The following is a 111,031-nucleotide window of genomic DNA, read 5'->3' on the forward strand; positions in this document are numbered from 1 at the left end:
AAGACACATGATCTTGAACGAGAAAAAACATGATAAACAATCTGTTTATCCAACATTTTAACCTAATGCTGATGGCTCACCCTTTAAAAGATGTGTTGTACTTTTCCTATTGGCTTAGAACTTTAAGCCAATAAGGAAGAAGGAAATCTTTATAAATATTCACAAACGAGGGCTGGCATTGTGCATGTTGAGTAAAGATTGCTTTGGTCTTCATTTGAGTCTGACTCTCAGAACTTTATAGTATTGATGTTTTTCTTTTATTGGTTTACTAAGCACTCTTTTTTTTTTTTTAATATTCAGTCTGGGTGATGTCCTGGTGGCCTGAAATATGTTTTCCAGTGTTAAGAACACTTTATTTATTGTTCAGACTTAAGATGTGATGAATCCTTGACAACAGTCAAAGGAAAATCAAGAACTTAAATGCCAGTTTTTATTATCATGGTGAACATTTTTCAGACGAACAAAATTAATATTAACTTGCTAGATTTGTTTGAAGCTTACAATTCCTAGGGTTCTTTCATTTCTAAAGTGGCATATATCACTGTTATTAGTCTCTTTTAACGGCTGTTCAGAGGCAGAGTTAATGTTAGGTTCTCAGCAATAGCTATATCTTGAGATTCTAGATACTTTATTAAAATTTTTGCTTTGAAATTTAATAAAAGCATTAATAAAGGTGTTTGTATTGTAATTTCTTAACATCGGTACTCAATGGATCTCTAAAAATACCAAAAAAATCATACAAAAGGCAAAAAATGTTTTTTTCTTTGTATTTTTCTGTGTGGTTGGTTTCATTAGGAAAAATTACCATCCCGAGGTCTCTGCTTAAATATTTCTGGTTTCTAAAAAAACCATTAGAACGTTTTCAATTAGACTAGTGAAGATAAAAATCCATTGCACTTTTCTCAAATTTCTACTCAGTTTAAAGCAATTATTATAACATCATTGACAGTCTGTCTCTTCGATGCAAAGGAATATTTTGTCAGGAGGCTATTTCGTTTGTCTATGAAGAATAATGAAGGTGGAACAGAAAGTAATTACAAAGGGAGGGGAAGAGAGAGAAGAAAAAACGGATAAGCCAAACAACCACCACCACCAGAAGCAAGGGTGAAAAATTCGTGTACCTGGAAGCATTGAACATTTCACGTCAAAACAAAGAAGAAACAAACCAAGGAAAGCAGAGTTTAGAGGGGAAAAAAATGGAGCAGGCGTCGGGGACGGGCTAATAACACAGCGATCGCAAAAGGGAAGACAACCTCGGTGCTTTTTCTTGCCATCTGAAAACTGAAGCTCTAAGGAGAGCAAAGGTCAGCCCCAGCGGTTCTACATGCAAACTTGCGCACGTTTTTGTGCTTCCGCCAGCGTGTTAAGACCGCACGTTGGCAGCGCCGTCTGAGACCAGGCAGCCTCCGACCAGGCCGCGACGGCCTCCGGTCCCTTTGTCTCCCCGCTCCAAAGCGGCCGCGCCGTGTCCGCCGCCCGAGCGCGCATAGGGGCCGCGGGCCGCGCGCCCGGAAACCTCCCGCGGGCAGCGCGGCGCGCGCGGAGGCGGGGTTTTCGCGCGCCCGCCGCCGCTGTGGCCTTGCCCGCCCGAGTCCACAGCCCAGTTTGGCAACGCCGGGGCCGCCTGCCTCGACTCGCGGTCCTTCCCAACTTGAAGCCGGGACCCGCGCGCTGGCGGGCCCGCCCCGCTCTCCTGTCTTCCCCCGCCTCGACCAGCCTGTACGACCTTGTTTCTGTTTTGCTTTTTGGGCTTGGGGGAGAGCGAAGACGGCTAGAAACAGCGCCACTTATTTCGGCAGAAATTTTGGGTCCCCTTATTGCTACGTTCACAAGCATAAAACGGCTCCCACCTTCCCCCCAAACCCGACACGTTGAAAAGGGTTTGCTTGCTCCTCCATGTGACCCCCCACGCCCCCAGCCCCGACAAGGGAAGGGGGAAACACGTCAGGTTTTTGGGCGAGTTTTTTTTTGGCGGGGGTGGGGGAGGAGTAGTTGGGGAGAGGAACGGATCCAATGCCGCAGAACCGGCCAGGCCAGGACTGGCTCTCCTGAGGGGGAGGGAGAGGCGGGGGCGCCCGCGGGCCCGGGTCGCCAGGGTCGGCCCCGCGGGGCGAGCGGGCGCGCCACGGCGCAGTTCGGGGACGAACCAGAGGTTGCGGCGGGGAGCCGCCGGGTGTGGGGGGGGGCGGAGGACGGCGATCCACCTAGGCGACGTGGCAGCCATTCCCAACTCCCCGAGACCCCTCCCCATTCGGCCGCCCACCCGCCCTCTCACGGCTGGCTGCTGCGAGGCTGCTCTACCCCGGTCGGCCGGAGAGCGGCAGTGTCTCCTCGCCGGGCGCTCGCCGCGCGTCTCTCCCCGCGGCCGCCGCTGCTCGCCAGCCCAGCGCCGCGCCAGAGAGCGCAGTGGCGGCGGCGGGAAAGGCTGCGGACTCGCGGCGCGCACTCGACGACGCGGCCCCAGCCTCGACGCCTTCGGCGCGTCCCGGGAGCAGGTAAAGGCGTCGGGTGGGAGCTGGGGCGGCGGGGCCGGGGTGAGGGTCCTGGGGGTAAGGGGTCCCGGGGCCCCGAGCCCAAGCGGAGGGCCTGAGGCAGTGGCGGGTGGCACTGCGACCGAAACCCGAAACCTCGAACGTGCGGGGCCGCCTCTTGTCCGGCCCGCGGGCCAGGCCGCCCGGACGGAGGGGAAGTGAGGCGTCGGCGAGAGGCGGGCCCTGGCGCGCCGCCCGAGGCCGGCCGAAGGCGGGGGCTGCGGCCGCTTCCTCGGCCTCCCAGTCGCTGGCGGGCCTCCAGGCCCCGGGCACTCCCCTCTCGCCCCCCGGGGCTCCCTCGCTGTCGGTTCCCGCCGGGACTTGACCTCCCGCCCCTCTGAGCGCCTTTCGCGTTTCCCAGGCGGAGCCTTCTTGGAACTTCGGGCCACCCTCCCGAGTACGTAGTCCGAGCAAAGCCGTTTATTTACTCACTTCTTCAAATGCAAACACAGCCTCTCGCTCCACATGTGCAGATTTTGGATACTGCGGGGACGTTCCCTGTCCCTGGTTATCTGTGCCTCTTTGATCCTCGTCCACACCCCCCTCCCCCACCGCAACTTTGAGCCTCACTGGGACCCTCTTTTAACCCTGCTGTCACCCAGACCCTCTCCGAGGTGTCCGTTTGGAAATCTGTCTTCGACAGAGTGAGTCATCTGACTGGGGGGCACAGTTTATTCCTTCTGCTCTTTTAATTAAAACAGTTTTTTTCCCTCAGAAAGAGAGCTAGAGTAATAAAAAAAAAAAAAGGGTAGGTGCCCGATTACGCGCAGTGTTGGCTTTAGACAGTCTTCCTCTCGGCAGCAGTCTTAGGCTCTGATATTTGTGGCACGGACAGGTTTGTACACATTCTCGCCATGCAGTGGTTGTAGTGTCTCCATAGCACGGTTCTGACTTGAAGGCAGGATTGGCTGGTTTTTTCTACTCGACATCTTTAAGCCAATGAAGAAGCGCTGCTTGCCTGGAGACTGGTTAACTCAGAAAAGGTGGGGATTGGTTGAGCTCAGAGAAGAAAATCCTGAAGATCAACCTGGCCTCTCAGAAAACAATGATTTGCAGCTGCCTCTCTTCTCCCACTTAAAAAAAATGTTTTTTATCCCAACATCAGCCTTTTCCTTCCGATTTTATTGTTTTCATGGCTTTTTTTCTCTCAAACAGCCAGCTGTCTTGTGTAACTCGTTTTAACTCTCATCCTTCAGTTTTCAATGAAAGAATTTTTACACGCATTAAAAAATGTAAACATCATGTGTTTTGTGTTTTGATAATCATCATGGGTCCATTTTCTTACATTGTTCGTTTTTAAAGGTCAGAAATTAAATCAACGATTTTTAGTTCCTGTGCCGGAGCCTTTATTAAAGTGGCCGTCCTCGGATGGGGGGCTGCAGGGGTGGAGATGGTGGGAAGAATAGGAAAGAAATGGCTGCTTTTCTACAAGGAGGCTACAATTTAGTTCGTGAAAAAAGACTAACGTATAAACAATTAAAAACACCCAACCCAGTACTCAGCATACAGTACTTATGAATGTCAATTTGTGTACCTGGTTGACTTTAGTTGCTTTGAAGGGGGGAGTAAAGAGGACCTGAGTACTGGACTTCAAACCAAAAGTGGGCTTAATTTATGGTAGAGGAATGTGTTTTTCTTTATTAAAGTAGGCATGGTATCTTGTACACAAAAGGCTACATAAACATCAGTGTAGGTGCATTTTTTTTTAACACTATCTGATTCCTTTTCTAAAAATCGCCCTTTCCTTCATGATTATCCATGGTTGTGCATGTCTTTTGATATGCAAAGCAGTAACCATTTATTAGTCAATGTGAATTTTAGAACATAACGACCATCTTTGCCTTCCTTCTCTTCAGCTTTTTATTGCAAACTCACATTGTAAGTCTTGGGGAGAATCTCAACATTGAACTTAAATCACTTTTTAATAAAATTGAGGTATGAATGACATGCAGTATTAGATTGGTTTCAGATGTACAACATAATGATTTGACATTTGTATACGTTGCGAAATGGTCACCATAGTAAGTCTAGTAATTGTCGCCTTACCAAGTTAATACAGCATTATTGACTGTAGTATTCCACATGCTGTACATTATATCCCTGTGATCAGATCACTATTAAATACCTTTAGAAGTAGTTTCATTAGGAATTAAAGAAAAGATTGAACTTTTTTTGATATTTACCATGCCAGACAATGAGTAAGCCAAACGTCATTATCATCCTCATCACCCTCATCCTCATTGTAATATAAATGCCAGGCACTGTTTTAAGCACTTTACATATGCTGTTGTATTTAATTCTCACAATTCTATGAGATTTGCACTGTTATCGGTACTGTTTTGCAAATGAGGAAACAGAAAATCTGAGAAATGTGAAAAAAGTTGCCCAAGGTCACCCAACTGTTATTTGGCAGAGCAGGATTCAGTCAAGCCTGGATCTTTGTGACCCAAAACTTTACCCTTAATGTATCCTTTCCATGGCCCTCTGAAACAAAACCTTTGATATCAAGTAAATGATTGCATTTCCAGATAACTACCATTCATCCCATCAGTTGTAAGATGAACTATTATATGTACCTATACAAAATTTTCAAAAAAATTTTTTTTTAAAAAACCCAAAAATGCTCCAAGTAAACTGTGACATGTTATTGAGTTTAGGATGTTTCTTTAATGCAGAAATGTAAACATATGTCTTAAAATTGATGAAATAAGGTATATCGGTTTGTCACCCGAACGTTTTTCCCTCTACATTACAATGAATAATTCAATTTGTTTATATAAAACCATATAGAGATTTTAACATTACTTTGAATTTTCGTTTACTGAATTTACTTTTAAGTACTTTCCTACCTACTGTACTAAAGTCTTAAAATATGCCTAGATGGGCAGACTGTTGGAAGAATCTCAGCATTGTCCTCCAGAAATTATCATTATTATTATTTTTTTAAACTTTTTTTTTTGGTGAGGAAGATTAGCCCTGAGCTAACATCTGTTGCCAATCCTCCTCTTTTTGCTGAGGAAGATTGGCCCTGGGCTATCATCCGTGCCCATCTTCGTCTGCTTTATATGGGACACCGCCACAGCATGGCTTGACAAGCGGTGCATTTGTCTGCGCCTGGGATCCGAACCTCTGAACCCTGGGCCACCGAAGCGGAGCACGAAAACTTAACCACTGAGACAGCCCCTCTCCAGAAATTATTTTATTGAGACGTCTAGATTGAGGTTAATCAATTTGTGCTATCTAAACTCATATACAAAAATTAAAAGAGCATTTTATTAATTTCCATGGAGGAATAAACTGGCTAAGCCAGCTAGATTTTTATGACCATTAGTAGAATTACAGGATCAAAGAACCCACATGTTGCTCTTGCCTGAGCACTACCTCTGAGTGTACCAATTTCCCTAAACTTGGCTAGACTGATGGTGGACACTGTATTTTTCTAAATGTGGATTGTTTTTTCATATCCTTTGATGATCTGTTGGGTCTGTTTTTCTTAAAACTTTGAGAAAGACACAAACATGATTATTGGTGTTGTTTTTCTTGAAAATATTTTTCTTTAGGTTGCTGTTTTACTTTTTGGTTACTTTTAATTGTCAGATGTTTGAAATGTTCATACGTAAATCGATCATTCTTTTCCTTTGTCATTGCTTCATACTTCCAAATTAAGAAATTTCATTGTTTTACAGCTGTGATGATCAGTTTTTTCCAATATTTCTAAAATTAACTCTGTAATCAGAATTTATTTTAGTATAAAATGTGACACCACCTTGTTTTACAAATTGCTATTAAATCGTTTTAACACTGTTAAAAATTTCTATCTTACCTTCCTCTTTTAGAAAGCCTATCTTATTACATATAAATTTTGAGGTGTAGTTAGGATTATTTCTGGACTCTCGAATTCTCATAATGGTTCTTCAATCTTTTATTGGATTTTTGTAGCTGTACCATTTAATTTTATTATGTTGCTTTCATAATGTACTCTAGTATTTAGTAGAGTGAATTCTTCCCTTATGTCTTTTCTTAAAAAAAATTTTTAGGGGCCAGCCGGGTGGCATAGTGGTTAAGTTCGCAGGTTTGGATCCCGGATTTGGACCTATGCACCGCTCATCAAGCCATGCTATGGCAGCATCCCGTATACAAAATAAAGGAAGATGGGCACAGATGTTAGCTCAAGGCTCATCTTCCTCAGCAAAAAGAGAAGATTGGCAACAGATGTTAGCTCAGGGCCAATCTTCCTCACCAAAAAAAGAAACCAAAACATTTTTATACACCTTCTTTATTCATTAAATTTAAGAATTAGTTTGGGAGACTGGCATGAATAATATTCAATTTCTCTGTTCTGAAGCAGGACATCTTTTTTTTTTTTTTATTCCTTTCTGTCTTTGAATTTATCATTTCTTCTGTCTGGAGTGTCTTGACTGTTCTCCCTGCTCCCCTGCCCCTAAACTGTCTGCTAACCTTCTTCAAGATTTAGGTGGTATTTTTTGTAAAATGTTCCTTCCCCCAGCAGAGATAATCACTTACTCTTTGTATTACCTCTGAACTTTTGGTGTATTTCTATTATACACATTGCTATATTGAGCTGCCTCCTCCCTCTAATAACTGTGAGCCTCAGTGAATCTTACTTTTTAAATTTCCTAACACTGGTCCCAACACTATAGGTATTAAATAAATATTGGCATGAATAAAGGAGATATTTTACTTTTAAAAATATGTCTCCCAGTTGCCATTTGTATGCTGATAATTCTCTAATTTCCAACCCAAAGCTCTTTCCTGATAACTGGACTCATGTATCATCTATCTTCATGACATGTCCATTTGTATGCTCCCCATAGTACCTAAAACTGAGCATATCCCAAACTGTAGTCATTATCAGCCTTCCCTCTCCCATCCTCAAACCTGAAATATGAAACAAACTGCCTCTTTTCTGTCTTCTCTCTAGAGGAGGATTAAATGAGATAATGCATGTGTGGTAAGAATTCAGTAAATAGTAGACAATGCTAATAACTTGACAGAAACATGAGCCATTCCTTGTCGTCGTCTTTTTTCTTTCACATTCTGTGTGATCACTGAGCCCTGTTAGATTTTTCCTCCTTAATATCTCTTGAATCTGTGCCTTTTCTCTATCCCCAAGGCTACCATCCTACTCCATCATTAGCATCATCTCTCACCTGGATTGCCTCAGTAGCCTCCTAAGTGGTTATCCCTGCTTCCAGTCTTGCCTTCCAATCCATTTTTCCCACTGTAGCCAGAGTAATCTGTTTAACACATTTGGACATGTTACTCCCCTGCTAAAAACCTTTTGTATGGCTTTTCATTGTCTTCAGGATAAAGTCTGAACTTCTTAAGTTGGCTTTCAGGATCTTCATGATCTGACTTCTATATACCTCTTCATCTTCTGTGTCACTTCCTTCCTTTGCCTTCAATACGCTAGTCATATTCGGTTATTTACATTTCTCCTTTAAGATTGTTAAATCTAGGCCTGAGTATAGAAGCTTTGCTTGTCTGGAATGCCTTCCCTACTTCCTTGCTTCCCTCCCCTTTGGTTTTGTTAACTCATACTTGTCTTTCAGGTCTCAGTTGGGGTCATACCTCTGTGGGGAAGTCCTCCTTGATACCTCAAGGCTGGGTCACGTGCACCTTCTATTTGTTTCCCTAGCACTCTATATCCTCTTATCACATTGTAATTACTTGCTTATTTGTCATCTCACCATGTACTGGTTAGGATGTAATGAAAGGAAAAGGTAAATTGGCTATCTTAAAAAATGATGTGAGGGGCTGGCCCTGTGGCCTAGTGGTTAAGTTTGGCATGCTCTGCTTTGGCGGCCTGGGTTCAGTTCCCAGGCATGGTCCTACACCACTTGTCAGGGGCCATGCTGTGGTGGTGACCCACCTACAAAATAGAGGAAGATTGGCACTGATGTTAGCTCAGGGCGAATCTTCCTCAAGCAAAAAAAAAAAAAAAAAAAGAAAAAGATGTCATTTGCATGGAGTATACTAGAAAGGAAATTAAATAGTAATTTTGGGGTTTAGCTAGTAAGGAAGGGAAAGAGACATTATTTCTGATAGATGAAAGTTTCTAAGTCAGGAAAGGCATACTAGGTAGGCCCTTTTACACCTTCAGTGAAATATGTCTTTTGACGTATAATTTTTTTTTTTTTTTTTGTGAGGAAGATCAGCCCTGAGCTAACATCTGTGCTACTCCTCCTCTTTTTGCTGAGGAAGACCGGCTCTGAGCTAACATCTATTGCCAATCCTCCACCTTTTTTCCCCCAAAGCCCCAGTAGATAGTTGTATGTCATAGTTGCACATCCTTCTAGTTGCTGTATGTGGGACGCGGCCTCAGCATGGCCGGAGAAGCGGTGCGTCCGTGGGTGCCCGGGTTCCGAACCCGGGCTGCCAGCACGGAGCGCGCGCACTCAATGGCCAAGCCACGGGACCGGCCTTTTGATGTATAATTTGCATCTATTCAGTTTCTCCGTGTATTAGTTAGAACTTTTTAGATTGCAAGTAACAGAGATACAGTTTGAAATAGCCTATGGAGGGAAAAGTTACTGGTCCAATAGCCATATAACAGAAATTGTATGCATAGAGATGGCCATAAGGAGCTAAGGTAGGAACTTGCCCATAGTTAGGCCTTTCCTATACTTAGACTCTGTGCATACTGGCATCATTTCTTCTACTGTGGATATGCTGCTTCACATGGTGGGACCTGGTTCCTGGCAGTGCAGGCTTATCTACTTAGAGCCTCATGTCAGAGGCTCTAGATAGATTTGGTCACCTGCCCATCTCTTGACCAATTTCTGCAGCTGAGGGGATGAGGTACTATGCTTAGTTCAGCCTAGGTGATGAGATGTGCTCACTTATATGGCCAGGGGTCCATTAGTAGAAAACAGACCCCTGGTCAGGTAGGGGAGGAGAAGAGGGAGTTCTGGGCAGACACGAATATCCATTATAATTCTTAACCACTCTTCTGATTATAAATTGATTTTCCTAGGTACTTTATTTGTGGGAAAGAAATGCCCTGTATTATGACCTGAGTATTCCAGGTACTGAAATGATAAGTCCAATAATTTAAAGAACTAAATTGGCTTTTTGGTTTGTGCCGGCATGTAACAAGTATTTATTGAGCTCTTGTTTGCTAACTAAGACACATCTGCGAGATGCTTGTAGGCTAGTAGTCTAAACAAATAAATGCAAAGGTGCTAAGATAGAGGTATATCTAGGATGCATTGGGAGTTGTGTCTAAATCAGACTTTGGGATAGTGGAAAACTTTCCTGAAGGAAAGTTGATTGAGCTGAGAAATATGGGTTGAATGGGATAGGGTAGAAGGACTTTGGGGCAGAACATGTGTGAGGCATAGAGATGTGAAATGTCCTACTTTGTGTGGGAAACAAATAATTAGATACAGGAGGACTAGAGAGTACCTGAGGGGAAGTAGAGGAAGAGGAGGCTAGGGTTATGTAAGGGGCCAGATCATAGAAGTCCTTGAATGGTTTACCAAGAAGTTGGGACTTCATCTTGAAGCTATAGAGAGTCATTGGAGGATTTTAAGTTGGACCTCAGAGGCTTGAAGTGCCCAGTAATATTCAAGTGGATAGGTCTATCAGGCAGTTAACTGTATTGGTTAATTGTTTGGGAGAGAATTCTTTGCTGGAATCACAGTTATAGGTATTGAAACCTTGGGTTTAGATAGACCTAGGAAAAGCTGATGGAGCACAAGGTTGGGGACAGAACCCGGGGAGCAGTGACATTGAAAATGTGAGCAGAAGAGAAGGAATCACTGAAAGAAACTGAGAAGGGGCAGCCAGAGAAAAGCCAGTAGATGTAGGGGGTAGATTGCATTGGATCAAGAAGTGAACAGATAGTGGGAAACAACAAACGTAAACTACTTTTATTTTAAGAAACTGAAACTACAGGAAATGTTAGGAGTTTGGTAAGTCTGAATTAAAAATTCCCCTGATTATTATCAATTCTGGGTGCTTTGAGAAAATCAAATTTCTAAACAGTTTTTCCAGTGCAGGAATTTGGACTTTTTAGAATTAGAATTTTTAAAGACAGAAAGGAGAGGATGGAGCCTTTTTGGTGGGTAATGGTTGGTAGGAAAGAAGTGGTTGAGTAGGAGATGGATGTGGTGTATGTACAATCATTCATATTGGGGATTACAGAGTACCTAATTTGCACCTAGTTTCTGGAGCTATAAAGACGCGGTAAATCTGTTTTATCAGGGGACCCAGAGTTGATGATTGTAGTTGTAATTAAATCTAGTTCACTTAGGATTTCTATTTGTGATTTTTCTTTTCTGTTCTATTTCTGACTCTTCCTCTCTTGAGTGAACGTTTTCTTTCCCTGCTAACCACTGTCACTTATTTTTTTTCTTTGTAGTTGAACTCCTTATAGTTTAAAAAAAAAAAAATTGTGGTAAACATTCACAAAATTCACCATCTTAATCATTTTTAAGTGAACAGTACAGTAGTGCCAAATTTATGTACATTGTTAATACAAGAAATATCTAAAACTCTTTCATCTTGCAAAACTGAAACTCTATACCCACTGAACAACTCCCCTTTTCCCCCTCCCCTCTAGTCCCTGGCAACCATCATCCTACTTTCTAAGAGTTTGACTACTGTAACTCGTCATATAAGTGGACTCATATAGTATTTGTTTTTTTGTGACTGGCTTATTTCACTTAGCATAGTTTCCTCAAGGTTCATCCATGTTGTTGCATATGATTTCCTTATTTTTTAAGGCTGCATAATATTCCAGTCTGTGTGTGTGTGTATGTGTGTGTATACACATCACATTTTCTTTATCCGTTCTTCTGTCAATGGACATTTAGGTTGCTTCCATCTCTTGGCTATTGTGAATAATGCTGCAGTGAACATGGGTGCAAATATCTTTTTGAGATCCTGTTTTCAGTTCTTTTAGATATATACCCAAAAGTGGGATTGCTGGATCATATTCTATTTTTAATTTTTTTTTTTTGCTGAGGGAGGTTTGCCCTGAGCTAACATCTGTTGCCAATCTTCCTGTTTTTTGCTTGAGGAAGATTTGCCCAGAGCTAAGATCTGTGCCAGTCTTCCTCTATTTTGTATGTGGGTCACCGCCACAGTATGACTGCTGATGAGTGGTGTAGATCCATGCCCAAGGACCGAACCCAGGCTGCTGAAGTGGAATGTGCCGAACTTAACCACTAGGCCATGGGGCCAGCTCCTCTATTTTTAATTTTTTGAAGAACCTTCATACTGTTTTCCGTAGCTGCACCATTTTACATTCCCACCAGTAGTGCACAAGTATTTCACTTTTTCCACATCCTCACTAATGCTCGTTATTTTCGTTTTTTTGATAATAACCATCCTAATGGGTGTAAGATGATATCTTATTATGATTTTGATTTGAGTTTCCCTGATGTTTAGTGATGTTGAGCATCTTTTCATGCTTGTTGGCTATTTGTATATCACCTTTGGAGAAATGTCTATTCAAATCTTTTGCCCATGGGCCGGCCCCATGGCTTAGTGGTTAAGTGCGCACGCTCCGCTGCTGGCGGCCCGGGTTCGGATCCCAGGCGCGCACCGACACACCACTTCTCCAGCCATGCTGAGGCTGCGTCCCACATACAGCAACTAGAAGGCTGTGTAACTATGACATACAACTATCTACTGGGGCTTTGGGGGAAAAAAATAAATAAATAAAAATTAAAAAAAAAAAATCTTTTGCCCATTTTTAAAATTGAGTTGTTTTCTGTTGTTGTGTTGTAGGAGTTCTTTAAATATTCTGGGTATTAACCACTCATCAGATACATGGTTTGCAAATATTTTTTCCCATTTGGTAGGTTGCCTCTGTTGATTGTTTCCTTTGCTGTGCAGAAGTTTTTAAGTTTGATGTAGTCGTATATGTTTATTTTTGCTTTTGTTTCCTGTGCTTTTGGTGCCATATCCAAGAAATTGTTGTTAAATCCAATATCGTGAAGATTTCCCTCTGTTTCTTCTAGGAGTTTTATAGTTTCAGGTCTTATGTTTAGATCTTTAACCCATTTGGAGTTAATTTTTGTAGATGGTGTAGGGTAAGAGTCTAACTTCATTCTTTTGTATGTGGATATCAAGTTTTCCCAGCACCATTCATTGAAAAGACTACCCTCTCCCCATTGTGTCACGTTGGCACCCTTGTTGAAGATTATTTGACCATATATGTGAGGGTTTATTTCAGGGCTCCATTTTATTCCATTGGTCTTATGTCTGTCTTTATGCCAGTACCATACTGTTTGGTTACTATAGCTTTGTAATAGGTTTTGAAATCAGGACGTGTGAAACTTCCAGCTTTGTTTTTCTTTCTCAAGGTTGTTTTGGCTGTTCGGAGTCCTTCTCTTAATATTTATCCTTTAAAAAATTTCCTTTCATTTTCTTCCTTCCCTTTTACTTACAGCATGATTGAATTTTCTAAGAAGACATATTATCTTTAGCATATATCTCCCAGAAAAAGGATATTCTCCTATAAAACCACAAAGCCATTATCATTCCTAGCAAAATTATCAATAATTCCCTAATATATAATACTTACACCATATTCAGATTTCTCCAATTGTTCCCAAAACGTCTTTTATTGCTGCTTTTTTTTTAAATACCAAATTCCAATCAAGAGCTACTCATTGCATTTGGTTGTTAACTCATGAGTCGTTTTTATTATAGAATTGCCTCTGTTACGTACCCACTTCCTTTGCCACCCTTCCTTCTCTCCGTCATGATATAGACTTGTTAGCTCTGTTAAGAACATCTGATATTTTATATTGCTGATCATTTCCTCATGGTATAGTATAACCTCTTCCTCTATCCTCCATATATCTTGTACACTGGGAGTTAGATCTAAAGGTGTTTCAGATTCAGGTTAAACATTTTTGGAAGAGTACTTCATTTAGTAATGCTGTATACTCATATTGTTTCACATTAAGAGACATATAATGTTTAGTTGTCTCACAGTTTTGATGCTGTGTTTGATCACCAGGCTAAGATGGTGACAAGTAGATCATTTTATTGTAAAGTTATGTTTTTCTTTTTGCACCCAGCAAGTAATCTGTGGCATGGTACTTTGGTACCAGGTGAATTTCTTATCAGCCTTTTGCTAGTGATTTTAGCTTTCATTGATGATTGTCGATGATAATTGATGATTCTTGATAAGCTATTTAATAATGGGTTACAAAATCGTAATTAGTTTTGGATTCTATTGTTCCTTTTACATTCCTTTTATATAGTCTTCTATACATTCCTAAGTCGTCTTCTATAAAGAAGTTTCCTTCATCAACTAGGGCTATTTTGTTACCTTGAAATAATGTTCTACTTAAAAGGCAGGAAACGCTTAGTAGTTTCTCATTATGTAACCATTTCCATAGTGTAATCGTCACCTCCAATGGTGGCAAATGCGGTCAGTCTTTTTTCTTTTTCTTTACTTTTGTGGCTTTCTCTTTGAAATAGCATATATCTTTATTTTATAAATATTATATGTATTTTGCACTTTGATTTCATATAGGATTATAGTTGGATATAAATTTGCCTTTATTATATCTGCAATATATAATTTATATATTTTTTTTATAGTAAGAAGACACTATGTTGGATAACAGGAAGAGCTGTAGAGTTTGCAGATATCAACTATAGCCTTAATAAGCACATTGATAGCATCACTGCTAGACAGACGGTAAGTATGATTAAAGTCATAGACTATGCATATTTTACACATAGGTTTTTAAGCTTTTATTTACATATTGAGTGTTTAAAAAATCTCTCATGAGAAGGAAAATGTTGTCACAAATTTTGTTACTAGAATTTCTCAAAGAGCTTGTGGTTGCATAAATATGTTGACCCAGGAAGTCTAAAGAACTGTATCATGGTCCTAGTTTTCCCATTTAATGTGTGTTTTTGTTTCTCTGCTTCTAAAATGCCATTTCTTGCTCTTTTATATTTGGTATATTGTTAGCCATCCACAAATATTATTTGAGCACCTATTTTATGTATAGGACTATGGCTAAGTGCCAGATTGGAGTATATATCATAATCTGTGTTCTCAAGGAACATGGCTAATTGGGGAAATAAACACATATAGATGAAATTATGTCAGTAAAACCAACAATGTGAGGCTCTAAAATAACTAAGCAAGACTAGAACTGGCAGTAAGTAATGAAGGATTATAGAAAATTTTGAAGAATTATAGAGGAAATACATCTTCCTGCCCTTCTTTGGCAGAAAGCTATATATTGTTCAGTAACTGGCTTTTCCCCTTAAGAATATGTCTCAGAGATCTTGCTCATTTCTACATTCCACCTTAAACTTTTTAATAGCTGCATAGTATTCCAAAGGGTGATTTTTGCAATAATTTGTTAACCATACTCTTATCCATCCAATATTTAGGATGTCTTCAATTATCAATTATACTAGTTCTTATGACAGAGAGATACGTTTTAAGATTATTTGTTACCTTAATTTGGTTACATTTTCTATAAATACTGTCTTTTTTAATTACATACCTTTTGGTACCTTGATGAGATTTAGTATCTACCTTACCCTTATCACAGCAGTACACTTAAAATCATCTTGTTAGGTAACTTAATCCCCAGTAAAGACTGATTGTATTGGTTCTTGGTAGCATTTGTTTCTGAGGGAGATATTTTCTGATCTTGTCTGGGATCATGCCATGTTTGGGTCCTGTAACTTTCCTATATGTTCCTTACAGAGAGATATTTTTTGTTTTTGTTCCTTTTTTTGATGGTTTTAAAGAGGTAAAGTATTATTAATATATTTTATTGTTAGTATCAATTTTCTTAGGCCTATTCTTCCTAGATGGTTGATACTGAGTATTAAATAGAATATCTGTCTTGATTGTTATAGAAATTTATTATTTTGTGGATATTTTTCCATAAAGGCAAGTTATTTAAAATTACTTTATATAAAAGTCCTTATAATATATACATATAAGAGATTGATTCATAAAATGATAGGGGGAATTTTTTAGTGTTGTGTTGATGATGTAGTTTTCAGTAGGGTGGTTTTTTTTTTTTGTGAGGAAGACTGGCTCTGAGCTAACATCCATTGCCAATCCTCCTCTTTTTTCTGAGGAAGATTAGCCCTGAGCTAACATCTGTGCCCATCTTCCTCTATTTTGTATGTGGGATGCTGCCACAGCATGGCTTGATTAGCAGTACGTAGGTCCTCGCCTGAGATCCCAAACCGCGAACCCTGGGCTGCTGAAGTGGAGCTCACGAACTTAACTGCTACGCCACCAGGCCAGCCCAGTACGATGGTTTTTTTTGAAGTGATGTTTATTGGTATATCCCCTTTAATGGCAGTACTGACCATTGCCATATCACTGTTAGAGTTCATGTTCACTCTACTAGTATTTATAGATTTCATGTTCACCCTGAATTTTTTTTTAATGGTTAAAAGAAAATACGTCCTTTTGTGTTAAAAAAAACAACTAGAGTTGGTAAGACCTCTGTTTACTATGCTGGAATATTTTGATGATAATCAGTGAGCAAGTATGTATTGGTTAAGTTCTCTATCAGGTTAAAATTGAATAATAGAAGTAGAAGAGCTTGGAAAATATGTATATGAAATTTATATTTTCATGGTATCACTATTAATAAAAATTTATATTATTTGTTTTTAGGTTCTTCATTTGAGCCAGTCCTTTCACATTTCTGCATAATATATCAAATTTACTTAACCATCCTTATTTCCCATATCTTTTTAGAATACACTCTATTTAGGTCAGGTATGTATGTGTAGAAGTTGTACAAGCTTATTTAAACTAGTATATTAATAAGACTCTCCTTATGGAAAAAGGAAGATATATAAGATCAGGTGATAAGAGTTAAATGTGAACATTACTAAAGTGGACAAATGGGATTGAGATAAACTGGATATACAAAGTAAAACTGGTAATTGGGAGGTAGTGACACCTATGTATATTTTTATACATACGAGTTTCTTCACTGCACTAACTATTGGTTGGACACTCAAACTGCCTATATGTTTAGATCTACTTCCATAAAAGTGGAAAAAAAGGGTGGAAAGAATACATAGTTTATAAGCTGAAAGAAGTATGGAGGAAAGTCCAAGATTTGGCTTTAATTGATAATAGTGATTATTGTTTTTTCCCCTGATTGTGGAAGAACGTATCTATTATAGATTACTTGGAAAATACAAACGTAGTATATAAAAAAAAAGTAGTATGTTAAGAATAAAGTTACTTTTAATCTCATTACCCAGAGATTTCTTTTCCAGTCTAATATTCCAGTTCCATTTGGGTGTCTGTATAAATTATATTTAGTTTTGTGTCTTGCTTTCTTTTCTAACATTGCCTTAAAAAATTTCAATGAAATATTATCCAAAATATAATCTTTAATGTCTATATAAAATTCCATCTTATGAATCTATAGGAATATTGTACTTAGTAGAGTCTAACAAACCTGGGTTCAGATCACAGTTTTGCTACTTAAGAGCCTTAAGCCTGATATTTACTTTTTCTAGTCCTCAGTTTTCTTATTTGTAAATAAGCATAATATTACTTACTGTTTTAAGAATTAAATAAAATCATGATCTTAGCATTCTAGCTGGCACGTAACTATTTAATAAATTATACTTAACTGTCACCAGAAATTATTTTATCATTCCTTTCTCACCAAATATTGTCAGTTTTGCTTTGTAAAAAATCACTGTATTTTGAACATCTCTATATAAATATTTATGTAAATTTGTGATTATTTTTCATGATGAATTCCTAGAATTCATTGTTGGGTCAAAGAATATACGTAATCTAAAATTTCTTGGTACGTAGTGCCAGTTTGCTTTCCAGAAAGGTTATACCAATTTATACTCTTCACAACGTATGAGAATTCCTGTTTCGCTATAGCCTTGCCAACACTGGCTATTATTATTTTAAAAATTATTATTTTTTATTTAATAGGCAACATAATATTCTCTTTTAATTCTGTTTATTAATGAGTTAAACTTTTTTTTTTTTTTTTTTTTTTTTTTTTTTGTGAGGAGATCAGCCCTGAGCTAACATCCGCCAATCCTCCTCTTTTTTTTGCTGAGGAAGACGGCCCTGGGCTAACATCCGTGCCCATCTTCCTCCACTTTATATGGGACGCCGCCACAGCATGGCTTACCAAGCAGTGCGTCGGTGCGCGCCCGGGATCCGAACCAGCGAACCCCGGGCCGCCGCAGCGGAGCGCGCGCACTTAACCGCTTGCGCCACCGGGCCGGCCCCTGAGTTAAACTTTTTAATGTTTACTGAGTATTTCTGTTTCTTTTTAGAATTCTGTACCTATTGCTTTCCTGTTCTTGGTTCTTATTCCCTACCTTAATCCTTCATTCTTCCAGCAGAAATTTATTGAGTGCTAACTATGTGCTAGACATTGTTTTAGTATTGGTATTTAGTTTTGGTACTTATTATTTAGTTTAGTGATGGCAGTACACGAGTGAACAGAATTCACAAAAACATTTGCCTTCAAAGAGCTTACTTTCTAGTGTCAGGATATATAGACATTAAACAAAATAAACATCTAAATTATAGAGTGATAATTGCTTTGGAGGAAAAAAATAATGAAAAGGAGATGGAGAGAATGTGTGTCTGTGCAATTTTACATAGGGCAGTTAGGGAAAGCCTCACTGCAAGGGCGCCATGAGTAAAGTTTTATAAGTCAGGAGTGAGTCAGGTAGATATCTAGGGAAGGTGCATTTCAGGCTAAGAATCAAGTATAAGGGCAGAGAAGCAGAATACTGGGTGAGTTTAAGAAAGAGCAAGAGAGAGAGTAGCAAAACATGATTTGAGAGATATTAGGGAACCAGACTGTTGAGGATCTTAACGAGACCATTTTAAGAACTTGGGCTTTTACGCTGCATGAGATGCACAGCTGTTGGAGGTTTTAAAGCAAAGGAGTGGCCTGGTTTGACTTAACGATCTACTGATTCAACATCAACATTCCATCTGGCTTCTTTGCAGAAATTGATAAGCTGGTTCTAAATTTCACATGGAAATGCAAGGGGCCCAGAATAGTCAAAACAGTCTTGGAAAAGAACAAAGTTAGAAGACTCACATTTCCTGATTTTAAAACTTACTAAAGCTACAGTAATCAAGACAATGTGATACTGGCATAAGAATAGACATACAGATCAATGAAATAGAATTGAGAGTCCAGCAATAAACTCTTACACTTAATGGTCAATTGATTTTTGACAAGGGTGCCAAGACCTTTCAATGGGGAAAGAATAGTCTTTTCAGCAAATGGTGGAGGGATAACTGGGTATGCACATGAAAAAGAATTAGCTTGGACTCCTATCTCACAGCATATACAAAAAGTGAACTCAAAATGGATTAAAGACGTAAATGTAAGAGCTAAAACTGTAAAACTCTTAGAAGAAAACAGGTTTAAATCTTTGTGACCTTGATTTGGGCAATGGTTTCTTAGATAGGACACCAAAAGTGTAAGTGACAAAAGAAAAAAAATTCATCAAGATAAAACATATTTGTGCTTCAAAGGACACCATGAAGAAAGTGAAGAGACAACCCACAGAATGGGAGAAAATATTTGATAAGAGACTCGTATCCAGAATGTATAAAGAACTCGTACAGCTCAATAATGTAGACAAGTAACCCTTAAATTTAAAAATGAGCAAAGGATCTGAATAGACATTTCTTCAAAGAAGATATACAAATGTCAATAAGCACATGTAATGATGGTCAACAACATTAGTCATTAGGGAAATGCAAGTCGAAACCACAATGAGATATCAGTAGGATGGCCATAATCAAAAAGATGGGCAATAACAGGTGAGGATGTAGAGAAACGGGAGCTCCCATACATTGCTGGTGGAAATTAAAATGTACAGCCACTTTGGAAAACAGTCCGGCAGTTCCTCACAGGTAACATAGAATTACCAAATGACCTGAATATATTTTGAATTTAGAACTGTTGAGATTTGCTGAATGATCAGACATGAGTGTGAGAGAAAATGGAGGCAAAAATGACTCAGTTTTTTGACCTCAGCAGCTGGAAATTGCCATTAGCTGAGATTGAAAGGACTGTAGTTAGGGCAGGTCTGTAGTGGAGGATCAGGAGATCACTTTTAGACCCACCTGATTTGAGATGTATATTAGATACACAAATAGAGATGGTCAGTGGGTAGTTTGATGTGGGTCTGGAATCAGGGAAGAGGTGCAGGTTGGAGATGTAAATTTGTTAGCATTTTCTTCGTGTTTAAAGCCATCAGACTGGGTGAGATCACCAAAGGAGCTGGTAAGTCAGGGAAAAGAAGAGATCCCAGGGCTAAGCCCTGGAGCACTCCACTCTTTCCAAATTGAGTGATAAGAAAATCCTAAGAGTGGTAGTATCCTTAGAAGCAGATAATGAGTGTCCTCAGGGTGTTCTCCTGAGGAATGATTATCAGCTGTGTAGATGCTGCTGATAGGTTTAGACCATTAGATTTTATGTTATTTTCTAATTGTTGCTGGTATAGAGAAATACAATCCAGCAGCCTTGCTAAATTATTTTGGTAATCCAACAGATAATCTGTAGTTTCTTTTGGATTTTATATGCACTCAGTCATATTGTCTGAATAATGATAATTTTATTTCTTTTCCAATCCTTATAACTTCTTTTCTTTTCAAGTTCCAATGCGCTGGCTTTGACCTCTAATACAATGTAGCAATGTAGAATAGAAGTGGTGATACAGTCGTCCTTGTGTCGTTTCTGATTGCAGAGGGAAAGCTTTCAGCATTTCACAATTAAGTACAAGGTGCTGTTGTTTTTTGTTTTTTTTTTTGTAAATGCCTTTATCAGTTCCCTTCTATTTCTAGTTTGTACAGTTTTTTTTTATCATGAGTGGATAGTGACTTTTTTCAAATGATTTCTCTGCATATATTGTGTCATGTGATTTTTCTTCTTTATTTTGTTAATGTCAGGAATTGTATTGATTGACTTTCAAATATTAAAACAATCTTATATTCTTAAAATAAATTCAGGTTAGTTGTCAATATTATTTTATAACTCACTAATATAATTTTTTTATAATTTATGTATCACTACTTTAGTATTTTGTTTAGGAATTTTGCATCTATTTTCATGAGTGAAATAGGCCTATAATTTTTCTTTCTTTTAATATCCTTGCAAGGTTTTGGTATCAGGGTTAAGCTGGCCTCATAAAATTAGTTGGGAAGTTTATTTCCTCTTTTTCTGTTCTCTAGAAGTTTGTATAGGATTGGTATTAGAGGTTATTTAGTGGAATTTACTGATAAAGCCATATAGACCTAGAGCTTTCTTTGTGGGAAGGTTTTTTTTTGGTGAGCGAGGTTAGCCCTGAGCTGAGATCTGTTGCCAATCCTCCTCTTTTTGCTGAGGAAAATTGGCGCTGGGCTAACATCCGTGCCCATCTTCCTCTACTGTATATGTGGGATGCCTGCCACAGCATGGCTTGATGAGCAATGCGTAGGTCTGCACCCGGCATGTGAACCTGCGAACCTCGGGCCGCCGAAGCAGAGCATGTGAACTTAACCACTACACCACTGGGCCAGCCCCTCCCACTCTATTCTTTTTCAAAATTGTTTTAGCTATTCTAGTTTCTTTGTCTTTCCATTTAATTTTAGAATAATCTTGTCTATATCCACAAAAATTTTGCTGGGATTTTGGTGGGAATTGTGTTCAACTTGTCTATCAATTTGGGGAGAATTGACATCTTTACTATATTGAGCCTTCCAGTCCATAAACATGATGTGTCTTTCTGTTTGTTTAGATCTTTAATTTCTTTCATCAGTGTTTTGTAGTTTTCAGCATACAAGTCGCATAGATATTTTGTTAGATTTATGCTTAAGTATTTCATTTTTTTTGAGTGTTTGTGAATGGTAATGTATTTTAAATTATGGTGTCCATGTGTTCATTGGTAGAATATATAAATACAGTGGCTACTTAAATACAGAATATATAAATACAGTGGCTACTTAAATACAGATTATATAAATACAGTGGCTATTTAAATTTATGTATTTAAATATAAATACAGAATATATTAATACAATTCATTGGTAGAATATATAAATGCAGTGGCTAGAATATATAAATACAGTGTCCATGTGTTCATTGGTAGAACATATAAATGCGTTGGTAGAATATATAAATATAGTGAGGGCCGGCCCTGTGGCTTAGCAGTTGAGTGTGCGTGCTCCGCTGCTGGCAGCCCGGGTTCGGATCCCGGGCCCGCACCGATGCGCCACTTCTCCGGCCATGCTGAGGCCGTGTCCCACATACAGCAACTAGAAGGATGTGCAGCTATGACATACAACTGTCTACTGGGGCTTTGGGGGGAAAAAAATAAATAAATAAAAAATTAAAAAAAAAATACAGTGACTGTATTGTAAATAATATGGTACATTCCAATGTAACATATTTGCTTGTCTTTAACTCACAATTTTAAAAGGTTAAAAAGAAAAACGTTATACAGACATAAGGGTAGAAGAAACTGAAAATTAGAAAATCATACGTACAATTCATTTTTCTCTCTTTTATTTTTTTTTACAATAGTGATAAGAATGCCTCTGAGATTTTGCCTCTTTGCTCCATTTACTACCTCTGTGCACATTCTTACATTGATAGCAACCTACCAGTTGCAGTTTCAATCAATGCCAATCTCATGAAAGAGAAAATGTGAATACCATTATCTTGTATCCTGGACTTTGCTGAACTCACTCATTTTTTGGAGATTTTATAGATTCCTTAGGATTTTCTACATAGACAAGTATGTCATCTGTAAGTAGGGACAGTTTTATTTCTTCCTTTCTGATCTTTATGTGTTCTTTTTCCTTTTCTTGCCTTGCTTCACAGGCTAGAACTTCCAGCATGACGTTGAATAAGAGTGGTAAGAGTGGACATCCTTGCCTTGCTCCTAATCTTTGGAGGAAGGCATTTAGTATTTCACCATTAAATATAATGTTAGCTGTAGGGTATTTGTAGATGCTCTTAATCAAGTTGAGGAAGTTCTCCTCTATTTCTGTTTTTCTGGTAGTTTATGTCATGAATGGGTTTTGAATTTTGTTGATGTTTTTTTCTTCGTTGACTGGTATGATTGTGATTTTCCTTCTTTAGCGTGTTAATATGGGGGTTACACTGATTTTTGAATATTTGAACCAGCCTTGCATCCCTGAAATATACCTCACTTGATCATGGTATATAATTCTTTTTTATATATTGCTGAATTCTGTTTGATAATATTTTGTCAAGGATTTTTACGTCTGTATTCATGAAGAATATTGGTTTGTAGTGTTTTGGGTACTGGCTTTGTCTGATTTTGTTATCAGGATAATAATACCTCATAAAATGAATTGGGAAGTGTTCCTTCTTCTATTTTTGGAAGAGATTGTATAGAGTTAGTGTTAATTCTTCTTAAAAATGTTTGTGAGAATACTCCATTGAAGCTATTTGGGCCTGGGATTTATTTTTTGGGAGTTTTAAAATTGTGAATTAAATTTCATTAAAAATGATAGGGCTTTTATCTGTTTACTGTTGGATGAGTTGTGGTAGTGTGTGGTTTTTGAGAAATTGGTCCATTTCTTATAAATTGTCAAACTTTTGTGTGTACGCTTGTTCACAGTATTCCTTTATTTTTATTTATTTTTTTTTAAAGATTTTATTTATTTATTTTTCCCTCCAAAGCCCCAGTAGTTGTATGTCATAGCTGCACATCCTTCTAGTTGCTGTATGTGGGACCCGGCCTCAGCATGGCCGGAGAAGCGGTGCGTCAGTGCGCGGGGATCCGAACCCCGGCCACCAGCAGCGGAGCGCGCGCACTTAACTGCTAAGCCATGGGGCCGGCCCCACACTATTCCTTTATTGTCTGCATTCCCTTGATGTCTGCAGGGTCTGTAGTGATATCACTTGTTTTATTCCTGATATTGGTAATTTGTGTCTTCTCTCTTTTTTTTCTTTGTCAGTTTTGCCAGAAGTTTGTCAATTTTATTGATCTTTTCAAAGAACCATCAATTTGTATCATTGATTTTTCTCTATTGTTTTTCTGTTTTCAGTTTCATTCATTTCTGCTCCTATCTTTATTATTCCCTTCCTTCTACTGTCTTTGGGTTTATTTTGCTCTTTTTCTAGGTTCTTGTGGGGGCTTAGATTATTGATTTGAGACTTTTCCTCTCTTCTAATGTATGCATTTAGTGCTATAAATTTCCATCATTGCTGCTTTAGCTGTGTCCTACAAATTTTGATATGGTGTATTTTCAATTTCATTTTCTTCAATGTATTTTTTAATTTTCCTTGAGACTTCATCTTTGCTCCTTGGATTATTTAGTATATTGCTTAGGTTCAAAGTGTTTGGAGATTTTCCTGTTACCTTTCTGTTACTGACTTCTAGTTTGCTTCTAGTTTGATTCCATTGTGGTCAGAGAACATACTTTCTGTGATTTCAGATATTTTAAATTTGTTGAGGTTTATTTTATAGCCTAGCATATGGTCTATCTTGGTATATGTTCTGTGGACACTTGGAAAGAATGTATATTCTGCTGCTGTTGGATGAAGTGTTATATAAATGTTGATTAGATCCTTAATTGATGGTGTTATTGAGTTCTTCTATATCCTTGCTGATCTTTTGTCTAGTTGTTCTATCAATTGTTGAGAGAGGGGTATTGAAGTCTCTTAGCTATAGTTGTGGATTTGTCTATTTCTCCTTTCAATTCTATCAGTTTTTGTTTCACTTATTTAGTGGCTCTGTTCTTTGGTGCATACCATTTAGGGTTGTTGTATCTTCTTGGTGGGCTGATCCTTTATGATTATATAATGTCCTTCTCTGTCTCTGATAATTTTCTTTGCTCTAAATTCTACTTTATCTGATATTAATATAAAAGATGTAATTTTAATTAACTTAAATTTAAATAGTCACATGTGGCTGGTGGCTGCCACATTGATAGCAGTTCTGGAAGATGGAGAGAGTTATGATACAATAAATTTAATAGGCAAATTTTATAGTATGTTAGAAGGTATTAAGGGCAATGAATGGTTAACAGGAAAGGGAGATTGGGGCAGAGGGAGTGGGGAATATGATTTTAAATTGGGTAATCAAGGAAGAAATTGTTGAACGTGACACTTGAACAAAGATTCGAAAGAATGAGAGAGTTAGCAATGCAGATATCTTGGGGAAGAGTATATTGAAAGCCAGCGCGGAGGTGGGCCATTGTAAGAACTTTAGCTTTTGCTCTGAGTGACGTGGAGAACCACTTGAGGATTTAGAGGAGACCCTAATTCATTCTGACTTATGCTGTATGAAGAATATTCTGACTCGTGTGTTGAAAATAGACTATAGAGGGCAAGGATTGGAAGCAGGGAGACAGGAATATAGGTGAAAGATGATGATGTCAACCAAATGGTTAGGGCAGATTTTGGGGAAAATATCAGACATTTAGTTTTAGATATGTTTAGTTTGAAATATTTATTTGATAAGCGTAAACTGTCTGGAGTTCTCCCTATATATGAGTCCCTACCCTTGTGGAGCTTACACTTTACTGGAATATGGGTAGTAAATATAATAAATAAATAAAACATATACTATGTTAGAAAGTGATAAGTCTTATGGAGAAAGTTCAAGTAAGGGAAGAAGGATAAATGGTGTTGGAGGATGACTTCCTGAGAAGGTAACATTTGAGTAATGATAGGAAGGTGGTGAGGAAATAAATCTTATGGATACCTGAGAGAGTAGTAGTTCAGGTGGAAGGAACCAAGATGTAAAGATTCCCAGGTGGGAGCATGGCTGGTGTGTTTGAAGAAGAGCAAGGAGGTGAAGTGTGGTTGGAGTGACGAGCAAGGGAAAGAGGATTAGGGATGACAGCACTGAGGTAACAAGTGTCTGGGTTATAGGCTATTTTAAGGGCTCTGGCTTTTACCCTCAGTGAGATGGGAAGCTAGTGGATAGTTTTGCAGAGGGAATGCATGATCCGACCTACGGTCTAACTGAGACACTCTGATTGCTGTGCTAAATAGACTGAAGGGGCAAGGGCAGCAGCAAGGAGATTCCTCAGGAGACTATTACAGTAATCCAGGCAAGAGGCTGTGGTAGCAGTGGAGATGGTGAGGAATGATCATGTTTTGGATACATTTTAAGGGTACTGACAGAATTGGCTTACTGATTGGATGTGGGATGAGAGGAGTGAAGAATTAGTCCAAGATTTTTGACCTGAGCAGTTGGAGGGATAGAGTTGCCTTAATTATGTGGGTAAGCCTGGAAGAGCAGGTTTGAAGAGATGATCAGGAGCTCAGTTTTGGACATGTTAAGTTTATGATGCCTATTAGACATCCAAATGTAGGTGTTTAGTAGGCATTCTAATTATGAACACAGTTTTATGTTTTTTCTTTAAATGAAATGATATTAAGACAGTGTACTTACTGTTCTGAAGATATATTACATTTGTTAATATCTTAATTTTTAACATGTTCAATCCTGGCGAAACTTGAATATTTTGGAGAAAGAGAAATTGTCTGACTGCTTTTGGCTGTGCTGCCAGAGTTGATGGTACTTTCTTAGAGTTAAGTAAAGACGTCATTCCAATTTTAGAAATGGAAATATAACTATATAGTCTGAGTGTTTTTACTTACTTTCTATTTTAGGTCCTATTACTGCTGGATTGTGCAAGATATTTAACCCTGTTTTTTTTGAGGTATGACTTAAATATCAAACATCTTAAATAAGAAAAGGGAAACATTTTAGTTTTGGAAGTCAGAATGCCAAGGAGAAGGAAAAATCTTGGGGGAAACCCTTTTCGGAAGACTGCAAACTCTAAGGAAGTTGTCGTATCCAGTGTTGCTAGTCATGAGGAGCCAACCACTACTCTTCCTTCCATGTGTGAGACAAAAGTTGATCAGGAAGAACTCTTCACCATTATCTCAGAGATGTTTTCTGATCTGGATCCCGATGTAGTGTATTTGATGCTTTCTGAATGTGATTTCAAAGGTGAGAAAAAGTTTAGTTTGAACCCTTTGCATCTTATAAGAAGACTTCATGTACTATGCCGTGACCAGTAGTAATATAGAAAAACGACTACCTTATTTCTATTTTGTTCATCACTTATTGAGCATCTGCGTGGGCAAGGTACTAAGTTTGGTATTAAAGCATAGTTTCTGCTCTCAAGAAATGTACAGTTCTAGATGTAAGATTTATGTATAGATATCATATTCTATGTTTTATTTTTTTTTTTTTACCTTCTTTCTAAAACAGATTAGCACTATTGACATTTTGGACCAGATAATTCTTTGTTGTGAGTGGTTCTCCTGTGCATTGTAGGATGTTCAGCAGCATCCCTGGCCTATACCCACTAGATGCCAGTAGCACTCCCCACTACCAAATGGAGACAATTAAAAATGCCTCCATATATTGTCATATGTCCCTGGGGGGCAAAATTATCCCCAGTTGAGAACCGCTGTCCTAAATGTAAGCTCCATAAAGACAGATTTTAAAAATGGTTTTGTTTTACTGCTGTATCCCCAGCCCCTAAAATAGCAAATGACTTATAGGAGGACCTCAGTAAATATTTATTGAGTGAAGAGGTAATTATAATTGTGGGAATGAGAGCTGATTAAGAGTTGAGGCTAGTAGAGTAGTATGGTTTCAAAACATTGGCTTTGGAGTCAAGAAACCTAGATTGGATTTCCAGCTCTGCCACTTAACCTCTCTGGGTCTCAGTTTTCTTATCTGTTAATGAGAAGAATAATAGTATGTATCTCATGGGCCTTTTTTGGTAAGGATTGAGATGGTTTTTTTTTTTTTTTTTTTGTGGTAAAGTCTTCAGTATAGTATGTTATTAATAACTTGTAATAAATTGTTTAGAAGTACGTTTGCAGACAGAAGGGAAACTATCAAAGTTGACTGGATGAGTAAATGTTGATGCTTAGTATTGCTATTGGCCATGATTAGTGTTAAGATAAAATTATTCTAGATTTGGGAAGTTTTGATAATGCATGATAAACTTCCATTTTTATTCATTAAGTGGTCTGTGATGTGAGCATATCTTATCTATTCTGTTATGTATGCAGAAAACCAGTTTTTAGCAGTCCACATATGCTCAGAAATGATAGTGTGTAGAATTTTATAAGTGTGAGTTCAACATTTATTTCCTAATTTTGATGTCTTTAAAGTTTATTTGTTGCATATACACTAACACAGCAATGAGGAATTACAAGAAAAATATATTACCCTTACATACTAACAAAAAACATATTTTGCTTTTCCAGGATCTTCTCTATACCTTGTTCATAAATACTGATATTTTGATTAGTTTGAGTAACAGCATTGATGAAATTGTATATTCTGCTTTTTAAACTTAACATAAGCATTTTTTCAATGTTGCTGCAATCTTTATTTTTAATAGCTTTCTAACATTTCACTGAGTTGTGCTTTATTTAATTATGTCTAAACTTTTCATGAATAATTAATATTGCAGAGAACATCTTGGTACAAATAGCCTTTTCCTTCTTTTGACTTAGTCCCAAAGTTTTATTTTCTTGTGTCACAGGGTAAGAACAGTTTTCAGTTCTTGGAAACATACCACTAAATTGCCTTCCAAAAAGATGTGCTGATTTGTAATACCACCAGCCCAGTATAAGTCTAGTGGTTTCACCACAGCCTTTTCAGCATTGTGTAGTATTATTTTTAAGATTTTAATAGGAATAAAATGACACCTTTTCTTAGTTTGTGTTTTTTTTAAAATAAAGAGGAATGTTGAATGTTTTTTTAAAATAAAGAGGAATACATTTTTGTATATGATTGTTCATTCATTCTTGTATTCTTGTGTGAATTGTTGATTCATGTGTTTTTTGTTGTTTTATACTATTGTTTTTTTTCCAACACTTGTAAGGACTTTTCTTTTGTGTAGTATATGTCTTGATCTTTTACTTATTTTTACTTAATACTATTTTTCTTTATATACATGTTAATTTTTTTGGTTGATCTTTTCTTTTGTGGTTTTTCTATCATGTAGAGTTTTTTTCATAGAAATATGTCGTGTAATGCTTTTTTTTTTTCTTTTTCCATGTTTAGCCCATCTAGTTTTGGTAGGATTGCTATAATCTCCTAACTGGTCTCTCTGCCAGGTTTGCCCCCTCCAATCCGTCTTTGTTTTTCTTCTTAAGGGAACATTAATTGGGTGCTACTAGGTGCCAGTCCTTGTGCACAGCACTTTTTCATGGATTATCTCATTTAATCCTCACAACAACCCTATGAGGTAGGTACTTTTATTATCCCCATATAGCAAATGAGAAAATCAAGGCTTAGGAAGGTTAAGTAACTTGTTCAAAGTGTCATCGCCAGCATGTAGGGATTTAAATGCTGGTGTTCTGACTCCAGACCAGAGCTGTTACCTACTGGGCTGTGCTGTTTCCATATTTATCTTTCTTAAAACAAAACAAGATAAAACAAAAAAGCCCCAAATTTGAAATGCTTACCAATGCTCATGGCTCCTTATTTGTCTTATAACGGAAAGAGCTCAGCATTGGAGTCAGGCATGCCAGTCCTGGGTCTGTCACTTATTATCTGTGTGACTTGGGCCAAGTTATGTACTTTTTTTAAATTTCTTTATTGAGGTCATATTGTCTTATAACATGGTGTATATTTTAGCTGTACGTTTTTATATATCAGTTTCCCTATAGACTGCATCGTGTTCACCACCAATCGTCTAATTTTTATCTGTCACCGTACATATGTGTCCCTTTACCCCTTTTGCCCTCCCCCCAAGTTATGTACTTTTTGGGCTTCATTTTCTTCATTTGTTTGCTAGGAATACTATGTATACCTCATAGTAGTATTTGGGGATTCAGTGAGGTGATACATATAAACCTTCTACCCCAAATGCTATGACAGGTAGTTTCTTTTCAAGTTCCCTTAGAAAATAAAATGGATATTTCTTACCATGACATTATAGGACCCTTCCAAATTTCACCTGATCTCTGTTTCCAGTTTTGTCTTCTTTTCTTATCCACCATGCTACTATGTGCCCACACTCCAATCAACTTCTCTTAATACCGTAAACATGCTTTGTGTTTTCAAGACTGGCTTTGCCTTTCCTCTCTGTGTCTAACAACTTAATCTTCAAGTCCCAGTTCGTGTACCAGCTTATGTGAAATCTTTCCTTATTCTCCTATAAGGCTGCTCATAGCATTTGTATATTATTAAAAGTGTGCATTATTTAATTTATATTATAATGTAATTGTCTTCTAATGTAGTTATCTTTAATTGCCTCCATTAGACTGCAGAAGTTCTTTGGGTGTAGTAAGATGTCTTATTCATCTTTGTACTAAGTATGTGTGATATATAGTACATGCTCATACATATTTTTTGTATTAAGTGAAATTGATAGCATGGACTATAAAAACAAATTAGATTTACTGAGAGTACTTAAAATACTTAATCCTTAAAGGGCATGTAGTAGGTAAGTATTTGTTGAATAAATCATCTAGTTTTAGGATCTTTATAAATAGCCCTAATACATGCAATTACAGATATTTTTCCATTTACTCAATAAATTTGTCAGAGAATATCTACTTGATGGCAGTTTTTTACCCTAGTTTATTACTGTTTGTCTGAAAGTAACAACATTGCACATCTCTGTCATTCATTTAAACCTTTTACTAATATGGACTGGTATATTACTGGTATAGTAAAATATTAATTTAAAAAAATGACTTGAATATTTATAAATTTTTCTACAATGCAGAATCCAGTATGATTATAGTGGATTTTAATCAAATCTATTTTCAGTACATAAATATATATTTTGTTGGTGTTATTGTTATTCTTGTTGTTGTACAGTTGAAAATGCCATGGATTGTCTATTAGAATTATCTGCCACTGATGCCAAGATAGAAGAATCATCTTCAAAAAGCTTTGTTGCTTCTGAGAACCAAGTAAGTGCAGCAGGACATGAAATAATGGAAAAGCGTCCTCCTGAAGAAGAGAATGAAGATTCAAAAATGGATTCGTTTTTGGACATGCAGCTAACTGAAGACTTGGATTCCTTAATACAGAATGCTTTTGAGAAATTGAACTCTTCTCCTGATGACCAAGTATACTCATTTTTGCCTTTGCAAGATGATAATAGTTTTAGTGACTCGAGTGCGTTTATAAATTCAGATTCAAGTAGTATGACTCCCATTCTTTCTACACAAAATATGGATTTGAACAGTGAAAATTTAGAGGATTCTGCCTCTACATTAAGTTCAAACCCTTTAACTTCACATTCAATTTCGAATGAGTCCAAAAGTGTTATAAAGGATAACACATTGGCACTGGAAGAGTCTCTTCTCAGTAGTTGTTTAAATGTAGCAAGTGACACTATGGTGGGTCGTAACAATCTCAATCAAAGACAGAAAGAGCTTTTAGAATCTGAGTGTTTTGAGGCTCAGTTCTCTCAGGCCCCTGTAGATTTGGATGCCAACGAACCTCAGGCTTCTTTAAACCTTACTGGGCAAAATCCAGGGCTTGGTTTACTAGGTACAGGTGGGGATCAGAAATCTACTTCTGTCCCTGATGTGTTTGTACCTTCTGAAGAATTCAATTTCAAGTCACACAAACATACTGAACTGCCACCAAAGGGGAAGGATGTGAATTATTGCCCAGTACTTACCCCTCTCCCTCTACTCCTGCCTCCTCCTCCACCTCCACCAATGTGGAATCCAATGATTCCTGCTTTTGACCTCTTTCAAGGGAACCATGGCTTTGTAGCTCCTGTTGTAACCACAGCTGCACACTGGAGACCTGTCAACTATACGTTTCCACCCCCAGTTATTTCTCACACTTCCCCAACAAAGGTATGGAGAAATAAAGAGGGAACAAGTACTTATCAAGTACAAGAAACTCCAGTTTCTCAGGTTGTAAGAAAGAAGACATCATCTTATGTTGGACTAGTTCTTGTTCTTCTCAGAGGGCTTCCGGGATCAGGAAAATCTTTTCTGGCAAGGTATGAGGTTTAATTGAGTTTTAAAAAAGAGTGTTCGCGAACCTGAACCTTTATAATAGAGAGTATGAATATGTGAAATTCTTTTGCTTAATAGAAATGTTTAGTAACCCCTGAAATGTTTTGTTTTTACTATTTTTTTCTAACTTTGTAGCTAATAGCACTGTTCTCTCCAGAAGTTTTTATTGAATTCTTTCATCTTAGGTTATCATTTTGAGAGACAGAATAGAGGAAATTAAAGGTGATTTCAAGATTGTGAGCTTGTGAAATCAACAGAAATAGCTTTATGTGGAAGAAAACTAATTTGGGAGAAAAATGAGTTCATCTTTGATTATAAAGAGCCATAATAGGTTTTGAATTCAAGGAAGTCTTAAATACAAGAATTCTGCTGGTAGTTGGAAATTTGGGATTGTAGCATGTTGTTAAATAATGGGTTTAGAAACGTATGATTTGAAGGAAGAGAGCACAGGAGGAATCACTGGTAGTCAGAGAACTTCAAATTTTCAGTGATTTATTTGCTACAAAATACGATACCCTCAATTATTTTATCTCATGTCCATCTGTTTCCCTTTTGTAGTTAAGGTAGGTTGTGGGTGCCTTGGTCTGGGAGACTAGAGTCAGGGTTAGAAGCAGCTTTGTTGTGTTTTCAGTGGCACATGTTAAAGAGTATTGTTTTCAGAGTCTCTCCTACCCCCCTTATCCTTTAAATTCCAGAAGATTTACGTCTAATATATTTTATTTGCCAGTTATTTTTTTTTTCTTTTTCTTCCAAATATTTAACTTTTTGCTTTCTTCTATTCTTACCTGGGTCTTTTTTATTTGATCCTGGGTGTGTTTGGTCTTAGTGAATTTGCATATTAGTGAATATGTATATATACTTGGGAATGTCTTTGATGAGCTCATTCTCACTTGTTTTCTGATATGCTTTCTTTGTCTGGATATATCTTCCAGTAAATTTCCACATTTTCTACTCATATAGTTATAAGCGTATTCTTCTGTAGACATATTATAGGCTTTCTCATTGATTTAATAATAACAATAATAAAACATTTTAATTTGCTATTATGGATATTACAATCCCTCACGATATTGCATTTTGTGAAAGCGATTGGAATGAAAGGTGGTACCTTAAAAGGTAATAGGGCTGTGACACAGGTTTGAAGAACTAGGTTTCAGGGGCCCTGGAGCCAGAGGCAGCTACAGTTAGAGAATGGGAAGAGAAAGAAGTACTTGTCATAAAGGAGGAACTTACTAATATTTTTTGAATGAGCAGAGAGAAATAACTGGAAAGTGCAGAGACGTAGAAACTGAGTTTTCTCCGAGAGAATGGTCCACAGTATTAAACTAGTGTGCAATCCCAAGGAAAGTGGAGGATGAAAAAAAGGCTTTTGGATTTATTGGAAAGAAGATCATGAATGGATATCTTAAAAACAATTTGGTTGCACTGTGAAGGTAGAAGACAAAGGGTTAAGGAAGCATTGATAATAAAGCGGTCAAGGGAAGGAGAGAAGTTGCATGAGCCTTGAAAGGGGTCCTTAAAGCATGGTGAAAATTTTTAAAGATAGATGAGATACGTGCATGTTTAAAGAGAAAAGAAGTGTCAGAGAAGGGAAAACTTAAGAGATAAAAGAGAAGAGGATAAATGTAGGAGTCTTAGAAGGTAGGATCAAGTGAGCATTCACTAGAATGTAAGCTCCATGAGTGCAAGAATTTTTGTCTTTTTTGTTCATTGATGTGTGCTCAGTGCTTAAAATAGTGCCTGGCACTTAGTAGATGCTAATAAAAATTAAATTCAAAAGATATATTTTATCTTTAGATATATTTATACATATTTTAGAAGGAGAGGATAAATGGTGATATTTTACAAAAGGTCAAGAATGGTAGCATTGAGCCAGCCCTGATGGCCCAGTTGTTCAAGTTCGGTGCACTTTGCTTCCACAAAGTGAACCCAGGTTCTGTTCCCAGGCGTGGAACACAGCACTTGTCTGTCAGTAGCCATGCTGTGGCAGCGGCTCACATAGAAGAACTAGAAGGACTTACAACTAGAATATACAACTATATACTGGGGCTTTGGGGAGAAAAAATAAAAAGAATGGTAGCATTGTTATGTCTCCATGGATTCTATTTGCTTAGTTTTTGCGTATATCTCAATTATGTGGAAGATAAATTCCAGAATCAGGAAAGAGAGATGTCAGGAAACCCCCCACAAAACTATCTTAACTTTGTATAATTTTACAGATTAATAGTCTATTAACACTATACTGTTGGATGTTTCTGGCATACTTGCTAAATTTATAGCAATATATGAAGAGCTTTAGCTGCTTTTGAAGATCTGTTGAATATCAAGGTACTTGCCTACCTTGAAGTAACCTTCCAGTTAGAGTGGATGAAGTAGATCAGTGTCTATCAAGTGACCAGATGAGAGGGATGCCTATGACTGATAAGAGTTCTGAAGCATTTTCAGTTACCAGGTTTTCTTGATAATTCAAAAAATTTGTTAATCTTCAAACCTTTGTAGTTAAGGATAAAGGATTTTATAACATTAAAAAAAGTTTCTGAAATAATAATTTATGTAAAGCAAAATAGACTTGCCTTAGGTCAATTTTCTTGGGAGTCAAACTTTTGCTTAGAGGATTTACAATATAACTTGTTTGAATGTTACAATATTCTCACTCTTTTAAATAATAATACTTGAATTTTTAATTTGGATTATGACCTTGTAAAAATTAGGAGAGAGAATTTGAAGAAAAATTAATGAAAATAATTCCATTTTATCATTCACAGGACTTTGCAAGAGGATAATCCGAGTGGAGTCATTCTTAGTACTGATGATTATTTTTACATAAATGGACAGTACCAGTTTGATGTAAAGTACTTAGGAGAAGCACATGAATGGAACCAGAATCGTGGTAAGAATAGACATCAGATTCTGGATAATATTAGGAGTAGTGTAAAGAAAAAATCTGCTTAATATTTGTATTTTGAGAGACATGTAACTTTTAAAAAGTTTTAGTTAACTTTAATTCTATATTATAATTATATGTAATATATATAAAATTATAACTATAACAGTTCTTATGTTACGTAGTAAGAGGTAGTGTTATTTCACAGAGTTGTTATGAGGGTTAAACAAGTTAATTTTTGTAAAATGCTTAGAACATTGCATGGCATATTTAAGTTTTATTTAATCAATATTTTGTCAGAAGTAAATCAGATTTTCTACTTGGGTCTCAGAATAGCTCAAGATGGTTACAGTTGTCTGGTATGCTCTGGTTCCTGTTTCCTAAATTTGAATTTGCTTTGTTAACCGCTAGCCTTCCCCAGGTTAGTTTAATTTTAATTTTTATGGAAGATGATGTGAGAGTAAAAATGGCTCTCCTCAAAGTGAATCTGCAGGGAGATCATAGGTAAAATCCTAATTTCTTTATTAGTGCAACTATTTATTTGCTGAAGATGGTTTTATCATGAAGTGTTTAGTTATATGAATAGTTTGAATTTTATATGGGGAATTCTTATTAAGACATATAGACAATATTTTACTTAGCCTTTCTTTTATGATAAATGCATTGTGAGGGTGATTCTTGAGTTTGCTGTTTTCAGACATTGTTAAATTCTTCTGTATTCTTTCTTGAACTAAATCTTCAAGTGAGAACTCAGGAATATGAAAATACCAACAGCTAAAAATAAAGGAAACAGTATGATGTGGTGAAGAGCAATCTTGTATTTGTCAGTTATTAGCTGTGTGATCTTGTGCAAGTTTCAGTCATGCACCGCATAACAGCATTTCAGACCACGTAAATGATGGTGGTCTTGAATGATTGGTACCATATAGCCTAGGTGTGTAGTAGGCTATACCATCTAGGTTTGTGTAAATACTCTATGATGTTCACACACTGACGAAATCACCTAACAATGCATTTCTCAGAACGTGTCCCTGTCGTTAAGCAATGCATGACTGTGTTTATACTCTCCAAGGCTGTTGTCTTCCTCTGTAAAAGGGCATAATAATGCTTAACCCCCAGGATTGTTGTAAAGATTGAAAATGAGGATGAAAAATGCTTAGGAATAGTTCAACCTACCCTTGCTACAGGAACAACCACAGCAATATTAATATTAAATCTTTTTTTTTTTGGTGAGAAAGAGTGGCTCTGAGCTAATACCTGTTGCCAACCTTTCTCTTTTTGCTTGAGGAAGATTGGCCCTGAGCTAACTAGCATCTATACCAGTCTTTCTCTATTTTGTATGTGGGTCGCCCCACAGCATGGCTTTAATGAGTGGTCTAGGCCCACACTTGGGATCCGAAGCCATGAGCTAAGTGCGCCGAACTTAACCACTGTGCCGGCCCGCTTGTCTGTCTTTTTGATTATAGCTATCCTGGTGTGTGTGAAGTGGTATCGCATTGTGGTTTTGATTTGCATTTCCCTAACGGCTGATGGTGTTGAGCATCTTTTTGGCTTTTTGGACATTTGTTTATCTTCTTTGGAGAGATGTCTGTTCAAGTTTTTTGCCATTTTTAAATTGAATCATTTGTTTTTTTCATTATTGAGTTGTAAGAGAGTAGACAGAACTTTTAAAACTTTCAAATAATTTCCTTGTAAGGGTTATTTATTGTGGTGTATCATTAATTTACTGAATGATCTAATTCCTTGGGAAAAAGGTAGTTTTATAAGAAAACCTCTTGCACAACAGTATATCATAATATTTTCTTCATTTCAAATCATTGTATCTCTTTTTGGTGTTTGTCTATATTTTTTGTTTGTTTTTAAGCTTTATTTTGAAATAATTTTAGATTTATGGGAAGGTTTCAAAAGCAGCATTGAGTTTCTGTATATCCCTCACCCATTTTCCCCTGATGTTAACATCTTATATAACCCTGGTACATTTGTCAAGACTAAGAAATTAACATTGGTACATTACTGTTAATTAAACTCTAGACTTTATTTGGATTTTAGTTTTTCTACTGAAGTCCTTTTCTGTTCCAGAATCTTATCCAGGATACCGTGTTGCTTTTAGCATGATATTGTTTTTAATGATAGCTTTTTTTTTCATTTATGCTGTTTGTACATGTAACACACACAAAACTCAGATCAGATAGTTTTTATTTAATAATTTTCTCTGATTATAACCTTAGTATTTATTTATTTAGTATTTATTATTCAACATTTACCTGTACTTTAATTTGTCATGGACTCAAAAGTGATATTTCGAAGTAGGGCTGTGAGTAAAATGAGCACATATTTATGATTTTCAAATTATGAAAGCAAGATCAGACTTTTAAAATATCAAGATAATACTTAATATTGTTATTAAAAATAATTTGTCATTTTCTGTTTGTGTTTTTCAGCAAAAGAAGCATTTGAGAAGAAGATATCTCCTATAATAATAGATAATACAAACCTACAGGCATGGGAAATGAAGCCATATGTTGCTTTGGTTTGTACCATAAATTGTCATAAGTCTGTAATAGTGGGTTTGAAATTATTGGGAGGCGTTAATTACACAAGTGAATCTCAAGCAAACAGTCCTTGGACTGTTGGTAACTGAGCTTTCTCTGGTCTTTAGCAAAATGAGAAAAGTAGGAATAGTTTTTTCCATAAAGCTTAATTTATTCAATTTTCAAATTCTGAGATTCAGTTTTTAAATTCTAAGATTATTTTTGTTTTTTGATGTCTTTTATGAAAAGGTAGTGGTATTAAATTATAGTTTTATGTTTATGTGTGTGTATATATAATTTTATGTTTGTGTGTGAATATGTATATATGATTTTTTTTCTCAAATTGTTCTCAAGCAATTTCTCAAAATTGTTCTCATTTGGCATAATCAAAATTTGGTGGTCCTTTTTTATTCCCTACATTCTTTTGAAATTTTGCTATTCTGAGAAATTCAGAATTCTGTAAACTCAACTATTTTTGGTTCTCCAAATTTGCCACATTCCTTTTTTGCACAGCTTTGATGTCACCTTTTTCAGGAAGTTAGCATTCATTAACTTACTGAAAAGCTGAGTTGAATACTCTTTCCGCTTTCGTGGCACCCTGGCTTATTTCTGTCATCGCATTAAGCACACTGTTTTTATCAGTAGGCCGTGGTTGGCTAACTTTTTTCTATAAAATGCCAGATAGTAAATATTTTAGGTTTTGTGGGCCACATACAGTCTCTCTTGCATATTCTATTTTTTTCCCCTTTTTTTAAAAACAACTTTTTTAAAGATATGAAAACTGTCTTTAACTCCTAGGTTGTACAAATACTGGTTGAATGGCTGGATTTGGCTCTAGGCCATCTCTATATTCTTGAGGGTGGGACTATTGTTTTATTCATCATTGGATCTCCAGGGTATAGCACTGTGCTTGACATATAGTACATATATATTTGTTGAGTAAGTTGATGAATGAAACTTTTGTGAGTATGGGGTATTATTTGGTTTATTCCCCCAAGATTAGCACATGCCTGGCACCTGGAAGCTAAGTTTATACTTTAGTGAATAAATGTTGTACTTCCGCTTTTATATCTTTGACACATCTAGCCTCTACCTCCTTTGCTATGCCTAGGGCACTTGTACTATTTTGAAGGTGTGATTCTTCACCTTCTGAAGAAAATTATCTGTCCTTTGGAAGCAAATGAGATTTTACTTCTGTGCAGGGTTAGTAGAGGAAACAAAGATTTGATTTTACCGTATTGGGAGCTGAAATTCAGTTTGCTTTCTGGCTTTAGGAGTTCATAATTTCTAGGCTAGTATAGTCACCACAGGGGGCATGCTTTCCCCCTTAACCTTACTTGACTTCTCTGTAGGTTTTCTTTAGCTTCCTGCTGTCATCTTAGAAAGTTCTTTAACGGTTTATTTTCCTACGTAGAGAATAAAGCCCCAAATTACTGTTTCTGATTTTCGTTTAGCTTCAGGCTTCTATAATGTTTTCCTTTCCCCTTTTTCTTATATAATAAGTGAAAATATAAAGCTATTTTTCTAGTATCGATTCCTTGGCTCTTCCCAACTCAGAAGTATAAGGGACTCCTGCTTATCATAGAGTGCCAAACTCATTTTTTCTTCATAAAGAAGTAGATATAGGAGTTACTGTAGAGAAGGAGAATGACTTTTTGCTTCTTTTGGTAGCAAGATAATGAGAGCCCTGGGGGAGTGGAATAGATTGGAGATAACTGTCTGTTACTATCTTGACTGTCATTTACAAAGTAGCTAAGTAGTGAGTTGAGGATAAATAGGGAGCAGTCAAGTATGCTTAGTGGCAACTGGCAAAACTTATTACTTTACTTGTGAGCTATCATATAGCTTGACATAAGTCAGAATCCTCCCTAGTAATATAATGTATTATTAAGATTTGCCTATTGACATATGGGAGTTGAAAAAGTCTTTAAATTCATAGTCTCTCTTTTTCTCTGAGTGTGTGTGCATTTAAAATTAATTTGATCCTAAGAGCTACATGACACCCCTTTAGGTAATTAAAGACCCGGGCAGTTGCCAGGCCCTGAATAAGTTGTATGAAATTTGGTGCTGGGATGAGGAGATGGAAGTGAGTAGACTCATTACAGTGCTATGTCACTTCCTACCTCAGTGTCTGGGTTGACTTTTGGGCTTTTCTGTCAGTAGTGAGAGAATGTAGCAATGACTACTTCTGGCATCTTGTCATAAAACTAAGGGGATCAACAGTGTGAGGTGAGGTGAGGTCAGAGATGTAATAATGGTGGTTGGAGAGAAGTAGGGCAGATTATGTAAGGGCTCATGATCACTGTAAGGACCTTGGATTTTTACCTTGAGTGGCGTGTAAGATGTATTAGTTTGCTCAGGCTGCCATAACAAAATACCATAGACTGAGTGGCTTAAACAGCAGAAATTGATTTTCTCACAGTTTTGGAAGCTAGAAGTCCCAGATCAACGTCCAGTGGGGTCAGTTTCTGGTAAGAGTTCTCTTCCTGGCTTGCAGATGGTCACCTTCTTGCTGTGTTCTCACGTGGTGGAGCGAGTGAGTTGTCTGGTGTCTCTTCGTTTTTTTTTTTTTTAATAGTTTATTTACTTTTTAGTGCGGTAACATTGGTTTATAACATTGTATAAATTTCAGGTGTACATTGGTGTCTCTTCTTATAAGGACACTAATCCTATCGGATCAAGGTCTCACCATTATGACTTCATTTAACCTTAATTACTTGCATAATTAAGGCCCTATCTTCAAGTATAGTCACATGACAGGAATGGGGTTTCAACATATGGGGTTTGAGGAGACACAGACATTTAGTCCATAACAGAGGGTTTTGAACAGAGTGGTGACATGATCTAACTATTAACAGGATCACTGTAGTGTAGTGTTGAGATTAGACTTGGGAGGACAAGGATGGAAGCAGGGAGACTAGTTAGAGGGCTATAGCAGTAATTAAAGTAAGAGATCATGTGACTCAGACCAACATGGTAGCAGTGAAGGTAACAGTAGTGATTAGATTGTGGATATATTTTGAAAGTAGAGCCAACTGAATTTCTTGGTGGATTGATGTGAATGTGAAAGGAAAAGAGGAGTCAAGTATGACATCAAGGTTGGTTTTTGGCTTGTGTAACGAGGTTGTCATCAGCTGAGATGAAGAAGGGTTCAGATAGAATAGTTTTGGGGTGGGTGTGGGGTAATGGATTTCAAAAGTTTAGGTTTGAATATGTTAAATTTGTTGAATAGGTAGTTGGATCTATGAGTTTGGAGTGCAGGAATGAATTCTGGGCTAAAGATATATATTTGAGAGTCATCACCATATGGATGATATTTAAAACCAAGGAATGGAGTCATATTACCAAGGAAGTGAGTCTGGATCAAAAGTAGAGGATCTAGGACTAAGTCTGGGGCATTCCATTGTGAGAAGAGATCTGAGTGAAAAGGAAGGACTAGCAGAATGACTGAGAACACTCACCCAGTGGGGTGGGAGGAAGAGCAATAGTGTGTAATGAAGAGAAATGTAAGAAGAGAGGGATGAACTGTGACAAATGCTGCTGAAGGTCAAGAGAGGACTGAAAATTCACCATAGGATTTTTCAGTGTGGAAGTAATTCGTGGTCTTGATGCCCAGTTTCAGTAGAGTAGCCAGTTGGAGTGGGTTTAAGAGAGGCTAGAAGAGAGGAGTTGGAGACAGAGAATATAGAAATTATTTTGAGACATTTTCCTGCAAAGGGGAGCAGGAAAATGGGGAGATAGCTGGCAGGGGAAGTGGGGTTCAGAATAAGATGGGAGAAATAACAGAATGTGATGGGATTGATTCAGGAGGGAGGGAAAAATAGCTGAACTCCATCCTTGAGATGGAGAGAGGAGATGGATCCAGTGCACAAGTGTAGGGCTTGGCTTTTAGGTTATAGTCATATTAGGGTTTTGAAAAATAGAGTGAGCTGTTATTTAAAGTAGTTTTAAAATTATTAAAGTCATGCATATATATGTTAAATATTCAAACCATAAAAAAGAATGCCTCAAGTCCTACTTTCTTGAGGTAGATGCTTTTAATATTATTTTTGAGAATCTTTCCAGAAGTTTTCTATACATGTACAAATGTGTGAATAATCCTTTTTAACCCAAGTGAAAATTCTGTATCTTATTTTCTTAACAATTTATATTAAGGACTTTTTCTCATTAATACATATAGAATTTAAAAAATTACTGAATAGTATTTTCATTGTATGGTTTACCTTCATTTTTTTAGCCAGTTCCATATTAAAAGCCACTGAGTTGTTTGCATTTTATAGCTATTACAAATAATGGTGAACTGGATATCCTGATGTATATATATCTTTGCACTTTTATAGTATTTATCAGTAGTGTAAATTTCTGGAAGTTAATTGCTAGGTCAAAGACGTGCATTTTGCCAGTTTAACACACTCATCAAGATTAGATCATCTTTTAGGTTCTTTCAATTTTAACATGCTATGAATTTGGATGCAATGAATTTAATTTCATGGAAGTAATTATTTTTAATGTTTTCGTCTTTTTTGTATGTAGTCACAAAAACATAAATATAAAGTTCTTTTCCGAGAACCGGACACATGGTGGAAGTTCAAACCGAAGGAACTTGCCAGGTAAAACTTGGAGGCTATCTAACATCTTTTTTATTTCCTGACAGTGATAGTAAGTCCATCTAGATTTTTTTCCCCTTATAAATAAGGAATGAAACAAAATGTATTAGATTGCAGCTTTGCCACAAAAATTGATAACAAACAAATTTTCTATTGCCTATAGACTTCTTTTTTCAGACTATAAGAGTTTATATCTTTTTGTTCCTAAAACTGAGTTAACAGAAAAATTCCAATTGTCTTATATAGTCATAACTTTATTACTTATTAATATAATGTCAATATTTGAAACTAGAACAGACCCTAGGGTTTGCCGTGCCTGAACCATGTGCTACTGGGAGGAACAAATTATTGTAGCTGCCTGGTGACTTAGAATACTGGAGGGAAGTGAGGATGTATAGATGGAAAAAGTAGCAAATGTCCAGCTGTTGAGGTATTTCACTCTCCTCCCACCCCCCTTTCCCCAAGGTTAAACATCTTTCTTTATTTAATTGTTTGACTTGACTAAAAATGTTACTCAGGACATGGGCATACAATGTGTTTTGCTTTGTGCTCTGTATTCCCTTCGAGTTAGCCCTAACTTAATTTTGGTCAGGGTGTTTTCTTCTTAAGAGGTAATTTTAACTAATTTCAATACTAACTAAAGGACAGGCTAATTTTAGTATATTCACAATGTTGTGCAACCATCACCTCAAAAAGAAACCCCGTATCTGCTGTCAGTCACTCCCAATTCTCCTCTCCCCTTGACAGTCATTAATCTACTTCTCTGTTTCTGTGGATTTGCCTATTCTGGACATTGCATATAAATGGAATCATAGAATATGTGGCCTTTTTGTCTGGCATCTTTCACTTAGCATAATGTTTCAGGGCTCATCCATGTCGTAGCATGTATCAGTACTTCATTCCTTTTTATTATCATTTCTATACATTATTAGATTTGGTTTTCTAATATTTCATTTAGGATTTTAACATCAGTATAAATGAGTGAGATTGACCTACAGTTTTCTCTTCCTTGCCTTGCCTTGCCTGGCTTTGGTGTCATGGTTTTAGGTTTATAAAATTAGTTGGGAAGTAGTTCTTTTTTTTTCTGAGTTTATGTAAGTTTGAAAGATTGATAGAATTAACCTACGAAACTGTTTGGATCTGGTGTTATCTTTTTTTTTGGTGAGGAAGATTAGCCCTAAGCTAACATAAGTTGCCAATCCTCCTCTTTTTGTTGAGGACTATGGGCCCTGGGCTAACATCCATGCCCATATTCCTCTACTTTAGATGGGACGCCACCACAACATGGCTTGTCAAGCAGTGCGTCAGTGTGCCCCCGGGATCCGGGCCTGTGAACCCCTGGGCCGCCCCAGCGGAGTGCGCGCACTTAACCACTATGCCACCAGGCCAGCCTCGGATCTGGTGTTTTCTTTGTGAGAAAGTTCAATTGGAATTTATCCATTACACCACAGTTTTCAAATTTATTAAGACTTTATTAAAATAGTTATAGTATTGTCTTACTGTTTACATCTCTGCAGGATCTATACTTCAAAGTTCCCCTTTTCAGTCCAAATATGTTTATGTGTATCTTTCTTCTTTTTCTCTTGATTAGTCTCACCAGAGATCAGATTTTTTATTATTAGCCTTTTCAAATAAACTTCTCTTTGCTTGGTTGATCTTTCTGTTGTAAATTTGTTTTGTGTTTACTTCATCTCTTTTATTCTACTTTCTTTGCTTTTTAAAAATCTATTTTGCTTTGTTTTTTTCTGTTATTTTTAAAAGTCTTTACCTGGAAGTTTAGGTCATTTTCTAATATGAGCTTTTGAGGCCGTAAATTTCCCTGGGTACTATGTTAGCTGCTCCCAGAATTTTAATATATAATACTTTCTTTTTATCATATATTTTCTAATTTGCATTGTGATTAATTTTATTCTTTAACCCTTGGGTTATTTAGAACTATGTTTTAAAATTTCTGAACAGATGGTTTTTAAATTTATCTTTTAAAAAAAATTTGTTTTCAACTTAACTGCGGTAGGTAAGATTGTGTGGTTTGTGTGATACTAGTTCTCTTATGTTTTTTAAGAGAAGTTTTATGGCCTAGCTCATTGTCACTTTTTTATAAATGTTTCATGTTTGCTTGATAAGAATATATACTGGTTATAGTGTGTTAGTATATCATTAAATTATGCTTATTTGTTCTGTTGCTTACATCTCCTGTAGCTTTACTTTTTTTTTTTTTTTTAAAGATTTTATTTATTTATTTTTTCCCCCCAAAGCTCCAGTAGATAGTTGTCTGTCATAGCCGCACATCCTTCTAGTTGCTGTATGTGGGACGCGGCCTCAGCATGGCCAGAGAAGCGGTGCATAGGTGCCATCCCGGGATCCAAACCCGGGCCGCCAGCAGTGGAGCGCACGCACTTAACCACTAAGCCACCGGGCCGGCCCATGTAGTTTTACTTTTTTAAAAAAATTTGCTTGATGGATTAATGTTTAAGGGAGGGATGAGGAAATCTACTGTGAGACAGGTGTGTTGAAGTCTCCCTCTGTTATGTTGAATATGTCAGTTTCTCCTTATAATTCTACAACTTTTGCTTTATATATTCTGAGGATATTTTTTGAAGTGCATATAAGCTTAAGTTTTTTTTTTTTTTCTTTTTTTTTTGTGAGGAAGATCGGCCCTGAGCTAACATCTGCCAATCCTCCTCTTTTTCTGCTGGGGAAGACTGGCCCTGGGCTAACATCCATGCCCATCTTCCTCTACTTTATATGGGACACAGCCACAGCATGGCTTGATGAGTGGTGTGTCGGCGCGCGCCTGGCATCTGAACCCCGGGCCGCCGCAGCAGAGCACGCGCACTTAACTGCTTGCGCCACTGGGCCGGCCCCCTAAACTTAAGGTTTTTATATCACTAGTTAATTGAACCTTTTATCCTTGTCTAGTGATTTTCTTTTATCCTTAATATTATTGTTTGTCATAAAGTCTAACTTGTCTAATATTAATAGAACTACACCAGCTTTCTTTTAATTAGTATTTGAGTGTTATATCTTCTGCCATACTTTTACTGTTAATCTTTCAGTATCTTTATGTTTAGATGTGTCTCTTGTAACTGGTATTGCTGAGTTTTAAAAAATCCACTCTGTCCATCTTTGCCTTTTAACTGATAAGCTTAGTTCTTTTACAGTTATTTTGGTTATTTATATAATTGGTCTTGTTTTTTACTGTTTCACTCCTTGTGTTTTCTATTTATCTCAACTTTTCTGTGATGATTTTTTCTCCTATCACAGATATTATATATTTGGATTTTTTTTCTCCTGTCATGCCTTATTTTGGATTTTTTTTGATTGAATGTAGATTTTCTTATTCATTTCTTCCTTCTCTACTAATTTGAAAATTACATACACTATTTTTATTCTTTTAGTGGTTACATTAAAAATTCTATCATGCAGTTATGTTAAATTTAACTTTAAAGTTAAACCCTTTTCTTAGCCTTCCTCCTCACATATACAAGGACTTGTAAATATTTTAATTCTGGTACTTACTTCCCTTCCAACTTACATGCTATGATTGTCTAGAATGTACAGACAGTGTTTGTTTTCACTCATAAAGTTACTGCTTTGTGCTTAATTTTTCTTTCATCAGACCTTTCATCTGGAATTTCCTTCTGCCTGACATTCATCTTTTAGAATTTCTTTGGTGTAGGCCTGCCTCATGTCAAAATCTTTTTTTTTTTTTAAATCTGAATATTCTTTTACTTCTCATTCTTATAATATGTATTTGCTAGGTGTTGTATATATTCTAGATTGACAGTTTCTGTTATTGAAGATAGCATTTAACTCTTCTGACTTCTGTTATTATTGTTGTTAAGTCAGTTGTAATTCTAATAGTTGGTTTCTTTGTAGATGACTAGTTTTTTTTTAAATTTCTGGTTGCTTTTAATATCATCTCTTTATCTTTGGTGAATGACAATTTTAGTACTGTGTTTCTAGTTGTGGATTTCTTATTATTTATCTTGTTTGGGATTTGTTGGGCTTCTGAGATCAGGGAATTGATGTCTTTCATCAGTTCTGGAAAATTCTCAGCCATTTTTCTTTAAATTGCTTCTGTCCCATGTACTCTCTTTTCTCTCTCTGGGACTTGGATTAGATGTATAGTAGACCTTTTTGCTCTGTCCTCTGTGTCTATGTCTCTTAACCTGTCTTTCATATTTTCTATCTCTTTGCTTCTCTGTGATCTGAAACCAGTCAAGATCGAGGTAGGTAAATATGAAAGCGAGATTTGCCCAGGTGGCAAATGCTAATATTAGTCCTGGGATCCAGACACTAAGCCTTGGATCCAACCTAAGATAGAATAGTTGCAACTGACATGTTTTCATTAAGACAAGACCCTTGAGGGACTAAAGCATACCATCTGGCCTTCTGGCAGATGCAAATCCAGATGCTGTATGAATGAAATCACTCACAGTTTAAGGCCTAAGAACTCCCATATATTAGGTTCAACTAAATAAGTGCTCATAAACAAAAACATACAAAGAGATAAGCCACCATGAGTGAAAGTACAAATATAACTTCATATTTGGACATCCATAGACTTAAAATATTAGAATTTTTTTTTTCTTTGCTTGAACTTAAAGTGTATTAAAATGGGGGCCGGCCTGGTGGTGTAGCGGTTAAGTTCGTGCGCTCCGCTTTGGCAGCCTGGGGTTTGCAGGTTCGGATCCCAGGCATGGACCGACACACTGCTTGTCAAGCCATGCTGTGGTGGCGTCCCATATAAAGTAGAGGAAGATGGGCACGGATGTTAGCCGAGGGCCAATCTTCCTCAGCAAAAAGAGGAGGCTTGGCAACTGATGTTAGCTCAGGGCTAATCTTCCTCACACACACACACACACAAATGTATTAAAATGTATGTTTGCTTTAATTCACTTGGGATCCAATTTTATTCTACCAGCAGGGCCCTTCTGGACATCTAGTCTGCCATAATGGCATAAATGGAAGCCTCTGTAGTGGAATTTTTTTACTCACTAGTTAATAATTAATTAAAGCCTTGAAATGCTAGTCATATTCTCATGAGATTTTTTTTTGCAGAGTTGAAGAATAACTTCTTTTAAAGTTACTAGGATCTGCTAGTTTTTTCCCAAGTTTGATAAAAGATGTTTGGAAAAGATTGTATGGAATGATTAAGAAAATGGTAATTTAAGACATCCTGAATAAAATGAAAATTAGAGTCAAATAGTATATATTGTGTCATAATAAACCAGCTTTGATATTTTTATGTATTAGGAATATATCATTGTTTTTCTTGACATTATATGTTTTGATTTTTAAAAAAAATTAATTACCAATATTCCTTCTACCTTTTTCTTCCCTGGAATTTTTAGGCGTAATATTCATGGGATAAGCAAAGAAAAAATAACAAGAATGTTGGAAAACTATCAACGTTTTGTTTCAGTGCCGATAATCATGAGTTCTTCGGTTCCAGAGAAAATTGAACGTATTGAGTTGTGTGCATATTCTTCTGAGGACGGAAGTACTAGGTAGGTTTAAGTCCCTATGTACAAAAATTCAATTTGAAACATAGTTTTAAAGAATATAATTTTGGAGCTTCTGAAATCACTGCCAAAAATCTTTAAAAATAAGGTAGATGTTTGTTATTTGTAGGGTTTAGGTATAGTCTTGTCCGAAGCAGGATGTATATAGTTAGTAAGAGAAGTAAAATTTATATGTGCGATGACATGGGAGTTTTTTCATTGTTGTTAAGGTTTTCTGGGTCCATGTTTATACTATGAATACTTGCCTTCTTTATGTAACTTCCTCCTATTCCAGTATTTATCTGTTATATTATCTCCTTTCTGTTATTATTATAGTCACATCACTTCTTAATTTCCTTAGGTATTAGTAAAAATACTCTTTCAAGCTGGTATCATAAAAATTAATTATTAATGGTATACTTTTACTAAGTAATACAAGTTGTAGCCTTTTGAAAGTTTGCAATTCGGGATAGTACTGATTCTGTTAAAAATTTAGGACTTATAAAACAATTGAATAAGTCAATGAGTAGAGAAGAATCTTAAATACATATAGATGTCTGAATTGCCCATATTTTATGATGGTAAGAGATGGAAAGGCTCTGTTAAAAAGGAGTTGAGAGTTGGGAAGAAAAATTCATAAATGCTCTTTTATTAAGCATTTACTTCAGCTCTTCATTTCTAAAATGGAAATAATAATGCTTTGCTCATAAGGATCTCATAAGGATTATGAATTAACACTTATAAAGGACTTAGAATAGCATCTGGCCTATAGAAAACTTAATGTTAGATGTGATTTCACTTAGGAAGGCTTCATAGGAGAGTTGGGACTTTGAGAGCTCCTGAAATAAAGAAAGGAAGATGAGTTGACAAATTGAATAAGGAGAAAGCACTGAAGTTGAAAGTGTCATGATTAGGCAAAAGTGCTCTGTCTGAAATTAACATCGAGGATGGTTTTTAAAAATTTAACAAGTGACATCTCAAATGAGAGCTCTCCTCCCTTTCTTTCATTTTTCTTAATATGTTTGTTAACTCTTTGTGACTGTTAATAAATGAAGCTTAAGTGTTTTCCTCTGTAGCAAATGATAGATAGGTGGTATCTTAGTTTCACGAGTGTGTTAAGCTTAAATAGGTTGAAAAGAAGCCAGGGAGATGGTGTCCTCTTCTGGGAACAAAGTTAGAACCTTAACTTTCATATTTAATGCATAATAAACACCTTAATTGAAATCTCATGTTTATTATGCAATTCGAAAGAAAACTGAGTGCTTCCAAATGCCAAGCATTATGCTTGGTATTGGGGTTGCAACAAAGGGATGTGTTAATAGTGCATTAGAGAGAGATCAAGATTAGCTTTTATAATTTTAATATAGTTTATTTCTAGAATTTTTAGAATAAATAAATGTTAAGTGCCCTGTCTTTCAGTTGAATGCTTCTTTAATTTAAATCATAATATTAATGGTAACATTAAGAGACTTCCTTATAATACTTTAAAAAAAATTTTACAGCCCAAGAGACAATGAAGATATTACCTCTGAAAAAGAAGAAAATGTTTTATCCTCATCTTTGAAGCACCTAGAGTTAACTGAAGAGAAGAAACTTGAAGTGACCAAAGAAACTATGTTACCTGAGAATGTTACTTACCTCCCTAATACAGATTTAAAGAAAGAAAGAAAAGAAATAAGTGGTATGAATCCTAACATTGAGAGTGCTTTCATTCAGGAAGTTCCAGACATGGATTTTTCTGATTCTGAAAGCCAAGTCCCAGTAACAGACAAAAGTGAAAAAGAAGAGCAAGAAGAAATGGCTTCTGAAAAAGAGTGTCGTAAAACTGACGCAGATAGTTTTGTAGAGAGAGTGTCACCGAGTATTTGCTGTGGTGAAAATAGTCAAGAAAACTGTGATCTTTCAAATACTGTACCACTTCAAAATGAAAAATCTTCACCTAATGAAATATTGGAAGAAAGAGCAATGGTTAAGAAAAAAGCCTTTGGAAAACAAAAAAGCAAATCTACTTTGGAAAAGTTCCCGAGACAGGAGCTATCAAATTTTGTTGGTGACTGGCCAGTTGATAAGACTATTGGTCAGAGAACAAAAAGGAACCGAAAAACTGAAAAAGCTTCAGCTGTACAAAGTGACAAAAAGTATAATCACCCTCCATCACACAAAGTATTAGATAATAGTCTATCTGTGAATATAGATTGTATCCAGCAACGAAGATCTCCGCATGAAAGTGTAGAGGATAACAAGTCACAGTATGATGATGCTTCAGAATCTTTCAATAGCTGTATTTATGATACTTATAAAAATGCTGAAAAAACCTCATTTAACATTGTGGGTGACTGGCCTTCAGCTGATTCTTTAGCTCAGAGAGAGCACAGAACAAGAATGCCAAAGGCTGGTTTAAAAGAACCCAACCTAGAATTTGGAACTAATGACAATATGAATGAAATAGCCTTATGCACGGCACATGAAGCCTGTTGGGGCACAAGCCCTGAAGAACTAAAAACTTTGGGTAGCTCCTCTCTAGGAAGTTCTGAAATGCTATCCAGTGAAATGACCCACGAGGATGAGACTTGTCGAAGTAAAAAGATTCATGGGCAACACACATTGTCTGTTACTTTTACCAGTAATGCACCAACTGTTCCTGGAGCAGTAGGACCACAAACTGTAGTTGAATTTCCGGAAGGAAAGCCTAAAGAAGTCCCTGGAGTAGAAGTCGGCATGTGTACCCAGACTGAACCACAGGATTTTGCTTTGTTATGGAAAATAGAAAAAAATAAAATTAGTGTTTCAGATTCTGTGAGAGTATTAACAGGAAGATTAGATGGATTTAAACCGAAAGCTTTCAATATGAACACAAAATTAGATGTTCAAGAAACAATTCCATATAGGGTAATGTATGATAAAAGCACATATGTTGAAGAAAGTGAGCTTACTAGTGCTGACGAATCTGAAAATCTTAACATTCTTTGTAAACTATTTGGATCCTTTTCATTAGAAGCCCTAAAAGACTTATATGAGAGGTGCAACAAAGATATTATTTGGGCCACAAGCCTTTTGTTGGATTCTGAAACTAAATTGTGTGAGGATACTGAATTTGAGAATATCCAAAAGTCATATGATGAAGCACAAATTGGACCATTTTCTCTGGGACTGAATTTGAAGGACATTATTAGCCAAAGAGGAACCTTAGAGGATTCTAATTCTTCTATGCCAGAATTTAATGATGAAATTGATATCAGCAACACTAATGTGCAGTCTACCTGTGATTCAGAAAAAGGAAACTCAGAGCGGGTAGAAATAAGAGCTATAACTACTGAAAAACCTGGATTAATAACAAGTATATTTCCTAATGCCACTGTAGATCTGAAGAATACTAATGAAGTACTTCCTAATAGTCAGGCAGAACTATCGGGTTTATGTAACATTAAGGAGTCTTTTCCAGGTACTCTAAAAGTTGCTACCACTCAAGATGAGAGTGAAATGGAGAAGAATCTAGATGTCACAGAGATTGGAGACAGTATACATTCTTCTTTGAATTTGTCTGATGATGTAAAGTCTGTATCAAGCACTTCAAATCTTGAATTAAATGAAGAAATTTATTTTACTGACTCTTTTGAAATAAAGAAAAATGAAAATCTTCCAAGGGATTATGTGAAATTTCCAAACACAGAAGAATTTATGGATGAAGATGAACAGGAAATGGAAACAATTCTAATGGCAGGGAGTACTTTGTCAGCGGGAGTTACTGAAGAAGATAAAACTGAGATGTTGAATCCCATGCCAGTGATGGCCACATCTCTGACCATAGACTGTCTGGAATTGGCATTACCCCCTGAACTGGCTTTTCAGCTCAGTGAGTTATTTGGCCCTGTTGGTATTGATTCAGGTAAGGGAAAAGTAAATTACCTATATGTGTATCTTTGTGTGAGTAGAATATAGGTAGAGGGTTCTATTTCAACTTAAAAATTATTTCATATGTTAACTGAAATGTAAAAGTAATTTGTATTGCCTGCCTTATTTTTGACACAATCTGTAGAGAATTTTAAAAAATGTAATTTGAAGAAATAGAGAGTATTTATATGGAGTTTGTTCATCTTATGCATATATTGAAATTTTTCTCTGGTATTTACCTCATAGTTATTTGCACAGATGAACCTTTTTGAATCATTTGGTGCTACTCCAGGTACATTTAAGGCAAGATTAATTTCTTAGAACACACTTACTAAAAAGTCTCGACTAATGGAAATGAATAAATTAAATATATTTAGACTAATGGACATGAATAACTTAAATATACGAAGTATTGTGTAATTGCAGCAGCCAAGAAGTGTGAAAACAATGACATATTACATAAACAAAAATATTCCAAGAGATTTAGAGCTAGAAACAGGTTAGTAGTTAATAATACAAATTAGTTTTATGACGCATAAGATGTTTGAGTACATTTTCTGCAAATGTATAATGAGTAATAATTGTATTTTATTTTCTTTTTTTCCCCTCTCACAAGGGTCTCTAACAGTTGAGGATTGTGTGGTTCACATAGATCTGAATCTGGCTAAAGTGATTCATGAGAAATGGAAAGAATCTGTAATGGTTGGTAGGCTTCTTTTTATAAAAGAGCTCTGTTTGTGTCCATTTTGTCACCTTTGCTCTTTAATAAAATCTGCTATGTTATATGAAAGAGTTCTATTGAATTTTGACTTTGAGAGAGAATGAACTTTTACCACTTAACATATTACTGATTTTTTTTTCTCCTTCCACTATTTTAGATTGTTTCCAGGCTGGCTAAATTGTATAATTAATGATGGAGCTCAATATAATTGTTGATTTTTTTTAAGGGAAAAAAATCATAAATAGTTTTTACTCCCTAAATTAAAGACTTGCGATGCTGACTGATTAAATTTCAAAAACAGTTTTTAGAAAAATACAGCATAAGAGCTCTTTAAGTAGAAAAAAATATATAGATGTAGTCATACTGTATAATTTTATTTAATTTTATTGTTTTACTTAGATTTAGCAAGAACAATTGATAGTTTTACAAGGAGAGATGATTTCTAGAGAAAAATAATATAATCTTATTTGCTTTGTTTTTTTTTTTTGGCTTGTAATAATCTTGTTTTCGAATGCATCCTCCTTTGCCAATCCCCTTTTCTGCATTTGTGTTTAGGAGCGACAGAGACAGAAAGAGGTATCCTGTGGCAAGTTTATGCGAGGTAAAGCTCATATTTTTGCTTCTAATGTTCTTGTCTTGATGTTGAAACTTGGTATGTGTGTGTGAATTTTAACTCATTTTAAATAGACTTCCACAAAATATGTTATCCAAGAATTTTGATTTGCAAATAAAAGTTCTTTAAAAATATTTAACATTTAATATTGATATAAAATAAAATAAAACTTAAAGAAGAAAAAAGCCCCTACAATATTATTTAGCTTTCATGAGTTCTGTGGCGTACCTAAGGTGTGCTCTAATATATATAGTCAAGGTGTTTCCTGTTAAGATTTTGCTCTGAATGAAAGAAAACTGTTCTGGTTTGAGAGCAATAATATATTCATGTGTTTGATTGAGAGCATCCTTGAAATATTACTTGGTTATTCAAAATTTTTATTGATGTTAATATTAGTAGAGCACAAAAGTCAGCCTATTTTATTGGTACCAAATTGAAAATATTTGATTCCACAGGACTTCTCTTAGATAGTGTTGTCCTCAGTGATTAGTGCAGGGTGGTAGACCTATTAATAAGGGTCCTTATTTTTGTGCATGATTTCCTTCATATACCTCTTTTGTCCATGCCATACTGGGACTCCAGGTTGAGGATTCTTAGGATGTACTTTAGTTCACACCTGTGCTTGTGTTGTAGTTTCAAGAGCTAAAGCTGTTTGAGAGCTAGAGGTGCCCAAAAGGTATCAGAGTTGTGCAAATGACAGTATGTGTTGTTTCTTCACTCTCCAGGAAAGCAAAGGAATGTATCAGAATGTGTTGTTGATATGAGATGCTGAAATGTTACACATTAAATCCTGTTATTGTGAACTTCTTAGAATGTTCAGTTCCTTCCTCATGTTGAATATCATTTGCTCAATATTTATTGTGTACCTCCAGTGGGTTACAGGTTTGCCAAAATATTGATCCTTTCAGTCCTTGGAGTGGCTGGGCACAGCTGACCAGAGCTGCTCTAGCTGGGCACTTCCAGCTGGCTGCAACTTGCTTTGTTTACCAGTATATATGTGTTACTATTTTCTGTGTGTTGATGTGATATGAAAGAGTGGGAAGCAGTGAGTCGATTTACAATGATACCCAGATCATAGCTCATTTGAAATATCATTTCTTACTTGCAATTATGTGAAGATGTATTTTGAAACTTCAGAGTTGCATTATATTTATAAGCTAAAAGTAAAAAACCATGTCTCCTGGGTCTCTCTGAGGTAGATGTAACAGAGTGAGTTATGCTTATTTTGTACATTTATTGTTGAGGGTCTGACACTATTTATACTACTTTTGTAGATCCTTCCCTGGTTGGACATACTGGTCTTGATAATCCTGAACAAAAATCATCTCAGAGAACAGGCAAAAAATTACTGAAGACTTCAGCAGCACCTGAAATGCTACCCTTATTGGATCATTGGAATACTCAAACTAAAAAAGTATCACTCAGAGAAATAATGTCAGAAGAAATTGCCTTACAGGAAAAACATGATTTGGTATGAGTTCATATAAGTATTAAGCCTTTATCTCTGACTCTAGGTTGATCGTGTGTTTTTACTTCGTGATTTTCGTTTGATTCTACATTTCCTAGTCTGGAATCTGTATTTAACTGGATTGAAGTTAATGTTAAAATTGAAAAATGTTTTAATATAGTTTAAAACTGGAGGTTTTTGCCTCTGGGAAATTAGGTGATATTCTGTAACAATAAGCCAATCTACATTAAATCTGTTGTTTTAGATTTAATTTTGCAGGTGATTGAGCTGCATATTTCTTGGCTTTTGACATTTACTTCTGTAATTTTTTAATTCTAGAAACATGAAAGAAATCTTTTATTTAAAGATAATTTTGTTCATAAATTAGTAATAAAAAATGTCTCTTGTTATTAAATAAGTGTCCATCTTTGAAATGAAATTTTTTTTTTTTTGTGAGGAAGATCAGCCCTGAGCTAACATCTGCCAATCCTCCTCTTTTTGCTGAGGAAGACTGGCCCTGGGCTAACATCCATGTCCATCTTCTTCCGCTTTATACGGGATGCTGCCCCAGCATGGCCTGACAAGCAGTGCATCGGTGCGCACCTGGGATCCGAACTGGCGAACCCCGGGCTGCCGCAGCAGAGCGCGCACGCTTAACTGCTTGTGCCACCGGGCCGGCCCCTGAAATGAAATTTTTTAAGAAAAAATTTTAGAAACTTAAGAATTTGAATTAAAAAATTCAATACTCTTCTTCTTCTGTCTAACTTTTCAATTAAACAAGTTCAAACAGAAACTTCACTTTGAACTTTATTTATTTTTGTTCCTTATTCAACATATCTATATGAAGCTGTAAGAGAATTTGGTTTCTTTTGCGTTTCTTCTTCTTAGCCTTTTTTTTGAATTCTGAAAATTAGCATTAGAGAATTTCAAAATCAAAAGGGAAAAGACCTTAGAGGCTATTTAGTTCAATTCTCAAGGAAAAAGAAAATTCTGAGATGGTGATCTTAAAAACATTTTTACTTTTTTTCCTACTCATTTGACTGCTCAAAGGAGCACCTTTATATTTGGCTGAAACACATACAACTGGGGCATAAGGAGAATTCCTCTACCCTCATATTTATTTTCCCCAGTTATTTTGTTAATTAAATTGGAAATATGCTACAATTCCCATCTTTGCGTGTTTATGTAATCCAAGGAACATTCTCTTCAGTAGGATCTTATAATTTAGTGTTGTCTCGGATATCCTCTTCCATTTATATATGAAATAAGTTGGGGAAATGGATTTTCTTAAAAAATAAGGAAAGCCTAGAACTTATGCCCAAATAGTATGACAATTTTTGTTGAAATGCCGTTTTCCACTACTGAAACTTATGTTTATGGTTCTAACCTGCCTTTTAGTCTCTCAGTATAATAGTGAAGAAATGAGCATCTTTGACTTCCCAACTTAATGCATTTTATTTTTCTATCATTGATTTTTGCTTGTCTTTCTCTGGGTTGGGTAATAGAAGCTATACTCTTGGTCCCAAGGACTCCCCCTTAGTTAGAGCCTCAGTAAGAGAATTTCTTGATGCTTTCTCCTCACTCTTTGTCCCCAAAGGAGAAATACACTTTGTATTTTTTTAAAGTGAAGCATATAAAATAAACTTTAGGCATAATATATGAATAGAGTAATTAACTGTGAGATGATTAATGTCATGAGTTTTCAGGTTATTGATGAGACCTTGGAATTTATAGTTTAGAAACTTCATGACCTAGTAGATTGCTAGTAAATCTGATCACTGAATTTTTTAGTAAGTTCAGATTATAATGCATATCTTAAATAAAACATGAAATATTTTAAATTCTTAGAGTGGCTTGTTTCCATCATTCTTGTGATGTGTTCAGCTTTACCAGTCCATTTTATTGGTCAGATTGTCACCTATTGTGGTTCCTCTTTTATTATTGTTGGTGTTATAAACAGCCTATGTATGATTAGGCTTCAAAACCAATAACTATTCTAGGATTGTCCTAGATTATTGTCATTTTTATATTTGGGAATTTTCAGAGTCACTTTTGAAATTTGATAGGAAGTTATTTTTCAGACCTTAGGATCTTTGTAGCAAACAAAAATATTATTTAGTTACGTCGCAGTGTCAACAAGTTGTCTTCCAGTGAGAAATCACTTTAAGAATGTTTACCATAATCCTAGCTTAGAATTAAAATAACAAATTTTAGGAGAGTTCTTTTGGTTTGGCAATTTGAACAGATCCAAATATGACTTGTGAAAAAATAACAATTAGTAACAATTCTCATACAGTTATTTTGAAGTAAATATGTTTGTGAAAATTTTAAAAATTGTGAATTTTAAGATTTTCTGTCAACCTGAATTTGCAACTTATTTGTACATTGTAGTTTCTGCCCATTGAGGAGAATATGTTTTTGAGGACGTTGTTCACAGCATCACACAGTGTCCCTTTTATGAGGACCCATGGGAGAAATTTCTCTCAGGTCTCAGTACCAGAAAAAGCTGTACTTCTCCTGAGCAACTGGTTTGTTTATATTTTATGGACACTGAGAATCTTTGTTTCTCCCTTTGCTTTGGCCACTAAGAAGCTCAGAACGAATTTGTGGCCCACTTTTAGCAATTGTACAGGATTTTGTGGCATGCATTTATATACTAATTTTACTCGCTAGCTTTATCCTATATTCTTACCTTTATTTTCTTTATTCTCTGACTTCTTCATTTATTTATATCCTGTTTACTTATATATATATATCTTCATCCTTTTTTATATAATATGCTTGAATGTGTTGGGTGTGTATATGTGAGACTATGTATATATTATATACACATGCACACACATATATATGTATCAGTGTGATTGTGTGTGTATATTTTGAGCAGCTTCAAGTGCTTTGCAAAAAAATGGGATATAAATAAATAGTGCAAGAATACTTATATTACTAATTTCTGCCTTTAATCAGTGATGAAAGTCTGTGATTGCTTTTAAATTATTAGTCTTTGCAACAAAATAACTATGCTTTTGGATCAGCATAATTAGTATTATAGATTCCATTTTAAGGATGATTTTTGTCTTTTTTGTTTTTTTTTTTTTAGAAAAGGGAGCCACTTATGTTTGAAAAAGATTGTGCCACTAAACTAAAGGAGAAGCAACTCTTTAAGATATTTCCTGCCATTAACCAAAATTTTCTGGTGGACATTTTCAAGGACCACAAGTGAGTACTAGAAGGATTTCCTATAGTTTCTACTGTGATGTCATTGAAAGCATATATCGTACATTTTAATCTCTTATTTTTATTTTTCTGATAAAAATAATATACATATAAACCATTTAAATGCAGTGTAGAAAGTGAGCAGTTTCTGGCAATTGGTTTATATTCTTCCTCAATTTTTTTCTCATATATGCTAATGTGTGTGTGCATACATGTGTGCCTGTTTGCTTTTGTGTCTATATATAAATATATATGTCACCAAAAAAGCGGTTGTGTTTTCTGTGCTGTTTTGTAGTTTTGCTAGTATTTATTTTTCCTGTCCATACTTAGTGATCTACTCTTTTCTTTTTAAAGTCTACAGAGTATTCTATAGTATTCTTAAAGTGATTTCTTACAGTATTGTAATTTATTTAAACATGCTTCTATTTATGGACTTTTTGGCTGTAAGAAAAATGGGAAACCATGTTGCGCTGAGCATCCTTGTATCCTTACACATAGATCTTTGTGTATATGGGTGAATGCTGTTACAGGCTCGTTCCTGAAAGTGAAATTGCTGGGTCAGTGTGTGCATTTAAAATTTTATACCTAATGCCAAATCTCCTTTGGTAAAGGCTTTCTGTATTAATTGTATGCACTGGTAGTGCAACCCGCTCTGCATATGAAGAATCTTTAAAATTTTTGTCAAGCTGATGGGAAAAATATTTCATTGTTGTTTAAATTTTTATTTTTCTGATTACTAGTAAGGTTGAGCTTTTTTCATTTATTTCTTTTTCTATTAATTGCTTACTTTTTGCCTTTTTCCTTCTGGTTGTTTCTCTTTCTTTCTAGATTTGCGAGAGCTCTTTATATATTATCTATAGTAATCTTTGTCTATAAATATAGATTACAATTATTTTTCCTGCTATGATACTTATCTCTTAACCTGGTATCATCTCTTTGGTCATATACATTTTTTTGTTGTTGTTGTTGAGGAAGATTTGCCCTAAGCTAACATCTGCTGCCAGTCTTCCTCTTTTTTTTTTGTATGTGAGCCACCATACAGCATGGCCACTGACAGATGAGTGGTGTAGGTCTGTGCCCAGGGACTGAACCCTGGCCACCGAAGTGGAGCGTGCCGAACTTAACCACTAGGTCACTGGGGCTGGCCCACATGTTTTAATTTATATGTTTTATCAGGAAATCTTTTCCTTTATTGTTTCTGAGTTTTATGTCTCTTTTAGGAAGCACTACCCCAATATTGTAAAAATATTTCTTCAGTATTTTTAATAGTTAAAAAAATTTAATTTATCTAGCATTTTTATGTGTATATTATGAGGTAGAGATTTAACTTAATTGTTTTTCCAGATAATTCACTGGATGAATAGATTGTCTTTACCCACTGATACAAAATATAAAGACTAATATTTACCGCATTCCCAAATATACATTTTCTTTTAAAAACTCTTTGATTTCAGTGAGCTATGTGTTTGGTCCCAAGTTTCTACCATATGGTTTTAATTATTATAGAGTAATCATGTGTTTTGATGTTTGGTATATTAGGAATGCTTCTGGTTTAAATAATGTATACTTTTGATCTTATATTAAATATATTTCTAAATTCCTATTTTAGCAAGAGTTGTTTTAAGTAGATGCCTTTTTAGAATCTTGAGAATAGAATATAAATTTTTTTCTTTAGTTTATTAATATGTTTCATGTCAGTCACAATAATAGATTTCTGGAATAAAACCTACTTTATCTTTAGGTTTTTGTTTTTGTTTTTTTCCTTTAATGCAGTGTAGGAATTGATTTTAGGATTTTTGTAACAGTAGTTAAATGAGATTAGTCTGTGAGTTTTCTGTTCCTGTGCTATCTTTGTCAGATTTTGGTTTGAGGGTTTTATTTAGTATTAGGCTTAATAAAATAAGCTGGCAAGACTGTCGTTTTTCTCTGTGCTCTGGAAAGCTTAATAACTTAGTATCTTGAAGGTTCTGGGCTTGTGCCTTTTCAGGGAGGGGGTCTTTAGAACCTTTTAAGGTTATTACCTCATTCACATATTTGCTTTTTTCACAAGTCTTTTCTGGTAGTTTGTCTTCCAGGAAATCATCAGTTTTACCTTGGTTTTCAAGTTTATTATTGTCAAGTTGTGGATAATATTCTTTTATAATTAAAAACATTATTTTGTATTTGATCATATCCCTTTTCTTTTTCCTTATTTTTTTTTCTGTTTTCTCTCTGTTTTTGCCCTTTTTTAGATTGACCCTTTTAAAGAACAAGCTCTTGGTTTATTGATTAAAGTCTATTATTTTATGTTCTCTAATTATTTATTTTGCTTTTATTTTTGATGATTCTTTTCTATTTTTTTCTCTCTCTTTTTTTCTTTTTTGGTGAGGAAGATTAGCGCTGAGCTAACATCTGTTGCCAATACTCTTTTTGCTGAGGCAGATTGGCCCTGAGCTAACGTCTGTGCCCATCTTCCTATATTTTATGTGGGACACCTGCCACAGCATGGGTTGATAAGCAGTGCGAAGGTCCGCACCTGGGATCCGAACCTGCATACTCCGGGCCGCTGAAGTGGAGTGCATGAACTTAACCGCTTTGCCACCAGGCTGGCCTGATTCTTTTCTATTTTTGATGGTTCTTTTATTTGTTGATATGTTTTGAGCTCTTTGGTTAGTTTGTTTCCTTTCAGTCTTTAATAACAAACACATTTAAGCATATGAATTTTTCTCTGTATAATGTTTTGATTTTGACATACGGTATATTCATTTTCATTATTTTCTAAATAATCTCTAATTCAGTTTTATTTTCTCCTGTACCCAAGAGTTTTAACTTTTCTAAATGGTTTGATGGCTTTGGTGGTGGTGGTGGGGGGAGGGTTTTGCTTATTTTGTTTTGGTGTATTGGGGTATAAGAATGTGGACTGTGAGAGTTCTTTTTTGGAATTTGAGCTTTTCTTTGTGGTTTAATATGATCAGTTTTTATAAATATTTCATAAAAGTGCTTTTGAAAAAGCATAAAACTCTGCGTATTCAGCAGAGAATAAATAAATGTCACTTAAATCTAGTTTTTAATGGTATTATTCCAATCCCTAATTCCCCGATTTATTTTTGCTACCTAACTTGCTGTTTTCTTAGAGGTATGTGTTAAAATCTCCCAAGGGGTTGTGGGTTAAGGGCTGGTACTGGCATATGGCAACTCTCTTCTGTGGGGACCTGGGGCAAGATGGCCTGATGTGAAACAACCCAGAGTTGTGGTTCCCCAGGCGAGGTAAGGGGGCTGAGTGAGTTCTTCCTGGGGATGGCCAGAGTGGTTGGTCAGGCCCCTCAGGGTGGGTGGTTGATTCTCTCCATTTGTCTGCCAACAGCTGGATAATTTTCTCAGTTAGCAGTGGCTTCAGCTTCATCCTGGTAAGAAGGGTAGTTGAGTTCAGTTACTGCAGTATATACCTGAGCTATAATCTCCCAAGGCTGTACCCCTTGAACAACACCAGTGGTGGAGACTGGCTTCTAGCCCCATGAGTGGGCAAGCTGGGTGATTTTAAGGGCTAGATAGGATGTGGACAATTGCTGGTAGCTTCCAACCCCCAGAAACCCCTATGTTTTGAACATATCTGAGGCAGCAAGATGAGAGGGCTAAAGTGGAAATGGTAGTCCTAAATGCTTCCCCTTTAGGGTTGTCTTTAATAAATCGAAGAACAGCAAAATATGCAACGTTGGATAACTAATTATTGCATTTCAAAAATATTCCTTTGTGGTCACCTCTTCATTTTCTGGCCGTTGAGAGAGATCAAGGGGCTTAAATAGTCTGAAATAATGAGCAGTATAAAATCATTTATAATTTGCTTTGGAATGAGTTTTTTTAGATATTGAAACATGAGTGTATCAGATGTTTGTCAATTTGTAGAATTTCATGCTACGGATAATGTAGTATCACCATGAAAATGTGCTTGAATAATGTAGAAGTGAGAGATAGGATAGTGTTTTACTTTTTCCTTTCTGTATCACTGCTTAGAATTTCCTTGACTAGAACTCCATGGTATAAGTAAAAAGTAAAATTTGACACAATAAAAGTGTCAGTTTAAAGTTCTGTTGTCTGGGTTTGATGTTGAAAGGAAACTGAAACCGTGTGCGAAGCCAACAAGGGACTTAAGAAGTATAGCTGATAAGATGAAAGAAAGCTTTGTTGTAGATAATCTACCTGGAATAAAAGATCAGAAAATGAATTAACTATCAATATGTTATCTTTTGGTATTCATTTTAAAAGATTAGTTTTTGAGAGCCTGTTACTTGACTTACCCTCTGTTGATTCTTGACTCTTTCAGATACACGATTAACGTTTAATTTCAATGTTCAAAACTTAAAAGTGAGCCAATTTTTCATATTCTTCTAAAATGTTTCAAGGATTGCTTATGTTGTTTCCACATAACTTTTACTTTCATTTATTGACATTTATTTGTACTCAAACTCTCTACAGCTATTCATTAGAACACACAGTGCAATTTCTAAACTGTGTTCTTGATGGAGACCCTGTAAAAACAGTTGTAGCGCAAGAGTTTATTCACCAAAATGAGAATGTCACTTCTCATACTGCACAGAAGTCTAAGGAGAAAAAGGTATAGAGTTACTTATTTTTTATTATAATGGTAAATAATTGTATATGAAAATATAATTGGTTTGTTGAGATAATTTAATGATTATTTCTCACCATTTTGACTAGATTGGAAATTTAACCAATTTGGTTTAAAATATGTTTGCTCAAAATAATGAATATTTAGCTGATTGGTTTTTCTTCAGTGTCATTGTGCATGACAAACACTTGAATTTCTGTAACTTTTTCTTTATTTTTTTTTTTTTTTTGCTGAGGAAGATTCACCCTAAGCTAACATCTGTTGCCAATCTTCCTCTTTTTTTCATGTGAGCCACCTCCATAGCATGGCCACTGACAGACGAGTGGTGTGGTTCCGTACCTGGGAACTGAACTCAGGCCGCTGAAGTGGAGTGTGCTGGACTTGAACCAGTAGGGCATCGGGGCTGGCCTGTCTGCTTCTGTGTAGACTCTACACAGTAGAGTATGAGGTTTAACTGAGTATGGGGTGGTAATATGAAGGGTTTTAGGGTGTAAATCTGTGGGCAGAAATATTTAACCATTTGAGAAAGCTGCCAAACTTTTTCCAAAATGGCTGCACCATTTTATGTTCCCATCAGCAGTGTCTGAGGGTTACAATTTGTCCACATCCTCTCTGACACTTGTTATTATCTGTCTTTTTGATTATAGCCATCCTAGTGAGTGTGAAGTTGTTTTAAGGATACCTGGGATTTGTTTTAATCAGGTATGGTAAGACACACAGACATGGACATGTCATGAAGGAAGAAGTTTATTATATGCACAGATCCCTAGAAACAGGCGTGGCCTGCTACCCAGGGCCACATGAGGAAGCCTCAGGTTCAGTCAGGAGGCAGAGGGAGTAGGGGGAAATGTGGGCAAGAGCCTTTATTGTGGTTTCTGTGGGAAGGAATGGGTGAGGCAAGGTAAGCAGGCGTAGAACTGGATAGTTTGAATAATTTCAGCAGGCTCTGGGGCATAGGGACTCTTATTTTTCTGGTACCTGGCCTGGGTGATTAGGGTATGTGGATGGTCACCTGGAATGTGAGAACCCCATAAAGGAGGTGGTTGGGGGTATGGGCTCTAGATTGGTTGGTTTGCGTATGTAAGGTGCTGTAGTAGGCGAGTTGTTTGCTATCTTTAGGAATTAGCTAACCCTAGGGTGGGGAGGGGGAGCTGTCTCTCCAGGGCTTAGCAAGACCCCAAATGTCACAGCATCAGAATACAGGAAATAAAAGACATGATTAATACAGAAGTACTATCTCATGGTTTTGATTTGCATTTCCCTGATGACTGGTGATGTTAAGCATCTTTTCATGTGCTTATTAACCATTTATATATCTTCTTTGAAGAAATGTTTATTTATATCCTTTGCTCATTAAAACTTTTTTTATTCTTGAGTTGTATGAGTTCTTTGTATATTCTAGATACAAGTTCCTTATTAGATATATAATTTGCAAAATTTTCTCGCATTCTGAGGGTTGTCTTTTCCCTTTTTTGATGGTGTCCTTTGAAGACAAAAGTTTTGAATTTTGATGATGTACAATTTATCATTTTTCTTTTGTTGCTTGTACTTTTGGTGTCATATCTAAGAAACCATTGCCTAATCCAAGGTCATAAAGATTTACACCTGTTTTCTTCAAAGAGTTTTATAGTTTTAGTGCTTACATTTAGATCTTTAATCCACTTTGAGTTAATTTTTGTGTATGGTGTGAAATAGGGGTCCAGGTTCATTCTTTTCCATGTGGATATCCAGTTGTTACAGCACCGCTCATAAAGACTATTCTTTCCCCATTGAATTTTCTTAGCAACTTCGTTGAAACTGAATTAGCTGTGTTTATTGCTAGACTCTCAATTCTATTTCATTGATCTATATGTCATTATGCCAGTACCACACTGTGTTGATTACTGTAGCTTTCCAGTAAGTTTTGAAGTTGGGAAGTGTGAGTTTCCAACTATGTTCTTCTTTTTTCAAGATTGTTTTGGCTATTTTGGGCCCCTTGGATTTCCATATGAATTTTAGGATCAGCTTATCAATTTCCGCAAAGAAACCAGCTAGAATTTTCATGGGGATTGAGTTGAATCTGTAGATCAATTAGAGGAGTATTGCCATCTTAACAATATTGTCTTCCAAGCTGTGAACAAGGAGTATCTTTTGATTTATTTAGGACTTCTTAATTTCTTTCAACAGTGTGTTGTAGTTTTGAGTATAAGTTTTGCAGGTCTTTTGTTAAATTTATTTGTGAGTATTTTACTTTTTTTTGATGCTATTGTAAATGGAATTGTTTTCTTAATTTTATTTTTAGATGGCACATTGCAAATATAATATAGAAATATAATTGATTTTGTATATTAATCTTGTATTAGCTTTACGCGTTTTTTTTTTTTTTTACAGACTGTTACCATCCTGCTATTCTTACTTATTAATAAGACCACTCAGGGATAGCTTGTGTGCTCCCTTTTTTCTTTGAATATTTCACCATCAATTAGTTGATATATAGGACTTAGGTATTTATGTGATCTGTTAGTGCCAAACATGGGGTGGGAACCAAGTGATACCACTGATGCCTGTATTCATCATGGATAGATAGGTACAGGATATTATAAGATGCAGAGAGTGTAGAAGATGATGATGAGACCTTCAAGGTCAAACTGGGAAGGAAGATTACTCTTTCTCTCTCCTGATAATAGAGGAAGGCGCTGTGGGTCATTATGATGATAGAGGAGGTCATGGGGAAATGTGCTTGCTCAAAGTGGGAGATGATTGGAAAATGTTGTGATCAGAAAAGGAGATTTTGTGAGTTACGTAAACAATGGCCAAAATGTAAACTTTAAGTTACTTTGGAGATTTTTCTTAGCCTTTCTCAGAAAATGTAGGCAGGTGTCACAACACTGATGAAAGTCTTTTAAGGTTTGTGAGCAGAAGAGTCTGTCTCTGATATCCCAGGACCTTAAGGGACCACAGATACTAACAGGGAGTATCATGGTGCCAGTAACATTTTGGTTTATCTGTTTTCAAGAAACTAACATTTAAAACTGTGTTTTATTAATACTTTTTCCCTTCAGGCTTTAATAAAATTTGTAAGTTTGTTACCATAGGAAATGTTTTTGGTATTATAAAATGCTTTCAAGAGAATAAATGGCACTAATTAGATGAATTCTTAGGAAGCAAATATTTCATTTGGCCCCTGTTAATGAAGTTGTAGTAAACCACATTACTATGAAATGGATATAAAAATAAATCTTAATTTTTTTTTTTATTATTATTTTTTTTGTGGGGAAAATTGGCCCCTGAGCTAACATCTGTTGCCAATCTTTCTCTTTTTGCTGAGGAATATTAGCCATGAGCTAACATCTGTGCCCATCTACCTCTATTCTATATGAGGGACGCCACTACAGCATGGCTTGACGAGTGGTGCATATGTCTGCGCCCGGGATCCGAACCGGCGAACCCTGGGCTGCCACAGCGGAGCGTGCGCACTTAACTGCTTGCACCACCAGCTGGCTGGCCCCTGAAATATTTACGTTCATAGTGTTAGACACTATGGACTTTTCACAAGTCGTAGAAAGCTTTTTTATTATCCCCTCCCCCCAAAGTCTTTGATTTTATCAGAGATGCAAACCATACAGTCATAGAATAATATAAACATTATTATGAAACAAGCTTGTGATTAAGTACTGGCGACAGTGACATAAGGATGTAGGTTCTATGAATATTCTTAGGTGAGAGAGAACCTTGTGTTCTTTCATAAAATAAGCTGGATATTTGTTGCAAAAATAAATTGTATATTCTCAGATTTATAGATTTTTGACTCTGGTCATGAGTTAGGAGTATGATGATGCCTTTATTTTATTCTTTTCTTCAACTCTTTCAAGCCTCTAGAGTTCTAGGGGCTAAGTAAGCAAAATGTAATGAGTGAAGAAATTATACAACCAACTACTCTTATATATTAAACCAGTTTTTCCCAATCTTTCTTGTCTTCTGAACTCCATTCATGGGCAGGAAATTTGAAAAAATTTTTTTGTCAATTAGTAACATATATATTACATAATATATACATGTAATTTTTAATGTAATATTTAATATATATTAAACGATATTACATAAAAGTTCAAATCAGTATTTTATTAAAGATTGTGTTATAGAGTACATTATAATTATAATCCTTGATAATATTTCTAATTTAAACACAATTTTCAGGTTTTAGAAATTTAACAAGTAACTTGTACTATTTAATTTACTTTCAGTTGATTATATCAGAAAAGCATGATTTGTTTAAAAGATTGAAAATTATATTTTTTGGCGGGTTTTTGGATTGAATGTTCATGAAATGTTCATTTAACTTGCTTGGTATGGCTCCTGATGCTTGGAATTCTTTTAAGCTTTTAAGAAAATCAACTTAAATGATAGTAGTTAATTTTCCCCCCAGTGACACACTAAGAAACGTATCAGATTGCTGTTGGCAAGCAGTTTTCTGCAAATAACACTTTGGAGAATCGGATAAATGAAAAGCCAAATTGGATATGGAAGTCACTATATTTTGCTGTTTTTTAACATAGACTTGATATTCTAGAGACATCTTGATGTACTAAGAATTTTGTTCAGAAAAATGCCATTTTCCTATTTGGTGCAGAGTGTTGAGGCAAATTTATGTAATAATAATTTTCATTGCCTTGTGTTTTAAATTAGAATTACTTTTGCTTTGATAATTTAAGGGTCCATTTTGGGTAACAATTACTTGATAGATGATTTTTCAAAAAGCTCACTGAAATTGTGTAATAGTCAACACTACCATAGTGGATAGCTGGTAGTCAGCTGATTGAAAACTGCTCCATAAACGTACTTATGATTTTTACTAACTACCAGGAATGATCACTCCACATGCCCTTCTGTTTTAAAGAGAGTATTATTCAATTATTGATTGGTTTTTTAAAAATATAAACTGAAATATGCCATTACTACTTTCAATGACTGGACCCTTTGAATGGGTTTTCAAACTAAAATTTGGAAGATTTTACATTAGATAAATGTTTTATTCTTTGAAAATCTTATATTCTCTTTCTTGGCTTGATTTTGTGACCTAATTATATTTTGGTAATTTTAGAGAACTTTTCAACATTTTCTAAGATAAGGTACCCATATGGCATGAACAAGTTAACGATAGTTGCTGAGTGCATGACTTACTAGGTAGACACTGGGGAGAATCTGTCTGTTTTCTGAGAAGAAAGATGAAAAATAGTACAGCCCAGTTTTCATATACATTTTCTGAGGATAAAGCCTATATTTCCTACTTTCTTCGTTTTTTACTAATTGTCTAACGTCTTATAGGCAAAGAAAATGAAAGAGACTGAAGATATACCAAGTGAACCATCTTTCCAGGATTTTGAGTACCCAGAGTATGATGACTACAGGGCAGAGGCTTTCCTACACCAACAGAAGAGGATGGAGTGCTACAGCAAAGCAAAAGAAGCTTATCGGATGGGGAAAAAAAACGTTGCCACCTTTTATGCCCAGCAGGTAAAGTAGAAAACTGATTGTTATTTTTTTCTTTGTCACTCATGATGTCCGAACAGTCTTGAAACCGATAATACTCATATTGTGACTAGATTAAGTTATTCTGGGAAATGTAGATTGTGTAAGTGACGTAAATAAGGTATCATAATAGATAAGAAATGTTTGGTTTTGAGAATTTCATCTCCTTTGAGATGCTCAATTTCTGTGGTTGCTTTTGCATTTATGGCATTGATGAATTGCAGTTTACTCTGACAGTCCATATTTTCTTTTAGGTTAGATTCTATCATTCAGTGCTATTTCTAAACAGATACAAGTTTTCTGGAGGAAAAACAGCAGAATGTTAATATTAGCATCTCAGGGTGGGATTACAGGGGTCTTGTACTTGTTTTTTTTTTTTTGATGAGGAAGATTCGCCCTAAGCTAACATCTGCTGCCTATCTTCCTCTTTTTGTATGTGAGCTGCCACCACAGCACGGCCACTGACAGACGAGTGATGTTGGTCCACGCCTGGGAACCAAACCCTGGCCGCCAAAGCAGAGCGCACCCAACTTAATCACTAGGCCACCAAGGCTGGCCCTGTACTTTCTATCATGTTTGAATTTTTAGTAATGTATCCTTTTTATAGTGAGAAACAGAAAATTACATTAATATCTTTCAGGGAAGTAATATTTCTCCCTGGACTCATCTGGCATGGTGTTACAAGAAACCTGCCTGATTTACTTTTTGTGGTTCCATATGGCTTGCTTTTTTGTGAGAGAGTGGAGAAGGGTATCCAACTGTTATAATCCTGTGAGCCCTAACAGCAAACCTTGAGGGATGGCTTTAGGGATAACTACAAGGTCTTGAAAGCGTTGAGACCCAGGATTATCAACGGATAAACTGGTGGATTTCTTCTTGAGATGGGTGGTGTTTATTTAAGTTTCCCTCTTCTATGATTTTTGGTTCAGCAAATATATTAGAAATGATGATTCGGGCCGGCCCCGTGGCTTAGCGGTTAAGCGTGCGTGCTCCGCTACTGGCGGCCCGGGTTCGGATCCCGGGCGCGCACCGATGCACCGCTTCTCCGGCCATGCTGAGGCCATGTCCCACATACAGCAACTAGAAGGATGTGCAACTATGACACACAACTATCTGCTGGGGCTTTGGGGGAAAAAAGGAGCAGGATTGGCAATAGATGTTAGCTCAGAGCCAGTCTTCCTCAGCAAAAAGAGGAGGATTAGCATGGATGTTAGCTCAGGGCTAACATGTGATCTTCCTCACAAAAAAAAAAAAAAGAAAAAAGAAAAAAAAAAGAAATGATGATTCAATTGTTTAAGAACTGTGTTAATCCACTGAAATTTCCCTAAATTTTGGTATGTTCTTGCATATTAGCCCATTGCGTTATTTAAAATTTTAGATTTATTGTTCCCTCTTTTGTTCTGCCTTTTATTTGAGGCACTGTTTGTTTCCTCATTGCCTACCAAGTAGCAAATATTAAAAGTGTTTACTGGTGATATGTTTATAATTAAAGGGTAGTCTCCATGAGCAGAAGATGAGAGAAGCCAATCACCTTGCTGCCGTGGAGATCTTTGAGAAAGTCAATGCCTCCCTGCTGCCACAGAATGTTTTAGATCTCCATGGGCTGCATGTGGATGAAGCTATAGAACATTTGATGACAGTTTTACAGGAGAAAATTGAAGGTAGGACTGTGGTAATGATGAATTTTCAATAGAAAATATGTCTTTGCTTATATTGGTGTAACTTGTGAATTCAGGAGAGTCTGAATGTGCAGGCTGAGGCTATCTGCCACATTTATAGATGTTTGTATTAGGCTCATTCTTCAAGGGAACCTTCTTGGGAAAGAGTTCTCATTAGTATGACCATTAGCATTTTCTTTTTTATTTTCCTGTTTCAGTTATTTGTATTCCTTTGTTGTATTTATTAAAGGCAGGGCATGGTGTAATCTGAGAATCCTCTGTGACTTATAAATAGGACCTTTCAGGAATTATACATTTTTGTTCAATATACATTTATTAAATAACAGATATTTATTAGATATCAATTGTTCAATAGATGTTTAATAAAATACTGAAGTAAATAAGGTGATAGGATTTTTACAGACTTATCACAAAAGCTAGGATTTCTGAGTGTTTACTGTATGGTGATGCTCCCTTCTCCCTTTCTGCTTATATTTTGTCTTTGCAGATCAATAGGAAGGGCCACTGCCTGCCTCTTGTCTAAGTTTTGCCTCTTCCCAGGGCTTTGGATGAGGATCTTTCTCATGCTTCCATTCAGTCTCTTGTACTTCACATACATTAAAGTTTCTTGTTGGTTTAGCATCTTGTTTCCTTTTCATCATCAGATGGTAACACTTAGAAAAATTCAATCTGTTTTAGTTACCCTGGACTCTAATACTAGAAGTCATCTCCTTTCACCACTACTAGAGTATTTTTAAATTCTCAACTTGGCTTTCTCTTCCATTTTATTGTGGAGATGTAGAGTCCCATGCCTCAGCTAGTACCTTGTAGCTCCATAGCCCTGGCCTGTCATTGATAGCTGTACTGTTTTTTTTAGCTGTACTGTTTTGATTAATTGATTTATTTACGTTTTAGAAAGCTTTATACTATACTTTATATAGGTTTATCAATTCAACACAAATGACTTGTAATTAATTAAATACTTGATTAAATATTATTGATATAAAAGGTTGGAAATTCATCTGTTTATCATGAAAACCATGTTGAAAAGGTTACAGAGTAATATACAAAACACTCATGAATCCAAGTAAAAAATGATGACATTTTACCATAGATGCCTCATATTTTTTTTTATTCTTCCCTTTGTATTTTTCCCAATCCTTTTCTCTTTCTTTCCTCCTTTTCTGGTGGAAATCAACATCCTTCGTTTTGGTCTATGTTCTTCCTGCCGAATTTTATAAATACCTTTGCTATATGTACATTCATCCATGATTGGTCTATAGTACTCCTTTTGTGAGTTTTATTTTTTATTTTTTTGTGAGGAAGATCAGCCTTGAGCTAACATCTGTCACCAATCCTCCTCTTTTTGCTGAGGAAGTTTGGCCCTGGGCTAACATCTGTGCCCATCTTCCTCCACTTTATATGGGATGCCGCCACAGCATGGCTTGACAAGCGGTGCCTCTGTGCGTTCCTGGGATCTGAACCCCGGGCTGCTGCAGCAGAGCACGTGCACTTAACTGCTATGCCACCGGGCCGGCCCCTGTGAATTTTAAAAAATGAATGTACATGGTGTCCCACTATATCATCAGCCAAGTCACTTATTTTATTTTCACTCAATACAGTTTTCCAGATCTACTTATCTTGATGGATGTGGTTTTTTATTGTAACTGCTGTATAATATTCTGTGAATGCATCATAATGTATCCTTTCCTCTATTGATGGACATTTAGTTATAATGTTGCAGCGAGCTTCACTTTGTATATCAACGTGTGTATTCTTATCACTATCTTTTTTCTAACTTTTTATATTGAAAAATTAAAAACCTACAGAGAAATTGAAAGAATTGTACAATAAACACCAGTATATCCTTTACCTAGATAGTTGTTAACATTTGGCCACATTTGCTTAATCTCTCTAAAATTGCTTTTTGCTGAACTGTTTGAAAAGAAATTGTTAGACATTGTGGTGCTTTACCTCTGAATACCTCAGCGTGTATATCTCTTAAGAGCAAATGGATTCTCCTGTGTAATCACAATAACATTATCAGTTTTAAGACATTTAACATTGTTACAATAATATTATCTAATATGCAGCCATATTCAAATTTCTCCAGTTGTATGGATAATGTCTTGTATAGCTGTGTGTTTTTTTACCCTCCTCAATCCAAACATCACATTTCCAGTTGATTGTCCCAAGTCTGTAGTCTCTTGTAGTATTAGAATAGTTCTTCTGCCTATTTTTTGTCTTCAGTGTTGTTGACATTTTCGAAGACTCCAAGCCAGTTGTTTGTTAGATTGTCGTACAGTTTTAATTTGTCTGATTGTTTCCTTATGATTAGATTCAGTTTAAACTTTTTTTGGTAAAAATACTTCTTAGGTAATGTTAAGTCGCCCTTGGTGAATGTATCAAGAGACTTATATGGTCAGTTTGCCCCATTATGGGTGATATTAAGTTTGATTTCTTAGCTAAGGTGGGACTCTATCAGATTTCTCTATGTAAATGTACCTTTTCGTAATTAATTAGTAACTTTTGGTGATTGATACTTTGTGTGAATAGCTGTTCTCCTACAATATTTTGCCTAATGATTTTAGCATCCATTGATGATCCTTAGCTGAATCAATTATTATATTGGTCGTTACATAATGATGTTTTATAATTTGTATTCATTCTATGTTTATTAGCAGACATTCTTTGATAATGTAGAGGATCCCCCTCCCCCAATAGTTTTTTAAATAGAATTTTGGAAATCTAGGAGAAAATCTAGAAAATAATAAAGATTAGAAAATAGAAAATTGAAGAGCAGTTTAAATAATTATTTAATCTGGAGAAAAGAAAAACTCATATAGAAGTATTGTAAGAATATTCTGTCTATAGAGGATGAATTAATCAATTCAATTAATTCAGTAATCAATAAAAATGTGATTGTCTTCTGTATTCTAGGATTCAAGGATAAAGCAGTGAAAAAGACACATAATCCCTGCCTTTATGGAGTTTGCTAATGGAGTGTGCTGTCTAGTGGGTTAGATGACAGTGAACAAATAGTTACATAAATAATTAGCGTTGTGATAAGAAAGTACAGGTTGCTATGTTGCATTTAGCATAAATTCCAAAATCTTTCTATGTAATCTGTTCCTGGCCTGCCTCTCCATTCTCTTGTTGTGTTGTGCTCCTCCTCCTCTTCTATATGTTTAGCCACACTGTCGTTTCCTGACCTCCAGACTAAGTTGGGCTACCCATTAATAGCCTCTCATAGTACTTCTATGTAATGCAGTCTTTATAAAAAGCCTGTTGTGTAGTTGATTATTAAATGTCTGTCTTTCTGGCCAAGAATTGAGTCAGTGATGATTATTGAATCATCATTGTACATAGTGCCTTTCATTCAGCAATCAAAAAAACTTTAATAAATGACTGAATAAAGAGTAGGTATTCCTCTCATTTTATAGATGAGGAAACTGATGATTTAAAAAGTTTAATAATATGGAAAATAATAAGTATTGGTAAGGATGTGGAAAATTGGCATTGCTGGTGGGAATGTTAAATAGTGCAGCCACTGTGGAAAAAGTTGGCATTCCTTGAAAGTTAAACACAGAGTTACCATATGACCCAGCAGTTCTGCTCATAGTATGTATACAAGAGAATTAAAAACACAATTTATTCACATGAAAACTTGTACATAAATGTTCATAATAGCCAAAAAGTTGAAACAACTCAAATGTCTACTCAACTGATGAATGAACAAACAAAATGTGGCATATCTATACAATAGAATATTATTCAGCCATGAAAAGGAATGAAGTACTGATGCCACAACATGGATGAACCTCTAAACATTTTTCTATGTGCAAGAAGCCAGAAACAAAAGACCACATAGTGTATGATTTCCATTTACATGAAATGTCCAGAATTGGCAAATTCATAGAAACAGAAAGCACATTACTGGTTACTTGGCCTGGAAAGGGGGGGAATGAAGAGTGACTGCTAAGAGGTACAGGATTTCTTTTTGAGATGATGGCATGTTCTGGAATTAGATAGTAGTGATGGTTGCATAACATTGTAATATACTAAAAACCACTGAATTAAACGTTTTATTTTTTTTTGTGAGGAAGATCAGCCCTGTGCTAACATCTGCCAATCCTTCTCTTTTTTTGCTGAGGAAGACCGGCCCTGGGCTAACATCTGTGCCCATCTTCCTCCACTTTACATGGGACGCCGCCACAGCATGTCTTGCCAAGCATTGCATCGGTGCGTGCCTGGGATCCGAACCAGCGAATCCCGGGCTGCCGCAGCAGAGCGCATGCACCCAACCACTTGCACCACTGGGCTGGGCCTGAATTACACGTTTTAAAATCATGAATTTTATGTTATGTGAATTTTTATCTCAATAAAAAAATTACAGGAGGGCCGGCCTGGTGGCATAGTGGTTAAGTGTGCATGCTCTGCTTTGGGGGCCTGGGGTTTGCGGGTTCAGATCCTGGGCGCGCACCAACACACTGCTTGTCAAGCCATGCTGTGGCGGCGTCCCAGAGGAAGATGGGCATGGATGTTAGCCCAGGGCCAATCTTCCTCAGTAGAAAGAGGACGATTGGCATCTGATGTTAGCTCAGGTCTAATCTCCCTTACCAAAAAAAAAAAAAAATTACTGGAAAAAAAGAGTTAAATAACTTGTATAAGGTGATATTTGGTCAGACTCAAGACAATCGTTTCTGGAAGCCATTGCCCATCTTGTGCATGCTGCCGCCTGTGGTAGCCTGTAGTTACTGTTGGTCACCAGCAGATGGTAGTATTGTTGAATAGAAATGTCTCCAGGGGAAAATCTGTAGCTCTGCCCTGTGTTGCTTTTAGTTATAAGATGAAAGGATTGAGCTGGCCTGGTGGCGTAGCGGTTAAGTTCACCTGCTTGGCTTCTGCGGCCCGGGGTTTGCTGGTTTGGATCCCGGCTGTGGACCTACGCACATGCTCAGGCCGCGTCCCACATACAGCAACTAGAAGGATGTATAACTATGACATACAACTATCTACTGGGGCTTTGGGGAGAAAAAAGGAAAAAAAGGAGGAAGATTGGCAACAGATGTTAGTTCAGGGCCAAATCTTCCTCAAAAAAAAAAAAAAGAAAGGATTGTCAAAATTGGGGATGAATTAAAAAAAAAATCTGAACCGTATGTGCCTTCTAATTAAAATATACACCACCACCACCTATGAAGTTTTTTTGCCCCCAAGTAAACCAGAAGCAGATCAGTCCTTTAGATTTATTACTTTATAGGGATTTACAGGGAATAGAGGCAAATGTTAAATAGCACCATGGAGATACAACCCGCAAAATCCAGACTGTGAAAATCTAGAATAAATGATCCAATTTTTCAACAAATTGTAACGAAAAACACGGGGAGGGAGAACCTTTCCATTAAAAGTATTTAAGAAATATATCAGCCAAATGCAACGTGTGGACTTGTATTAACCCTGATTCAAACAAATAATTTTTTTTGTAAAAACATTTTTTTGAGACTATTGGGGGAAATTTTAGCCATTTTAAGAAACTGATGATATTAAGGAACTATTTTAAATTTTGTAAGATATGATGGTGACGTTGTGGTTATGTTTTTTTTTCAAGTCTTTATCTTTTTGAAATACTGAAATATTATGGTTGAAATGATAAAAAATCTTGGATATGTTTAAAAATGAGTTAAACAGTTTTCTTAAAGGTGATAAACAGCAGGAACAGCCTGAAATTTGGGAACCTAAACATATACATTAATTCATTCAACAAACATCCTTCGAACACCTACTTTATTTGAGGCATGTGAATCAGCTAGAGAACATTTCAAGCAATAAATGAACTATATGGAAAGGTGAGGTGGTATAAACGATTGACCTAACTGATGCGTGGAGCAGTAGTGAAGGAGCGATGAGAGTGAATTATGGTTAAGAGATTTAAGTTTTTTAAAATAAACTTTTGTTTGTAGTATCTCATATTTAAAAACAACACACAAATTACAATTGTGTAGCGTAAAAACTTTTTACAAAGTGAGTGCCCTTGTGTAGCCAGCACTCAGAAAGAGTTGAATTTTGAACAGCATATTGCTTAAAGTAATGGATATGGATTAGAGTAGAAATGGAGATCTTAAGCAAAGAAGGAATTAGAAATGCAAGAGCAACATATCCTTTTAAAATTCTAGGCTAAATATTGCCCTGGAGATGTGAGATTTGAAAAGCCATCTGTTTGTTGATCTGCTGTAGTCTTAGGGCAACTTAATGAGCAAACATGGAATGTTTATATTATGTGTATATGTATTTTAGCTAAGGATCAAAACTTGTACTCTTTATAACTGAGGAACAAGTATTTGTTAAATTCATTAAATCAATTCATTATTAACGGTTTTTTTTATTCTATTGCAGCTATTGTTGAGTTTCAGAATTTATATATGTACTTGATTTTCACAAAGTCATATCCAAAGCAGGCACTGCAGTCTTTCAGGTTCATTTGATATTTAAGAATCATCTATCTGGAAGAGTTTCTTAAGTTAACAATTGATTATCTTAACAGTAGGACTGCAGTGCATGCTGTAATTAGTGGATTTGCTAACAGCTATTCCTGGGAGGGACATTCTATAAAGTAGTTGCTTTATATCCCGTTTTAATGATGAGGAAACAGGCACAGATAGGCTAAGTAACTTGTGCATGGTCGTATCACACAGTCATTAATGGCAGAGCTGCTAATCAGAACAAGCTGCCAACTTCAGAGTATTTAATTAATAGGGTTGTTGTGAAGATTCTTAGTTAATAAATATATGTCACTTAAAGCAATGCCTGATTCCATGTGTGTAGTAATTGTTAGATATTATTAATGTTATTATATCATTATTATTATTTCAGAGAGAACTTCTGGTAGCACACAGAAATATCCCTCCCCACAGGGGAAGAAGTCCCCCTTAAGTCTTGAGGTGGATGAATTGCTTTGAGGCTTCCATACTTAGTGTAGATGAAACATACATTTTAAAACATTAATTTTGGGGCTTTTTGAGGTAATAAATCTCTAATCCCCATGAAAATAATTTCATATGTGTTTGAGTGGTTAAGGTTTGATTTCTATTGAAAATGTAAGATAAATGAATTTTAACTGTTCCAATTCCTGTTGTAACAGAATTTAAGCAGAATGGTGGTAAGCCCTATCTCTCTGTGATTACCGGGAGAGGAAACCACAGCCAGGGAGGTGTTGCTCGTATCAAACCAGCTGTCATTAAATACCTCACAAGCCATAACTTCAGGTGAGTGTAGATTTCTGTTATCGATAATGGCAATTGCCAATATATAGAGAGTAAATACTAATGATATGCTCAGAATGATTTGTTAAAATAGTTAACTAAATTTAACCACCTGATTTTAGCCACAAATTCATGGTTAAATTATGATATAAAGTTCCCTGCTGGATTTATGATGTCCACTAAACCAGAAATGAAAGAAAAATGTGTTTGTAATCATCTGATAAAATATTTCATCATAAATTTAAAATTATAAAAGAAAGTAAATATATTTGTATTTCTTTGATAATGTATTATCTAAGAGAATTAGATTGTACATATCATATTGTAAGGTTGCTGTTTAATTATTTCTTTGAAAGGAAATATGTATTTGTAGATTTTGAAAGGAATTGCGGGCTTCTGCTGAAATATGGTTATAAATGGAATGTGTTTGAACTTTAGTGGAAATCCTCCAGTCAGTATGAATTTATACATCTTCATAAGTTAAATGCCATTAATGATCTTAGCTGACAAACATGAAATGCCTTTTTTCATTGTGATTATTATTCAATAACAAAAAATAACAAGAAAAGTCCAAGCATAAACATCTGTTGATGGATAGGTTCCCTGAGGATGTATATCATTAAGTGCCCTCTTCCCCCTACTTCTAGTTTCAGTTAGTAAAGCATATTTTGTTTATGCCGTGTAATAAAATGTTGTTTGGCTATACTATAGAAAATAGTAGCATTAATTCTGGGCATGAACACAGATAACATTTCAGAGTTAGTTTTACAAAATTAGTAGTTAGACCAGAACATTATCATGTTGGGATTAATGATCTATTTTAGAGACTACTGTTTCTTTAAATTTCACACTGAGGGAGTTGAAAGCATTTCATGAGCTGATAAATCAGACTTACCTCTTATATTGGAGATTTCTTCTTGGTACTGACTTAATGCACAGAAATAATGTAATGCAGACATTGTCTTATCCTTCATACATCATGCTCTTCTTCATGAAGGTCAAATTCAGGCTTGAGAATTTTGAAAAATCTTAAATTGTTATAACTACTAAGGAGTAACCCTCAGCCTTAGGATTTTATTTATTTTGACAATAGATTAAAAGGCGCATAAGTATAGATAATGGTCCTGGATAGTAACTTAATAAAGGAGAGTACTTTGATAGTAAGTATTATATTTAACATAGGCATTTGGAATTGATTACAAGATATATTCCTTAACCAGCTTGAAAGTTTTATCTTTAACTCTTTTCTCATTTCTACAGGTTCTCTGAAATTAAACCAGGGTGCTTGAAAGTCATGCTAAAGTAAAATAAACGTCCTTGACTTAGAAGTGTGAAGGTTTGTAGGTTAAAATTAGTTTTATTTGCAGTAATTTAGTCAATTTTACTGTAAACATGTGTTTTATTAGAAATAATATCCAGTTATAAAACAGAAAAACATTATGATGATGTTTTTTAAAATTCAAGAAAAATTAATTTTTTACCAAATCAAATGCCAAATATGTTGTCTGTTAAAAATATTAGAGAATTTTTATGGATTACAAATGTATAAGAAAAATATCAGCAGCAGTTTTAGAGTTTGAAGTGCTCTGATTCTTTCTCAGAGAGAAAATATTACTTTTGTATTAATTGTTGTTCGACATTGAGCAAAGTCCTAAAGACTTCTATGAGAGGTATTTAAAGTGCTTTGAGACCTGGTACATGCCCTCCAAAGGCTTGTTGTATTAGAAGAAGTACTAGTAGTAGCAATAGTAATAAAGAAAGAAAGGGTATCTAACAAAAACACTTGAATGCTTTTTGATTTCAGAACTAAAAACATAAAATAATTTCATTTTGCCATGTCCTACAGGAAGGAAGACATGCTATTGCACTTTCTTCTGCTTTTTATGTGATCTTGATCTCTTACCTTTTGTTCCTTTCTTCTGTGTGTTTGTACGTTTTCTGGAGGAAAGTTGGGGTCTGAGATTATATTGCAGTTTTATACCTTCCATAGGCAGAAGAGTTTTCAGAGAAGAAGAAATGATTAGATATCTACCAAGTGTTGCTGTCTTATAGAACTGCTTCTAGAACTGTCTAAGTGGTATTTAAGATAGTACTAAAGAGAGATATTTTATAGTTGAGGCATGTAATTTCTAAACTGCAGTAGGTCAAATCTTATTAACTTAAATATAGAAAACATTTTTGGTATAATCATAAAAGGAATCCTTAAAAGTTTTTTACCTTTATTTTTAAAAAGAGCTGACTTTCTGAAAGGAAACTTTCATTAACTTCTGTTTTTTGGTGAGCTAAAAAGTCCTGTTAGTATGTTAATTATAATCTCCTTTATACAGGTTTAATGTGGTAAAGTGTAATTTTCTAGTATGAGACAATAGCTTAAATAAATTTGACTTTGGATATGGAGAATATTTTCACTGTATATGATTTTAGCAAAGAGTTATGTTGCTTTTTGATATAAAAAATCATTTGGATCAGGAATTAGAGGATTGAGCTGAAAGAATGCTGAATTAAGAATGGTTTCCCAAAAGAACATTATAATGAGAATAAAACTCAAAAACATGTTTTTATATATCATGAAAGCATGCTTATAAAAGAAGAGCCGTATCATTGAATTTTATTTCCACAAAAATAAAAATATGTTTATTATTTAGAAATGGTTAGTGACTGGCATTGAAGTATTATTGACATTCTCATGTTTGTAGTAATTTGTTAAAAAAAGAAAAAAATGCCAACAGTTTAACATACTTTTTTGTAATGTCTAGAAGAGTTGTGTACATTAAAAATAAAGCAATTCCTTTCAACAACAACTTATAAACTACAATTGTTAATGAAATAAAATATTTCTATGTATAAATTAATGAGTTAAGAAATGTGAATAACAATACTAAAACCTGTAGTTATTTGAGTGTATGCAACTGCACACTCATTTTCTGTTTTTTATATTTCCTCACCCAGTTTAAAAAAGCAGCATTTTTGAGCAGTTCTGCTAGACTTATTTCAATATTAACATAATTATGATTAATGTGGAAGCAGTCAAAAGGAACAAGAGGTGAGGTATTTTGCGAGTGGAAACCAAATGAAAGAAGCTATGTTTTATACTGTATCAACTTTAATTTTATGCCTCATTTTGGTAAATCTAGTAGTATTTCTTCTTAATCATTATTCATAAATATATACTCAAATTTTGAGCATTATATGTGTTTTTATGAAGTTGTTTAATCTTAAACTGCCTCCTACCCCACTACCTAGCATAGTTGAGGTAACATATAATTGTGAAAGAAAATTTTATACTCTTTTCTTTCTTATTTTACCCATTTCTAAATCCTAAATGCCAAAGGTGAAGATACTTGGGAGATTATCAAATTTTTCTCTTTTTCCCATTTCTAAATCCTGTCTGTCAAAACAGAGATAGTGTGGGGATTATCAAAGTTTTCATCTATTGGTATGTTTGTGCTAATACATGACTCATTAGAAAGGCTCTTTGCAAGCATATTAATATTTTGAAAGTACAACACTTCTGTAGTTTGGAAGGTTTTAGTAACAATTATATCCTTTCAGTAGTCTCTTACCAGTGGAGAAAAGAGAACTAACGTGGAAACCCACAAGGAAAGTGGGGTTGCTTGGAGGGGTCTCTTAACAGTATTTTCAGTCCATCCACTTCCTTACTTCAACATGAGAAATGGAAGCATGCTGTCTTCATTTATTGGCTGTCTGTATATCTCTGTATTATTTTCAAGTTGAGATTTTTTCAATTTATTAGTGTTTCCGTACTATTTGCAATTCTATGGCCTTTACATATAGGATATATTACACAGTAGAAATCCTGACTTATACTTTAAAGTGTCTTGTGTATTACAACACATTTTGAGAAGCTAAACAATTCTGTTGGATTGTTTCCAGGCCTTTATTTTGGTCTTTTTCTTTTTGAATTCAAGTGTTTTGTATGCTTAAAAAAAGGGCATGTATAATAACAAGATTGGTTATTTCTGAGCTGGAAATTGGAAACTTTGCAACTCAGGAAATTGCTCTGACAATGTTTTAACTGCTCTCAATTTAAGAAAATGACAATGTATAAAAAAGACACAAAAATAATGTGTGCTGTTTTTTCCAAGTGCTTTTTCTAAGTGCTTTTCCATTGTGCAAAGAGGTGAAGTTTGATAATTTTTCTGTTTAGTGATTAAAATATTGCTTATTTACATGATAAAACAGATTTAAATGTTTGTGTGGCTAAAAAAAAGTGTCATTTAAAAGGTAAAGTTTATGTAGAATGTATGTTAATGGTGCTTATTTTTAAAATGTGATTCAAGTTTACAGTGTTACTTAATGCCTCTTTACAGAATTTGATAGAGAAACAAGGCTAAAATACATCTACATCCTGAAGAGCCTTTTATAACTTCACGTTGTATGTTGACAGATTTTATTATTTTCCTTAAAGTTGAGTAGTTGACTTTCATGGTCCAAATGATGAACATGTTATTAACAGATGATTGAATTAACCATGAGACTTCTCATTAAAATACAATATTGCAGCTGTCAGTTGGAGAATATATTATAAAATTTTCAGACAGTATATCAGAAGCGAAATGTTTTTATTTGTACTGTAAAGAAAGTGTAATTTTGCTGTTAACTCTGTACTTTTTTATTGAAAATGTTTTATAACTTTGCTTTTTAAATTTATTATGAAACTATTTGCAAATTACATACTTAATTTAATAAAATACTTTAGCCACAGTCCAGTGTGAGGAAATCCTTCATTTGATATGGTAGAGTTAGTGGTTTAAATATTAAAACATATTTTTATGTGTAATTTGGTAATTTCAAGGGAAAAGGATCATAAAAATTTCATTTCTGTATCACAACTTTTCTAGTTGAAATTGTTTTGCTATAGCAAATAACTATAGCTAATGTCAAAATTAAGGATTATGTCTGTAAGGGACTCAAGTAGTTTTAATTATTATTAAAGACTTTTGACCTTTATTCAACTCCAAAGCAGACTAATTCATTCATTTAGTAAGGACTTAAAGATATTTATATGAGGAATATTTATTGAGCACTTGCTATTGAGGATACAGTGTGAGACAGGCAGAGCTTCTATTCACAGGTATAAAAAATTATTCTCATCAACTATTTTGTGTATAGTGATTTATACTATGGAACACTTTCATATACATTGTATTTTAAGTCTCAAGAGAATCTTATTACGTAAGTGATGCTACCCAGTTTAACAAATAAAGTCACAAAGGCTTAGAGAATATGACTGATTTGCCAGTTAGTGGTAGAGGTAAGATTTGAACCTAGATTTACTGACTTATAGTACAGAGCAACTTCATCTGTCATAAGAATGAGAATAATTACTTAAAAATAGAAAATCTGCCATTTATAAATCTGCCTTCCTCCTTTATCCAAAGCAAGCTGATATTATGGATTTTCCCAATGGCAAAGATAAAAGTTTATTTCTCTCTTAATATAAAATTCCAGCGATAAAGAGTCCAGGACTGATGGGTGTGCTCTTTTCCATGAAGTTTTTGGAGATTTAGGATCCTTTTAGCTCACTACTCTACCAGACCCAAAGTGTGGCCCTCATTTTCCTAGACCAAGGGTGGGTGGCTAGATCTAATTATCATGTTCTTCATTTTATTGGAGGAAGAACAAAGAAGAAGGGAACAATGGGCAAGCGCCAGTGATCTTTTATAGAAGATTTTTGGAAGCTGCCATAGGACACTTCCACTTACATCTTATTGGCTAGAACTTAATCACATGGTCATATCTAGCTGCAAGAGAGGCTGGGAAATTGTCTTCATTTCAGACTGCCATATGTTCAGCTAAAATTTGGGCATTCTCTTGGAGGGAAGAGAATAGATTTTAGGAAATGAATAGCAATCTGTCACATTGTTTTTGATCATTGAATGCCAATAATGTGAAAATTAATTTTTGATACATTCCTTCTACAGATCTTTGTTGATGATAACTATGTGCTAGGAATAATAAAAAGGAAACCACAGTTGTATGTGTTTTAACTTAAATATTTAAATGATACTAGTAATCAACATGACTGGTGGGATGGGCTTTCCGTTGGTGACCTAACTGCTAATGGGATTGCTTTTGATCTGATAACTCAGCTGTGGCAACTAGATTAGGTATGTAAGTTATTTCTAGTGATACTGCTTAGTTAATATATTTGCATATTGACTTTTGTGTTTTCTTAAACATTTATTAATCATATCCATGTGTAAAGTTCAATGCTTGTTGCAAGTGATTTAAAGCTAAGTAAACTTTAGGGAGTTGTAAATATGTATGTGTCTTAAGAACTAGAAACTGCATATAAAGAAAGAACTGTGGAAGCATTGGAGGGAATAATTCTTTTTGGAGGTGGTAAATTTGAACTTTGCTTTCATGACTGAAATCTTTAAATGACTGTGTAGAAAAAAGATTAAACACTTCGAATTCATGGATTTGTACATATATAACTGTACAATTGTACCTTTCATAGGTTCTGGAACACTCATGGTAATCTGGATTTATTTAAATTTAATTTGTTAGAGGTTTATTTAATTTTAATAGCTAATTAAATATTAGCATTTTAATATTAAAGAAGCTTCAAAATTTAAATGAGTTCCTTAACATAAGGAATGACTATATTTTTGGGTAGAGAAATAACAGAAAATGTGATCAATCAGCAGTTCTGTTTCTGGTCAGATACAGGAGAAGCTGCAAGATATGAAGGCAGGATATGGAAACAAGATGATGGAGTTATCCCTTTTTTTTTCAGCTTTATTGAGATATAATTGATGTGTAACATTGTGTAAGCTTAAGGTGATATGTGTATATATTGTGAAATGTTTAGCACAAAAATGTTGGTTAATGTATCCTTCACCTCACATAATTACCATTTTGTTGTTATGGTGAGAACATTAGAGCTCTGCTCTCATAACAACTTTCCAATATACAATACAGTATTGTTAACTATAGTCACCATGTTGTACCTTAGATCCCCAGAACTTACTCATCTTGTAACTGAAAGTTTGTACCATTTGACCAACATCTTCCCATTTCCCTCACCCTTCAGCCCCTGGCAACCACCATTCTATTCTCTGTTTCTATGAGTTCAGTGTTTTTAGATTCCACATATAAGTGAGATTGAGATCATGCAGTATTTGTCTTTCTCTGTCTGACTTATTTCACTTAGCTTATACCTTCAGGTTTCATCCATGTGGTTACAAATGGCAGGGCTTCCTTTTTTAAGGCAGAATAATATTCCACCACGTTTTCTTTATCCATTCATCTGTTATGGACACTTTGTTTTCATGCTTGGCTATTGTGAATAATGCAGCAATGAACATGGGAATACCGATATCTCTTTGAAATACTGATTTTATTTCCTTTGAATGTATACCCAGAAGTGGGATTGCTGGGCCATATGGTAGTTCTATTTTTAATTTTTTGAGGAATCTCCTTACTGTTTTCCATAGTAGCTGTACCAATTTACATTCCTGCCAACAGTATACCATGGTTTCCTTTTCTGTACATCTTTGCCAGCATTTATTTCTTATTTTTTGATAATAGCCATTCTAACAGGTGTAAAGTGATATCTCATGTGGTTTTGATTTGCGTCTCCTTGATGATTAGAGATATTGAGCACCTTTTCATGTACTTGTTGGCCATTTGTATGTCTTTGGAGAAATGTCTATTCAAGTCCTCTGCCCATTTTTTAATTGGGTTTTTTTTTTTTGGTTATTGAGTTATGTGAATTTCTTGTGTATTCTGGATATTAACCCCTTGTCAGATATGATTTGAAAATATTTTCTCCCATTCTGTAGGTTGCCATTTCATTTTGTTGATGGCTTCCTTTGCTGTTCAGAAGCTTTTAGTTTGATGTAGTCCCACTTGTTGATTTTTGCTCTTTTTGCTTGTGCTTTTGGTGTCGTATCTAAAAAATCATTGCCAAGAGTGATATTGAGGAGCTTCCCTTGTGTTTTCCTTTAGAAGTTTTATGGTTTCAGGTCTTACATTTAAGTCCTTAGTCCATTTTGAGTTAATTTTTGTGAGTGGTGTAGGATAGGGGTTCAGTTTCATTCTTTTGCGTGTGAATGTTCAATTTTCCCAACACCATTTATAGAAGAGACTATTCTTTCCCTGTTGAGTATTCTTCACTCCCTTGTCAAATATTAGTGAGTTTATTTCTGGGCTATAGATTCTGTTCCACTGGTCTCTGTTTTTATGCCAATACCATATTGTTTTGATTACTATAGCTTTGTAATATAGTTTGAAATCAGGAAGTATGATGTCCCTAGCTTTGTTCTTTGTCAAGATTGCTTTGGCTATTTGGTATCTTTTGTGGTTCCATATGAATTTTAGGATTGTTTTTTCTATTTCTGTGAAAAATGCCATTGGAATTTTGATAGGTATTGCTTGAAATCTGTAGATGGCTTTGGGTAGTGTGGGCATTTTGACAATATTAACTCTTCCAATCTTTGAACATGGGATATCTTTCCATTTATTTATGTCTTCAATTTCTTTCATCCATGTCCTATAGGTTTTCAGTGTACATATTTTTCATTTCCTTGGTTAAATTTATTCCTAAGTATTTTATTGTTTTTGATGCTATTGTAAATGGGACTGTTTTTCTTAATTTCTTTTTCTGATAGTTCATCACTAGCATATAGAAATGCAACTGACTTTTGTATATTGATTTTGTATCCTGCAACTTGACTGAATTTATTTATTCCAATAGTTTTTTTAGTGGAATCTTTAGGATTTTCTATATATAAGATCCTATCGTCTGTAAACAGAGACAATTTAACTTCTTCCTTTCCAATTTGGATTTCTTTTACTTCTTTTTCTTGCCTAATTGCTCTGGCTAGGACTTCCAGTACTATGTTGAATAGGAGGGTACCTGTGTCTTTTTCTTGATCTTAGAGGAAAAACTTTCAACCTTTCACTGTTGAGCATGTTGTTAGCTGTGGGTTTGTCATATACGACCTTTATTATGTTGAGGTATATTCCTTCTGTACCCATTTTGTTGAGAGTTTTTATCATGAAACATGCTGAATTTTTTCTAGTGCTTTTCTGCATCTGTTGAGATGATCATATGATTTTTGTCTTTCATTCTATTTATTTATTTTATCACATTTATTGATTTGTGTGTGTTGAACCATCCTTGCATCCCAGAGATAAATCTCACTTGATCATGGCATATCTTTTTAATGTACTGTTGAATTTGATTTGCTTGTATTTGTTGAGAATTCTTCATCTATATTCATCAGGGATATTGGCCCGTAGTTTTCTTTTCTTGTAGTATCCTTACCTGGTTTTGGTATCAGGGTAGTGCCGGCCTCATAAAATGAGTTGGGGAGTTCTCTCCTCTTCAGTTTTTGGGCAGAGTTTGAAAATAATTCACGTTGATTCTTTAAATGTTTGGTAGAATTCACCCACAAAGCCATCTGGCCCTGGGTTTTCTTTTTGGGAGGTTTTCAATTACTGATTCAATCTCCAAACTTGTTATTGGTCTGTTTAGATTTCTTCATGATTCAGACTTGGTAAGTTATGTGTTTCTAAGAATTTATCCATTGCTTCTAGTTTGTCCAATTTGTTGGCGTATAATTGTTCATAGTAGTCTTTTATGATCCTTTGTATTTCTGTGGTATCAATTGTAAAGTCTTTTCTTTCATTTATAGTTTTATTTATTTGAATCCTCTCTCTTTCTTTGTTGGTAAATCTAGCTGAAGATTTTTCATGTTATTTTTATTTTTGTGAGGAAGATTAGTCCTGAGCTAATATCTGTTGCCAATTCTTCTCTTTTTTGCTGAGAAAGATTGGCCCTGGGCTAACATCCATGCCCATCTTCCTCTACTTTCTATGGGACGCTGCCACAGCATGGCTTGACAAGTGGTGCGTCGGTCCGCACCCGGGATCTGAACCCACAAACCCTGGGCCGCTGAAGCGGAGTGCGTGAACTTAACTGCTATGCCACCAGGCTGGCCCCTTTCAAGATATTTTTTGATTTTATCTTTGACCTATTGGTTATTCAGGAGTGTGTTGTTTAATTTCCACATATTTGTGAATTTTCTCATTTTCCTCCTGTTGATTTCTAGTTTCATGACATTGTACTTGGAAAAGATACGTGGTATAATTTCAGTCTTTTTAAACTTTCTGTGACTTGTTTGTGATCTAACATATCTGTCCTGGAGGATGTTCCATATGCGCTTGAGAAGAATGTGTATTCTGCTGCTGTTGTACGTTCTGTATATATCTGTTAGATCCGTTTGGTCTAAAGTATAGTTCAAGTCCAATATTTCCTTAATTATTGCTGTTTGGATGATTTATCCATTGTTGAAAGTGGGGTATTGAAGTCCCTTACTATTATTGTATTGTCTATTGCTCTCTTCAGATCTGTTAGTATTTGCTTAATATATTTAGAAGCTCTGATGTTGGATGTATATGTATTTCAATTGTTATATTCTCTTGATGATCCCTGTATCATTATATGATGACCTTTGTCTCTTGTTAGAGTTGTTGACTTAAAGTCTATTTTTTCTGATATAAGTATAGCTACCCCTACATTCTTTTCATTTCCATTTTTGTGGAATATCTTTTTCCATCCCTTCATTTTAAGCTTATGTGTGTCCTTTATGCTGAAGTGAGTCTCATGTAGGCATCATATAGTTGGATCTTTTTAAATCTTTTCAGCCACTCTCTGCCTTTGATTAGAGAATTTAATACATTTACATTTAAAGTAATTATGGTTTATTATGGTTTACAGCTTGGTAAGGACTTACTACCATCTTGTTAATTGTTTTCTGGCTGTTTTGTAGGTACTTTATAACTTTCTTCTTCTCTTGCTGTCTTTTTGAGATGATGATTTTCCATAGTAATATACTTTGATTCCCTTCTCTTTATCTTGTTTATGTGTACTATAGGTTTTTTTTTTGTGGTTACCCTGAGGCTTACTTAAAACACCTTGTAGATATGTCTATTTTAAGCTCATAACTTAATTTTAATCGCATACAAAACTCTACTCTTTTACTCATTCCCCACATTTTATGTTTTTTCGATTAACAATTTACATCTTTTTATATTGTGTATCAACAAATTGTTGTTGCTATAGCTGTTTTTAATAATTTTGTCCTTTAACCTTTAAACTAGAGTTAAGTGCTTAACACACCACCATATTACAGTATTAGAGTATTCTGAATCTAACTATATACTTCCCTTTACCAGTGTGTTTTATATTTTCACGTTACTAATTAGTGCTTTTTGTTTCAGCTTGAAGAACTTGCAGCATTTCTTGTAAGGCAGGTCTAGTGGAGATTAACTCCCTCAGCTTTTGTTGTTTTTGGAAAGCCTTCATCTCACCTTCATTTCTGAAGGACTGCTTTGCTGGGTAAAATATTCTTAGATGGCAGTTTTGTTCTTTTAGCACTTTGAATATATCATCCCATGCTCTCCTGTCCAGCAAGATTTCTGCTGAGAAATTTACTGATAGCCTTATGGGGGTTGCCTTATATGAGAGAATTTTTTTTCTTGCTATTTTAAAAATTTTGTCTTTGATTTTGGGCAGTTTTATTATAATGTGGTTTGGAGGAGATCATTGTGGATTGACATTGTGGAGTGACCTATTAGCTTCATGAACTTGGATGTCCAAATCTTTCCCCAGGTTTGAGAAGTTCTCAACATTTATTTATTTATTCATTCATTCATTCAGGTGAGGAAGATTGGCTCTGAGCCAACATCAGTTGCCAGTCCTCCTCTTTCTGCTTGAGGAAGATTGTCCCCAAGCTAACATCAGAGATCTGTAGGTTTTCTCTTAATGGTGTCCCATAAGTCCCATAGGCTTTCCTCATTTCTTTTCATTCTTTTTGCTTTTTTGCTTCTCTGACTGGATAATTTCAAATGATCTGTCTTTGAGCTCACTGATTCTTTCTTCTGCTTGGTCCAGTCTGATGTTGAAGCTCTGTATTGAATTCTTCAGTTCAGTCATTGTATTCTTCAGCTCCAAAATTTGTTTGGTTCTTTTTTATGTTTTCTATCTCTTTGTAGAACTTATCATTTTGTTCTTATATTGTTTCTCTGATTTTGTTCAGTTGTTTATGTGTTCTTTTGTAGCTTTCTGAGCATCTTTAGAACAATTATTTTGAATTTTTTGTTGGGCAATTCATATATCTCCATTTATTTGGGTCAGTTACTGGAAATTTACTGTGTTCCTTTGGTAGTGTCATGTTTCTCTGATTGTTTTTGATCCCTGTAGTCTGGCATAGGTGTTTGTACATTTGAAGAAGCAGTTACCTCTTCCAGACTTATGGACTGACTTTGGTAATGAAAGACCTTCATCTGTGGGTGGGGGCACACTGGAGCATGCTATATCACTTATTTACAAGAGAGCACAAAACAGTATACTGAATGTGCTTTCCTTCTCTGGGTTTAAAGCCATCAGAAGAAAATATTCTTTTAAACAGGAAGCTATGAAAACATGTATAAATAACCTTTATTTGATTTCGACATTGTCTTTTCAGTATGTAAATTGTGTTTTATTATACCTGTGGTATAATAAATGAGATTCTATTAAAAATGAGGTTCCAGAATGTTGTCCTATGAAATTTTGAGAACTCTGGGGTGCCCTCTAAAGAAAACAAAAGCCATTAATAGCATCACTATAAGCACTGGATTTGGGGCAAGTCATACCTGCAGCATGCTGAACAGCAGAGGGAGATGGGAAATTTATTTGGGAAGGATCAATCTATACTGTTCAAAATTTAGGAAAGAAACTAAGTGCCATAGACTAGCTTAATGAGTGCTCATGAAAGGAAGTACATCAGTCAAAGCACGTTTCTGGTGTTGTTACATCAAGCTGCCCTATTTAACATAGGATATATGTATCTCGTGTGTGTATATATTTCTTAATTAGATAGTTGTAGTGACCCTCCCGCTGGAAGCATGGGAAAGACTAAAAATTCTGGATGAAAATATTAAAAACGTTCTAAAAGCATTACATAGTTCATAAGATAGTAAGGGCTTAGGCCAAAAATGTAAGTGAAAGGACTTAGAGGCACTTTTGCAAAAGGTGCCTCTGGTCCTGAGTCGCCTTGGCTTTGTTTTTGAAAGTCTTGTGGGGGAGCAGTGACTGAAGACAAAGGCCAGCAGACCTGGAGACTAGTAAGAGATACTCCATAAAGATGAAGGGCTTTATCTTCAGTGGGGATGAATCAGAAGTACTTTTGCCTCCTTCCTACTCCCAGAAGACTGCAAGGAATGTTGCTTTGGCACTGAGCAGAGCAAGAGACGAAAAAAAAAAAAAAGTAAAAAGTTATAACCACTACTGGCCCTCACAGATTAGCAGCCCAAAATCACATTACCTAGGTAGTCCAAAAAACTTCAAGCTGTGAATTGAGTTTAAAGAAGTCCCAGCCTGATAATGCCACCATTAGCTGCCTGGCAGAGGCAAATACAAATCTCAGGGATGAAACACCCTCATCTTGGAGGATTAAAAAAAAAAACTCCCAAAAATTATTTTCCAAGGAAAACAAGCAGTTTACAATAAAAAATAACCAAGCATACAAGGATCTAATTCACCAAGAATGGTAACTACCAGAGACAAAAAAGCAGAAACACCTGCAAAAACTGTATTGAGTTATCAAACATAGATTAAAACATAACCATATAAAGATATATCCTATCTTCCTAATGACTGTGGATGCAAAAATCTGAGCAAAATATTAGAAAAACAAATCCAGTGGTATATAAAAAGGGTAACGGGGCTGGCCTGATGGTGTAGTGGTTAAGTTTGCTTGCTCTGCTTTGGTGGCCTGGGGTTTGCAGGTTCAGATCCTGCGTGGGGACCTACACACCGCTCGTCAAGCCATGCTATGGTGGTGTCCCACATACAAAATAGAGGAAGATTGGCACAGATGTTTGCACAGATGTTAGCTCAGCAACAGTCTTCCTCAAGCAAAAAGAGGAAGGTTGGCAACAGATGTTAGCTCAGGGCCAATCTTCCTCACCAAAAAAAAAAAAAAAAAGATAATATATCACAACCAAGTGGGTTTATTCCAGGAATACAAAGATATAATTTGCCACATTAACTGAAGGGGGAAAAAATCATATGATTAACTTCATAGATACAGAAACAGTGTTTGATAAAATGCAACACCTAAAATGATAAAATATCTCAGATACCTAGGAATGGAAAGGAATTTCTTTAGTCTGATAAAAAGTATTTTATTTATTTTTTAATTTTGATTTTATTGAGGTCATAATAGTTTATAACATTGTGAAGTTTCAGTTGTACATTATTGTTTGTCAGTCACCATATATATATATGCCCCTTTACCCCTATGCCCACCCCCATACGCCCTTCCCCTCTGGTAACCACTAATCTGTTCTAAAGAGTATTTTTTTAAAAAGCACAAATATCATACTTAAAAATACATTTATTGAAATCTTGCCTCCTGAGGTCGGAAAACTGGATATATAGGAAGAAAAATCAAACCGGGTGCTTACCTAACAATATACGTAGGTGGACTCCAGAAGGATTAAAGACATAATTGTGACAGGTGAAGCTATAAAATTAATAGTACATGTATGTCGTCAGCTTTAGAAATCACAATTTATTATTTCTGAAATAGAGATGAACCTTATAGATTATTTGTTACAATTGCCATTGGCTATATTTTTCACAAACACCTGAAATCAGTATGCATCTTTATACGTGGTATCTGAGATTTCATTAAATATTACAAATAATTTTGGAAAACATCTTTTTGACATAGGAATGAGGAGCAACTTAAAACCCCAGAAACAAAAGCATAAGGCAAAAATGTGATGACTTGGATAGAGTTTTCTGCCCAATGAAGAACATCATGAGTGACAATAGGAGAAAATATTTGCAATGCCTGAATGACAGGGGACTAATTTCTAAATATAAGAGGAACTCCTGTAAAATTAAATCCCAATAGGAAAATGGTCAAAGAATATGATGAGGCAGTTTACAGAAGGGAAGGCTCTAAAAGGCAACAAGCCAATAAAGAGATGCTCAAATTTATTCCTACTGAGAGAAATGCGATTAAAATAAAAATGAGATATTCTCTCACACTTAGTCTGGCAAGATGGAAACCTGGTTAATGCCAAATGTTACTCTAATGCACCAGTGATGGGAGTGCAGACTTGTGAGAGAGCAACTTGTGAGAGACCTGGAGAGCAATCTGGTAGTACTTAGTTAAGTTAAATACAATTAGCCCTCCAAATCAGGGGTTCTGCATCCCTGGATTCAGCCAACCTCGGATGAAAGGCCTAGGATGGTTGCATCTGTATTGAACATGACTGAGCAGACTTTTCTAGTTATTATTCCCTAAATAATACAGTACAACAACTATTTACATAGCATTTACATTGTATTAGGTATTATAAGTAATCTAGAGATGATTTAAAGTGTGTAGGAGAATATGGGTAGGTTATGTGCAAATACTATGCTGTTTTAGATGAGACTTGAGCATCCATGGATTTTGGTATCCTTGAGGGTCCTGGAACCAATCCCCCCCGCCATACCGAGGGACAGCTGTATTTACATATCCTATGATCGAGCAATAGTATTTCTGAGTATATGCCAAAGAAATTTTTACATAGGTCCACAGGGATGCAGGAAATTGGAGGTAACTTAGGTCTTCATCACTGGGCTAATGTAAAGGTGGTTGATACACATAGTACTATTGAGTACTATGCAGGAGTTAGAAGCAATGGGCATGATGTATACACAGCAACACGGATAAGTCTTAAAAGCAGTGATGTGTGAAAAAAACAATGAGATCTATAGCACAATACTATCTGTAAATTAAAAATATATGCAGACAAAACAACAATGCATGTTTTACAACAATACATACAAACTGACACCCATGGAAAATATTATAAAGCTTGCCTGGGGGCAGGGAAAGGATATGGAAATGAGGAATGCAGCAAAAAAGGATTAAATCAATAAAATGAGAGAGGCCTTGCACAGACCTAAGGCCATTGCACAGTGTGCCATGAACTAGGGAGAATGATTAACTCAACCCCTTGCTATGAAATCCACTACATAAATAACTTTGTGGGCCAGGGGTGGGGGGAGGTCTAAGTCTGCTTAGTTCTAGGAACTGATGCTTAGACATGCTTTAGTTTGTTTTGGGGTAACTTTGCCCAGCTTATGGAGAGCCAATCAACCAGCATCTGCTAATGCTAAAACTGCACAGTAGAGCCAATGGTTACAGTAGTTGGGATCTCTTTCTGAAAAAATACCTAGAATTGTTCTTGTTCCCTGAACTGAACCCTGACTAATACGACAAGGTCACTAAAATTTCTTACCCAGGTTAGTAAAGTGAAATAAAATATAGAAGAGGTTATCCAGGATCTTAAGATATTTAAATCTTTTTCTTTTTTTTTTGTGAGGAAGATCAGCCCTGAGCTAACATCCATGCCAATCCTCTATTTGCTGAGGAAGACTGGCCCTGAGCTAACATCTGTTGCCAATCTTCCTCCTTTTTTTCCCCCTTTTTCTCCCCAAAGCCCCAGTAGATAGTTGTATGTCATAGTTGCACATCCTTCTAGTTGCTGTATGTGGGACGCCGCCTCAGCATGGCCCAACAAGCGGCGCATGGGTGTGCACCTGGGATCTGAACCCGGGCTGCCACTAGCAGAGCGCACACACTTAACTGTGAAGCCACGGGGCCGGCCCCAAGATATTTAAATCTTATTGGAAACTTCATACTTCCAGAAAACAAAACAGTCAAGTATATCTCTTGGGAGACCTGTGTTTGGCCATGACAGTCAGCAATGAACACAGATTTGTGGATATAGTTACACGTATTATAATTTTGACCAGTAAAGTTATGGAAGCCATTATCCAAATGGCCTTTGAGAGGTTTCCTATTCTCAACTTTATATAAGCTAAAATCAATAGTCTAAGAACACTAAGAAGCTCAGACTTCTAATTTATCAAGGAGAAAACCAAGGTACATTATACCTTGGTTTGGCCTGTCATAGTAAGCTAATGAACTGGCTTCTCTTTAGGTGGGTCCTGGAATACTACCTCTTCAGGGTACAGTTGATTAAAAAGCTCCAATTGTTTAATACTGTTAGGGAAGATTTCCTGCCGTTGACGTCCAAAACTGTTAGGGAAGTTTTCCTGCTGTTGATGTCCAAATGATGGGCCATTTTGTTTATCCCCATTAACTTAATAGTTGTGGACCCATCTGATTGAATGCAGAATATTAGGCTTTTGTTTTTGTTGTTTTGTTTTTTGATAGCTTCTACTATCCCAGAAAGGTATCTAATATAAAGAATTAGGTGCTCAAAAATCAGTGGAGATCAGCTTATATTGCCCAAAACAAAATCAAATTGAATCTAAATCTGATCAAGCCTTCAGATCCAACAACCAATTCATAGGAATTAGAGGACAGGGGAATATGGGGTGCAATCGCCAAAATACAGACTGTGGGAAACTAACAACAAAGTTTCTTCAGATAAATTATGAAGGAAAAAAAACAGAGATGGAAGGGGAACCTATGCATTCAGACTTAAGAAGTATATCAACCAATTGCAATTTGTGGACCTGATTTGGGTGCTGGTTCAGCAAAAACAAAAAAGAAAAGAAAATTTTTATGACTACAACTTTTTTTTTTTTAGGGATGATGATATTGTGGTTGTATTAGGAAAACCTAGTATTTCCCCCTCCTGTGTTTCTCTCCTGTAAAGGGAAAAACCCATTTCTTCTTCCTATGTGTGTCTTTCTTGTGTGTCTCCTTTACGACTTACACAGAACACTACACTTCTGGTCACCAAATGTGTGGAGGTTTCCCCCCACACAAAGCAATTCTCTACGACACCAGCTGGGTGTCCTACAGTTCAACTCAATTCTGACATTATCTACTTAGAGATAGCATCATATTCCACAGCTTAAGGGCTCAGTCCACAGGATTGCCCCCCACCGCCTTCAGATGCCAATCATAAGTGGTAGGTCCCCAGGTTAAACACAACTTCTGTCCAACTTGGCTACAAATTTGAGGTTCCACAACCCTGTCCTCAGATTCAATTAATTTGCTCACAGAACTCAGGGAAACACTTACTTACGTTTACCAGTTTATTAAAGGATATGATAAACGATGCAAATAAACACCCAGATGAAGAGATACATAGAGTGAGGTCTAGGAGGGTCCTGAGCGTAGGAGCTTCTGTCCCTGTGGAGTTGGAGTGTGTCACCCTCCCAGTGTGGGTGTGTTCACCCACCGGGAAGCTCTCTGAACCCCATACTATTGGGATTTTACGGAGATTTCCTCATGTGGGCATGATCAATTATTAACTCTGTTTCTAGTGCCTCTCCTTTCTCTTGAGGATGAGGGGTGGGGCTGAAATTTCCAATCTTTTATTTATTTATTTATTTATTTATTTATTTATTTATTTATTTATTTGTGAGAAAGATCAGCCCTGAGCTAACATCCATGCCAATCCTCCTCTTTTTGCTGAGAAAGACTGGCCCTGAGATAACATTCGTGCTGATCTTCCTCCACTTGATGTGGGAGGCCGCCACAGCATGGCCTGACAAGCGGTGCGTCGGTGCTCGTCCGGGATCTGAACCCGGGCCACCAGCAGCAGAGCTCACGTACTTAACCGCTACACCATGGGGCCGGCCCCATGAAAATTCCAACGTTTTTTTTTCACTTATTAAACTTTATTGCAATAACAAAGTATTTTTTTAATTGATGTTTTAATAGTTTGTAACATTGTGAAAGAAAACTCCAATCTTTTAATCATGGCTTGGTCTTTCTGGTGATCAGTCCCCATCCAGGAGCCCCCCAAGGGTCACCTCAGTAGAATAAAAGATGCTCCTAGTGCTCTTACCACTTAGGAATTTACAGTGGTTTTAGGGGCCCTGTGTCAGGGGTCAAAGACAAATTTTAGAACAAGAGATGCTCCTAGTGTTCTTATCACTGGGGAAATTACAAGAGTTTCAGGAGCCAGTGCCAGGAACCAGGGGCAGAGACCAGTACGTATTTTCTATTATCTCACAGTGGTTATATTTTTAGAAGAGTCTTTACTTTTTGAAAAAGAGATACATGCTGAAATATTTACATAAAATGATATGATATCTGGGATTTACTTGAAAATACGATGAAGTTGGTCAGGCTACTTATGAAATACGATTGGCCTAAGTTGGTAAATGTTGAAGCTGGGGGTTCATTATTCTCTAATGTCTACTTCTGAATATATTTAAAACTCTCTAATGAACAGTATTTTTAAAAAGTTGGTAGAAGGCCTGGAGAAGTAGATTCTAGACTTGTCTCTGGGAATGACTTCCAGAACGCTGCAGAATAAACCTGCCACCTCTGCCATAATTAAAAGGTGAGGAATAAGAAGGCCACCATGGCACGATTGCCACAACTCACTCTCTACATACCCAGAGCTGGTGACTAGGCACCTGAAAAGTGTTGCAGAAAACCCTGACATCTCCATAACTTGACTTTTTAGCAAAATGAGCCATAGCAATAGATAGATGGCCTCCAACTTGCTTCTGCCTCTTGAATCTCATAAGAGTGTATCTAATTAGTGGAAGCTATTTTATATCCAGATTTTTATCTGCCAGAGGGGTCTAGGAAATGTAATTTTAAATTTTCTAGCCTCTACCATACTAAAAGGTTCATTAGAAGAAAGTGGAACTGGAGGATGAGTTATCAAATGTCCATATTTACGACACTGATGGTACTTGTCAAACTAGGCACTAGAAATGAAATGGGCTGACGTTTATCACAAAAGCCTTGCACGTCAACTGACGTATGTAGAGGTATGCCAGGGGGCACCACAGGTCCAGGGTCAACTTAGCATATGTTTCAGGAGCATTAATTTTACTCAGTGGCAAGTAATGCACATTATTATTTAACATACCTTATTTGCATATTAAAACAAAAATGGATAAATTGTGGAGAATAACAGAAAACTTTGCCTTAATTTTGAAGATAAAATAATAGGGTTCAAAGAGATTAATCTTTAGGCTATTTACCTGGACTTACTCTGGTAGTGGTTCTCAAACTTTAGTGTACACAAGAATCACCCACAAAATGCTCAGTTAAAATACAGATTTCTGCCTTCCTTCAGACTTATCTCAGAAGGTTCGGCCCTTAATTTTAAATATATACCCCAGGTGATTCTCATGCAGATGGGCCACGTCTTCAAAAATGCTACCCTATTGGGATAGCCCACCACAAGGACTTTATCCTTTTTTTTTTTGCTGAGGAAGATTCACCCTGAGCTAACATCTGTTGCCAGTCTTCCTGTGTTTTGTATGTGGATTGCTGCCACAGCATGGCCACTAATGAGTGGTGTAGGTCTGTGCCCGGAAACCAAACCTGGACCACCAAAGTGGAGTGTGCCAAACTTTACTAGGTCACTGGGACTGGTCCCGACTTTCTCCTTTTCTTAGCTATTCAAGGTAGCATTCCTTGGCTTCTACTCCAATCCTGGTTTGCAGGTCCTTGACCATAATCAACTCTGCTGTGGGAGGCAGAAAGAAATATGTGCTCTCTTAAGTTTGCATGCAGTAACTTATTTAATCCTCATAACAATCCAGTGGGGGAAATTGAGGCCTGAAGAGGTTAAGCAACTTGCCTAAGATTACACAGTTAAGAGGTTATGGAACCAGGATTCTAATCAAGGCAATCAGGCTCCAGATTCTGTGATTTAACCATGAGGCTTATTACCTCAGCAATGGTCCAAGAAGCTGAGACGTGCAATTTGTCAGGGAGAAAACCAAGAAACCTTTTACCTGGACTGTCATAGTAAGCTGATGAACCTTACTGCCCTCACTGGCAGTCTCCTCAAAGCCCAGTGGGCTTCACTAACAGTCTCTTCAAGGCCCTTTAAATCTTCACTAATTCTCTCCTTAAAGTTCTTCCAGCTTCTGTCCATTGCCAAGTTCCAAAGCTACTCCCACAGTTTTAGGTTATTGTTATAGCAGAACCCCTTTTGGTACCAAAATATGTGTTAGTTATCTATTACTGTGTAAAAAATTACTCCAAAACTTAGTGGCTTAAAACAATGAGAAATGCTTATTATCCTCAGAGTTTCCCAGGATTCTGGGAGTGGCCTAGCTGGGGGTTCTGGGTTGGAGTCTTTCATGAGGTTGTTGCCAAGATGTCACCTGGGGCATCAGTCATTTGAAGGCTTGACTGGGGCTGGGGAATCCACTTTCAAGGTGGTGGCTCACTCACATGGCTTGTAAGTGTGTGCTGGTTGTTGATGGGAATCCTCAATTTCTCCTATGTAGGCATCTCCACAGGCTGCTTGAGTGTCCTAACAACACGACAGCTTTCCCCAGAGTGGGCAATCCATGAGAGCAAAACAGAAGCTGCAATGCCTTTTATGACCTAGTGTTGGAAGTCTCATACCATTATTTCTGCCAAATTCTGTTTGTTAGGAGCAAGTCGCTAAGTACAGTCTGCATTCAAGGGTAAGGGAATTAGCTCTACCTTTTGAAGGAAAGAATGTCAGAGAATTTCTGGACATCTTTGAAAACCATCATGTCTACCATGTGCCAGGCACCTCTATGTACTTTGCAAATGTATCCAATATAATCTTTATAACCACCCTGAGGGGTAGGTATTTTTGCCCACATGGCAGAGTTTGTTGGCCTGCCCAACAGGTAGTCTTCTTTCTTATTATCACAATTCTTTTTGTTCTGGTATCTGGTGGCAATGTACTCAGGAAAGATTGACCTCTCTCTAGCCCCAGAGGGTGAATTATGATTGAAAAGGCAATCATGACAATCCTATTTCCCTTTGCCAATGACTGGTTAAAGGGTGGATATATGACCAAGCCAAAGGAACTTGAGGAGAATTCTACTAGCAGGGTTCTAGGAAAGGTTTTTCTCACTAATATAGAGAGGCACGCAGAAGAAAGTGTGTCCTTCTTCAGCAAGACTTTATGTCTATGTGTGATGCCTGGAATTGCAATCACCAATGTTGTAACTACGAAGAGATAAACCTAAGTCCCAAGCCAAGGTGCTAAGGATGGTGGAGCATAAGGAGGAAAGAACCTTTGTTCTTGAGGACATCATTGAGCCACTGAGTTAACCCTGGAACAGATGTTTAGCTGCCTTATTATGGGAGACGATAAGCTACTTTTGGTTGGATTTTCTGTTACTTAACAGCTGAAAGCATCCTAATGGATATACCCCATTTTACAGATTAGGAAACAGATGTTCAGAGAGGTTATGTCACTTGCTCAAACTATCCCAGCTAATGAATAGCAGAACCAGGTTTCAGATTGAGATCTGTAGGAGAAACAGAGACATCAGTTGGGTTAAACAGGGTTAGTGATTGGCAAACAGGTATGGAAGAGGGTCAATGTGGGAAGGAAGGGAGAAGGAATTTATGGTGCTGTATGCATAAAGCTGAAATGGTTGACTCAGAGATACAGACTGGATAAGGAGCCAAGTGGACTCCAGGGGGGCTGATAGACTGGGTAAATAGAGATGAGTAGTGAAGGTCTGGTGGAGGTAAAGAACAGATTCAGAAAGTGTGAGGGAGAGGGAAAGTGGAAGGAGGCTGTAGGAAAGGAGAGAATTTCAGAGTTCAAGATATTAGGGATGTAGATATTTGTTCCCAACAGAGTTTGATTTGTGGCTGAGCATGGAGATGAGGTTTATTGGAGTGAAGAAGGTCACAGAACTGATATCAAATTTCTGGATCAGATATTTTATGTACATATAGCCCAGGAAGGTGATAGGTAATGGAGTGGAGAGGAAGATTGAAAATCAGTCTGCTGAAAATATGGTTGAATTAAAAAATGTTTTCTTTATTTGCATGGTCCCACATCCTTCACACTGATAGGATCTGACTCAACACAGCCCCACTGTGAGGAAAGATTTATAAGGATTATTCTGCTTTAATCTACTGTTTTGCACCTACCAGAGGGATGAGATGGATGGGGTCATTGGGAGGAGCTGAGAGGATTATGGGAAATGGACAATTTCTCAGGCCTTTCTGAAACAATTCTCTGCAGTGGAATTTCACTGTTATATTTGAAGTCACTTCCTTCCTGTTCATTTGTTCTTTTGAATATATGAAAACCAATGAAATATACATTAAAAATTACCCATTATTTTGGATTGTCTCAGTTTTCCTGTTTATATAAACAATTGAGAATTGATGGCACTCTCCTGAATCTCTTTGCTAAGATTCTGAAGTGGATGGAGCTGTATAGCAAGAAGCGCTCACTGTCTTAAGCTCTGGGCTAAGTTTTTCTTTTCATTGTTCTGTCTTTTCTTAGGTAAAATTAATTTCTTCCCTTCAAAATTGGTGTCTGGCATTTGGTTACTTAGGAATCTATTTTTAAAGTAACATTAATTTTTTATTATACTCATGAAATGAAATTATTAGCTAGAATTTCTGAATATAGTCTCTCCCTTGGCCCTTATGTTTCTTCGTTCCTGTCATTGGAGTCATGTTAACAATTTTAGGTCACGTGCCTGAGATTTCATTGTAAACTAACTCAAATCTTTTTAGGAAGTAGGCAGGATATAAATAGATCAGTCTATATGTTTAAGGGAAAAAGAAGCAGGGTGCAAAAGGGTACTTACAGTATGATCCCAGTTGTGTTTTTTAAAAAGGATGTGTGTAGGGGCCGGCCCAGTGGCATAGTGGTTAAGTTCGCAGGCTCTGCTTGGGCGGCCTGGGGTTTGCAGGTGCCGATCCTGGGTGCGCACCTATGCACTGCTTATCAGGCCATGCTGTGGCAGGTGTCCTGCATATAAAATAGAGGAATATGGGCACAGATGGTAGCTCAGGGCCAATCTTCCTCAGGAAAAAGAGGAGGTTTGGCAATCAGAAGTTAGCTCAGGGCTAATCTTGCTCACCAAAAAAAAAAAAAAAAAAAAAAAGGATTTACGTAGATAGATCCACTTACATACTATATCTCTCTCTCTCTATGCACACACACACACACACACACATACATACATGAATGCAAACCCACACATCAAGAGGACAGAATAGATCCTGCGCTCCTAATCACTCAGCCTCGGAGGGTATCATGTTCAGAAAACAGTGAAAGTAATTCTAATCTTTACTTGTATTCCTCGAAGACCTCAAGTGAAACACTTGTATTTTATGTAACACATTACGTCTGCATTCTCACGTAGTCTTTCTGCCTCCCACTCTCTCACACCCTGTAGACACCCCAGAACCTCTGTCGCCATATTTATTATTCCTCCTTTTTCTCCAAAACCCTCCCTGATGTCTCTGCCAGTGCTAGGCTTCATCTATCACCTCTCCCTCTTTCTTTCCATTTCTTTTTTTTTACTCCGTGCAGTGAATAGGCCTGGGCCTTTTGGATATAAATCTCCTACCTCAACTTCTTTGGTTCTTCTCTTATAAGCTGCCCCCCACCCCTCACCCTCCATGTGTCCTGTCTGCGTAATAAGGCGGTGGAAGGTAGGAATGTAGGCGGTGGGAAGGAGTCAGAGTGCAAATGTTAGAATTTCTTTATTAGTAGGTAGGAGGATGGAAAGAAGCTACGAATACTCCCACAGTAATAATTTTTGTCCTTGTTACACATGAAGAATTTCTGAAAGGTTCTATGAGAAACTGTGAAGAGCAGTTTACCCTAGGGGTGGGCCTGGGGAGTCAGCGGTAGGAGAGGGAGATGTTACTTTCATTGTCTGAACAGATTTTTTAAAAACTGTGTGTGTATTGCTTTTAGAATATTATTTTTTTAAAATAGACATAATTAAATTAGAGATACATATTTTAAAATATAGTGAAAATGTCATACTTCGTGTGAATTATCTAGTGTGCAAATTATATATGTATTATTATATTTCACTTTAGGCGGCTTTCTAGTATCAAATGTTATAATCAGATAATTTAGCTGATATCTGTGATGATCCAATATTATCAGGAAAAGCATTAATATACCTTTTCAACCTCTTAAACAACTGTTTAAACAGTTAATGGCAACTCTGATATATGTGTATATTTATGATTATATGAACAGGGAGAAGGCTAGCTATGTAAAGATAAACAGCGGGTAGTTAACTTTGGTTGAGGGGCTAGGTGGAGGGCAGAGGTAAACAAGAAGATCAAAGTATACACATACCTACCTACCTACATACAAATACACGAAAGTGCTAGTAGTAGAGACAAAAATATGGAGAGTGGGTGTGGCAATGTTGCATGTGTGTGTGGGTTCTGAAGGACAAAATTTAGAACAATGGAAAAGGCTGTGATATGGACCAGATGTAGTGAGCTTCACAAGCAGTGTTATTTCTATGGAGCTCTTATAATTAATTAAGACTGGAGAATTTCCAATTTCATTGCCTATGTTAACAGAAATAGACTGAAGTCAAAATGATGACCCTATTATCATCAGGGAAGATAGTTTTGTTTTTCTCGAAACAGGCATTTCTCCCCAAATTTTATCTTTGCTCTGCTATTATTCTAAAAAAGAATATCATGTTAGCAATCTTTCTTTTTAGTGGTGTAATCTCTGACTTATGGGGCCAATGTCTGAATTGGTTACATCCACTTTATGGTTTTAAAATTTTAAGTCTAACTAGTTATAAATGATAGTGGAAGGATTACTTTCTGAAGTCTAAATGTTACCTTCTTTTTGGTGTATCAGTATTGCTTTTTGTTTTTGGAAATACTTTGTTATGTATGATGAAGTGATATATCTGTACTTTTTAGCTCTTATATGGGTACCAGTTATCCACACCTTTCTTTCCTCTCCTTGCTTGCTTTGAGTTTTCTTCCAGTCACTAGTACTCTGAAGAGGTTGGGGAGAGGAAGAGAGAAGAGTCTGAACGCAAACCCAAGTACTATTGCTTTGTCTGGAGTTCTTGGATAAGGCTTGCTTGCACGAGGCTTGAAATCAACTTTTTAGTGGACATCAGCCAAGGAATTCACTAATATCTCAAAACACCCAGGGTCAAAGAGACCAAGTCCTTCTGAAATTGTGAGTGACTGTCTTCCTTTTAGTCCTTTATAGATGGATTCTCCTCCCAATGCCAGCAATAATTCAGAATTGAGTATGATATATTCGAGGACCTTATTGCAACTTGACCACTAGAGGTCAGAAATTAGCCCGCGAATCCAACACAACTTCATCAAGAGAATGTTGGTAGATAATGCTTTATGTATTTTTCATTTGGTTCATACTTCTGATGAGGTTCAGAATAGTTACCAGATACCTTGTAGTCTTCACTTTAATCTACCCTCAATCGTTAACCTCAATTTTTTTCTTTTTGCCTGCTTACTCACTATACACACTTATACAAACTTGCCGTCCAATGTAAGTGTTCATTGTAGTAATATATTTAAGTACAAAGAAAACAGAAAATGAACTCGATAGACTTCTAGTAAGGATACATGCATGAGCTCAGCAGACCTCATCCATTTTTGTGCTCTAATTGGAAATTGTTGACTATATATGTTTTTCAGCTGTATCGTTTTGGCCAGATGCTACCAAATGAGATCATTTCCTGTTCAATAGCTATATCAAGTTATGCATTAACTTAAATGATTGAGTTAATGTGTCACGGGCCATTTAAGACAGTGCAACTGTATTTCAAATATCCTCATTTTGTTCAATGATGCCTTTTCTACTTTAGTTCCTCTTTGGCATATTGGAAAGGGATTGAAACCAGGGACTAAGTGATATGAAATATATTTTTTACATGTTTACAATTGAGAGGTTTAATTATTTTTTGGAACATGTTTCAGATTCAGTTTTAATATTTCAGTGAAAGCAGATTGGCATATTTTGTTTGGTGGTGTGCAGTTTAATGATTTTATCAGTTATGTTGGGGTTTGGTAGAAGCATTTAGATCTGTTTAGCCTGTCTTCTGGGTTGCGTATTTAAAGGACTGAGCTTCTACTTTTCTTAGGCTGTCTTCTGCCCTTGGCAAGCCCCTGCAAGGTGAAGCGCCAGGATATGCTATCTCTGTCATTGTTTGCTCTGGGCCTGTCCTTGCTGCCAGGAACTAGACAGGAAAACAGGAGCTGAGCTTGAGAAGAAGGCTACCAACCCCCTTGGCAGGATGAGAGTGGCATCTGGTGCCTTACCTATTGCTGCTGTGATTGGTGTTCCTGCTACCTTTGCTCCCAGGGATACTGCTGGGTGGCAGTCCCCCAGAGAAGCAATTCAAGGCTGTCTGATAACGTTTGGATTTAGTTTTGGATTATCCCCTAAGATGTGGGTGGGTATTATGGGTTGAATTGTGTCCTCTCAAAATTCGTTATGTAGAAGTCCTAATTCCCAGTACCTCAGAATGTGCTCTTATTTGGAGGTAGGGTCTTTACAGAGGCAATCAAGTTAAAATGAGGTCATTTGGGTGGGCCCTAATCCAATACGCTGGTGTTCTTATGAAAAAGGGAAATTTGCACACAGAGATATGCACAGAGGGAAGATGATGTGAAGAGACACAGGGAGAAGATGGCCATCTACAAACCAAGGAGAATGGCCTGGAACAGATCCTTCCCTCACAGCCCTCAGAAGGAACCAACCCTACCGACACCTTGATCTTGGACTTCTAGCCTCCAGAACTGTGAGACCATAAATTTCTCTTGTTTAAGCCACCTAGTCTGTGGTACTTTGTTATGGCAGCCCCAGGAAACTAATATAGTGGATTTAGATCAATTCAACTCAGCTGTGTGTGTTTAAGTCTGAGAGATTGACCATTTTACTACAACCTTCCCAACAGTGTATATTATCTTGTAATCTCCCAATATCCAGCACATGGCCTGACCATGGTGGTATTAATGTTTGATGACTAAATAAATGAATGATTACGGTGACTCTCTGATGTTCTGAAGCTAAGGATTTTTTTGTCTTTTTGCAAAAGCACCACCCCGTGTTCCCTTCAGGTCTCTGAGTGTACGTCCAGTTGACACTTCCCTGCTGTTGTCTATTTGTCCCCCCAACTTCCCATCCCACTCTCCACCTACATCTAGTTCTACTCTCACCATCAATAGAGGGCATCCCTTGCAATCAGGCCAACTTCCCATTGAGCTCCTTGTTTCCTCAGATGGGCCAGTTTAGGAAACCTATCTGTTATCCCACCTCAGGAATTGCCAGATCCTGGGTGTGAGCAAATCGGAAACCCAAAGTTGCAAAAGGCAATTGGCTGCCCTAACTCCAAGGACTCTCTGGAAGGTACCTTATGATGAGAGAGTCCTTGCTTTGAATACAGCTGGATGAGGACTCAAATGCAATCTCTGCCGTGTTAGGTACTGTGGGGATACGGAATAGCAGGAAAGACAATAGGACATACAATTGCTATACCACGAGGTAGCATTTATGAAAAATACTACAATACAGATATGAGGAAGAGGCTATAGGGAAACAGAGAAAGAAGTTTATTTTGATTGGAACAGCTAGAAAAGGCTTCATGGAAGACAAGCACCTAAGCAGGATTTTGACAGATGGAGATGGAGGCAAATGTACTCTGGGCAAGGAGACAGTGTATACAACGGCTCAAAGTGGTGGTCAGGATAGTCCCAACAATACCTTCCCCTGTAAAGTGAGCCTGAAAACAGGCTGGCGTTCAGTGGGAATACACAGTGTGAGTTACAGTCTAACTGTGCTCTTACTGCGTGAGGCCTAGGCCAGACTCTCATTAAATATTTTGAATATAACCCCTACTGGTAAACCAACAATATTTCCTTTTCTCTGTTATGACTTTCTCCTCCCCTCGCCACTCCTCCCCCTCCCCATCTTCCTTTTGTTTTCTTATTTCTTTAATTTCTCTAGAACTGATTGTAAGAAATCGAAGGTATAGATTTGAAGTTTTTACCCATAAACCTTTCTTGATTATTTCTGATTATAAAAGCAATAATGCTTGTGAAACACCGAAAATACAAAAAAAAGTATAAAGAGAAAAAAATTAAAAAACTCTCCATTACTCCCATTCAAAACAAAACTCTGCTAACATTTTGTTGATTTTCCTGTCTAATCTTTTTTCTGTGTATATAAATCAAACATTTAAATAGTTGAGATCTATTTTATATATATTTTTATATCCTGCATTTTGCAATAAAAATTAAACCATGCATCTTTTCTCATGTTGTTAAAAGTAATTATAATAATTATAAACATACTACATAATGTGGCTTACTGTATTGTAATTTATTTTCCTGTTCTTGGATATTCATGCTGATCAAATTTCTTGTCATTAGTCATGTGATGAACATCTGTCCCCATTTCTAATTATTTCCAAAACTAGATTCCTAGATTCCTTTTCATCTTTTGTTGCTCCCCTCTTCTTTGATTAGATCATTGTTTATCATACAAGGAGTGGAAAGAATATAATTTCGACCAAAAACTTCCAAGGTGATTCTGATAGGCATACCCACCTCCCCCCAGCTCTTGTTAAGAACTGCAGGATTAAGGCAATGAAACCATCCTGTGGTGACTGGGAGAAAATATGAAAATGACAGGAACCATAATAAAGGCCCAAATAATTGTGACATATCTTTTTTCACTGAGTTAACTATAAGTATTCAAGTTCCCTGTGCTTGCATCTAGAATTTGCGGTTAAAGCAGATGTCACCAACAGCTGGCCTTGTTCTTCCACCTTCCAGACTTTTCCTCCAATTTCCAAGCTGGAGGGGAGGAGAAGGTCTGGGGCAGTGCCTGGCTGAAGCTCAACTTTGAAAACAGAATTTGCACAATATTTCGGACTTGGGTTGATTATGAAAGGAAACAATTAACTAGGTTCTTTGTGGGATATTGGGTGATCTGGTATCATGCAGCGATAAAGAAGGGAGGGAAAGAGGTAGTTCTTCATTGCTTTGCTTTTTAAGACTTCTTGTTCAACTAGAGGATAGACTCAGTGTGAGGACATCTGACTTTTTAATATCAGACAAATGATCTCATTATCTGTCGTCACATCCCTCATTTGTAGAGGGTAAGACTTTGGCTCTCCTTAAAGCTGCTCCTGGTTCTAATGTTCTACCATTTTCTCCAGTCATCTTGCACACAGGCCATTTTTTGAGAGAGCAACTCTACTTTTTATAAATCCTATGTAGCCTAGATGTCTGCTGGGGTCACCCTGTCCTTTGAAATTCAAATAAAATTGCCACAACTAAACACTTGGATTATGAAATGAGAGTAACTGGAAAGAAAAAGACTAAGCATTTAACTTAAGCAACCAGAAAACAACCAACAAAATAAATCAAAGAAAGTAACGGGATGAATTGTTTGCTCAGAAATGAGTACAATCTAAAAGCAGTCTTTACCTTTCTGTCGCTTGTCAGTGTCAATGCAAATGAAATAGATAAAATCAGAAATGAGTAAATTAGAAAATAATAACATAACAAGAGTTGGTAAGTAAAACCAAAAGCTGTTCCTTAAGATATATAAACGTTATAGAGAAAACTCTGGCAAGACTCACTAAGAAAAAGAAAAGAAAAGGAAAAATCATTCAGCTTTAGGCACAAAAAAAGTACTCACAGATAGAGAAGAGATTAAGGAATTATAAGAAGAACTACCGGTACTTGGGCAGTGTGTGTGTGCCTTTTGTGTAGATTTCAGTGATTATTAACAAAACACAGCCACGCTTTATCATTGTAAAAACAACGAACAATCTTGGCCTTCCAGCTACAATGCTTAACAAGGACAATGATCAGGCTCTCTGGATAACTACGTAAAGTTGCTCAGGACTAAATAAAAGTTTTTGAAAGGTTTGAATACAAATCCCTGAAACTTGCCAAGTGTATAGGCTGAAGGTACAGGAAAGGAGCTTCCTTTGAATGGGAATGGCACATTTGCCTCAGCTGGGATAAGACAGGTTTGTGCAGCTGCTGTTTGAGAGCCCCGTCGGGGCAAGACTCACAGTTGAAACACGTAATTCCTACCCTATGTTCTTCTATTTGCTTATAACTTGTTGAGTTTTTGCAGCTGGTGCTTCTATTTGCTCTGGGGCACTCTACCCTTCTCATCTGCAGTCTTCAGTTTTCCGTCTGTCTTCAGTTGCAGAGTTTCATTTTTACTGATACGAGCAGGTGGCGGAAAGGTTAAGACCATTTGTAAGGATTGGATGCATGTCTAGAGCATTTATTTATGGGGCGTATCAGATATTAAAGCGTTTTGGAAAACTACTGTTATTAAGACACAGCAAAATAATAGTAGCTAATGTTTACTGAAACTTTCTGTGTTGCGAGGAGTCTACTGAACACCTGGTATGTGCTAATTTAATCCTCAGAACAGCCCTCTGAGGTAGACGTGCTTATTAATATCCCACTTCACAGTTGAGGAAACAAGGCACATAGAAGTTAAATATCTTTCCCGAGGTTAGACAGCATAATCAAGATTTGAACTCAGGCAAGTTGGTGCTAAAGACTGTAATCATAACTATTACATTATTGCCATATAATTTTGAAAGAATGATAAATCATAAAGTATAGGAAAATATTGTTTACATTTTGGAGCTAAGTCTTTCTAAGCAATCTCTAAAACTGGAAACTTGGGCATGGCAAAAGATACCATAAACAAAATTAAAAGATAAGTGACAGACCTAGAGATATTTTTGTAAAATATATATAGACAGATTATTGATATTTTTAATATATAAACAATTTTTCTAAATCAATGTAAAAACAATAAACAATTCAATAGAAAGAAATGGGTGCAAGGATATAAATATGTATTTCAGAGAAGAAATACAAATGACCAGTAAATGTGGGAAAAGATGTTGAATCTCACTAATAATTAATTAGCATGATACCACTTTTCAGCTGACAAAAGCTAGAAAGATTTATAACATCTAGTGTGATGAGACTACAGGCAAATAGGTGCTCTTATACATCCTTGGTGGACTTCTTTAGAATGTAATTTGGCAATATCTACTACGGTAAAAAATATATCTACTCTGAAACCCTGCAGAGTCACTTCCTGTCATTTATTCCACAGGAATACTTAATTGCTCATGCATAAGTGCATTCAAGTGTTACATGGTTTTGTACAAATATAGCACTGTTTGCAATAGCACAAAAGTGAATTTACGTCAATATGGACTAGTGAAATTAATTATGGTACTTCCATATGATGGAATATTATGCTGCTATTAAAGAGTAAGGTTAATCTGTTTGGAAAGATGTCCATGGCATATTGATTGGTTAAAATAAAGCAAAACAAAACAAAAATAAGTTGCAAAACAGTATGTCTAGTGTGACCTTATTTCTGGTATAAAGAAAAAATAATAGGCAAAAATATATAAATAATTATTAAAACATGCAAATATATGCAAAATATTGGCTGTAAAAATCATTCCATATTGAGTGGGAAATATGACCTTTCTACCCATCTTTACGGGGTTTTGGGGAAGCTTATGCTTATTATAAGCTCTGATTTACAGCTTCCACTGAATGTACAGCCTTTTGGTGTTTTACTTCTGCTGTTTTTTAATTCTGCCTTGACCCCTTTTCCTTGTTTTTCCAAAAAACTTGCTCACACCAGGCTATTGTGTATATTAGATTTTTACTGAGAATTTGGTGGTAACAGTAAGGAAATTACATCGTAGCAGAGTGCAACAGGTGAGTTAATATTTAATATTAGTCATCTTTGTTCCTAAAAGTCCTTTGGCCAAATCTTTGCCTCCATCCTCTCCCCCAAATAGTCATTGGTGGCCCTGGCTAGCCCCGTCTCTTCTTCAGCCTCTGTTTCCCTTTGCATGCCAGCCTCAAACCCCCAACTTTCTTTTCATTTCTTCTGGATAGTAATTCAGTGTTATTGTTGTCATCCCTCTTCTAAAAGCATTTTTGCTACTAGCCTATCTCGTAAATTAGGATTGGGTTAGATTGTGTGTAACAGAAAACCCCAAAACTATAGTGGGATGTGCAAGATAAGAGTTTATTTCTCTCTTCAGTGCAAAGGAAACCGAGAGGTAGACGCTCCAGGGCTAATGTGGCAGCAACACAATTATTAGGGACCTAGTCTTCTGTTTTATTCCTCCAAGCTCAACTCATGGCTTTCCTTTCATGGTCCAAGTTGGCTACTCAAACTCAAGCATCTAAGAAGGAAAGGACAAAGAAGAGAGTACCTCCTCCTGTTAAGGACATTCCTGGAGGTTGCCCACACCTCCGTAGGTAGAACAAAGCCACATGGCTACGTCCAGCTGAAAGAAAGGCTGGGGCATATTTCCTTTATTCTGGGCTGCAGTGTGCTCGGTTGAAAATTATTTTCTATTACAGAGGAAAAGGATTTTGGGGAAAAACCAGCAGTCTCTGCCACAACCAGCAAGGTTTACCTTGCTCACAAGGAAAGGCTCTTCAGGCTGAGGCAAGAATGCGCACAGAGGCATAAAAGAGAGTTCACTGTGGCTGGAACAGAAGGTGTGGTGGGAGATCGGGCTAGGAAGGTGGGCAGCCACCATGTTACGAAGGGCTTTGAAAGTCAAGCTGGGAACTTTGATGTTGGCAATAGGGAGCCAAACGTACTGTTATATGTGATGTAAATTCTTCCAGAGATTTATATTGCCTGTCTATATGAGTTACTTTAGTTTATACTTTTTAATGTAAAAATCGTAACCTATGAGGCCCAATATTTAGAAAATAGAGGAATGGATAAAAGCAATCTATTGGCAATCCTATTCCCCAAAGACAATTTCTGTTAGTGGTTTGGGTTTTTTCCCTCACAGTCTTTGAAAACATTTTTGTAATCATAGTGCGTATACAATCTCCAGTCCTATTTTTCTTTTTTCTTTTCATATAATCTTACATCATGAGCATCTCCTCATGTGGCCAGTCTTCCTAAATATTATTTTTAAATGATGGTGCGCTATCCCAGTAAAATAACCTATCTGACCATTTCATTTTCCAGCTTTATTGAGATATATTTGACATACAATATTGTGTATGCCTAACCATTTCTATATGACATTCTACACTGTTGGCCAGTTAGGGTGGGTATTGACTAAGTTTTTTTTACATTTTGTAAGATGTCGATACCTTCAACTTCAGATTTTTGTTACTTGTAACTACATTGTTAGAAAACATTCAGTTTCAAGTGTTAGAATAATTAACTGTGGCTTAGATAATACAGGCATTTAATTATCTCACATAATAAAAATTAAGAGGTAGTGGGTGGGTCAACAATGTCAGGCTTTTGGCTCTGCATCTCTGCAGTTTTCTTGGCTTTCCCACTTGTCCCAAGATGGCTGCTGTAGCTCTCAGAGGATCGCATTCTTATTTGACAACACCCAAAGCATGAAAGGAAGGCAAGTGCTTTCTGACCGTGTCTGCCTGATCTAATTGGTGAGGAAGACCTTTTTCAGGAACACCCGAGAAGACTTCCCCAAATATTTCATTGACTAGAATTGGATCACGTGGGCACCCATAGCTGCAAGGAAAGCCGGGAAGCCAGGAACCAGAAGATTCTCTTTCACTGTCTTAGACCGGACATCATGATTCATTCCCTGGTTCAGGACGCTTTGCCCACCCCCAAATAGAGGTTCTTATAGTCAGAAAGAAGAAATGACTATTGGACGGGTAGTCATCCAAGTTAACAGTTAAACATTGGGACTTACTGTGGAGACAAAGAAAACCGCAGAAATGGTTTTTCAGGTTAAGTTCTCAAACCCTGCCCTATATTGCTACATGGGCTAGAATAGAGAACTAAGCCCTCAAAAATACAGCACTGTGATTTCACATTAGTTTTTTTTTTTTTACGTTGAAACCGCATCTGCCTTTTTTTAAATAAAAAATTCCCAGCAAGCCAAAAAACTGAAGTGAAACCAGATACATTAGAGAATCACTGAAGAGAATAAACTATATATTTATAGCACTTTATTAAAAATAGCTTGTAATGTTTATTTTCCTGATTATAGAGTTAATCCTTGCTGATGGTTAAAAATTTGCAGAGTACAAAAAATTAAAGAAAAAGAAGTGAAAAAATTATATCCAATTTCACCATTAAGAAACAATCATTATTATTATTTGTTATAATTATTTTTAGGCTTTCAGACTAAAATGAATAAATTTTTTTTATATAAAATTAGGATTTTATTGTACAGACACTTTAGTTTTATATCTTACTCTTTATGGTAAAAAATCTATG

The 111,031-nt window shown here is 36.3% G+C and overlaps 1 protein-coding gene across 10 annotated transcripts; it reads left to right on the forward strand.

Annotated features, from left to right (window-relative positions):
- Window positions 1-2,210: 2,210 nt before the first annotated feature.
- On the forward strand, window positions 2,211-80,695 carry N4BP2 (NEDD4 binding protein 2). Of its 10 annotated transcripts, none has more exons than XM_058546925.1 (19): window positions 2,216-2,495; window positions 14,121-14,220; window positions 16,186-16,290; window positions 26,171-26,513; window positions 30,363-31,509; window positions 34,291-34,415; window positions 36,851-36,939; window positions 41,474-41,550; window positions 46,905-47,060; window positions 48,557-50,940; window positions 51,562-51,647; window positions 52,222-52,267; window positions 53,554-53,750; window positions 56,824-56,942; window positions 61,392-61,530; window positions 66,850-67,038; window positions 68,546-68,714; window positions 75,850-75,973; window positions 77,231-80,695. In XM_058546925.1, the coding sequence occupies exons 4-19, from the start codon at window positions 26,285-26,287 to the stop codon at window positions 77,274-77,276; spliced, it is 5,322 nt and encodes a 1,773-aa protein (XP_058402908.1). In that variant the 5' UTR covers window positions 2,216-2,495; window positions 14,121-14,220; window positions 16,186-16,290; window positions 26,171-26,284; the 3' UTR covers window positions 77,277-80,695. The 10 variants fall into 10 exon arrangements, with proteins under 10 accessions (XP_058402915.1, XP_058402916.1, XP_058402908.1 ...); XM_058546927.1 differs by lacking the exon at window positions 16,186-16,290 and adding an exon at window positions 28,688-28,779 and having other exon boundaries at window positions 26,171-26,220; XM_058546922.1 differs by lacking the exon at window positions 16,186-16,290.
- The last annotated feature ends 30,336 nt before the right edge of the window (window positions 80,696-111,031 follow it).

This window comes from Diceros bicornis, chromosome 8 (assembly GCF_020826845.1).
Source record: "Diceros bicornis minor isolate mBicDic1 chromosome 8, mDicBic1.mat.cur, whole genome shotgun sequence".
Lineage (NCBI taxonomy): Eukaryota > Metazoa > Chordata > Mammalia > Perissodactyla > Rhinocerotidae > Diceros > Diceros bicornis.

Bases quoted from the DNA above. Each gene is read 5' to 3' on its own strand.
- N4BP2 (XM_058546925.1), top strand. From the start codon at position 26,285: ATGCCAAGGAGAAGGAAAAATCTTGGGGGAAACCCTTTTCGGAAGACT. The intron at 47,061-48,556 runs GTAGGTTTAAGT...AAAATTTTACAG, and splicing joins TCTGAGGACGGAAGTACTAG to CCCAAGAGACAATGAAGATA. The intron at 67,039-68,545 runs GTAAAGTAGAAA...TTATAATTAAAG, and splicing joins CCACCTTTTATGCCCAGCAG to GGTAGTCTCCATGAGCAGAA.